At 42.1% G+C, this 143,492-nt stretch overlaps 6 protein-coding genes across 11 annotated transcripts; 1 reads left to right on the top strand and 5 right to left on the bottom strand.

Annotated features, from left to right (window-relative positions):
• Positions 1-10,256: 10,256 nt before the first annotated feature.
• On the bottom strand, positions 10,257-11,422 carry ppp1r3g (protein phosphatase 1 regulatory subunit 3G). Its single transcript, XM_075452465.1, has one exon. It carries the CDS (start codon positions 11,337-11,339, stop codon positions 10,524-10,526), a length of 816 nt encoding a protein of 271 aa, XP_075308580.1. The 5' UTR covers positions 11,340-11,422; the 3' UTR covers positions 10,257-10,523.
• Positions 11,423-26,011: 14,589 nt separating this feature from the next.
• LOC142369745 (tripartite motif-containing protein 16-like) lies at positions 26,012-27,965 on the bottom strand. Its single transcript, XM_075452095.1, has one exon. It carries the CDS (start codon positions 27,943-27,945, stop codon positions 26,182-26,184), a length of 1,764 nt encoding a protein of 587 aa, XP_075308210.1. The 5' UTR covers positions 27,946-27,965; the 3' UTR covers positions 26,012-26,181.
• A 10,083-nt stretch (positions 27,966-38,048) lies between these two features.
• LOC142370438 (tripartite motif-containing protein 16-like) lies at positions 38,049-39,735 on the bottom strand. Its single transcript, XM_075453016.1, has one exon. The coding sequence runs from the start codon at positions 39,711-39,713 to the stop codon at positions 38,049-38,051; it is 1,665 nt and encodes a 554-aa protein (XP_075309131.1). The 5' UTR covers positions 39,714-39,735.
• Positions 39,736-52,565: 12,830 nt separating this feature from the next.
• On the bottom strand, positions 52,566-54,392 carry LOC142370448 (tripartite motif-containing protein 16-like). Its single transcript, XM_075453029.1, has one exon. It carries the CDS (start codon positions 54,222-54,224, stop codon positions 52,566-52,568), a length of 1,659 nt encoding a protein of 552 aa, XP_075309144.1. The 5' UTR covers positions 54,225-54,392.
• Positions 54,393-60,235: 5,843 nt separating this feature from the next.
• On the top strand, positions 60,236-74,938 carry LOC142370279 (clavesin-1-like). Its single transcript, XM_075452774.1, has 8 exons — positions 60,236-60,537; positions 63,399-64,093; positions 65,386-65,556; positions 67,035-67,153; positions 68,561-68,735; positions 68,827-68,937; positions 69,462-69,685; positions 71,986-74,938. Exons 2-8 carry the CDS (start codon positions 63,995-63,997, stop codon positions 72,062-72,064), a joined length of 978 nt encoding a protein of 325 aa, XP_075308889.1. The 5' UTR covers positions 60,236-60,537; positions 63,399-63,994; the 3' UTR covers positions 72,065-74,938.
• Positions 74,939-78,191: 3,253 nt separating this feature from the next.
• unm_hu7910 (un-named hu7910) lies at positions 78,192-135,196 on the bottom strand. 6 transcript variants are annotated; one of them, XM_075452522.1, is made up of 31 exons: positions 134,689-135,193; positions 134,550-134,609; positions 129,401-129,583; positions 125,857-125,901; positions 123,208-123,276; positions 115,798-115,848; positions 115,673-115,711; positions 114,077-114,121; positions 113,922-113,954; positions 107,066-107,119; positions 99,711-99,791; positions 99,528-99,563; positions 98,010-98,045; positions 96,608-96,652; positions 94,889-94,918; positions 94,772-94,804; positions 94,578-94,613; positions 92,050-92,097; positions 91,761-91,835; positions 91,438-91,479; positions 90,749-90,834; positions 90,348-90,434; positions 90,120-90,270; positions 88,095-88,231; positions 87,883-87,981; positions 86,105-86,194; positions 84,992-85,129; positions 82,537-82,672; positions 82,360-82,451; positions 80,479-80,612; positions 78,192-78,889 (listed from the first exon to the last, which is right to left on the bottom strand). In XM_075452522.1, the coding sequence occupies exons 1-31, from the start codon at positions 134,840-134,842 to the stop codon at positions 78,739-78,741; spliced, it is 2,496 nt and encodes an 831-aa protein (XP_075308637.1). In that variant the 5' UTR covers positions 134,843-135,193; the 3' UTR covers positions 78,192-78,738. The 6 variants fall into 6 exon arrangements, with proteins under 6 accessions (XP_075308637.1, XP_075308638.1, XP_075308639.1 ...); XM_075452523.1 differs by lacking the exon at positions 98,010-98,045 and having other exon boundaries at positions 134,689-135,191; XM_075452524.1 differs by lacking the exons at positions 113,922-113,954; positions 114,077-114,121 and having other exon boundaries at positions 134,689-135,192.
• Positions 135,197-143,492: the final 8,296 nt, after the last annotated feature.

Here is a 143,492-nt window from a genome sequence, read left to right as displayed (position 1 = left end):
ATGATATTATATCTGGGATATGATATTATAAATGGAATATGATATTATATCTAGAATATGATGTCATATCTGGGAAATGATATTATATCTAGAATATTATATAATATCTGGGATATAATATGATAAATGGAATACGATATTACATCTAGAATATGATATTATATCTAAAATATGATATAATATCTGGGATATGATATGAAGTCTGGGATATGATATTATATCTAAAATATGATATTATATCTGGGATATGATATTATATCTGGAATATGAAATAATATCTGGAATATGATATTATATCAGGAATATGATATAATATCTGGGATATGATATCTGGAAGACTCCGGTCAGCCTGAGTTTGTTATTTGTTGGCTCAGAGCAGAAACAGCTGGTGAATCAGGTAATTTTAATCTTTGCAGGTCAGATTTAAAAAGTTGCACCAAAGCCTCATGGGTAACGTAGTATTTGGAGCCAGCTGATGTGGAATTAGCCTCAGTTCTTACAGCTGAATGTGGCTGCAGAGAGAGTTATTATTGTTTCTGAGATGATATATCCCCCCTGCAGAGCCGGCCCAAGGCATATGCCAACTATGCGATCGCTTAGGGCCCCCACGCCACCAGGGGGCCCCGAGAGCAATTTGAATTTAATTTTGATTACAACTTTATTTTTCTGTAAGATAATGTGAATGTCATCTGATTCTATTTTGTATTTGTATTTTGAACATTTTGCACACCATTGCACATCTGAAAGAAATTAAACTATTTAACGTGTTTACTATAAATGCAGTCTCCAGCCTGCTGATGTCACTTTCAAATAGTTAAATTAATGAGACATACTTATACATCACTCTTTATGTAGAAGTTAATTAAACCATATTTATGAGTTTGCTATCCCTTTAAGGTTAAAAACAAGAATGACACCTGTATAATGTAAGATGATTAAAAATAATGCTAATGATTGTGGGTCCGTTACACACGTAACAGTGAAGCCCAGGGGTGGGCAATTAATTTCTTCAGGGGGCCGCATGAAAAATCTGAAATGTGTTGGAGGGCCGAACCAGCAATGACTCAAATTTAATATTGACTTATGTTTTCTCATTATATTTCTTTTTATAATAAAATATTTAAATCAGAATATTTTGGTAATAAATGAGAATATTTAAATATTTATAAACATGAATTGTGGTTTAGGTTGAAGTGAGAATTAATACTAACACCCATCTGTTGTCACGCCCACCACTTTGTCCCATTTCAGCCCCAAGCTTTGGAGACATGCATTTACCTCAGCTAACAGTGGCGGCTGCTGACTTTTAAAACAGGGGAAGCCCATATTACGCGTTCAGGGTTGTAGTGGCTCGTGCCATCCCAAAGCAGAAGATAGCAAAGTTAAAAAGAATTAGTTATAACAGAGCTGTGTCTAGTATGACAAGTATGCCCAGCAAATACACAGAAAGAATGTATAGACTTTGAAAATTCACAAAGCAAGGCCAAAATCAAGTATGATGGAACCTAAGGCCTGTAAATGGCTGGATCTGTGGCTGGATCACAATCTGTGGAGCATTTTTCCCTGTCATAATGAATACTTAGAGTTTGACGCGTGGCTAAAAGCACGTCAACTACATGTTGTGTTGCTAACTGCTTAGCTGCGAGCATAGCCGCCTTTGTGACAAAACTACTAGCTAACACGACAAACAAATGCACAACAGGAATATGATTGACAAAACTTCTAAACAACAAGGATGTGTTTCTTATTTACAGTGTAATATTTACAAAAGTGTATGTGTGTGAGGATGGAAATGGAAACGATGGGAAATGAGTGAAACTCCGACAGCACTTTCCCAGACAAACAGTCTCTTTGGTATCCGCTTTGGGACTGAAGTTCCAGCGTGCTTCTCCCCGCTTAAAAGTTCGGCTGCCACAGAATCTCTCATGATGGACAAACACTAACTCCAATCATCAGGACACAGCCCCTCATAGTGACACGCCCACGTCTAATCTACCCCCAGAGACGCCGGGCAGCCTCGGAAGTGATGAGTTTTTATCGATTTAGCCAATGATGACCCAGAATTGTAGAAAAAACTTGACTCTGCCGCCCCCTCCTGAAGCCGGCAGCCCTCAGCTCGGAAGCCCGGCTGTTAGTGGCGGCTTCATAACATGATTTCCTCAGTGAACAAATCACTTCATTAAGCTACAGGACAACATGTTGTAGTTATGAGAGTAAATGCAGTATTGGGCATATCTTGTGTTTTGTGAATAACTGTTTTATCGTCAATTTAACATTGAAGATGTAGCAGTTTGGCCAGAGAATGGGAGAGGCTGCCCGGCTTCCCCTGTTGTCTCTGAATAGCCGTGGCTGTCAGCTAAGAGATCACTCCCCGTTGTTGTCCCTTTCATTGACCGCATGTCTGCCAGCTCTGTGATTCTGAAGTCTGCATTGATCCCGCACATGAAGATGAGCAGCTGGGCAGTGCCCCGTATAGCGCAGCTCTCATCCAAAGCCAGGGGAAAGTACTCAGTCATTCACGCTGACTTTCAGTTGTAGCAGCAGGTTTTTCGCGATGTCCTCAATCCTCCTCGTTACGGTGCGGCGGGAGAGGGAGACGTTCTCAAAAGCGTCTTTTTTCTCGGGACATATTAGCGCGGACGAGTCCACCAAACACTCCTTAATGAACTCTCCATCAGAGAAGGGTTTGCTCTTTCTAGCAATCTTGTGCGAAATAACTAAACTTGTCTTGACTGCAGCACCTCTGGATGGCAAACGTTTTGTAAAAGTGTTTGTTGAGATTGCAGCTTGGCGAGCAACACAGACGCCTCAGCTGCGCGCTGTTTCTCTGAAAAGTTATTGTGTTTCTCCCCGTGTTTAGTCACGTAGTGACGGTGGATATTATACTCCTTTAACACAGCCACTGACACACCACAAACTAAGCACACAGCTTTACCTTTTACCTCTGTAAACAAATATTTCACTGTCCATGCCTTGTTGAAACCGCGGCATTCTGAATCAACTTTTCTTTTTTTACCGTGAGGCGACATTTTGTGTGGATCAGGGATTCGGATGCTAGCATCACCTGTCACTGTGCGTGCATTCATAAACAATGCGTCAGGCCCTTTCAAAATAAAAGACAGCAGCATCGCATGCACACCAAAATCCGTTTTTATTTTTGACTGGAGGGGGCAGGGGGGCGCGGGCCGGACAGGGACGGGCAAAGGGCCGTAAAATGCCCAGGTCTGGTGTAGCCCATGGAATAATGAGGCATCTGGAGCTGAGGTGATGGTAGGGGGGCCCCAAATGAAATTCTGCTTAAGGCCCCATAAAGGCTTGGGCCGGCCCTGCCCCCCTGATCAATCAGGGGTTATGTTGAGCCCAAAAGGTGCTCCTGGATCTGTTCCCTGGTTGGCTGGAGCCTTCTTAACCCTTTGATGCGCAACATGGGTCAAAAATGACCTGCATTCATTTCCAAGGTAATTTCATGCTGGCTGAGTTTCTCTTTGTTCTATCTTTTGAAATCAATTTAATTTATGATTGAATATTCCAAGTATTCTTTAAATATCTTGTTTTTGATCACCACTGATCATTATTTTCATTTTTACTTTCATACTTTATAAGTAAAAGTAGTTTTTATATAACTACATCGAATTTACACACATGGGTCAAAAATGACCCATTCATCCAAATGTGACATAAAATAAAGTAACTTAATACTGTTTAACTCTTTTTAAGTAGTTACTTTAGCAGTGAGTGGGGCCAAACAATTATTTAGTATTTTCAACATGTTTGTCATTTTTTCACACACACATACTGTCAGGTTTTTGGGGCAAAGCAGGTGGACCCGAATGCAGACACTGCAGGCTGAGGGACTTTGAACAAAGCATCTTTAATATAACCAAAAAGGATTATAGGCAAGGTCCAAAAACAGAAAATGGAAGAACAAGGCAAATAGGGAAAACATGACTATGACTTTGACTATGACGACTACAATACAAATACAACTACCAGACAAAGACCAGAACGGCAAGACTTACTTTGGAAGACTAATGACGCAACAACAAAATAAATAACTTAAATACAAATGGGAAGAAGAACAGGTGAAGAGGGGGAGGAGAAGCTCAGGTGAGGGGAGTGAGCAGAACATGGATTGGTGGGGAAAACACTAGCAGGCAGGCCTGAACAAACAATACAACAAAACGAGCAGGAAAAAGACAAAGACAGAAAGTAAATTTGGAACAGAAAACAAGAGGACAACCACTACAAAAATTAAACGGGAACTAAATAACAGAACCTAGACAGAAAATAACATAGCCATGATAACAGATAACACACATAACCCTACCCTAACCCTAACTAAAATAGAATATGTCAACAGCTAGCTAATAATAATTATTTGTAACTTTCTGACAATGTACTCACTCTCAAGGTAACCTAAACCTAATCATCATATAATGTAATGTAATGTTATCTTTCACTACTGTCATCAAGAAATCTCTAAAGTAATATTAGTACAATTGAAAAACAAAACTCAGTGTACTTAGCTGTGTGATGGGAGCTGTGCTGAGCTGTGAAATGGTAAATGCATGTGGGATGACCCATGTGTGTAAACTGGATGTAGCAATACAAAAGCTGTGCTTCTTCAGAAAGTAAGAGAGGAAAATAAAAATAAAGATTTGTGCTGAACAAAAACAAGATATTTACTGCATACTTGGAATAGAAAATGATTAATGATTGATTTATTTCAGAGATATATCATAGAAACCCTCAGCCATACATGAAGTAACATAGAAAATGAATGCGGGTCATTTTTGACCCATGTTGCGCATTAGAGGGGTAGTGATACAAAAAGGGTTTTTATTCAAAAAGTAAGAAAGGAAAAAATAAAAAAAAAGGATGCATGATGATTACAAACAAGTTAATTGAGGAATACCTTGAATATTGAATGATAAAGATAATTTATTGCAAAGATATGGAAAATTAAATCTCAGCCGGGTCACTTTTGACCCATGTTGCGCATCAAAGGGTTAATCAGTGTGCCTCTCTCTGTGTTGACAGAGCAAACATGTGAGGTCAGGTTTGTCCACAGCACGACTTTCAGAGGACTTCTGGACTTTGGTCTCAGCGTAAAGACGGCAGATGGGAGGGGGAGCTGAACTGTATTATATCCCACATCTTCTCTTTCTTTGAGCCGCTGGTGAACCAGGTGGGGATCGAGTCTGTCGGAGCGAAGTTTCACCGTGAGCTTCGGCGGGTTTTCTTTCACGTCTGATAATCATGGAAACCAGACTCCAAATCAGATGTTTCTGTTGATCTAAACTTTGTGCTGGAGCAGAAATAAACTGCTGCAGCAAAGAGGAAGTTAGAAAAACGATCTGTTCGATCACTCTTTATAAACCCTGAATCCCTAAAAATCACATTCAAGCTTTAAACTAGGGCTGGGCGAGTTAACTCGTTGTTATCGCGTTAACTTGTTAATTATTTAACGCCGTGCATTACTGCATGTTTTATTTTTTTATTTTATTTTTTGGGGGGCTTTTGTGCCTTTAATGGAAAGTTCAGAAAGACAGGAAGCAGAGAGAGGGGGAACAACACGCAGCACAGGGCCAGCTGCAGCGAGGGCTATAGCCTCTGTACATGGTGCGCCTGCTCAGCACACTACGCCACGGACCACAGGCTTTTATTATTTATTTTATTATTGTAAAACTCACAGGCTTTTATTCTGTAAAAGTCTGTTGCTCACAGGCTTTTATTTTGTAAAAGTCTGCTGCTCACAGGCTTTTATTTTGTAAAAGTCTGTTGCTCACAGGCTTTTATTTTGTAAAAGTCTGTTGCTCACAGGCTTTTATTTTGTAAAAGTCTGCTGCTCACAGGCTTTTATTCTGTAAAAGTCTGTTGCTCACAGGCTTTTATTTTGTAAAAGTCTCCTGCTGTCTGCTGTGGAACCGGAAAAGAAAGTAATCGGCGGATCCACCAAACATGGAGAAGGGTACGGAACTTTTACTCGGCCATTTTCATGTTAAAGTTCTTCCAGACGGCGGAGTCGACAGAACCAAAGTCATCTGTAAACTCTGCCAAGTTGAATTGTCTTCTCAGCGTAGTAGTTCCAGTCTAAAATATCACTTAAAGGCAAAACACACAACTGATAGCAGCAAGTCATTCAAGGAAACAGACAGTGGAGCGAGGCTTCTACATAAAAACTACAGAAAGATGCTGATGTTAAAAGTGTGTTTGCACAACAAATGTTATGGCACTTTCATTCATATGGCAGCACATTTAAAATAAAGCTAAATGCTAAAAGCTATACACTACTTTTGGATTCATTTTTGGATTCTGCGTACAAATGCGATTAATCGTGATTAATCAGGGAAATCATGTGATTAATCAGATTAAACATTTTAATCGTTGCCCGGCCCTCGTTTAAACGCCACGACGTTCTGTCCTGGTGCAAAAATCACAAGAAAAGAGATGTGCGGGTCACTCTTTATTTATTTAAAACCACGAAATACAAGCAGATTTGTTTAAGAAAGGACTCAAACAGACTGTCTGCGGCCAAATCATCAAATCATAAGCAACAAAACCGACTGACCCAAGACAGTCGAATGGAAAAAATGTGAAAAATGTGAAAAAAGCAAAGAGGTCAGCGGAGAAAAGCTCCAGAAAAATGTAAAATTATGCAGAATTAAGCACAAAAAAAAGGTTACAAAGTTTAACGAGCTTAGTTTTCTTAGTTCCTTATTTAAACGAGCTGCTATTGTAAAAGTCATGTGATGCCACAATGTTCCTGTTTCAAAAATTTCAAAATCTTCGCTCGGAATTCTGTGCAGGATCGAAAGTTTGACTCAATAAAAAGCCAGAGGTTCATCTGTGGCTGGTTCTGCTTCATGTTTATGGGCTGCTGGCTGCTGAATAACAGCAAACCATCACATCCATCTGCTGCATAGGAACATTTAAAATATATATATATTTCAGTGTTATTATTGTTTTAAATTATATAGCTGTTGTATGTCTTTTCGTTTATTCTTGTATTTTATTCTTTTAATATTTTTTAGTATTATTATTGTTTTAAATTATATAGCTGTTGTATGTCTTTTCATTTATTCTTGCATTTTATTCTTTTAAATTTGTTTAGTATTATTATTGTTTTAAATTATATAGCTGTTGTATGTCTTTTCGTTTATTCTTGTATTTTATTCTTTTATTTTTTTAGTATTATTATTGTTTTAAATTAAATAGCTGTTGTATGTCTTTTCGTTTATTCTTGTATTTTATTCTTTTCAATTTTTTTAGTATTATTATTGTTTTAAATTATATAGCTGTTGTATGTCTTTTCATTTATTCTTGTATTTTATTCTTTTAATTTTTAGTATTATTATTGTTTAAATTATATAGCTGTTGAAGTCGTTTAATTTATTCTTGTATTTTATTCTTTTAATTTTTTTAGTATTATTGTTTTAAATTATATAGCTGTTGTATGTCTTTTCATTTATTCTTGTATTTTATTCTTTTAATATTTTTTAGTATTATTATTGTTTTAAATTATATAGCTGTTGTATGTCTTTTCGTTTATTCTTGTATTTTATTCTTTTAATTTTTAGTATTATTATTGTTTAAATTATATAGCTGTTGAAGTCGTTTCATTTATTCTTGTATTTTATTCTTTTAATTTTTTAGTATTATTATTGTTTTAAATTATATAGCTGTTGTATGTCTTTTAATTTATTCTTGTATTTTATTCTTTTAATTTTTTTAGTATTATGATTGTTTTAAATTATATAGCTGTTGTATGTCTTTTCATTTATTCTTGTATTTTATTCTTTTAATATTTTTTAGTATTATTATTGTTTTAAATGATATAGCTGTTGTTTGTCTTTTCATTTATTCTTGTATTTTATTCTTTTATATTTTAGTATTATTATTGTTTTAAATTACATAGCTGTTGTATGTCTTTTCATTTATTCTTGTATTTTATTCTTTTAATTTTTTAGTATTATTGTTTTAAATTATATAGCTGTTGTATGTCTTTTCATGTTTTAATTTTTTTACAGCACTCTGGTCAACTGAGGTTGTTGTAAAATGCTTTATAAATTTCTAATTTATAGATAAAATTGGATTGGAACAAAGACCTGTGCTGGAAACCACTTACGGACGGGTTTGATGCACCGTTAATTACCCTCAAAGGTCCAGTGGGGGACATACTGACATCTATAGACACAAACCACAAACTGCAACCAACTGAGCAGAAAACGCTGACGTTTGGAACTGCTTGGGAACAAGAACTGGGTCTGAATTTGGAGGATTTCTGGTGGCACGCTGCTCTACAAAATATCTTCCAATTCAAGGTACTGTTCAGATTTAATCTTTCCAAAACTCTGTCACAGTTTTATCCTAATATCGCCGACACCCTGCAGTCTAACACACATGTTCTACTCTTGTTCATTACTTTCTCGCTTCTGGCAGAACTGTTTTCACACCAAGTCAAAAACACTTTTGACGATCACAAAGGTTTCTCCCCATGTCGCTATATTTGGGCTCCCAGAAGACAAAAACCGGTTTACTTCCAAGCTGCAAGATATCACAGCCTTCACTTCATTAATAGCTCAATCTTCTTCTTCACTGGAAGTCAACTAAAGCTCCTTCCAGCTCTCAGTGGCTCGACGATACCAAGGCTGTGTTCGAAACCGCATACTTCTCCTACTTCTCCTCCTTCTCATACTAACTTTTTGAGTTAGTATGCGAGTTTGAGTATGCGAGAAGTTCCCGGATGCATACTAGATTCTCCTAAATGTTGGGTATGCATCATGAGGTTACTACTCATACTCAAACTACCCAAGATGCAACGTAACGTGACGTCGCCGATCGTCATTTCCTGTCAAAATGGCAGTTTCAAGCTAGCTAAACGACTACTTTCTCGCCTGAAAATGTTTCAAATGTTGCTAAAGTTTACAGAGTTTAGAGCTTAAGAGAAATCAGCTTCAGGCCGGCTGATTTCGGCTCGGGCAGGAGCGAAATGCATTGTGGGTAAACGCTCTGCATACTGTCTGATCGATGAGTATGTAGTATGTAGTATGTAGTATGCAGTATGTAGTATGTAGTATGTAGTATGCAGTATGTAGTATGCAGTATGTAGTATGCAGTATGCAGTATGTAGTATGTAGTATGCAGTATGCAGTATGCAGTATGCAGTATGTAGTATGTAGTATGCAGTATGTAGTATGCAGTATGCAGTATGCAGTATGTAGTATGGAGTATGCAGTATGTAGTATGTAGTATGCAGTATGTAGTATTCGGTTTCGAACGCAAGCCCAAGGCTCAGCCGGCCTGAAGCTGATTTCGCCGAGGGAAAGTCATTACGATACAATTGGTGCTTTTATTTTGAAAACAGGAAGTGAACCTACCCTTGTTGTAGCTAGCTTGAAACTGCCGTTTTGACAGGAAATGACGATCGGCGACGTCACGTTTCATTGCATCTTGGGTAGTTTGAGTATGAGTAGTAACCTCATGATGCATACCCAACATTTCGGAGAATCTAGCATGCATCCGGGAACTTCTGCTTACTCAAACTCGCTTACTAACTCAAAAAGTTAGTATGAGTAGTAGGAGAAGTATGCGGTTTGGAACACAGCCCGAGACTTTTCTAAAGCTAGAGAAGATCAGAGATTCAGTGAAAGGTAACTCTGACAAATTCTACAACAAGTGGCTTCCTTTTTTTTTTTAAACTTTTTTCCATTCTCTTCAATCTCTGCCCCCTGATTGATGCCCCTCCCTCACTCACTCTCTCCTTCTCTTTTATCCTCCTTTTTATTTAAACTCAGCAGCTTACACACATGTACATATTACACTTATTATACTTACTCAATTGTTATGTCCTTAACTGTCAGTTAAGTACCCCCCCCCCCCCCCCCCCCCCACACACACACACACACACAATTGTGTATTGTTCTGGAATTATTGTAAAAAAAAACAAAAAAAAAAAACACTAGAGGAGGTAGACTGTATGCTTTCTTTTTAACATTATTTTGACTGTATCAATATGTTTGCTCAAACTGACCCTGAGGTGATGCTCAATGTAAATGTGACATTGATTTATATTCCAATGTGCCTTAATTCAATTCATTTTTATTTATATAGCGCCAAATACAACAAATGTCATCTCAAGGCACTTAGATAGTAAAGTCCAATTCAAGCCAATTGGAATTCAATTCATTGTAATCATAATTATTTATAAAATAATCCAATTCATTCATATAGAGCCAATTAAAAAACAATTTACCTCACAATAAAAATATTTATTGTATAAAATAAAATATAGGAAAACACGTTATTTTGCGTTCAGATCGTCCTGGTTGTCACGCGCTGGAACTTGAAATGACATCAGTTCATTTAGAGGTTTGATCCTCGTGTTTTTCTGACACAGACATGTGGTAAATCAGCATCCAGGAGCGTCTTAAGTGGGGACCTTTAGAGGATCTGCGTTTGTGTCGGAAACAGGTGGAACAGAGCAGCTGCGCGGGGGGATGGCGCGCGTCTTTACGCGCGGCTCAGCTGGCGTGGAAAGCCGCGCTGCTGAGCGCGTTCCCGGCCGCGCGGCAGTACCGGAGCGTGTAGTTCTGCCCCGCGTTGTTGTCCCAGAACTCGCCCTCTTGGCTCTTCAGGTAAACGGCGAAGTGCACGGCCGAGCTGGCGTCCACGAAGGGCGGCGTGTACACGGTGAAGGCGAAGCGCTGCCCCACGGAGTCCGGCGGATCCACGGCCACGGGCACCGCCTCCGCGTCTACGTGCGACAGCCACCCGTTGAAGGTGTACCTCACCCCGACCTCTTTCACGGAGCAGTCCGTCAGAACCCGAATCTGCCCGCGGGCGCCAAACTGCGTGACGGCGACCTTCTCCAGGCAGACGCGCAGCTGCCGGACTCTGCGCTCCGGGTCCCGGAGCTCCGGGAAGCAGGCCACCAGCCGCTCCGCGTCCGGGCTGGGCCTGAAGCTGCGGCACAGCTCGTTCAGGACGTCCTGCTGCGGCGGCGGGAAGCTCCGGTGCCGGGACAGAACCTTGCTGGGGATCTGCGGCTCCTCCTGCGAGCTGAAGTGCTTCACACTGGCCAGCGTCAGCCCCATGGAGTCGGCGAACTTCACCCGCTTCCTCCCGGAGTCTCCGTCCAGCAGCGCCGCCGGGTACGCCGGCAGGGACTTGGCTCTCCTCCTGTCCCTCATAAACCTCTCCAGGTGGGACGCGTCCACGTCGTCCTCCAGATCTTCCTCCCCTTCATCACCCTCCTCTCCCTCCAGGCCGTTCTCCGCGCACCGGCCCGGGGAGGGCGGCTCTCCGCCGGCGGGGATCTGGGGCGGTGAGCGGGACATGTGTGCCCGGCAGCCAGGCGGCCTGTGAGCTGAGTCCTGCGGGGGTCCCGCTGCGGGGCGACTTGTATAGGACCCCCCGCCCTCTCCTGGTGACAACAGAGCGCGTGCGGCAGCTGTTGCCTCAGACAAACACTCCACGTCACGTAACAACGTCACCCGTCACCTGTTTGCGTGGAAACGGGATTCTGTTAAACCTTTTCATGACGTTTCTGCACCTGAACACAAAAACACGCGCACGTCTCAGCTTTTTTTATATTATTATTATTATTATTATTATTATTATTATTATTATTATTATTATTATTATTATTATTATTATTATTGTTATTATTATTATTTTATATTATTGTATTAAATAAAATGGAGTTTCTCAGAATTTAAACCCAAAGATGCAACTTTTAATGGGCTTACATAACGCAGGCGTATCGCGTGCGGCAGGTGCGTCAAGGAGCATCGAGTAAACAAACGCATGCCGTCACCACCATCACTGACGTCACGCCACCTTTTGCCTACCAAGCAGCAGAGGGGGCAGTACATGGGGCAGCTTGGTCTGTAAAGTGGAAGTATGCTTAAAGGCCACAGTTTAGTTAGTTAAATCTGAATGTTTTTCTAGCTTTTCTGGTTAGTAGTTTAGTTTGTGAACTGAAAGACTTTTATACGGCTCCAGTTGGTCAGTTAGTTAGTTACTTAATTAGTTAGTCAGTAAGTTAGTTAGGTAGTTAATTTGTCAATCAGTTAGTTAGTTAGTTAGTTAGTTAGTTAGTTAGTTAGTTAGTTAGTCTGTCTGTCTGTCTGTTAGTTAGTCAGTTAGTTAGTTAGTCGGTTAGTTAATTAATCAGTCACTCAGTCAGTCAGTTAGTTAGTTGGTTGGTCAGTTAGTTAGTTAATTCGTCTGTGTGTCTGTTAGTTAGTCAGTTAATTAGCCAGTCAGTCAGTTAGTTAGTTAGTTAGTTAGTTAGTTAGTCAATTAATTAATTAATTCGTCTGTCTGTCTGTTAGTTAGTCAGTTAATTAGCCAGTCAGTTAGTTAGTTAGTTAGTTAGTCAGTTAATTAGCCAGTCAGTTAGTTAGTTAGTTAGTTAGTTAGTTAGTTAGTTGGTTGGTCAGTTAGTTAGTTAATTCGTCTGTCTGTCTGTTAGTTAGTCAGTTAATTAGCCAGTCAGTCAGTTAGTTAGTTAGTTAGTTAGTTAGTTAGTTAGTTAGTTAGTTAGTTAGTTAGTCAATTAATTAATTAATTCGTCTGTCTGTCTGTTAGTTAGTCAGTTAATTAGCCAGTCAGTTAGTTAGTTAGTTAGTTAGTTAGTTAGTTAGTTAGAGCTGCGTTTCTAGACCAGACGAGCAGCTGCAGCGGACCAACGATTGCGCAATAGATCTCCTCCCGTGCGCACCATTACCATCCAGCAGATTATACAACATCTCACGTCCGGAGCGTCAGGCCATGGAGAAACACATTAACGAGTCCCTCGCTGCAGGCATAATTCCACACTCGTCGTCTCTACTAGGGGCGTGATTTTTTTTTTGTCATTAAAATGGATGGAACCTTGAGGCCATGTATTGACTACAGAGGGTTAAACCAGATAACCATTAAGAATAAATATCCCTTGCCCCTCCTGTCATCAGCTTTTGAAGCCACAGTCTTCACGAAGCTCGACCACCGCAATGCCTACCATCTTGTTCGTATTCGCCAGGGGGATGAACGGAAAACGGCATTCAAAACTCCTCTGGGTCATTTTGAATATCTGGTCATGCCCTTCGGCCTCTCCAACTATTCCAAGCTCTTGTAAACGATGTCCTCCGTGATTTCTTAAACATCTTTGTCTTTGTCTACCTCGATGATGTACTCATATACTCCAAAACCATCACCGAACATCAGAAACATGTCCGCCTCGTTCTTCAGCGCCTTTTGGAGAACCGGCTGTATGTCAAAGCCGAGAAGTGGGAATTTCACAAGTCCTCTGTTACCTTCTTTAGTTATATTATATTAGAGCGGACAGGTTCGATCTGAACCCGAGAAGATCAAGGCGGTTTTGGATTGGCCCGTCCCAGACTCTCAGAAAAAACTTCAAAGATTTCTGGGCTTTTCTAATTTTTACCACCGTTTCATTAAAAATGACAGCCAAACCGTCACTCTCCTTACTGCGCTAACTTCCACCAAGGTTCCCTTCTCTTGGACCTCCAAAGCAAATTCAGCTTTCTCTAGCTTGGCAGAAAAGTTTGCCAATACACCCATTCTGGTCCAACCAGACCCATTAAAACGGTTTATTCTGGAGGGTGATGCCTCCAACACCGGAGTTGGAGCAGTCTTGTCCCACCGATCAGGTTCAGACGAGAAATTACATCCTTGCGCCTTCTTTTCTCGCAGACTATCCACGCGCGAAACTACCAGGGTGGCACAGGGTGGCACCCTGTCAAAGGCTACTGGCTAGCCTTTGACATCTTGAACTGAAACCAATTGAAGTTGTGGCATTTCATATCATTGTAGTTCTATGAACCGTTCTTAAAAAGTCTGCTAGTTGGCGTTGGCTAGTATGCTAGTGGTGGCTAAGGCTAGCAGAATTTCTATGTTTTTTGGAACCATACAGAGGAGTTTTTCAGCTCTTAAACTCATCAAAAATCCCCTGCGTTCAACTATGTCAGAGAACAGACTCACAGGTTTAGCAATTCTCAGTATTGAGTCTAAACGTGCAAAAAATTTAGATTTGGATGAGTTTTTTTAAGAGATTTGCTGCACAGCAATCGTCGCATACAGCTTCTGTAAATTTGATACTGTATAGCAATCAGTTGATATACATGTTTTGTTATTGTTAATGGGGGGAAAACATTTCTGCTGCTACAATAATCCCAAGGGAAGCACTGTTTTAATGTACTAAAAAGTGGAATGCTCATGTACGTAGACCAAATATTGAATTTATCACACTTGGTTGTTGAAAAAACTGTTGTATATGGGCTCATATAAAGTACAAAGTAAGATGGGCTTCCTCAAAAAATTGCCACCCCACAATATATGCCTGCCACCCCATGTATAAATCTCTAGAATTGCCACTGAGACTATCCCCCGCTGGAAGGAATTATGATGTTGGAGACTGCAAACTTTTGGCAATAAAACTTGCTCTGGAGGAATGGCGTCACTGGCTGGAGGGCGCTGAACATCCAGTGCTGGTCTGGACTGATCATAAAAACCTTTCCTTTCTACAATCAGCAAAACATCACCAACCCCGTCAGTCCCGTTGGTCCCTATTCTTTTCCCATTTTAATCTTTCCATCTCTTATCTCCCTGGTTCCAAAAATACCAAACCGGATGCCAGTGGCTCCTGACATTTTTTTAGGTAGTGCAATTTCCCCCCGTTATGTCCATAAGTACCATAAAAGTCCATAGGACTGAGGTATATTTGTCTAGGTAGCAAGACCATTTCCCTAACTTGTTTGTGCCTATAAATTCAGATATCAGATATTAATTTTAGGCAATATCTCTTTTGTCCACCAGATGGCAACACTGAACTAGTTAAAAGTGTCAAACTGGGGAAGTTACATTGTGAAACCTTCAAAGCAAAACATTTGCCAGTCAATAATTTGCCAATCAGTTAATATTACACCTTAACCATTTTTTATTTATTTCCCTCATATTGTTCCAGGATTCTATGAAATAAGTAAACACACAAGCTCTTAAAGGCATGGTTGGTAATCCTGTTCAGAAACACATTTTGTAATACTGGGTGAAATGGTCCGTCTGTCCTGAGAGAAATCTATACAAGATGTATTTAGAAAAAGGGACGAAAATAATCAGACCTCTGTGGCAGCTGCAGGACTGAGAAAAAGCTGACCAATCCGAGATCAGCGTCCCGCTGATCTCGGATTGGAGCGCCTACAAAAACCAATCAGATGCCTCTGCTTTCTGCCTACGCCCCCCTCTGTCGGCTCCCTGCTCCGTGTGCGCATGCGGTTCTACCGGCTTTGGATGAAGCACTGACGGAATGGGGAGGGGGGGGTGGAGCTTAGAGGAGGGGACACTTTCGAATCTTGCTAGCTCTCTTGCTAGCTCTCTAGGATTACCTACCATAGCTTTAATGATAAGATTCATTCAATTTTCATTCGAAAGAATGTAATTAAAATGACGGCATATAAATCCAAGTCAAGTCTTTTTTTAAATATAATACTGCACCATTAACAATGAATGTGTCATTATATAAAAGGTTTAAATCATTACAAGTCAACGACTGAGCACAAAAGGTTAAGTTATTTAGCTACATCAAATACTACATAAGGCTTCATGGCCAGTGGGAATGAGCTATATGCATTGGAGCCAGCAGCACCTTATCATTATCACCATTGTTATTTAATTTATTCTGTACTAAAAAACTGGACTTGTGCTTAATTCACAAGAATTAAGCCATATACATATGGCATATACAACCAGTTTGCCTACAGTAGATCAGTCCCGCCTTAGCAACTAGATTAAAAAAACAAAAACAAAAAAAACCTCTGTGTTTGGTCGTGCGTCGCACAAATCGCCCCAATGAAGGAACCGCCTCTGCCAGATGCCGTTTCCCGCCAATACTCGTGTGACGATTTGGATAAGGTTCCAGCGCCCGTTCTTCCTTCCTCTTGTATTGTAAGGGCCCTCTGCTGGGAGGTTGAAGACCTCAACAAACTGAACCCGGTCCCGGCCCACCAAACAAAACGTATGGACCACCTTCTGTTGGATCCCGTCTAATCCATTGGTTTCACTCCTCTAAGTTCTCAACTCATCCAGGTTCCAGTCGCACCATCATCGCACTCATCTCTCGCAGGTTTTGGTGGCCAGCCCTACATCAGAATCAGAATCAGAATCAGCTTTATTGGCCAGGTTTGACTAAACAAACAAGGAATGTGGGGAGACCATTTTAGGTCCTGTGAGATGGTTGATCCCAGGAACCTAAAGGAATCCACATTGGACACTGTGTCGTTCTGAATGGTGAGTGGGTGGAGTTGGGGGGGCTTCTCCTAAAGTCCATTTTTATCTCCACAGTCTTCTTGGGGTTAAGCTCCAGGTGGTACATACAGAGATATTAAAGAGTATGTAACCACTTGTCTAGTGTAAGCCTGAAATAAACCATCTCACCGATCCCCTAGCTGGCCTACTACAACCCCTATCCATTCCTAAGCGACCCTGGTCCCATGTCGCCGTGGATTTCGTTACAGAACTTCCCGCCTCCCAAGGTATGAGCACCATTCTCATCATCATTGATCGTTATTCTAAGGGGCACTTTTTGTTGACGCTGTGACGCTTTGCGGTAAGACGTGTTGCATCACTTCCTGTTACCTTGCTTGTGCACTGTGGAATTTCTTGCTCCGCTTGGAGTACTGATAATCACTTTATTTCGATCTATAACTTACACAATTTTGCATAGTTAAACTCTATAGCTTACCGTTCTGTTCTAACACACTCCTACAGATCTTTATTCTCACTTTTTAACGGTGTGTCTGGTTCTCTAGCGTAGCATGGCTACCGGTTCTCTTCCTCCTTCTCCTGCTTTCACCTGCTCCGTGTGTCAGATGTTTAGTTACTCCTCTGCCTCCTTTAGCGATAATGGTACATGTAACAAATGTAGTCTTTTTGTAGTTTTGGAGGCGAGGTTATCTGAATTGGAAGCTCGGCTCTGCACTGTTGAAAATCAACCGATAGCGAGCCAAATCCCTTTAGCCAGTGTGGAGCCACCTAGCGTAGCTAGCGCAATTAGCCTCCCCCTAGCAGAACCTGAGCAGCCAGGATTACATCGTGGCTGGGTGACTGTCAGGAAGAGGCATAGCTCTAAAGTCAAGCCCGTTGTTCACCATCGACCTGTCCACGCTTCAAACAGATTTTCCCCACTCAGCGACACACCCGCTGAGGACAAAACCCTGGTAATTGGCAGCTCTATAGTCAGAAACGTGGCATTAGAGACACCAGCGGCCATAGTCAAATGCATTCCAGGGGCCAGAGCGGGCGACGTAGAATCCTATTTAAAACTGCTGGCTAAGGATAAACGTAAATACGGTAAAATAGTTATTCACGTCGGCGTTAATGACACCCGGTTACGCCAATCGGAGGTCACTAAAATTAATGTTGCATCGGTGTGTAATTTTGCCAAAACAATGTCGGACTCCGTAGTTTTCTCTGGACCCCTGCCAAATCTGACCAGTGATGACATGTTTAGCCGCATGTCGTCCTACAATCGCTGGTTGTCTAGATGGTGTCCAGCAAACAACGTGGGCTACATAGATAATTGGCAATCTTTCTGGAGAAAACCTGGTCTGATGAGGAGAGACGGCATCCATCCAACTTTGGAAGGAGCGGCTCTCATTTCTAGAAATATGGATGAATTTATTTGTCACCCTAAAACATGACAACCCAGGGCTCAGAGCAGGATGCAGAGTTGTAGTCTTACACGCTTCTCTGCAGCTTCCCACCTGCTGCTACCCACCCAATCGATTAACACAAAAGGAGCAAATCCTCTTGTGCAAAAAGAAATTATTAAAACAAAAACATCAAACTATTAAATGTGGTTTGCTGAATATCAGATCTCTCCTTTCGAAGTCTCTGTTAATGAATGAGTTGATTTGTGATCATCATATTGATATATTTTGTCTTACAGAAACCTGGCTGCAGCAGGAGGATCATGTTAGCATCATGTTAGCATCATGTTAGCATCATGTTAGCATTAATGAAGCAACTCCCTCTGACTGTTTAAATGTTCACGTTCCTCGAACCACAGGCAGAGGAGGAGGAGTGGCAGCTATTTTCAGATCAGGGTTACTCATCAGTCCCAGACCCAAGATTAGTTTGAGCTCTTTTGAATATCTGATTCTCAGTTTTTCCCAAAGTGGAAATCCCAGAAACCTCTTGTGTTTGTTGTTGTGTATCGTCCACCTGGCCCTTATTCCGAGTTTCTGTCTGAATTCTCAGAGTTTTTATCCCAGTTAGTGCTGAGTACAGATAAAGTCATTGTAGTGGGTGACTTTAATATTCATGTAGATGTTGAAAATGACAGCCTGAATATGAACTTTAATTCTATATTGGACTCTATTGGATTTTCTCAGAGTGTTCACAGACCGACTCACTGCCTTAATCACACCCTTGATCTTGTGCTGACTTATGGCATTGAGAGTGAACAGTTAACAGTGTTCCCTCATAACTCTGTCTTATCTGACCATTTTCTGATAACCTTTGAGTTAACATTACTTGACTATACAGTTTCTGAGAAGAAATTTACGTATAGAAGGTGTCTATCAGAGGATGCTGTAACCAGATTTAAAGAATTAATTCCATCATCCTTTTCTTCACTGCCATGTGCAGATATGACAGAGGACGACTACCTAAACTTTACTCCAGCAGCACTTGACTCTCTTGTTGACAGCACTATAGTTTCAATGCGTACAGCACTGGACAATGTTGCCCCTCTGAAAAGGAAGGTAATCAGTCAGAAGAGGCTGGCTCCTTGGTATAATTCACAGCTGCGTGCTTTAAAGCAGACTGCAAGACAGCTGGAGAGACAGTGGCGTTCCTCTAATTTAGAAGAGTCTCAGTTAGTCTGGAAAGATAGTTTAATAACGTATAAGAAAGCCCTTCGTAAAGCTAGAACTGCTTATTATTCATCATTGATAGAAGAGAATAAGAATAATCCCAGGTTTCTTTTCAGCACTGTAGCCAGTCTGACTAAGAGTCCGAGCTCTGCTGAGCCAGGTATTCCTTTAACTCTCAGCAGTGATGATTTCATGAGCTTCTTTATTAATAAAATTGTTTCTATCAGAGAGAAGATTGATGGAGTCCTTCCCACTATTATCAGTGATGTATCATCAAGTACAGCAGCTTTAGAAGTATCTTTAGAACCTGATTTGTATTCAGACAGCTTCTGCCCAGTTGATCTCTCTGATCTAACAACAGCAATAGTCTCTTCTAAACCATCGACTTGTGTTTTAGACCCAATCCCAACCAGACTGTTCAAGGAGGTTTTCCCATTAATTGACACTTCCATATTGGATTTGATCAATCTGTCTTTGTTGACAGGATATGTACCTCAGACTTTTAAGGTTGCTGTAATTAAACCTTTACTTAAAAAACCTACTCTTGATTCAGAAGTGTTGGCTCATTATAGACCTATATCCAATCTCCCTTTTATGTCTAAAGTTCTTGAAAAAATAGTTGCAGCTCAGCTTTGTGATCATTTACACAGAAATAATCTGTTTGAAGAGTTTCAGTCAGGATTCAGAGTGCATCATAGCACAGAAACTGCACTGCTGAAAGTTACCAATGATCTCCTCTTAGCCTCTGATAGCGGACTTGTGTCTGTGCTTGTCCTGTTGGATCTCAGTGCTGCATTTGATACGGTCGATCACAGTATCTTATTACACAGACTTGAACATGTTATTGGGATTAAAGGAACTGCATTAGGCTGGTTTAAGTCATATTTATCTGATAGATTTCAGTTTGTTCTTGTAAATGAAGAATCTTCCTCACACACCAGAATAAGTCATGGAGTTCCCCAGGGTTCTGTGCTTAGACCGATTCTTTTCACTTTATACATGCTTCCATTAGGTAACATTATTAGACAGCATGGCATAAATTTCCATTGCTATGCTGATGATACTTAGCTGTACTTATCTATAAAACCAGATGAAACCAATAGGTTGGTCAGACTACAAGCATGTCTTAAAGACATAAAGACCTGGATGACTCAGAACTGTCTGCTGCTAAATTCAGACAAAACTGAAGTCGTTATCTTTGGACCTGAGCGTTTCAGGGAGAAATTGTCTAGCTATATAGTTACTCTAGATGGTATTTCCTTGGCTTCTAGTTCTACAGTGAGGAACCTTGGAGTTATTTTTGACCAGAACTTATCATTTGACTCGCATATAAAACAGGTTTCTAGGACTGCCTTCTTTCACCTCCGTAATATTGTTAAAATCAGGAACATCCTGTCTCAGAGTGATGCAGAAAAACTAATTCATGCATTTGTTACTTCAGGATTTGACTACTGTAATTCTTTATTATTGGGCTGTCCTACATATTCTCTGAAAAGCCTTCAGCTGATCCAAAATGCTGCAGCCAGAGTTTTGACGAGAACTAACAGGAGAGATCATATTTCTCCAGTTTTAGCTTCTCTTCATTGGCTCCCTGTTAAATTCAGAATAGAATTTAAGATTCTTCTCCTTACATATAAAGCTCTTAATGACCGAGCTCCATCATATCTTAAAGATCTCATTGTAAGATATTTTCCTAACTGAGCACTTCGTTCCCAAACTGCAGGTTTACTTGAGGTTCCCAGAGTTTCTAAAAGTAGAATGGGAGGCAGAGCCTTCAGTTATCAGGCCCCTCTATTGTGGAATAAGCTGCCAGTAAATGTCCGGGAAGCAGACACCCTTTCCACTTTTAAGACCAGGCTTAAAACTTTCCTTTTTTATAAAGCTTATAGTTAGGTCTGTTGAATCTGATAGTGTGTCTGCTAGTGTGTCTTGTTCTGCCTCCACCTCTGGCACCCTCTATACTTTCATTACCCCCTACCCAAACCAGGGTTTGAATCCCATTCCCGCTTATCTTACCTCTTTTATTTCTCCCCCTACCCGAACCAGGGTTTGCATCCCCACCCCGCTGTGACTGGTGTGCAGTTGGTGAGAGGCTGAGGTAGCTTGTGGCTGTAAAAAGATGGTTGTTGTGGTGTGAGGAGCAGATCTATATAGGGAGTATAGGGAATTACTCATTGAGTCTGGTCCTTTATTTATTTATTTATTTATTTTTTCGTTTGCACAAGTTTCTTGTGTTTACCTTGAATAGGGATGGCTCATGTAATCCTGAAACATCCCATAGTTAAGCTGCTATAGGCCTAGACTGCTGGGGGGCCTCATCTGTCACACCTTTCCTCACTTTACTCTCTTTATGTATATGTGATATTATTGTGGTCATTAACTCGTGTTTCCCTGTTCCAACAGATATCCTTTGAATGGTGTTACAGTGCCGCCGCCGCCGCCGCCGCGCCCCCCTCCCCCCCTTTCTGTCTTCTCAAACCCCAGCTGGTCGAGGCGGATGGCCACCCTTCCTGAGTCTGGTTCTGCCAGAGGTTTCTTCCTGTTAAAATGGAGTCGTTTCTCTCCACAGTCGCCTCAGGCACGCTCAGGACGGGAAATTGGACCGAAAAACAAAAAGTTTTCAGTGCAATCTGTTGGTTTTCTTAGCTAGGAAATTGTTTTTGAATTGGCTCTATATGAACGAATTGGATTATTTTATGAATTATGATTATTATTAATTAATTGAATTCCAATTGGCTTGAATTGGACTTACTATCTAAGTGCCTTGAGATGACATTTATTGTATTTGGCGCTATATAAATAAAAATGAATTGAATTGAATTGAAACAACTAACTCTCTAACCAACTAACTGACTAACCCGACTAACTCTCTAACCAACTAACTCTCTAACAAACTAACTATCTAACCAACAAACTCTCTAACCAACTAACTGACTAACCCGACTAACTCTCTAACCAACTAACTCTCTAACAAACTAACTATCTAACCAACAAACTCTCTAACCAACTAACTGACTAACCCGATTAACTCTCTAACCAACTAACTCTCTAACAAACTAACTATCTAACCAACAAACTCTCTAACCAACTAACTGACTAACCCGACTAACTCTCTAACCAACTAACTCTCTAACAAACTAACTATCTAACCAACAAACTCTCTAACCAACTAACTGACTAACCCAACAAGCTCTCTAACAAACTAACTATCTAACCAACAAACTCTCTAACCAACTAACTGACTAACCCGACTAACTCTCTAACCAACTAACTCTCTAACAAACTAACTATCTAACCAACAAACTCTCTAACCAACTAACTGACTAACCCAACAAACTCTCTAACAAACTAACTATCTAACCAACTAACTCTCTAACAAACTAACTATCTAACCAACTAACTGACTAACCCAACAAACTCTCTAATCGACATTGTGTGTGTATGTGTGCGTGCATGTAAGTGTGTGTGTGTGTGTTTGTGTGCACCTGCTCTCACGTCATCCTACATTTCCCACAATGCACCTGACCGTTTTCCATCATTCTGAGTCACCTGCTTCACTCACCTCAGGTTTGGCGATCTTGTCCTGGTCGTCCTGCAGACAGACACACACTGTTCATCATTACGCTCACACCGAGTGTGTCGGCACTGATATTTACTTTAAAACACACATGATAAACACACACTTTAAAACACACACAAACACACTTTAAAACACACACGATAAACACACACTTTAAAACACACACAAACACACGTTAAACACACACTTTGAACACACACACTTCAAAACACACACACACAGGGGTCTTCCCACACCCCTGTTGCCTGGTTGCTGCTCCGGGCGGGGGGGCCAGGAGGAGGAGTTTTCCTGCTGGTCTGTGGTTGCTGGGGGGCTGCTGGCCCCTGGATGTGCCCACTGCGCCACACTCCAGCGGAGGTGGGGGATGGATGCATGTGCTGTGCGAGTGTTTGTGGATGTGTTTTTTTTTCTTTTTTTTTTTTCTTTATGTATGTATGTATTTATTGATCTATTTTTTTTATTATTATTATTATTATTATTATTATTATTATTATTATTATTATTCTTGATTATTATTTTTTTTCTCTTATATGATTTATGGGGTGACTGGGCCTGGGTCTGGGGGCCCTCTCGGCCTGCTTCTGATTGCTGGGGGGGGGGTTGTGACACTCTGCACTGATATTTAAGCATGGTTATTATGTGGGACCATCTATGTGTATTGCATGTTCATGCACAGACACACACTCACACTCACACTCACACACACTCACACATACACTCACGCACACACATTCATTAGCCAAGTAGCATGCTCACTATGCTCACTAAGCAGTTGTTTTGCTGTCCTGTGGTTTAAGGTCACCTGTGTATCATATGAGATTGCTGCTGCTTGTGTTTTTTTCTTTGTTTGTTTGTGTGTTTGTTCTCTGCTTGTTTGTTTGTCTGTTTGTGTGTTTGTTCTCTGCTTGTTTGTTTGTTTGTTTGTGTGTTTGTTCTCTGCTTGTCTGCTTACAGGTGCTCCTGGTGCTTCTAAGGCTGGATTCCCCACAAAAGCCGTGAATCGTCTTCAGTTTTGTTTTTACAGGTATAGCAGCTGGTTGTCGGATTTTTCATTGTTTTTTTATGTTTGTCTCTTCATGTTTCTGTTCCTTTTTTTTCTTTCCTTTTTTGTCTTCTTCGCTCTCCCTCTCTCTCTGTCCCCCGATCCGGTTCGGCACTATTATCATATCATGTTAAATATTGTATAAAAAATAATAAATAAAAATGAGGAGTTGATGGGCATCAAGGGGAGCTTTACATTCATAAAGCTTCCCTTGGCATAGCAAATGTGTTTAGCATAAACGGTATTCAGATTACAATTCTGCTGCCATAATGCAGGACAGGACAAGGGGTTAAAAAAAACACACACAAAAAAAAACACACACACACACGATAAACACACACGTTAAACACACACACACTTTGAACACACACACTTTAAAACATAGACACACACACTTCAAAACACACACAAACACACGTTAAACATACACACACTTCAAAACACATACACACACATTCTCGTACTTAATGCAGAGTAAGGACCAAGTAAAACTACTCACAAAGCGAGGACCAGTATTTCTAGTTCACTTAGAAACAAACAAAGTCTCATTCCAGACACTCGGTGGCATAGTGATACGAAACACTGCTTCAGATTTTGAGAAGCACAAAAGATTCAGAAAAAGATTTTAATCTGTGTTAAACTTTAGGGGTGAAAAATTGACACTTAGGACATTCTGAGGTCCAACTGAGAAAATTAGAGGATAGCATCTATATAACCTGAGGAGGTCATCTAGAGGGAAACAAAGTGAGGACCGGCCAAAATGTCCTCACTATGTAAAAATGTCCTCACTATGTTGGTTAAAAACTTGAGTTAGTCCTCACTCAACAGTAAGTGCAACAACACACACACACACACACACACATTCATTAGCCCAGTAGCATGCTCGCTAATCAGTTGTTGTGTTGTCCTGTGGTTTAAGGTCATCTGTATCCACAGCTGTATTATATGAGATTGCTGCTGCTTGTGCTTTTTTGTTTGTTTGTTTGTGTGTTTGTTCTCTGCTTGTTTGTTTGTTTGTTTGCTTGTTTGTTTGTTTGTGTGCCCACGGAGCTCACAGAATAATAACTGATCACCTGAAGCTAAATCTTCCTGAGAGACGGAGGAAAGAAAACTGGACTCATTTCTCTGTGATGAAGCTGTTTTATTGAAGGAAGTCAAAAGGACAAATATTTCCTGCTCTGAACATGAACTCTGGACTTTGTGCTGTTACAGGAAAACTGCCTCAGTTAGACCCTCATATCAGTTTGACATTTTCTCCATCAGATTCCACAGAAACAAATCAAATCAAATTTATTTGTAGCACATTTCATGTACAAAACAATTCAAAGTGCTTCACATAAAACAAAAGCATTGCAGCAGGGAGTGGAAGAAGCATTAAAAATACATAGAAGAATATGAAGAGAATCAAATAAAATTATTTAAAGGAATTTAAAAACAAGCAACAGTCCAGATAAATTCAGAAAATAATCCAGATTATTTTCCCATTTCCAAAGTGATGAGATCTGAAAAGAGTCTGTGATAAAGGAAGGTCTGCTGATTCCTCTGTTGGGCTCCATGAAGTGGAAGAGAAACAACAACATACAGACACATCAGCACCAGGATCCGACTGATGTTTAGAGCTCAGAGAAGTTTAGATTTTCATGTGGAGAAATATTTCTGTGAATCAAACTCCTCATCAGCAGTGATATCCTCCATGGCTGCACAGACACAGGAAACAGCAGCAACTAAACAGCAGAACAGCAGAGACATCACAGCAACCAGCTGTCAGCAACCAGCTGTCAGCAACCAGCTGTCAGCAACCAGCTGTCAGCAACCAGCTGTCAGCAACAAGCTGTCAGCAACCAGCTGTCAGCAACCAGCTGTCAGCAACCAGCTGTCAGCAACAAGCTGTCAGCAACAAGCTGTCAGCAACAAGCTGTCAGCAACAAGCTGTCAGCAACCAGCTGTCAGCAACCAGCTGTCAGCAACAAGCTGTAAGCAACCAGCTGTCAGCAACCAGCTGTCAGCAACCAGCTGTCAGCAACCAGCTGTCAGCAACCAGCTGTCAGCAACAAGCTGTCAGCAACCAGCTGTCAGCAACCAGCTGTCAGCAACAGGCTGTCAGCAACCAGCTGTCAGCAACCAGCTGTCAGCAACCAGCTGTCAGCAACAAGCTGTCAGCAACAAGCTGTCAGCAACCAGCTGTCAGCAACAAGCTGTCAGCAACAAGCTGTCAGCAACCAGCTGTCAGCAACAAGCTGTCAGCAACAAGCTGTCAGCAACCAGCTGTCAGCAACCAGCTGTCAGCAACCAGCTGTCAGAAACCAGCTGTCAGCAACAAGCTGTCAGCAACAAGCTGTCAGCAACCAACTATCAGCAACAAGCTGTCAGCAACAAGCTGTCAGCAACCAACTGTCAGCAACAAGCTGTCAGCAACAAGCTGTCAGCAACCAGCTGTCAGCAACAAGCTGTCAGCAACCAACTGTCAGCAACAAGCTGTCAGCAACAAGCTGTCAGCAACCAACTGTCAGCAACAAGCTGTCAGCAACCAGCTGTCAGCAACCAGATGTCAGCAACCAGCTGTCAGCAACAAGCTGTCAGCAACCAGCTGTCAGCAACCAGCTGTCAGCAACCAGCTGTCAGCAACCAGCTGTCAGCAACAAGCTGTCAGCAACAAGCTGACTAAATACATTTATTTCACTTTACAAAAACTCTGCTGAGTCTCCATAATCAGAATAAATCCAGATCCCAGCACAGAGCGGCTGAGTGAATGTGGTCTGGACTCTGTGGAGGAGAGTCATGGTTCCAGAGACGCTGTAGAAGGACAGAATACCTGCTCTGTGATCCAGGTACACTCCCACTCTGGAGGACCAAGGAACAGAGATGGAGGTTTTCATCTTGTTGTACCAAAATGAATAACTGTTTGGGTAACAATATAATGCCCAAGATTTGTCATTAGATCCAAATACACATTTATCTCCACATCCTGCTCTGCTGATGTTCTTGTATGCGACTGCTACAGCAACATTTCCTCCCATCTCCACCTCCCAGTAACAACGTCCAGTCAGACTCTCTCTGCTCAGGACCTGAAACCAACAGCCAGTGAATCTGTCTGGATGATCAGAATAAGACTGAGGATGTGTCATTACTGTCACTTTTCTGTTCCCCTCTGACAGTAACAGATTTCTGTGTGCTGTGTTTGGATCCAGTGTGATTTCACATGAATATCTTAAGAATCCAGCTCTGCTCGTGGGTTCTGGTTCTGGTCCTGGTCCTGGTTCTGGTCCTGGTCCTGGTTCTGGTTCTGGTTCTGGTTCTGGTTCTGGTCCTGGTCCTGGTTCTGGTTCTGGTTCTGGTTGTGACAGTAAAACATCCACTTCAGCGACTCTCAGTGAGATGTTGGTCCATTCCTCTCTCAGGATGTCCTGTAGTTTCTCTCTGAGCTCTGACACAGCTGCTGTCACATCCTCAAAGTGCCTCAGAGGACGGATCTGGATGCTGGATGAGTGTGTAGCCCCCCTGAGTGCTGCCACTGAGGGGCAGCTGTGCAGAAACTGGCTGTGATCCTCTGTGTGTGAGAGCTGCTTCAGCTCAGCATCTTTCCTCTTCAGCTCAGTGATCTCCTGCTCCAGCTTCTCCTGAAGCTCTTTGACTCGCCTCCCTTTGGCTTCCTGCTGGGATCTGATCTGCTGCTTCACATCAGAGCTTCTTTTCTGGAGGAGACGGATCAGCTCAGTGAAGATCTTCTGGCTGTGCTCCTCTGTTTTATCAGCAGAGCGATGGATGGCCTCCAGCTGCTGCTGAAGCAGCTTCACATCTTTCTCTGCGTCCTGGATTCTCTGCTGGATCTGCTGCCGACTCCCCTCCAGCTCTCTCTGCCTCTCAGTCCTTTCTGCTGCAGCTGACACTGTGTCGTGGCCTTTATGTTCCTCCACAGGGCAGAGAAAACAGATGCACTTCTGATCAGTACGGCAGAAAATCTTCATCATCTCATCGTGATCAGAGCAGATGTTCTCCTGGAGCTTGTTGGAGGGCTCCACCAGCTTGTGTTTCCTGAGTGGAGCTGAATCATAATGAGGCTGAAGGTGTTCCTCACAGTAAGAGGCCAGGCAGGATAAACAGGACTTGGTGGCTTTCAGCTTCCTCCCAGAGCAGACATCACAGGCCACATCTTCAGCTCCAGCATAGCAGTGATCAGCAGGAGCAGCACGGAGTCCAGTCTTCTTCAGCTGCTCCATCAAAGCTGCTAACATGGTGCTTTTCTCCAGGACAGGCCTCGGTGTGAAGGTTTTCCTGCACTGAGGGCAGCTGTGGATCCCCTTCTGATCCTCTCCATCCCAGTGGCCTTTAACACAGCTCCTGCAGTAGCTGTGTCCACAGGGAATAGTCACCGGATCCTTCAGCAGATCCAGGCAGATCGAACAGGAGAAGCTTTCTCGGTCCAGCTGAATTCCTTTCTGAGCCATTACTCCTCTCAGATCAGCGACTCAGTGAGTTTCACTTCCTGAAAGCTGAAACTTATCTGAGCTCTGAGCTATAAATCACGTGTCTGTGCAGAGAACAGAGCCGGTCGGTTCACTTCCTGTTGGTTACACCCATCGTGAGCTGCAGATCTGAAGGGGAGGGAACCAGGAAACATGTGGGCCGAGCGGAGCTGCTGTGGGCAGAGCAGGAAGTGTGTCGAAGCTGTTTCTTCTCTTAATCCCTTTGCAAAGAAACTGAGCTTCACTTTCACAATGACTCATGATGTTAAAGCTCCAGTTCCCCGTCAGCTTCTTTCTTCACAGAACTTTAAGTAAAGCAGACGAGCTTCTCCTGAAATGATGGAATCAGCTGCTCCACATGAATCCAACATGTTGCTGCTTTGGATCCTAAACTGAACTCAACATAAATGCAGCAGAGTTTTTAACCTGAAAGATCAGGAAGAACCTTTAGAAACACTTTGTCCCTCTGATTAATATCATCCTTTTACTTTGGTGTTGATGCTCTGAGTGGCAGCACATTCTTAACATGAACTTGTAGGTTTTCCTGCTGAGAACGAAGATTAAAATCATATCCTGAGGAAACACACGTCAAGCTAAATGTATATTTATATGAAGGCTGATTTCATATCACATCAGCTTCAAACTGAGCTGATGAGACGGTTTCAGGATGTTTTCTTCTGAAACTTCTCTAAAGGAGCTCAGAAACTGCATTTAACTGAAATATCAGAAAGACGATAGAAGCTCTCACTGACCTGAGCACTAAATTTATTATTATGGGTGCCAATACTGAAGGCCTTAGACACACATATTACTCTTGTGTATACTTAAAGGTGCCATGGCATGAAAATAAATGGAGGCTTTTATATATTTTTATAGGCTTTAGTGGTCCCCTAATACTGTATCTGAGTTTTATTCCCCAAAATTCTGCCTTGGCGCAAAAATGAGTTTTCCTTAGGATCCTCAGAATGAGCTGTTTAGGGTCTGCAGCTTTAAATGCAAATTAGGAGGAGAAAGGCGGGGCAAAGATTGCTCTGGTTTGCAAAGATGCACGTAGCGTGAGTCATTTCAATCAGGGGAATGGCAAGTATAGTGCGCGCCATAACACCAACAGCAGGACGGCTATCAAAACAACAAATAAGTACACAACACTCCCGTTACAGTAAATGAGGTGTCCACTCGCATACCTCATGCTATTTACCGTTACATTAGCGACAGTAACTGAGCTATTAGCTGCAGAGCTAACGACACAGACAGACTGACCGTTTTGACTCTGGAACCATGAATGAATCATTATCGTGATGAAATGCACTGAATTTGCGGATTCATTGTTCTTCAGGATGCTTGAAGTAGGGGGTTTTGGTCTAAAATGAGCGAGCTGGTCTTCTCTCCCACTCTCTCTGATCGGGCGGGTCAACCTGATAAAAATGTCGCTACTTTCAAGGTTTCTCTACCTTTTCCAACATATACCTGTCTTCATAAGGAAAACTTTCTTTTCCTACCTTGATCAGCTGATTGGTTCCTTTCTCTGGGGCAGTAAACGGGCTCGAATTGCTCGAACGGCTCTCCGGCTTCCTAAATCCCTAGGAGGACTGGCACTCCCAAATTTCTGTTACTATTACTGGGCTTGTAATATCAGCAAACTTCTCTTCTGGAACACTAGTAAGGCAATACCCGAATGTCCGCAGTGGGCTTTGTTGGAAACCTCCTCCTCACGCTTTTGCCTTTGGTCTGTGGTGTGCTCCCAACTACCACTGTTAGTCAAACGAATTAGCCCTAATCCAATTGTAACGAATACGCTGATGATTTGGAATCAGTTCAGGAAATCTTTTGGCCTCCACATTCAGTCAGGTCAATCTCCAATTTTTCGAAATCACCTTTTTGTCCCCTCATGCTCTGACCCAGCCTTTCGTACCTGGTCTGAGAGGGGCCTTGCGACGCTTAATGACCTTTTTATTGATGGTGTCTTCTCGTCGTTCACTGACTTGGCAGCAAAGTTTAATCTTCCTAACACTCACCTTTTTCGATTTTTTCAAATAAGACATTTTGTGAAATCTTGCTTCCCCCAGTTTCCTAGCAGTCCCCCCGACTCTCTTATAGACCAATTTTTAACCCTCAACGCCAGGAAGAAAGGACTTATAGGGATCACATATAAACAAATTTTCACGCTATCCCCAAATCATCTAATCTCTCTAAGAGCTGCTTGGGGTCAGGACCTTGGAGCTCCCTTAAGCGACGAGCAATGGGAGGAGATATTGAATAATGTTCACTCGTCCTCTATTTGTGCGAGGCATAGCCTTCTCCAATGTAAAATTCTGCATAGAGCTTATCTCACTAATGCCAAGCTAGCCAAGATCTACCCTGATAGAGCAGACACATGCAACAGATGTAGACAGGCTCCTGCTGATCTTTTTTACGTGTTTCTATCTTGCCCTAAGTTATCTGAATTTTGGGCAGCAATATTTGAAACACTTAGTAAAGTAACAGGCCAAGTCATACTGTTCGAACACCTCACTGCCCTCTTTGGATTGTACTCCCCACCTAATGTGCCTAAGTCCACACGAAAAATCATTGTATTCACCACTTTACTTGCTCGAAGACTCATTCTCTTAAAATGGTCTCACTCTTCCCCCCCAACTCACAATAAATGGATTCAGGATATATTGCAGTACATTACACTAGAGAAGATTAGGCTTTCTTTAAAAGGGTCCTCAAGCAGTTTCTTTAAGATATGGCAGCCCTTCATCACATACATTGACTCTCTGACGATTGTTGCAGAAATCAACTGAACCCCCCCGTGTTTTTTGTTTTGTTATTTATTTATTTGTTTATTCATTCATTTTTTCTTACCTGCTTGTTTGTAATCATGCTCCATTATGTAACTATTGTGTATCTATATTTGTCCTTAGTATCATGGTTAATTATTATTTTTTGATTCCTTTATAATCCGTGTTTGTACATGTATGCTGTGAGTGTGTATGGATGGAATGTGTGTAGTATAGGGTGGGTGGGTGGTGAATAGGATCTTAGCCTGCTCTGAACCACTGTCTTTTGTAAAAATATGATCCTGAATGTTGTGTGAAGAAAGAAAAAAACAATAAAGAAAGTTTGGATAAAATGAGCGAGCTAACCATCTCATGGGCATGCAAACACCTCCAACAGCCCAGTTGGCAGAGATGAGTGCTTGCAGATGCTATTAGCTGCATAGCTAACGATACTAACCCAACTAATTATCTAACCCAGCGAACTATCTAACAAACTAACTCTCTAACCAACCAACTATCTATCTATCTATCTATCTATCTATCTATCTATCTATCTATCTATCTATCTATCTATCTATCTATCTATCTATCTATCTATCTATCTATCTATCTATCTTTCTATCTATCTATCTATGTAACTAACTAACCCAGCGAACTATCTAACCAACTAACTCTCTATCTATCTATCTATCTATCTATCTATCTATCTATCTATCTATCTATCTATCTATCTATCTATCTATCTATCTATCTATCTATCTATCTATCTATCTATCTATCTATCTATCTATCTATCTATGTGTGTGTGTGTGTGTGTGTGTGTTTTTGTGTGTCTGCGCGTGTGTGTTTGTGCGTGTGTGTGCCTGTGTGTGTGTTTGTGTGTCTGCGCATGTGTGTGCGTGTGTGCTTGCGTGTGCAGGGGGGGGCAAAAAAAATATATATATTTTTTTTTAATTAAAAAAAAAAAAAAGGCATTACATCACATTCCGGTCATTCTGCAGACGCTTTTATCCAAAGCGACTTACAATAAGTGCGTTCCACATTGGTAGGCAAAAGAACTTCAGGTCACAAGAAATCATAAGTGCATTTCCTTCCAATACCAAACAGCTAAGAGCAAAACTAGTGCAGAGTAAGTGCGATAACCAACCAGCCTCTCACCAACTGCACACCAGTCACAGCGGGGTGGGGATGCAAACCCTGGTTCGTGTAGGGGAAGAAATAAAAGAGGTAGAAAAAGCAGGAATGGGATTCAAACCCTGGTTCGGGTAGGGGGTAATGAAAATATATAGAGGGTGCCAGAGGTGGAGGAAACGATGAGTGCGTAAGGAACTAGGACGGAGCAGGGTAGTGTTTACTGAAGAGGTGGGTTTGCAGCCTGCAACAAAAGATGGGCAGCGACTCAGCTGTCCTGATATCAGTTGGGAGATCGTTCCACCATCGGGGCGCCAGAACAGAGAAAAGCCGTGACCGTGTCGATCGTGCGCAGGGACCCCTGAGTGAGGGGGCAGCCAGGCGCCTGGTGGCCGCAGAGCGAAGTGGTCGGGCGGGGGTGTAGGGCTTGACCACAGCCTGGAGGTATGAAGGAGCTGTTCCTTCCACTGCCCTGTAGGCCAGCACCAGAGTCTTAAACTGGATGCGAGCAGCTACAGGGAGCCAGTGTAGAGAGCGGAGAAGGGGAGTGGTGCGGGAGAACTTTGGGAGGTTGAACACCAGACGAGCAGCAGCTTTCTGAACCAGCTCCAGAGGTCTGATGGCAGAAGCCGGGGCGCCAGCAAGGAGGGAGTTGCAGTAGTCCAGGCGGGAGATGACCAGAGCCTGGATGAGAACCTGCGCTGCCTTGTCGGTGAGGAAGGGGCGAATCTTCCGGATGTTGTAGAGGAGGAATCAGCAGGAACGGGTCACTGATGCGATGTTTGGCAAGAACGACAGTTGGTCGTCCAGGGTCACACCCAGATTCCTCGCGGTCCGGGTTGATGTCACCACAGAGTCATCCATGGTGATGGCCAGGTCTCTGAATGGGCAGCCCTTCCCCGGGAGAAACACCAGCTCAGTCTTGTCCAGGTTGAGCTTAAGGTGGTGCATCGACATCCACCCCGAGATGTCTGCCAGGCACGCAGCAATGCCTCCACTTGGGTGTCAGCAGGGGGAAAAGACAGAATCAGCTGGGTGTCGTCTGCATAGCAGTGGTAGGAAAAGTTATGGGAGTGGATTACAGAACCAAGAGATGATGTGTAGAGGGAGAAAAGAAGAGGACCCAGGACCGAACCTTGGGGAACCCCAGTGGTGAGCCTACGTGGCTTCGACACAGACCCTCTCAGTGTGACCTGGTAGGAGCGATCTGTCAGGTAGGATGAGAACACGGAGAGTGCAGAGCCAGAGACTCCCATTCCCTCCAGGGTAGAGAGAAGGATGTCGTGGTTCACTGTGTCAAATGCTGCAGACAGGTCCAGGAGAATCAGGACAGAGGAGAGAGAGTTAGCTCGAGCAGTTTGGAGTGACTCAGTTACTGCTAGGAGGGCCGTCTCAGTTGAGTGGCCCACCTTGAACCCGGACTGGTAGGGATCCAAGAGGTTGTTCTGGTGGAGGTAAGAGGGCAGTTGTTTAAAGACAGCACGTTCAAGAGTTTTGGACAGAAAGGGTAGAAGGGATAGTGGTCTGTAATTCTTGATCTCTGAAGGGTCAAGAGCTGGTTTCTTTGGAAGAGGAGTGACTCTGGCAGTCCTGAAAGCAGAAGGAAAAGAGCCTGATGTCAAAGATGTGTTGATGAGGTGGGTCAGGTAAGGAAGAAGATCAGGTGCAGCAGAATGAAGGAGAGGGGAAGGGACTGGGTCAAGGGAACATGTGGTGGGGCGGCTGGATGTTACAAGGTGGAGGACCTCATTTGCAGAGAGGGGAGAGAAGTGGGACAGAGAGGGAGGTGAGGGAGAAGGTGGTAGGGAGGGAGGAGTGGGAGGGCGGCAGGTGTGGGTGGTGTGGACAGCTGGGGGGTGAGGGAAGGAAGATCGGATATCGTTAACCTTCTTGTCAAAGAAGTCGGCGAAATCGTCAGGGAGGAGGGAGGAGGAGGGGAGAGGGGGTGGGGGTTGGAGGAGGGATGAGAAAGTTTGGAAGAGTTTTTTGGGGTTGGAAGCAGAAGTTTGAATTTTGTTACAGAAGAAGGCAGTTTTTGCAGCAGAGAGAGAGGAGGAAAAAGTGGAAAGCAAGAACTGGAAGGCAAGAAGGTCTTCAGGAAGTTTACTTTTCCTCCATTTGCGCTCGGCCGCCCTCACGCTCCGCCTCTCAGTACGCACTGAGTCCGACAGCCAAGGGGCAGGTGGAGCTGAGCGTGCAGGCCTGGAGGTGAGGGGACAGAGTTTGTCCAGAGAGGAGGACAGGGTGGAGAGAAGAAGATCAGTGTCAGGGGAAAGAAGAGAAAAAGATTCAGGGGCAGGCAGAGCAGAGAGAACAGAAGAGGAGAAGTCAGTGGGGGAGAGAGAGCGGAGATTGGGACGAGAAGATACCAAGTGGGTGGGGGGAGGTCGGGAGGGAGGAGAAGAGAGGTAGAGGGTGTAGGACATGAAGTAGTGGTCAGAGAGATGAAGAGGAGTGACAGAGAGGTTGGCGCTAGAACAGTGCCTGGTGAAGATAAGGTCCAGACCAGTGTGTTGCCAGCCTTGTGGGTAGGAGGAGATGGGGAGAGAGCTAGGTCGAAGGAGGAGAGAAGAGAAACAAGAGGGTGAAGCTTCTCTGTCTGGATGTTGAAATCACCGAGAAGGGTGAGGCCGGAGCCATCATCAGGGAAGTGAGAGACAAGAGTGTCCAGCTCCTCCAGGAAGTCCCCAGTAGGGCCTGGTGGGCGATAAACTACAGCGATGGTGAGCTTGACTGGGTGAGAGACAGTGACAGCATGAAATTCAAAGGAGGAGGGAGAGAATTGCAAGAGGGAACAAAGAGAGTATTTCCAATCCTTGGAAATGAGCAGGCCAGTACCACCGCCCCGCCTCGCAGCTCTGGGAGTGTGAGAGAAAGAGTACACATCAGAGAGAGCTGCGGGCGTGGCAGTGTTTTCTGGGGTAATCCAGGTCTCTGTAAGAGCAAGAAAGTTAAGGAAGAGCATGGATGCATAACCTGAGATAAACTCAGCCTTCTGCACAGCAGACTGGCAGTTCCACAGCCCCCCTGCCACCACTTGCTCAACATGAGTAGAGAGAGAAGGGTGGATGAGGTTAGTGGAGCCCTGGCCTCTGGGTTTGACCCTGTATCTGCCAAGACCACACAGGAATATGCGCACTAGTCCGCAAATATGTCCAAATTTTTCAGGCACGCACGCCAATCAGGCTGAATTGATTTGATAATCATCCCCGGTCAGCTGAATGACAGCCAGTGTAACGCGGATCTGGTTTAACCTTATTTTGTTTACAATAAGACAGTATAGACATGGCAACGTGTGAAATTGCCATTTAGATAGAGTTGAATGTAACGAATGGGTTATAAACTTGACGTTTTGGGGTAGCCTGTAACTTTCGTTACAGCGGGGGGCCCATTCAGAGAATTTTGTCCAGCCAAACCTGTCAGCGGCCCTGTGTGTGTGTATGTGCGTGTGTGTATGTGTGTACGTGTGTGTGTATATGTGTGTGTTTGTATGTGCGTGTCTGTGTATGTGTATGCGTGTGTGTGTATATGTGTGTGTTTGTATGTGCGTGTGTGTGTGTGTGTGTGTGTGTGTGTGTGACGTGTCATCACTTCACGACGTCCTACAATTCCCACAATGCACCTGACCGTTTTCCATCATTCTGAGTCACCTGCTTCACTCACCTCAGGTTTGGCGATCTTGTCCTGGTCGTCCTGCAGACAGACACACACTGTTCATCATTACGCTCACACCGAGTGTGTCGGCACTGATATTTACTCTGAACACACACACTTTAAAACACACACACTTTAAAACACACACACTTTAAAACACACACACACTTTAAAACACACACACATTTTAAAACATACACAAACACTTTAAAACACACACACACGTTAAACACACACACACACTTTGAACACACACACTTTAAAACACACACACGTTAAACACACACACAATATAAAACACACACATAAACACACACACACACACATTCTCGTACTTAATGCAGAGTAAGGACCGTGTAAAACTACTCACAAAGTGAGGACCAGTATTTCTAGTTCACTTAGAAACAAACAAAGTGTCATTCCAGACACTCGGTGGCATAGTGATCCAATACACTGCTTCAGATTTTAAGAGGCACAAAAGATTTTAATCTGTGTTAAACTTTAGGGGTGAAAAATTGACACTTAGGACATTCTGAGGTCCTACTGAGAAAATTAGAAAATTAGAGGAAACAAAGTGAGGACCGGCCAAAATGTCCTCACTATGTAAAAATGTCCTCACTATGTAAAAATGTCCTCACTATGTTGGTTAAAAACTAGAGTTGGTCCTCACTCAACATTAAGTGCAAGAAAACACACAGACACACATACACACACACACACACATGCACACACACACACACAGGCAATTGCACACATTCATTAGCCCAGTAGCATGATCACTAATCAGTTGTTGTGTTGTCCTGTGGTTTAAGGTCATCTGTATCCACAGCCATATTATATGAGATTGCTGCTGCTTGTGCTTGTTTGTTTGTTTGTGTGTTTGTTCTCTGCTTGTCTGTTTGTGTGTTTGTTCTCTGCTTGTTTGGTTGTTTGTTTGTTTGTTTGTGTGTTTGTTCTCTGCTTGTCTGTTTGTGTGTTTGTTCTCTACTTATTTGTTTGTTTGTTTGTTTGTGTGTTTGTTCTCTGCTTATTTGTTTGTTTGTTTGTTTGTTTGTGTGTTTGTTCTCTGCTTGTCTGTTTGTGTGTTTGTTCTCTGCTTATTTGTTTGTTTGTTTGTTTGTGTGTTTGTTCTCTGCTTGTCTGTTTGTGTGTTTGTTCTCTGCTTATTTGTTTGTTTGTTTGTTTGTGTGTTTGTTCTCTGCTTGTTTGTTTGTCTGTTTGTGTGTTTGTTCTCTGCTTATTTGTTTATTTGTTTGTTTGTGTGTTTGTTCTCTGCTTGTCTGCCTACAGGTGCTCCTGGTGCCTCTCAGGCTGGATTCCCCACAAAGGTCGTGGATTGTCTTCAGTTTTGTTTTTACAGGTGTAGCAGCTGGTTGTCTCATTTTTCATTGTTTTTTATGTTTGTCTCTTCATGTTTCTATTCCTGTTTTCCCTTCTTCGCTCTCCCTCTCTCTCTGTCCCCCGGTCCGGTTCAGCACTATCACATCATGTTAAGTATTGTAACAAAAATAAATAAATAAAAATGAGGAGTTGATGGGCATCAAGGGGAGCTTTACATTCATAAAGCTTCCCTTGGCATAGCAAATGTGTTTGTTATTAACGGTATTCAGATTACAATTCTGCTGCAATAATGCTGGACAGGACAAGGGGTTAAAAAAGAAGAAATCTTGGTTAAACCATGACAGAAATGTCAGAACAACAGAGCTCACAGAATAATAACTGATCATCTGTAGCTAAATCTTTCTGAGAGACGCAGGAAAGAAAACTGGACTCATTTCTCTGTGATGAAGCTGTTTTATTGAAGGAATTCAAAAGGACAAATATTTCCTGCTCTGAACATGAACTCTGGACTTTGTGCTGTTACAGGAAAACTGCCTCAGTTAGACCCTCATATCAGTTTGACATTTTCTCCATCAGATTCCACAGAAACAAATCAAATTAAATCAAATTTATTTGTAGCACATTTCATGTTCAAAACAATTCAAAGTGCTTTACATAAAATAAAAGCATTGCAGCAGTGAGTGGAAGAAGCATTAAAAATACATAGAAGAATATAAAGAGAAACAAATAAAATTATTTAAATCAATTTGAAAACAAGCAACAGTCCAGATAAATTCAGAAAATAATCCAGATTACACACCAACACCAGGATCCGACTGATGTTTAGAGCTCAGAGAAGTTTAGATTTTCATGTGGATAAATATTTCTGTGAATCAAACTCCTCATCAGCAGTGATATCCTCCATGGCTGCACAGACACAGGAAACAGCAGCAAATAAACAGCAGAGCAGCAGAGACATCACAGCAACCAGCTGTCAGCAACCAGCAACCAGCTGTCAGCAACCAGCTGTCAGCAACCAGCTGTCAGCAACCAGCTGTCATTAACCAGCTGTCAGCAACAAACTGTCAGCAACCAGCTGTCAGCAACAAGCTGTCAGCAACCAGCTGTCAGCAACAAACTGTCAGCAACCAGCTGTCAGCAACAAGCTGTCAGCAACAAGCTGTCAGCAACCAGCTGACTAAATACATTTATTTCACTTTACACAAACTCTGCTGAGGCTCCAGGAGAATAAATCCTGATCCCAGCACAGAGCGGCTGAGTGAATGTGGTCTGGACTCTGTGGAGGAGAGTCATGGTTCCAGAGACGCTGTAGAAGGACAGAATACCTGCTCTGTGATCCAGGTACACTCCCACTCTGGAGGACCAAGGAACAGAGATGGAGGTAAAGATCTTGTTGTACCAAAATGAATAACTGTCTGAGTCACAATGTAATTCCCAAGATTTGTCATTAAATCCAAATACACATTCAGTCCCACCTCCTGCTCTGCTGATGTTCTTGTATGCGACTGCTACACCAACATCTCTTCCTCTCATCTTCACCTCCCAGTAACAACGTCCAGTCAGACTCTCTCTGCTCAGGACCTGAAACCTGTCAGTGAATCTGTCTGGATGAGCAGAATAAGACTGAAGTTGTTTCATTAATGTCACTTTTCTGTTCCCCTCTGACAGTAACAGCTCTCTGTGTGCTGTGTTTGGATCCAGTGTGATTTCACATGAATATCTTAAGAATCCAGCTCTGCTCGTTGGTCCTGGCTGTGGCAGTAAAACATCCACTTCAGCGACTCTCAGTGAGATGTTGGCCCATTCCTCTCTCAGGATGTCCTGTAGTTTCTCTCTGAGCTCTGACACAGCTGCTGTCACATCCTCAAAGTGCCTCAGAGGACGGATCTGGATGCTGGATGAGTGTGTAGCCCCCCTGAGTGCTGCCACTGAGGGGCAGCTGTGCAGAAACTGGCTGTGATCCTCTGTGTGTGAGAGCTGCTTCAGCTCAGCATCTTTCCTCTTCAGCTCAGTGATCTCCTGCTCCAGCTTCTCCTGAAGCTCTTTGACTCGCCTCCCTTCGGCTTCCTGCTGGGATCTGATCTGCTGCTTCACATCAGAGCTTCTTTTCTGGAGGAGACGGATCAGCTGGCTGAAGATCTTCTGGCTGTGCTCCTCTGTTTTATCAGCAGAGCGATGGATGGCCTCCAGCTGCTGCTGAAGCAGCTTCACATCTTTCTCTGCGTCCTGGATTCTCTGCTGGATCTGCTGCCGACTCCCCTCCAGCTCTCTCTGCCTCTCAGTCCTTTCTGCTGCAGCTGACACTGTGTCGTGGCCTTTATGTTCATCCATTAAGCAGAGATAACAGATGCACTTCTGATCAGTACGGCAGAAAATCTTCATCACCTCATCATGATCAGAGCAGATGTTCTCCTGGAGCTTCTTGGAGGGCTCCACCAGCTTGTGTTTCCTGAGTGGAGCTGAATCATAATGAGGCTGAAGGTGTTCCTCACAGTAAGAGGCCGGACAGGATAAACAGGACTTGGTGGCTTTCAGCTTCCTCCCAGAGCAGACATCACAGGCCACATCTTCAGCTCCAGCATAGCAGTGATCAGCAGGAGCAGCTTGGAGTCCAGTCTTCTTCAGCTGCTCCACTAAATCAGCTAACATGGTGCTTTTCTCCAGGACAGGCCTCGGTTTGAAGGTTTTCCTGCACTGAGGGCAGCTGTAGATCCCCTTCTGATCCTCTCCATCCCAGTGGGCTTTAACACAGCTCCTGCAGTAGCTGTGTCCACAGGGAATAGTCACCGGATCCTTCAGCAGATCCAGGCAGATCGAACAGGAGAAGCTTTCTCGGTCCAGCTGAACTCCTTTCTGAGCCATTTCTCCTCTCAGATCAGCGACTCAGTGAGTTTCACTTCCTGAAAGCTGAAACTTATCTGAGCTCTGAGCTATAAATCACGTGTGTGGGCAGAGAACAGAGCCGGTCGGTTCACCTGTGTTGGTTACACCCATCATAAGCTGCAGATCTGAAGGCAAGGCAAGGCAAGGCATCTTTATTTATATAGCGCATTTCATACCACAGGCAACTCAATGTGCTTTACATAAAGACAAGGCATTTAAAAGAACAGCATAAAGCAGCATAAAAACAAGCAATTTAAAGAAAAAAATTAAAAATAGAATAAAAATTAAAACACAGTTAAAAGCAATCAAAGAAGAGGGGAAAAAGAAAAATATAAACTCAACCATAAGCACACGGAAAGAAAAATGTTTTTAACCTGGATTTAAAGTGCTTACAGTTGGGGCTGATTTCAGTTCTGCTGGTAGTTTGTTCCAGTTGTGAGCAGCATAACAGCTAAAAGCTGCTTCACCGGGTCCAGTTTGAACTCTGGGCTCCACTATCTGACCTGAGTCAGCAGATCTCAGAGCTCTGCTGGGTTTATACTCTACCAGCATGTCATTCATGTATTCTGGACCTAAACCATTCCGTGATTTGTAGACAAGCAGCAGAACTTTAAAATCTATTCTGTATCTGACCGGGAGCCGATGTAAAGACTTGAGAACTGGGGTGATGTGATCTGATCTCTTTATTCTGGTTAAAACTCGGGCTGCAGCGTTCTGAATGAGCTGCAGCTGTTTGAGACTCTTTTGGGGGAGTCCAGTCAGAAGACCGTTACAGTAGTCGAGTCTGTTGGAGATGAAAGCATGAATCAGCTTCTCCTGATCTGTTTGGGACATGAAACCCTTAATTCTGGATATGTTCTTAAGTTGATAAAAGGCTGATTTGGTGACTGATTTGATATGATTGTTGAAGGTCAGGTCTGAGTCTATCAGCACGCCGAGGTTCCGGACTTGGTCTTTAGTTTCTAGAGACAGTGACTCAAGATGTTTACTGACAGCAAACCTCTTCTCTTTGTTGCCAAACACATTGACCTCAGTTTTTTCTTGATTTAACTGAAGGAAATTTTGGTTCATCCACTTTTTGACTTGCTCTAAGCAGTCGCACAATGACTCTATAGGACTGCAGTCATCTGGAGACAGTGCCAGATATATCTGTGTGTCATCTGCATAGCTGTGGTAGTTGACTTTAGAGTTCTTCAGAATTTGACCCAGAGGCAGCATGTATAGGGTGAATAGAAGGGGTCCAAGAACTGACCCCTGAGGAACTCCACATGTCATAGCCACTCGATCAGATTGATTACTTTCAATAGTCACAAAATAACTCCGCTCCTCCAAGTAGGACCTGAACCATTCTAGGACTGTCCTGCTGAGTCCTGCCCAGGTTTCCAACCTGTTCAGCAGTATACTGTGATCCACAGTGTCAAATGCAGCACTGAGATCCAACAATACCAGAACCGACACCTTGCCTGAGTCAGTGTTCAACCTTATGTCATTTAACACTTTAATAAGAGCCGTTTCTGTACTGTGGTGAGGTCGGAAGCCTGACTGAAATTTGTCAAGGAGTCCACTGGAGTTCAAGAAGTTACTGAGTTGATTAAAAACCACTTTCTCAACAATCTTGGCTATAAAAGGAAGATTTGAGATGGGTCTGTAGTTGGTTAAAATGGAAGCATCCAATGTTGTCTTTTTTAGGAGTGGCTTGATGGCAGCTACTTTTAAGGGTTTAGGAAACGTGCCTCATTGAAGTGAGCAGTTTATTATTTGCTGCAAATCTGTTTGGACAGAGCTTACAATAGTTTTAAAGAAGTCAGATGGCATTGTGTCAAGACAGGATGTCGATGGTTTAAGATGCTGGACTGTTTCTTCTATGGTTTTTTGGTCAACTGTATTGAATTCTGACATCATAGTTGATTGATTCCTAGGTGGTTTTAAGGTTTGCGTCATTTTATTATTTTGCTGATTTATGTTGATATTTAGCCTTATAGATTTGATTTTTTCATTGAAAAAAAAAGCAAATTCATTGCATTTTTCTGTGGAACAGAGTTCTGAAACTATCAGTTTTGGGGGGGTTGTCAGCTTATTAACCATAGCAAACAGAGCACGAGTGTTGTTGATGTTCTTATTAATCATTTCAGATAAGTGTTGCTGTCTAGCGCGGAGTAACCCGTGGTTAAAATTACAAAGACTTTGTTTGTAGAGGTCATGGTGAATTTGAAGTTTAGTTTTTCGCCATTTACGCTCTGCTTTCCTGCATTCTGTTTTCAAGGCCTTTACCATAATAGTGTTCCTCCATGGTGTTTGCTTTCTGCTCAAGATCATCTTATTTTTAACAGGTGCAACAGTATCCATGACATTTGAGATTTTCAAGTTAAAGTTATCTAAGAGTTCATCAACTGTCTCTGCACTCGCAGTTGATGACATAGCTATAACTTCCATAAACTTAGCACTGGTATTCTCATTTATGTACCTTTTTCTAACAGACACACGGGTTAACTGAATGTTTGGAGTTAACTGTAAGTCAGAGAACACACAGAAATGATCAGAGAGCGCCAAGTCCTTGATATCAACAGAAGAAATGTCAACACCTTTAGAGATAAGCAGATCCAGTGTGTGGTCTCGAGTATGTGTGGGCCCATTCACATGTTGAAGGAGGCCAAAAGTGTCAAGTAGAGAGCAGAGTTCTTTGGCATTAGTGTCCATGTTATTGTCCATGTGAATGTTAAAAGCCCCAGTTATGATAAAAAAGTTATAGTCAGTGCAGATAACTGACAGCAGTTCAGCAAACTCATCAAAGAAAGTTCCTGGGTATCTTGGTGGTCTATAAATGATTAGGAAGATAACTTTTGGATCCCCCTTTACTAAAAAACAGAGATATTCAAACGAGCTAAAATCACCAAGTAAAATTTCTTTGCACTGAAAGACTGATTTAAAAATGGCGGCAACTCCCCCGCCCTTCTTACCACTTCCACACTTATTGATAAAACTGAAATTTGTTGGTGCGGCCTCATTGAGAATCACAGCTACATTCAGTCAGCCATGTTTCACTAAGAAATAAAAAGTCTAGATTATAGGTCATGATCATGTCATTTACTAAGAGGGATTTGTTGGCTAGTGATCTGATATTTGTTAGGGCTAATCTCGTGGAGACAACAGGTGATACTGGTGTGTTTCGGGGTTGACACACTATATTCAATAGATTGGTAGATTTAAATGAACCTTTTTTATTTCTCACCAGTTTGACCACTTTTCTGTTCCCTGTCATCACAGGGATTGAAAAGGCTGTCTGAACTCCATAGGGCCCTGACTTTATCTGGGGAAGAGCATTCTTGATATCAGTATTACAGCCTGGACCCGGCACATATCAGTCAGACTCACAGATATGATGATTCAGAGGAGGTGGGGGGGCTTGGTCACTTCTGTGTGAGGGTTGTTTCCAACGTGATGGACGTGGTGGAATGGGAGGGGCTGGATGAGGTGGGATGTTAGGGGGGAAGAATATGGGATTTTGGCGTGGTGTCAATTGTATTCCAATATTGAGAAAGCTCTTCATCCTGTCCGGGAAATCCAGAAGTGAGGAGTCCAGACTGAGTGGAGACTGCTGGGGGCTGGGTGGGGTCCGGGGGGGCCACTGGGGCTGGGGGAGACTCCGCCTGTTGGACTGCCGGGGCTGGTGAAGACTCCTTATGTTGGGGTGAGGCTGATGACGTTGCAGACTCCTTATCTTGGGGTGAGGATGATGACGTTGCAGGTTCTTTCTGGATCTGCTGTCCTCCATGGTCAGTCCTTGTCTCAGCGCCCTCACCAGAGCATTGTCCTATCTGTCGTTTTGGATCGTTTTGTCCTGTCTCGTCCTTGATAGGGGCTGCTGGTGTGTGACGCAGAGAGTAAAAAATGTTGGAGCTTAGCAACTGTACTCCTGACTTGTTAAGGTGAAATCCATCTGCCTTAAAGAGGTGCCTGCGTCCCCAAAAGATGTTGAAATTGTCAATAAAGTTCATTGAATGAGCAGCACACATGTCTTTGAGCCATCTGTTTAGCATCATCAGTCTGCTGAATCTCTCAGCTCCTTTCCAATCTGAAGGGGAGGGAACAAGGGCCGTTTCTCAATACCCAAGTACGCAAGTCCGTACTCGTGTGCTTACAAGTACGCTCATTTTGCATTTGGAACGGAAGCGTCATCATCGCTCGTGCCGCACTGCTTTCTGGGATAGCAAGCTGTCTGAAGTCTACACAAGTCACCACAGAAGCAAACTCGATAAAATGGGCGGAGCCAGCACACATCCGGGAATGTGGAGCGTACTTGTCTGGATGCGTACTGTGGGCAGAGCAGGAAGTGTGTCGAAGCTGTGTCACAGCAGTCTTCATGGTTAAAACACGGGTCCATTCTTCTTTTAATCCCTTTGGAGAGAAACTTCACTTTCACAGTGACTCATGATGTTAAAGCTCCAGTTCCCCGTCAGCTTCTTTCCTCACAGAACTTTAAGTAAAGCAGACGAGCTTCTCCTGAAATGATGGAATCAGCTGCTGCACATGAATCCAACATGTTGCTGCTTTGGATGCTAAACTGCACTCGACGTAAATGCAGCAGAGTTTTTAACCTGAAAGATCAGGAAGAACCTTTAGAGACACTTTGTCCCTCTGATTAATATCATCCTTTTACTATGGTGTTGATGCACCAAGTGGCAGCACATTCTTAACATGAACTTGTAGGTTTTCCTGCTGAGAACGAAGATTAAAATCATATCCTGAGCAAACACACGTCAAGCTAAATGTATATTTATATGAAGGCTGATTTCATATCACATCAGCTTCAAACTGAGCTGATGAGACGGTTTCAGGATGTTTTCTTCTGAAACTTCTTTAAAGGAGCTCAGAAACTGCATTTAACTGAAATATCAGACAGATGATTAAAGCTCTCACTGACCTGAGCACTAAATTTATTTTTAGGGGTCCCAATGCCTTAGGCCTTGGACACACATATTACTCTTGTGTATACTTAAAGGTGCCATGGCATGAAAATAAATGAAGGCTTTTATATATTTTTATAGACTTTAGTGGTCCCCTAATACTGTATCTGAGGTTTTTCCCCCCCAAAATTTGGTGCAGAATTACAGCCAGTCCCAAAAATGAGCTTTCCTTAGGATCCTCAGAATGAGCTGTTTAGGGTCTGCAGCTTTAAATGCAAATTAGGAGGAGAAAGGCGGGGCAAAGATTGCTCTGTTTAGCAAAGATGCATGTAGCGTGAGTCATTTCAATCAGGGGACAGGCAGATATCGTGCGCGCCATAACACCAACAGCAGGACGGCTATCAAAACAACAAATAAGTACACAACACTCGTGTTACAGTAAATGAGGTGTCCACTCGAATACCTCATGCTATTTACCGTTACATTAGCGACAGTAACTGAGCTATTAGCTGCAGAGCTAACGACACAGACAGACTGACCGTTTTGACTCTGGAACCATGAATTATTATTATTATCCTGATGAAATGCACTGAAATTGCGGATTCATTGTTCTTCAGGAAGCTTGAAGTAGGGGGTTTTGGTCTAAAATGAGCGAGCTAACCATCTCATGGGCATGCAAACACCTCCCACAACCTAGTTGGCAGAGATGAGTGCTTGCAGATGCTATTAGCTGCATAGCTAACGATACAAACCCTTTCTTGTGGTAACAAGAAACTAACTCAACTAACTCAACAAACTATCTAACCAACTAACTCTCTAACAAACTAACTCTCTTACCAACTAACTCTCAAACCAACTAACCCAACTAACTATCTTACCCAACGAACTCTCTACCCAACTAAGTCTCTAACCAACTAAATATCTAGCCCAACTAACTCTCTAACCAACTAACTCTCTAACCCAACTAACTCTCTAACCCAACTAACTCTCTAACCAACTAACTCTCTAACCAACTAACTCTCTAATCAACTAACTATCTAACCAACTAACTATCTAACCCAACTAATTATCTAACCCAACTAACTCTCTAACTCAACTAACTCTCTAACCCAGCGAACTATCTAACCAACTAACTCTCTAACTCAACTAACTCTCTAACCCAGCGAACTATCTAACCAACTAACTCTCTAACCCAACTAACTCTCTAACCAACTAACTATCTAACCAAGCTAATTATCAAACCAACTAACTCTCTAACAAACTAACCCAACTAACTCTATACCCAACTCACTATCTAACCCAGCAAACTCTCTAACTCAACTAACTCTATAACCAACTAACTCTCTAACCCAACTAACTCTATAACCAACTAACTCTCTAACCAACTAACCCAACTAACTATCTAACCCAACTGACTCTCTAACCCAGCGAAATATCTAACCCAACTAACTCTATAACCATCTAACTCTCTAACAACTAACCCAACTAACTATCTAACCCAACTAACTCTATACCCAACTAACTCTCTAACTCAACTAACTATCTGATCAACTATCTAACCCAGCGAACTATCTAACCCATCTAACTCTATACGCAACTAACTCTCTAACCCAACTAACTCTATAACCAACTAACTCTCTAACCAACTAACCCAACTAACTATCTAACCCAACTAACTATCTAACCGACTAATTACCTAACCCAGCGAACTCTCTAACTCAACTGACTCTATAACCAACTAACTCTCTAACCCAACTAACTATCAAACTAACTAACTATCTAACCAACTAACTATCTAACCCAGCTAACTCTCTAACCCAACTAACTCTATACCCAACTAACTATCTAACCCAACTAACTCTCTAACCTTACTAACTGTATAACCAACAATCTGTCTGTCTGTCTGTCTGTCTGTCTAACTAACTAACCCAACTAACTCTCTAACCAGCAAACTTTCTAACCAACTAACTCTCTAACCAACTAACTCTAAGCCAAATAACTTTCTAACCCAAATAACTCTCTAACCAACTAACTCAACTAACTCTCTACCCAAATAACTCTCTAACTCAACTATCTAACCAACTAACTGACTAACCAACTACCTATGTAACCAACTAACCCAACTATATATCTAACTCAACTAACTCTCTAACCCAACTAACTCTATAACCAACTAACTCTCTAACCCAACTAACTCTCTAACCAACTAACTCTCTAAGCCAAATAACTTTCTAACCAACTAACTTTTCAACCCAAATAACTCTCTAACCAACTAACCCAACTAACTCTCTAACCAACTAACCCAACTAACTCTCTACCCAACTAACTCTCTAACTCAACTATCAAACCAACTAACTGACTAACCAACTACCTATCTAACCAACTAAACCAAGTATATCTCTAACTCAACTAACTCTCTAACCCAACTAACTCTATATCCAACTAACTCTAACCAAACTAACTCTCTAACCAACTAACTATCTAGCCCAACTAACTCTCTAACCAATTATCTATATAGCCCAACTAACTCTCTAACCAACTAACTATCTAACCCAACTATCTAACCCAATTAACTATCCAACCAACTAACCCAACTAACTATCGAACCCAACTAACTCAATACCCAGCTAAATCTCTAACCCAGCGAACTATCTAACCAACTAACTCTCTAAACAACTAACTATCTAACCAACTAACCCAACTATATATCCAACTCAACTAACTCTCTAACCCAGCGAATTATCTAACAACTAACTCTCTAAACAACAAACAAACTAACTAACTAACCAACTAACTGTTAGTTAGTGTGTGTGCGTGTGCGTTCAAAGTGTGTGTGTGTATGTGAATGTGTGTGCGTGCGTGTGCCTGTGTGTGTGCGTGTGTGTGTGTGTGTGTGTGTGTGTGTGTGTGTGTGTGTGTTTGTGTATGTGTGTGTGTGTGTGTGTGTGTGCGTGCGTGTGTGCGTGCGTGTATGTGTGTATATGTGTCTGCGTGTGTGTGTGTTTGTGAGAGACATCACTTCACGACATCCTACATTTCCCACAATGCACTTGACCGTTTTCCATCATTCTGAGTCACCTGCTTCACTCACCTCAGGTTTGGCGATCTTGTCCTGGTCGTCCTGCAGACAGACACACACTGTTCATCATTACGCTCACACCGAGTGTGTCGGCGCTGATATTTACTTTGAACACACACACTTTAAAACACACACACACTTTAAAACTGTGAACATTGGCTTTGTTCTTAGACATTATGACTGAAATAAGTCTCAGTACTTTTCCATTATGACCTAAAGTGATCCAGGAGTAGAAAGACAAAACAATTAGGAAAGCCTGGGAAAGCAAGGGCAGATTCACACACACACATTGTTTTGGGCTGATCCAGAGAATATGACGAAGCATGTTGAACCTACTCATGTCCAATCATACTCGGTTGAGTGTGAGTCCAACCTATGAGGCTATAAATACAAATGATACCCGGAAATCGAGGCGCAGTCTGACAGACTTCCTGCGGGAACTCTTTCCCACTGAGCCCAGCGCTGATATGCTTTGACGTGTGACTACAAATAAAGACTTCATTTTCACTTGAATTGCTCTGGTCCGTTCTTGAGCTGCCAACTAAAAGAACCAAATCTAACAAATGGTGCCGTGACCCCGTGATTGGCAAGCTCAGAGACCACCATGCCGTGCGACCCCCGTGCGAGGGAGGACGGCTCGAGGTGATAGGAGGGACAGCTTTTTTCAGACAATCTGAGGCGCCAGAAAAAAGGTGAGCGGAACACCACTTAATGACTAAATGTGAAATTTCTGCATGTTGAATACCCTAAATGAAGTTGTCTGAATTAAGTTGTCCTCTGGTCATGGTAAATCCAAGTGTTAATGTACTGTCTGATGTTAGCATTGAATGCTAACAGGTCCAGTATAAACACATAGCCTCACACAGGGAAAGTGAATAAGTGTCCTGACAAGTGAATTCGAACAAATAAAAGACAAGATAAATTCATTTTATAAATGAATATCCCATTCGGGGAACTTGTCTTCAAATCTTTTTTTTCCGTGCACTAATAGCTAAGTGTGGCGACGTAGTTTATAAAAGCCCAAACTGAGTGGGTCAACTAAATAAATAAAATTAGAAGAATTCCGACACGGAAGATTTCTCCTCTGACGAGAGTTGGGATGAAGGATTGAGACTTCCGGGGTACGAAGCAGTCTATAATCCCGAAACTTAGTCGGGTTGACAGAATCAATTTATACTGTAGGACACAGGGTCCGAATTTTTAATTTTCATGCAACTGTGTGTGGGGGGGTTCACCGCTTGAAGATATTTGACTGCTCCAGCAGATCTCGAGTGGTTTCTGTTCAATATTGGGGTTGGTATAGATAAAAAGGGGGGTAACAGTATATTTTTATGGTGTGAATATGTCACAAAAATTTAATGAGAGATGGAAGAAATGGTCCCGAGGTGAGAAGAAAAACGAGGGACAGATAAATTGGACTGGAAAAATGCAGAAAAAATAGTGTGCGAGTTTGCTCCACTGAGGCTGAGTGTGTGTGTTCAGAATGTTTTCAAAACAAACGAGAGAGTAAGAATCAAGCACATGCACGATACAGAAGGAAAAAGTTGATATATGATATATTTGATCCCAAAGTTTATTGACAAAAGTTAATCATTTTTTTTCAGCATCAACGCACTAATAAGAGACCTATAAGAAAAAATCAACAGATGTGAAGGCGAGGCCTGAGGTTTCTAACTAAAGATCAGCTGTGCAGCAGCATTACAGGAAATAATGAATAAGGAAAAGCCTCAAACGCTTTTTCACACTTTAAAACACACACACACACACACACACACACACATTAAAACACACACAGGTTAAACACACACACACACACACTTTAAAACACACATGTTAAACACACACACTTTAAAAAACAAACACACACGTTAAACAAACACACACACATTAAAACACACACAGGTTAAACACACACACACACACACTTTAAAACACACACGTTAAACACACACACTTTAAAAAACAAACACACACGTTAAACACACACACACACTTTGAAACACACTCAAGTTAAACACACACACACTTTGAACACACACTTTAAAACACACACACACACACTTTAAAACACACACACGTTAAACACACACACATTTTGAAACACACACACACTTTAAAACACACACTCATTCTCGTACTTAATGCAGTGAGCACCGAGTAAAACCACTAAAAAAGCGTGGACCAGTATTTCTAGTTCACTTAGAAACAAACAAAGTCTCATTCCAGACACTCGGTGGCATAGTGATCCAACACACTGCTTCAGATTTTGAGAAGCACAAAAGAATTAAATCTGTGTTAAACTTTAGGGGGGAAAATTTACACTTTGGACATTCTGAGGTCCTACTGAGAAAATTAGAGGATAGCATCTATATAACCTGAGGAGGTCATCTAGAGGGAAGCAAAGTGAGGACCGGCCAAAATGTCCTCACTATGTAAAAATGTCCTCACTATGTTGGTTAAAAACTAGAGTTAGTCCTCACTCAACAGTAAGTGCAAGAACACACACACACACACACACACACACACACACACACACACATTCTCGTACTTAATGCAGAGTAAGGACCAAGTAAAACCACTCACAAAGTGAGGACCAGTATTTCTAGTTCACTTAGAAACAAACAAAGTCTCATTCCAGACACTCGGTGGCGTAGTGATCCAACACACTGCTTCAGATTTTGAGAAGCACAAAAGAATTAAATCTGTGTTAAACTTTAGGGGGGAAAATTTACACTTTGGACATTCTGAGGTCCTACTGAGAAAATTAGAGGATAGCATCTATATAACCTGAGGAGGTCATCTAGAGGGAAGCAAAGTGAGGACCGGCCAAAATGTCCTCACTATGTAAAAATGTCCTCACTATGTTGGTTAAAAACTTGATTTAGTCCTCACTCAACAGTAAGTGCAAGAACACACACACACACACACACACACACACACACACACAGGCAAACGCACACATTCATTAGCCCAGTAGCATGATCACTAATCAGTTGTTGTGTTGTCCTGTGGTTTGAGGTCATCTGTATCCACAGCCATATTATATGAGATTGCTGCTGCTTGTGCTTGTTTGTTTGTTTGTGTGTTTGTTCTCTACTTATTTGTTTGTTTGTTTGTTTGTGTGTTTGTTCTCTGCTTGTTTGTTTGTTTGTGTGTTTGTTCTCTGCTTATTTATTTGTTTGTTTGTTTGTGTGTTTGTTCTCTGCTTGTTTGTTTGTTTGTTTGTGTGTTTGTTCTCTGCTTATTTATTTGTTTGTTTGTTTGTGTGTTTGTTCTCTGCTTGTTTGTTTGTCTGTTTGTGTGTTTGTTCTCTGCTTATTTGTTTGTTTGTTTGTTTGTGTGTTTGTTCTCTGCTTGTTTGTTTGTTTGTTTGTGTGTTTGTTCTCTGCTTATTTATTTGTTTGTTTGTTTGTGTGTTTGTTCTCTGCTTGTTTGTTTGTCTGTTTGTGTGTTTGTTCTCTGCTTATTTGTTTGTTTGTTTGTTTGTGTGTTTGTTCTCTGTTTGTTTGTTTGTTTGTTTGTGTGTTTGTTCTCTGCTTTTTTGTTTGTGTGTTTGTTCTCTGCTTGTCTGCCTACAGGTGCTCCTGGTGCCTCTCAGGCTGGATTCCCCACAAAGGTTGTGGATTGTCTTCAGTTTTGTTTTTACAGGTGTAGCAGCTGGTTGTCTCATTTTTCATTGTTTTTTATGTTTGTCTCATCATGTTTCTGTTCCTTTTTTTTCCTTCTTCGCTCTCCCTCTCTCTCTGTCCCCCGGTCCGGTTCAGCACTATCACATCATGTTAAGTATTGTAACAAAAATAAATAAATAAAAATGAGGAGTTGATGGGCATCAAGGGGAGCTTTACATTCATAAAGCTTCCCTTGGCATAGCAAATGTGTTTGTTATTAACGGTATTCAGATTACAATTCTGCTGCAATAATGCTGGACAGGACAAGGGGTTAAAAAAGAAGAAATCTTGGTTAAACCATGACAGAAATGTCAGAACAACAGAGCTCACAGAATAATAACTGATCATCTGTAGCTAAATCTTTCTGAGAGACACAGGAAAGAAAACTGGACTCATTTCTCTGTGATGAAGCTGTTTTATTGAAGGAAGTCAAAAGGACAAATATTTCCTGCTCCGAACATGAACTCTGGACTTTGTGCTGTTACAGGAAAACTGCCTCAGTTAGACCCTCATATCAGTTTGACATTTTCTCCATCAGATTCCACAGAAACAAATCAAATTAAATCAAATTTATTTGTAGCACATTTCATGTTCAAAACAATTCAAAGTGCTTTACATAAAATAAAAGCATTGCAGCAGTGAGTGGAAGAAGCATTAAAAATACATAGAAGAATATAAAGAGAAACAAATAAAATTATTTAAATCAATTTAAAAACAAGCAACACTCCAGATAAATTCAGAAAATAATCCAGATTACACACCAACACCAGGATCCGACTGATGTTTAGAGCTCAGAGAAGTTTAGATTTTCATGTGGAGAAATATTTCTGTGAATCAAACTCCTCATCAGCAGTGATATCCTCCATGGCTGCACAGACACAGGAAACAGCAGCAAATAAACAGCAGAGCAGCAGAGACATCACAGCAACCAGCTGTCAGCAACCAGCTGTCAGCAACCAGCTGTCAGCAACCAGCTGTCAGCAACCAGCTGTCAGCAACCAGCTGTCAGCAACCAGCTGTCAGCAACCAGCTGTCAGCAACAAGCTGTCAGCAACCAGCTGTCAGCAACAAGCTGTCAGCAACAAGCTGTCAGCAACCAGCTGTCAGCAACCAGCTGTCAGCAACAAGCTGTCAGCAACAAGCTGTCAGCAACCAGCTGACTAAATACAATTATTTCACTTTACACAAACTCTGCTGAGGCTCCATTATAAAGCCAGATCCCAGCACAGAGCGGCTGAGTGAATGTGGTCTGGACTCTGTGGAGGAGAGTCATGGTTCCAGAGACGCTGTAGAAGGACAGAATACCTGCTCTGTGATCCAGGTACACTCCCACTCTGGAGGACCAAGGAACAGAGATGGAGGTTTCCTTCTTGTTGTACCAAAATGAATAACTGTTTGAGTACCAAGATAATGCCCAAGATTTGTCATTAGATCCAAATCGACATTCATTCTCACCTCCTGCTCTGCTGATGTTCTTGTATGCGACTGCTACACCAACATATCCTCTCATCTCCATCTCCCAGTAACAACGTTCAGTCAGACTCTCTCTGCACAGGACCTGCCAACAGCCAGTGAATCTGTCTCGATGATCAGAATAAGACTGAGGTTGAAGCATTCTTGTCACTTTTCTGTTCCCCTCTGACAGTAACAGATCTCTGTGTGCTGTGTTTGGATCCAGTGTGATTTCACATGAATATCTTAAGAATCCAGCTCTGCTCGTTGGTTCTGGTTGTGGCAGTAAAACATCCACTACAGCGACTCTCAGTGAGATGTCAGCCCATTCCTCTCTCAGGATGTCCTGTAGTTTATCTCTGAGCTCTGACACAGCTGCTGTCACATCCTCAAAGTGCCTCAGAGGACGGATCTCGATGCTGGATGAGTGTGTAGCCCCCCTGAGTGCTGCCACTGAGGGGCAGCTGTGCAGAAACTGGCTGTGATCCTCTGTGTGTGAGAGCTGCTTCAGCTCAGCATCTTTCCTCTTCAGCTCAGTGATCTCCTGCTCCAGCTTCTCCTGAAGCTCTTTGACTCGCCTCCCTTTGGCTTCCTGCTGGGATCTGATCTGCTGCTTCACATCAGAGCTTCTTTTCTGGAGGAGACGGATCAGCTCAGTGAAGATCTTCTGGCTGTGCTCCTCTGTTTTATCAGCAGACTGATGGATGGCCTCCAGCTGCTGCTGAAGCAGCTTCACATCTTTCTCTGCGTCCTGGATTCTCTGCTGGATCTGCTGCCGACTCCCCTCCAGCTCTCTCTGCCTCTCAGTCCTTTCTGCTGCAGCTGACACTGTGTCGTGGCCTTTATGTTCCTCCACAGAGCAGAGATAACAGATGCACTTCTGATCGGTATGGCAGAAAATCTTCATCACCTCATCGTGAACAGAGCAGATGTTCTCCTGGAGCTTCTTGGAGGGCTCCACCAGCTTGTGTTTCCTGAGTGGAGCTGAATCATAATGAGGCTGAAGGTGTTCCTCACAGTAAGAGGCCGGACAGGATAAACAGGACTTGGTGGCTTTCAGCTTCCTCCCAGAGCAGACATCACAGGCCACATCTTCAGCTCCAGCATAGCAGTGATCAGCAGGAGCAGCTTGGAGTCCAGTCTTCTTCAGCTGCTCCACTAAAGCTGCTAACAGGGTGTTTTTCTCCAGGACAGGCCTCGGTGTGAAGGTTTTCCTGCACTGAGGGCAGCTGTGGATCCCCTTCTGATCCTCTGCATCCCAGTGGCCTTTAACACAGCTCATGCAGTAGCTGTGTCCACAGGGAATAGTCACCGGATCCTTCAGCAGATCCAGGCAGATCGAACAGGAGAAGCTTTCTCGGTCCAGCTGAACTCCTTTCTGAGCCATTTCTCCTCTCAGATCAGCGACTGAGCCGTCTGTGTTCCTGCTGTAAAGGACTCCTTACAGCTGGTGCTCTGAACACTTTGGACTTTAACGTGTGTCATCAGGCTCTAATCTTTCCAGGAGGAGGAGAAACTTGAGATAATATCCAGTAAGTAATAAAAACTGGGTGGTTTTATTCATCATAAACACATAAAAACAGCTCAAAGTCCAGCTTATTGTGTCGTTTGGATCTGATATCAGAGAATGAACTGATGAACTTTTCTTTTTTTTTTTTTAACCCCTTGTCCTGTCCAGCATTATGGCAAAAGAATTGTAATCTGAATACCGTTTACGCCAAACACATTTGCTATGCCAAGGGAAGCTTTATGAATGTAAAGCTCCCCTTGATGCCCATCAACTCCTCATTTTTATTTATTTATTTTTGTTACAATTAGGGCTGTGACTTGATTAAAATTTTTAATCTTGTTAACTACAGGCTTTGAAATTAATTAAGCGAATGTACTTTATCCTTTAGAAAATTAACATTTTCAACAATATTTCAACAAACACAGAACACATCCCTATTTGAAATCTGAATGTAGCATGCATGAAAACACAGTATATAGAATCTTGGATGTTAAGCTGCGTTGGGCCCCCGTTAGCTTCCACGCTAGCTGCTACATGTTTAGCGTTGAGGTGATATTTGAGGCTTGATACGCTGCGGTGATACGCAAATTCCTTGTGGCATAATCTGCACACAACCACGCTCTTGTCGACGGTTCCATCCGTCTGTATTTAAAAAAATAAATAAAAAAATACATAAATTTAAAAAAAAAAAAATTTAAATTAAAAATTATATTGTGCGATTAAAATGCGTTATCTTTTTTTAATGCGCTAATATGTGTGTAGTTAATTAATCGAAATTAACGCGCTAAAGTCCCAGCCCTAGTGACAATACTTAACATGATGTGATAGTGCTGAACCGGACCGGGGGACAGAGAGAGAGGGAGAGCGAAGAAGGGAAAATAGTAGAGCAGATTAAAGGCCTTTTTCAGGAGAATCGTTCACTTTGGTATAAAAGCATGAAATTTGGCTGAAATACTGTCTGAGGGCCACTGTTTAGGGAAAAAGGCCCTGGCCACCCAAAAATTCAATATGGCGTGATTTTTCAAGATGGCCGCCATTGCTACTAAATGGTTAGAGTAAAAGCCATTAAGTTTGTATAGGAAAATGAAATGTGGCTGAAATACTGTCTGAGGCCCACTGTTTTGGAAAAAGGCCCTGGCCACCCAAAAATCCAATATGGCAGCCGTTTTTCAAGATGGCTGCCATTGCTAATGCCATTTTTAAACTATATACAGTATATATATACACAATAAATCATGGTTCAGAATCACATATTCTCTATTCACATTTGCAGCTGCAAAGTTCTGTGCAACTAAAACCCAATTTAAAACATGTGCATCTTCCCCGGCACTCTGTTTTGCAGCCACACTTGGCTAGTTGTTCACAACTTTGTGCAATTGGTGCATTTGCAGTCCAGAAGACTTCCCATTGTTCACCAAGTTTTTTCCATCCCCAGTCAGCAGGACTCTCTGCTTCTGGCTGACAGTTGGTTGCTTGACCCCATATGCAACCTGCTTGATATGCAGCACGTTTACTGTGTTGAAGCAGAGATGCTCTTGTAGGAGGAATGGCTTCATATGGCCTCTGCTTTCGGGCAAACATATCAAGTCTGGCCTCATCGACACTTACAGCTGTGCTTGATCTATCATACATCAAGACGACAAACCTTTCAAGGATCTCCAAGTCGCCATCTGTGAAAACAGTAGGGTATTGACTTAATTCAATATGGCGGCCATCTTGAAAAATGGCCGCCATATTGAATTTTTGGGTGGCCAGGGCCTTTTTCCAAAAAAGTGGCCCTCAGACAGTATTTCAGCCAAATTTCATGTTTTTATACCAAAGTAAATGTTTTTTACAGTAACCATTTAGTAGCAATGGCAGCCATCTTGAAAAATGTCCGCCATGTTGAATTTTTGCGTGGCCAGCGCTTTTTTTCCAAAAAGTGACCCTTAGAGAGTATCTGTGCCAAATTTCACACTTTTATACCAAAGTGAACGATTATGTCACTAATCTGCTCTACTAAAAAAAAGGAACAGAAATATGAAGAGACAAACATAGTAAACAATGAAAAATCAGACAACCAGCTGCTACACCTGTAAAAACAAAACTGAAGATGATCCACGGCTTTTGTGGGGAATCCAACCTTAGAAGCACCAGGAGCACCTGTAAGCAGACAAGCAGAGAACAAACAAACAAACAAACAAACAAACAAGCAGAGAACAAGCACACAAACAAACAAGCAGAGAACAAACAAAAAAACAAAAACACAAGCAGCAGCAATCTCATATGATACACAGGTGACCTTAAACCACAGGACAGCACAACAACTGCTTAGTGAGCATGCTACTGGGCTAATGAATGTGTGTGTGTGTGTGTGTGAGTGTGAGTGTGAGTGTGAGTGTGAGTGCATGAACATGCAATACACATAGATGGTCCCACATAATAACCATGCTTAAATATCAGTGTCACACTCCCCCCCCTCCAGCAATCAGAAGCAGGCCGAGAGGGCCCCCAGACCCAGGCCACCAACAGCCCCCAAGGAGCAAAGAACCCGGGAAGCCCACCATCGGGACAACCACGCATCCCCCCAGAAGACAGCAGAGGAAGCCCCCGGACAGAGCCCCCACAAGCATCGGGCAGAGCCCCCCCGGCGACCAGAAGCGGCAGCCTACCAGCCCCTGCCAGGCCCCCGCCACCCAGACATGGGCTGCGCGCAGGAACCGGCCCCCGCGAGCCCGAACGCCACCAAAACCCTCCGGCAGGGGCCCCGCCCAACACCCGAGAGGGCCAGGCGCCCCAGACAGCCAACCGCAGTGGGCCAGCGGCTGCCCCAGTGCCCCTGGGCAAGCGCCCCGGGAGTCAAGACGTGCCCACAGGTGGGTGAGGCCGCGAGCAGCGGGGAGAAGCAATGTCCCCCCCCCCCATCAGGAACAGCACAAGCAGGCCAGAGGACAGCAGGACCCAGACCCAGTCACCCCATAAATCATCAAAAAAAAGAAAAAGATAATAATAAAGAAAAATACAAAAATACAAAAATAAATAAATCCACACACTCGCACAGCACATGCATCCATCCCCCAACTCCTCTGGGGTGGGGCGCAGTGGGCACATCCGGGGGCCAGCAGCCCCCCAGCCACCACAGACCCCGAACCAGCAGGACAACTCCTCCTCCTCTTTAAGAGTTGAACATAATTTAGCTTTGTTAGCTCTGATGACTGCGTGGTTAGTTTGTTTATTTGTTTTTGTTTGTTTTGTTCTTTTCTTTAATTGTAGGGGCCGTCTGGGGTGGGGCGGGTGGGTGCCTTCGGGTTGCCAAGTGGCTCCCCGAATACGCTGCGGGCCCCGGACCTGGTGAACATCGAGCCCTCCTGCATAACATGTGACATCAGGCTCTAATCTTTCCAGGAGGAGGAGAAACTTGAGATAATATCCAGTAAGTAATAAAAACTGGGTGGTTTTATTCATCATAAACACATAAAAACAGCTCAAAGTCCAGCTTATTGTCTCGTGTGGATCTGATATCAGAGAATGAACTGATGAAATTTTCTTTTCTTTTTTTTAACCCCTTGTCCTGTCCAGCATTATTGCAGCAGAATTGTAATCTGAACACCGTTAATAACAAACACATTTGCTTTGCCAAGGGAAGCTTTATGAATGTAAAGCTCCCCTTAATGCCCATCAACTGCTCATTTTTATTTATTTATTTTTGTTACAATACTTAACATGATGTGATAGTGCTGAACCGGACCGGGGGACAGAGAGAGAGGGAGAGCGAAGAAGGGAAAAAAGGAACAGAAACATGAAGAGACAAACATAAAAAACAATGAAAAATCAGACAACCAGCTGCTACACCTGTAAAAACAAAACTGAAGACAATCCACGGCTTTTGTGGGGAATCCAACCTGAGAGGCACCAGGAGCACCTGTAGGCAGACAAGCAGAGAACAAACACACAAACAAACAAATAAACAAGCAGAGAGCAAACACACAAACAAACAAACAAACAAATAAGCAGAGAACAAACACACAAACAGACAAGTAGAGAACAAACACACAAACAAAGAACAAACACACAAAACAAAACAAAAAAGCACAAGCAGCAGCAATCTCATATAATACAGCTGTGGATACAAATTACCTTAAACCACAGGACAGCACAACAACTGATTAGCGAGCATGCTACTGGGCTAATATGTGTGTGTGAGTGTGTGTGTGTGTGTGTGTGTGTGTGCATGAACATGCAATACACATAGATGGTCCCACATAATAACCATGCTTAAATATCAGTGTATAGGGCCACAATCCCCCCCAATCCCCCCCAATACGCCCACAGCGTATTCAGCACACAACCGACCGCCCAGAGCAGCGGGACAGCAACACGCCACCCCCACTATGTGCTAAAGCTAATCAGCGGGGACCAGAGAGAAGGAAATTCAGCCAGTTGATGTTTTGAGGAGGCAGACATTGTTTCCATGCTAATATAATCTAAAAGAACATTTCTAAACTGGTTAATACACAGATTGTCCACAGGTCAAAAGAGAGAGAGGGTCCCAAAACAGTACCCTAAATAAAACTCCAAAACAAATAATTACATCTTAAAAAGAGGTAATTCAAAACTCCAAACAAAACCAAAACTGAGCCCAAACAAAAAAACAAACCAAGAGGCTTCAAAGGTAGTTTTTGTCAAAATTACCCAAAACCAAAACACAGGACTCTTCAAAATCAACCAGGTTCTGGTAGCCTTCAAAACATACAAAAAAAAAAAAACAGTCACAACAGCACAAGCTAATAAAGCTAATAAAGCTAATAAAGCTACTAAAGCTACTAAAGCTAATAAAGCTAATAAAGCTAATAAAGCTATCCAAATGTCAAACACCAAGCAGTATCATTAATTATTATTGTATATATTTTGTCTATACACATTACACAAAAGACAAAAACTTTGAAATTGATCAGAATGTATTCTTTTTATTTTCAAATTTCCATTTCATTTCACTTTAAGCAATGAAAAACTGTCCATTGCAGGTAACACCATCCTCCACCAACATTAAAGGGACAGTTTGCCTCTTTTGACATGAAGCTGTATGACATCCCATACTAACAACATCATTTATGAACATTTTCTTACCACCTGCTGTGTCCTGTGAGCAGAGTTCCAGCCTCTATGATTTTTACAGAATCAAACTGTTTGATGGTCGTTCATGATGAGGAAATAATTCAATTCAATTCAATTCAAAATTTATTTCTATAGCACATTTAAAACAACCTCAGCTGACCAAAGTGCTTCACAACAGCAACTGCATCACGAGAGAGTCATCAATAAAATCAATAAGAATGACTTTCATCACAGATAAAAATAAAATTTGAGATAAAATGAGCAATAAAATAACAATAACAGTAACAATAACAATAAAAGTAGCAAGCCAAGGTGAACTCCATTTCAGCTATGGAAGGCCAGGGAAAAGAGATGCGTTTTCAGTCCAGATAAATAAAATAAATAATCCAATAATTTAACTGGTTTCTGAATTAAATCAATAATTTCAGCAAACCTTTTTCCTGCCTGAATGGTTCATAGCTCAGAGCTAAGTGGCTTAACAAAGAAAAACTGGACTGAAGATGAGGGAAGAAGCAGAAAATGTCCAAAGAGAAACTCTGAAAGAGCTTCAGGAAGCTGCAGAACTGCTGATCAGGATACTTTAAAGGTTACAGGGATGATCGGGAGTTTAATTCTCTGCTTTATTGTTGGATTCTTTATCTGTTGCACCTGGTAAAGATGAATCTAAGTTTAACAGCATAATTATTATTTATGTCACACACATCTGAGCCATTTCTCTTCAACTGCAACGCAGTCGGTGTGGATTTTATTTTGAAACAGAACCGGAAGTGTGTCTGCTCTTGCAGGCTTGATGGTGTGGAAGCATCTTGACGTCTTCTCTCGGAGCACAAAGTGAAATCACACCTCCTCCTCTTCGTGCCCACACGGACTCACAAGGACGCGCCTCCCGCTCTGAAAGCCTTCAGGAACATCTATTTTAAATCTATTTATCCCCCTTTTTCTGCTCCTTCTTTTCACTCTCATCCGGCAGAGGTCTGCTTTTGTCCGCGGGATGCCGGCGGCCGCCTCCTCCTCCTCCAGCATCAGCACCGCCGCCGGAGGGCCGTCGGGCCGCGCAGGACGGCCGGGATTCAGCCACCGAGCAGGTCGCTGCACTGTGAGTCCTTCTGTCACAAATGACTATTAATTATTCATTAATTATGCGGGAAGACTCCCCCCAAAAGATGCTGCCTGTAACAGCATCCTGTTACATGTCCCCCTCCTTGTGGAGGACACGCCGTCACGAGGTGACTTTGATCCCCAAACAGCTGATCTGAACGTGCAATTCAGTCATTTTCCATCACTCACAGATGGGGTCACAGTGATTTTAAATGTGGGGGTGTTCCAAGGGGGGGGGGGGGGGGGGGGGGGGGGCACATGAGCGCCACATCAAGCCCATAGACCCGATGCTGAAGTTGGCATCCGATTCGCGAATTAAATGGGTGGGCATAAAGGGCCATTTCACTGCATATTTTGCATTTTGAGCGCCCTAAACTAGATCCTGTATGGAAACTACAATAGTTATACTGCTCAAATCTGGATAGAATTATTCTAAAGAGGCTGTAGATTAATTAAAACCTTGTTTGGGATTTGTGAAACCTTTTTCTGATCTGTAAAAATGCAGAACAGGACCATTTCAATGCAATTTTTTTGCATTTTGATCGCCCTAAACTAGATCCTGTATGGAAACTACAATGATAACACTGCTCAAATCTGGATAGAATTATTCTAAAGAGGCTGTAGATTAATTAAAACCTTGTTTGGGATTTGTGAAACCTTTTTCTGATCTGTAAAAATGCAGAACAGGGCCATTTCAATGCAATTTTTTTGCATTTTGATCGCCCTAAACTAGGTCCTGTGTGGAAACTACAATAGTTACACTGCTCAAATCTGGATATAATTATTCTAAAGAGGCTATAGATTCAATAAAACCTTGTTTGGGATTTGTGAAACCTTTTTCTGATTTGTGAAAATGCAGAACAGGGCCATTTCAATGCAATTGTTTTGCATTTTGATCACCCTAAACTAGGTCCTGTATGGAAACTACAATGATAACACTGCTCAAATCTGGATGGAATTATTCTAAAGAGGCTTTAGATTCTTTAAAACCTTGTTTGGGATTTGTGAAAATGCAGAATATGGCCATTTTACTGCTTTTTTTTGTATTCTCATCACCCTAAACTGGGTCCTGTATGGAAACTACAATAGTTACACTGCTCAAATCTGGATGGAATTATTCTAAAGAGGGTACAGGGTCTTTAAAACACATTTTATGATTTGTTAAAACTTTATTTGGTCATTGAAAATTCAAAAAGGTGAAATCATCCTACTGTAAAAGTGGGGGTGTCGAAACACCCCCATCCCCCACGGGTGCGACGCCCATGGGGTCACGTTCAATGTGAGGGGCAGATGGGAACGAGCTTAGGGTGGGGTGTGTGTGTGTGTGGGGGGGGGGGGGGTCACCGGGTGGAGCCGAAACATGAAAGCAGAAGGGGGGAAAGGGCAGGAAATAGGTCAGTTGGAGGCGTTAAAACCAGTTTTATAACATTAGTTCCCCAAACGTTCTCCCTCCGCCTGCAGTGGGAACCTTTGGAGAACGTAAACTTCACATTTTACCGTGTCAAAGTTGGGTTTTATCACAGGCTGTGAAATCAGAGCACACCGAGCTTCCATACAAAAAGTCGCTGCATTTGTTTAAAGACGAGTGTCGTGGCCATTTGTCCATAAAAAACAAATTAAACTTAAACCAAACAAAATCAAAAGGCCACTGATGCATCATGGGGGATGTGGTTTAACGCAGGCAAAAGAAGATGAATGTCCAAGATGAATTCTTGCGTTTTCTGATGATTTATTTCAAAACAAACAAAAGAACAAAGAAAACCTGCTGCTCTCTCCTTTTCCCTGGTAAAAAAAAACCATTGGCCCACCCAGGTGCATGCTGGGACTCCAGGTGCCCAGTGTGACCCAATTACCAAAAATATTCTAAACAAATAACTAACAAGGAATATTAGCAAAAAAAATCTAATCCAATAAAGCACTGAAATTAATCAAATAAAGTTACTCAAATTTAGCTACTTAAATTTACAACTAGAACCAAAAAACAAAAACTAACTTTACAAATAGCTCCTACAACAAGTAAAAGTAAAACAAAACAAGGATGCTCCTCCTGTTAACCAAGGTACAAACAAGTGCTATTAATAAATGCAAAATAAGACACAAATATAGAGAAAACATACAAATCTTACAAGGTCAGGATCTGCATTGCCCACAAAGAGTAGTCATCCACTTCTTCAGGGGGGGGCGGGGCTCCACCATCCGGGGGGTGGGGCTCCACCATCCGGGGGGCGGGGCTTAGCCTTAGAGATAGGGGGAGGAGCTCCACCATCCGGGGGGCGGGGCTCCATCATCCGGGGGGAGGAGCTCCACCATCCGGAGGGGCGGGGCTTAGCCTTAGCGATAGGGGGAGGAGCTCCACCATAATACAGGCGGCGGGGCTCAGCCTTAGAGATAGGGGGAGGAGCTCCACCATCCGGGGGGCGAGGCTTAGCCTATAGCTCCAAATGCAGCTGCTGTTAACTACACCTGAGCGTGTTCATCCTGGCTACCTCCAGTGTCCTGAGATCGTTTGGTGTGTCGGTTGTACGCTTCCCCAGAAATTAATGCAACACATACACAAGCTGCGATATACAGGTGACCAGTAGGGGGGGGTGTAATGTTTCTTACATAACATCTACGCTGCCGCTGCTGTCGCTTATATCTGATCTGAGGTGGACATCCCTAATGTCCTGAATTCAGAAAGAAAGCGTTTAAGCTCGCAGCTCCGTCTGCTTTGGTGTCTTTAAACTAATTTAAACACATTTTAATCCTATTAGAAGCAGACTTTCATAGTTGTCCTTTATATGACATCTGCAGGCCTGTATTACTTTGTGTTCAGTGTCTGAACTCTTCCCATTAAAGACAGTCTCCGTCCTCTTTCAGGCTGAGGAGCCCCAGATCCGAACGAGGTGCCTTCACTGAAGCCGAACCCCTGACCCATCGTCGCATCTTCGTCTCCAGCCGTCGCGATGAAGCAGAGGTTCGACGCCTGATAAAACCTGAGAGCCATGCCAGGCAGCAGGAGGAGGAGGGCGGCTCAGCAGGCGAAATCGGGACTAAAAGGACGTGAATTTGGCTCCAACGTTCACAGAACTGTTTGTTTACCTGCTCGTGTTTGAGACTCGAAGCTTTTTCCAATCAGTATGACTGAGATTTTGTGGCTATGAAACGTTTCAACCAGGCGTCCAACACCAAAAACTGAAGTTTTTTTTCTATCCAAAGTCAGAAAGTCGGGACTTTCAGCCTCCCGAAGGCCGACGGAGCTTCGGCAGCGGATTGTACTGCAGATCCTGATTGTCAGCTGCTCACAGAACTGGCACTTTGGGGCTCATTAACTTTTATAAAATCAGAAATCAAAAGGCATCACGCAGACAGACAGCGACTACGATTGTGCTACAGAAGAAAAGACGCAGCCGCTCAAACCCCACGTCAGTCTGCGACTTCAGGAGTGGGAAGGAAAGTTATTTAGAGACCCGAGGATGAATCAGCTTCACTCCGGCCTGAGCTCGGAGACGACGGAGAAGGCTCGCTTAGAGCTCAATGAAAACCCGGATACTCTGCATCACGACATCCAGCAGGTACGCGGCTGCGCCACACGCCTGGCAGACAGAGTTTTCTCATGTTTACAGCTGAAGAAATCACCACAGATATGTTAGAAAGAAGCCAGGGTTCAGCTTTTTACTCCCCTCAGATCCTAACTCTGCATCTTTATCTTGCTGCAAACCGCACGAACAGTCCTGCCGCCATCATTTCTCGAGCTTTTCCTCGCCGTTAAGGCACGATGGCGCTGAAACGCCCCCTTTTAAAGGGATAGTTCGCCTCTTTTGACATGAAGCTGTGTAACATCCCATATCATCAACATCATTTCTGAACATCTTCTTACCCCCTGCTGCGTCCTGTGAGCAGAGTTCCAGCCTCGTTTTGGTGCTGATGAAGGTAGTCCGGCTAGTTGGCTGGGGTTTAAAAAATAAAGCGTTTTGCTTCTCAGAACAATATGCGTTCAAAAGAGTAATACATTTGCATCACAAAATGGTTCTCCAGGAAAAAGTCAGACCTCACAATCTCTTGGCCCGTGACTTCCTGAGGCAGAACCAAATAAAAAAGATGTTAATGAACTGAATCTCTAAAGAAGGACACGCAGCCTTACCACCCGAACATCTGGACTTATCACCACTTCTTATCGATATTCTCTGAAACGCAGAAGACAGAATCCCACATTTCACTGTTTATTCTGCAGAATTTCTGGTAATTTGCTTAAAAGTTGCACAAAGTTTTAGTTTCTCTGATTGAAAACTTCTCGTTTAAATATCAAATATTGGTGGTGAAACAATATTTGAACCTATGAAATTATCCAAATCGTGTTCAGACACAGAAACTTGATGTCTGATGTAGTTCTTAACATTTCTTTACCAAAGACATTCACTTTCTGTTGTAAAAGAGAACAATCCAGCTCTGTAGCATTGGTTAGCTAACGTCCAACAGACATGTTTAATGGTTAAAACACTCATTTTGGTGCTAGAATAGTTCGTTTTACTTTGTTATGTATCCTGTCACCTGTTAGATGTAAATGTAAATGTATTTTATTTACACATACCCTTTACAAACAATCATTACGGTGCACCAAAGTGCTTTACAGCAGGTAATAAATAAAGAGAAGAAGAAGTAAAAACAAATAAAGAACAGTGAAAGCAATAAAATACAACAAAATCGAATAAGATCATCAAAAATCATCAAAAGGAATAAAATTATCTGAAGTTATGTGATAACTCAACAGGACATGCAGTTATAAAGTTAAAAAACTGATTAAATGATTCATAATGTGACCTAAACTTCAACGATGCCTTTGAGCTTTTATTCTCTGGTTTCATAGGTGCGGGACATGATCGTGACGCGGCCGGACATCGGTTTCCTGCGAACGGACGACGACTTCATCCTCCGCTTCCTCAGAGCCAGAAAGTTCGACCAGCTGGAGACCTTCCGGCTGCTGGCCCAGTACTTCCAGTTCAGGCAGCAGAACCTCGACATGTTCCAGAGCTTCAAGGTTCGTGCTTTTTTTTTACCCCAAAACATGAAAGTAGGCTCGCTGTCCGGAGGTCCAGGTTCATCAGACCCTTAGCCACTTCCTCCAGTTCCCCAGTGGCTCGACCCTGTTTCTCCACTCACGTTTCTTTTAATTGAAGGACCGGATAACTGCTCCTTAATCTACAAAGAAAGGGGCTTCTTAGCTCTTCAGACATACAGGATAAAGCAAAGCGCTAACACCACGGATCCAGGCCACCAGTCAAAAAAAGCTCTTTTCTTTGAGCTTGTGCAAAAGGTCACGTGTTGAGGAAAGGTGGTGGGAAACGTCCTTAAAGGGACAGTTCGCCTCTTTTAACATGAAGCTGTATAACATCCCATATCAGCAACATCATTTATGAACATCTTCTTACCCCCTGCTGCGTCCTGTGAGCAGAGTTCCAGCCTCGTTTTGGTGTTGATGAAGGTAGTCCGGCTAGTTGGCTGGGGTTTAAAAAATAATGCGTTTTGCTTCTCAGAACAATATGCGTTCAACAGAGTAATACATTTGCATCACAAAATGGTTCTCCAGGAAAAAGTCAGACCTCACAATCTCTTGGCCCTATTTTCTCTCCCTTCGTATCACTGCCTGCTGCCGACAGCCGCGCCTGTTACAGTGTTTGCTGCTCGGTCTGCACTTCGGTCTGCACAGCAGGCAGTGATACGCAGGGAGAGAAAATAGGGCCAAGAGATTGTGAGGTCTGACTTTTTCCTGGAGAACGATTTTGTGATGCAAATGTATTACTCTGTTGAACGCATATTGTTTTGAGAAGCAAAACGCTTTATTTTTTAAACCCCAGCCAACTAACTACCTTCATCAATGCGTCAATATGGGATGTCATACAGCTTCATGTCAAAAGAGGCGAACTATCCCTTTAAGGACGGCTGTGATGTGCGTCTGCAGCTCTGAAACGACAGATTTTCAATAAATATCCAGCAAAAACTGCCTCAGATACTTCGTCTGATGCAAAATGATCACATGGTTTCTTTTTTCAAAATAATTTTTTGGGGCTTTTGTGCCTTTAATGGATAGGAAAGTTCAGAGAGACAGGAAGCAGGGGGCAGAGAGAGGGGGAACGACATGCAGCAAAGGGCCGTTCGATGCTGGACTCGAACCCGGGGCCAGCTGCAGCGAGGACTATAGCCTCTTGTACACGGGGCGCCTGCTGTACCTACTGTGTCAGACCGCTCCTTTATCACATAGTAAACTGTAAATTAAATCAGAGAAAACACAGAATATTACTTTATCATCAAAGTTTGTAACTAAAAAACATTTTAAAAAGGTAAAGGAGGTCAGCAGCGTGTCATCTGACCTCTGGAAGTTTGAGCTGCTGCGTGTCAGTCCTGTTCGGGATTAAATGAGGCTCAGATCTTTAGAACATCTCGGATCATTTCCTATTGTTTCCACGGGGCTAAGTCAAAGTCAACTTTCTGTTTGTCTGCTTCGTGCCACCACACCAGGTGGACGACCCCGGCATTAAGCGAGCGCTGATGGACGGTTTCCCGGGCGTGCTGGAGACTCCGGACCAACATGGCCGAAAAATCCTCATTCTGTTCGCCTCCAACTGGGACCAGAGCAGGTAAAACACGCACGTTTTTACCGTCTTTATGTGAAGTTAACAGTAAGTTTCAGGGCCAAAGTTAACATCTATAAAGGTCTTATTCTGTTCTGCTACCTATTCAGCTTAATTCTATAAAAAGTCTCAGGCTGTGTTCAAAACCGCATACTTCTCCTACTACTCCTACTAACTTTTTGAGTTAGTATGCGAGTTTGAGTAAGCAAGAAGTTCCCGGATGCATACTAGATTCTCAGAAATGTTGGGTATGCATCATGAGGTCACTACTCATACTCAAACTACCCAAGATGCAACGTAACGTGACGTCGCAGATCGTCATTTCCTGTCAAAACGGCAGTTTCAAGCTAGCTACAACGAGGGTAGGTTCACTTCCTGTTTTCAAAACAAAAGCACCAATTGTATGGTAATGGCTTTCCCTATGATAAAAGGCAACGGGTATTTTATTTTGTGAAAATAACCGGAAGTGCGTTAGCTCACTGCGGCTAGCTTTAGTAGCGCCGAATTCGTGGGAACAAAATTGTAAACAGCCGGTATTTTGTCAGGTTTTCAACACGTTGGGGATCTAAACGACTACTTTCTCACCTGAAAATGTTTCAAATGTTGCTAAAGTTTACAGAGTTTAGAGCTTAAGGGAAATCAGCTTCAGGCCGGCCAGTATGTAGTATGCAGTATGCAAGTATGTAGTATGCAGTATGTAGTATGTAGTATGTAGTATGCAGTATGCAGTATGTAGTATGCAGTATGTAGTATGCAGTATGCAGTATGTAGTATGCAGTATGTAGTATGTAGTATGTAGTATGCAGTATGCAGTATGTAGTATGCAGTATGTAGTATGTAGTATGCAGTATGCAGTATGCAGTATGTAGTATGTAGTATGCAGTATGCAGTATGTAGTATGTAGTATGCAGTATGCAGTATGTAGTATGCAGTATGTAGTATGTAGTATGCAGTATGTAGTATGTAGTATGCAGTATGTAGTATGCAGTATGTAGTATGTAGTATGCAGTATGCAGTATATAGTATGTAGTATGCAGTATGCAGTATGTAGTATGTAGTATGTAGTATGCAGTATGCAGTATGCAGTATGTAGTATGTAGTATGCAGAATGTAGTATGGAAGTATGTAGTATGCGGTTTGGAACACAGCCTCAGTTTCTGTTCAGTAGATAATGACAGTGTGTTCGGGTGTTGGTGGATTCACTGAGTTTTAATCACATTTGAATGTCCTGATGTGTGAAAGCTGGTCCTGGACGCGTCTGTTTCCTGATTGATCGAAGGTACAAAGAGCCTAACGACTGGTTTGTGTTCCTCGACTGGAACGGACAGTAGCAGAGGTGTAGTTAACACTTAGAGGCCGAGGGGGCCGGCGCAGATCGATCAGCTGCTGATCAATACCTGCCCCTCCCCACAGGAACTCATTCACAGATATCCTGAGGGCCATTCTTCTTTCTCTGGAGGTTCTGATCGAAAACCCGGAGCTCCAGATCAACGGCTTCATTCTCATCATCGACTGGAGCAACTTCTCCTTCAAACAGGCCTCCAAGCTCACGCCCAACATCCTGAAACTGGCCATCGAAGGTCTTCAGGTGAGCGTCTCGCCTCCCGGCTGAACGCCGTCCTTTTCCCGGAAAGTTTCTGAATGAACGCCACCGTCTCGCCTCCTCTTTTCTTTCTCAGGACAGTTTCCCGGCTCGGTTCGGAGGGATCCACTTTGTGAATCAGCCGTGGTACATTCACGCCATGTACACCATCATCAAGCCGTTCCTCAAAGACAAGACCAGGAAAAGGGTGAAGGCTTGTTTACGCCCCCATCATCCTCCTGTTCTTCCTCATTATGGTTCATTTCATAACCTGCATCCTGCTTCCTTCTGTCTCTCTCTTCTTCTTTCTTAACATTTCATACTTTCTTTTTCAGATGTCGTTCAGTCTCTTTACTCTTGTTTTGATTCCTCATCTCCTCTCTCCTTATTTCCTTTCTTCTTGTCTCGACATCCTATCTTTACTTCCTTTCCTTGTTCACTTTCCCGATATTCTTATTTCCTTCTCTAATATTTTTCCTCTCCATTCATCCTCTTCTCCTAACCTCTCACCTCGTCTCCTTGTTTCCTCCCTACATATTTGATCCTTTTCCTCTTTTTCTTGTTCCATTTTCCCATCCCACTTTCTCCCCTTGACTCCTTTCCTCTTCTGTTTACACTCCTGTTGTCTTCTTGTTTCCTTATTTTCTCTTTCGATCTTGTTTCCTGCTCTTCTATCCTTTTTATATTCCCTCTGTTCTTCTCCCGTCCTCTTTGTCGCCTCTCCCTCCTCAGATCTTCCTCCACGGGAACAACCTAAACTCGCTCCACCAGCTCATTCACCCCGAGTGTTTGCCGTCAGAGTTTGGCGGGACGCTGCCGCCGTACGATATGGGCATCTGGGCGCGAACGTTGCTGGGACCCGACTACAACGATGAGACCGAGTACACACTGACATACGATGCCCTGCACGTCAGGGAGAACTGTGGAGGACGAGGAGACAAGGACATGATGAAGAGGTAGACGTTTAAAACTGAACATTTCAATTTATTAATTTCTTAACAGCAAACAAAGCAGATTGACTGGCAAATTTAAATCAACTATTGTGTAGCCTATTAGCTTTGTTGTGTAGCCTTTTAGCTTTGTTGTGAAGCCTTTTAGCTTTGTTGTTTAGCCTTTTTGCTTTGCTGTGAAGCCTTTTAGCTTTGTTGTGTAGCCTTTTAGCTTTGTTGTGAAGCGTTTTAGCTTTGTTGTGAATCCTTTTAGCTTTGTTGTTTAGCCTTTTTGCTTTGCTGTGAAGCCTTTTAGCTTTGTTGTGTAGCCTGAGCTTTGTTGTGTAGCCTTTTAGCTTTGTTGTGAAGCCTGTTAGCTTTGTTATGTAGCCTTTTTGCTTTGCTGTGAAGCCTGTTAGCTTTGTTGTGAAGCCTTTTAGCTTTGTTGTTTAGCCTTTTTGCTTTGCTGTGTAGCCTTTTAGCTTTGTTGTGTAGCCTGTTAGCTTTGTTGTGTAGCCTTTTTGCTTTGTTGTGAAATCTGTTAGCTTAGTTTGTGTAGCCTTTTGGCTTTGTTGTGAAGCCTGTTAGTTTTGTTGTGTAGCCTTTTTGTTTTGTTGTGAAGCCTGTTAGCTTTGTTGTTTAGCCTTTTAGCTTTGTTGTTTAGCCTTTTTGTTTTGTTGTGAACCCTGTTAGCTTCGTTGTGAAGCCTGTTAGCTTTGTTGTGTAGTCGTTTTTGTTGTTGTGAAGCCTGTTAGCTTTGCTGTGAAGCCTTTAAGCTTTGTTGTGAAGCCTTTTAGCTTTGTTGTTTAGCCTTTTTGTTATGTTGTGAACCCTGTTAGCTTCGTTGTGTAGCCTTTTTGCTTTGCTGTGAAGCCTGTTAACTTCGTTGTGTAGCCTTTTGGCTTTGTTGTGAAACCTGTTAGCTTTGTTGTGAAGCCTTTTAGCTTTGTTGTGAAGCCTTTTTGCTTTGCTGTGAAGCCTTTTAGCTTTGTTGTGTAGCCTGTTAGCTTTGTTGTGTAGCCTTTTAGCTTTGTTGTGAAGCCTGTTAGCTTTGTTATGTAGCCTTTTTGCTTTGCTGTGAAGCCTGTTAGCTTTGTTGTGAAACCTTTTAGCTTTGTTGTTTAGCCTTTTTGCTTTGCTGTGTAGCCTTTTAGCTTTGTTGTGTAGCCTTTTAGCTTTGTTGTGTAGCCCGTTAGCTTTGTTGTGTAGCCTTTTTGCTTTGTTGTGAAATCTGTTAGCTTAGTTTGTGTAGCCTTTTGGCTTTGTTGTGAAGCCTGTTAGCTTTGTTGTGTAGCATTTTTGTTTTGTTGTGAAGCCTGTTAGCTTTGTTGTTTAGCCTTTTTGTTTTGTTGTGATACCTGTTAGCTTTGCTGTGAAGCCTTTAAGCTTTGTTGTGAAGCCTTTTAGCTTTGTTGTTTAGCCTTTTTGTTATGTTGTGAACCCTGTTAGCTTTGTTGTGTAGCCTTTTTGCTTTGCTGTGAAGCCTGTTAACTTCGTTGTGTAGCCTTTTGGCTTTGTTGTGAAACCTGTTAGCTTCGTTTTATAGCCTTTTGGCTTTGTTGTGAAGCCTGTTAGCTTTGTTGTGAAGCCTTTTAGCTGTGTTGTTTAGGCAGTTAGCATTGTTGTGTAGCCTTTTTGCTTCATTGTGCAGCCTTTTTGCTTTGCTGTCAAGCTTGGTAGCTTTGTAGTGTAGCCTTTTTAATTTGTTGTGAAGCCTGTTAGCTTTGTTGTGTAGCCTTTTTTGTTGTTGTGAAGCCTGTTAGCTTTGCTGTGAAGCCTTTAAGCTTTGTTGTGAAGCCTTTTAGCTTTGTAGTTTAGCCTTTTTGTTATGTTGTGAACCCTGTTAGCTTTGTTGTGTAGCCTTTTTGCTTTGCTGTGAAGCCTGTTAACTTCGTTGTGTAGCCTTTTGGCTTTGTTGTGAAACCTGTTAGCTTCGTTTTATAGCCTTTTGGCTTTGTTGTGAAGCCTGTTAGCTTTGTTGTGAAGCCTGTTAGCTTTGTTGTGAAGCCTTTTAGCTTTGTTGTTTAGGCAGTTAGCTTTGTTGTGTAGCCTTTTTGCTTAATTGTGCAGCCTTTTTGCTTTGCTGTTAAGCTTGGTAGCTTTGTAGTGTAGCCTTTTTAATTTGTTGTGAAGCCTGTTAGCTTTGTTGTGTGCCTTTTTAATTAGTTTGTTTGTTTATATTTGTAGCCTGTTAGTTTTGTCATGAGGCTTTTAAGTTGTGTTGTGTAGCCTTTTCCTTTTTTGGTTGTGCAAACTGTGTCTTTTGTTTTGTAGCCACAGTGTGTTCACCTATGAGACTCATCAACATCAGAGATTTTGTTTTTCAGGTCTCAGTCAACAGTGGAAGCAGGAACTCTTCGACAGACGGGCAGAGACACAAGCACGCCATTGCTGGCTCTGGACTAAACACACACACCCATGCAGTGCATCCACAAACATGCTCAGATTTATTTAAACACGCTCACAGGCAGCAGCAGCTGTGCACCAACTGGTGGATTTGAACTCCGTTTATCCCGTTGACCTGATCTCTTAGTGACTAAACTTCCTCATACACACACATTTACTCACACAATTGTCCTTCTGTCTTTGTGGGGACTCTTAAATGAAACCAATGCTTTAAATTTTATTACATTATCAGGAGCTGTGACAGTATAGCTGCAGCTGTTTTAAACTTGTGAGTCTTTCTGTGTGGGTCATCAAGACAAAAGTACTTTGGCAAGTGTTTATATCTCTATATATTGAGAAAATCAGTCAATAATAGAGCTTCTCTAGCCTTTTATATTTTATTATAAATCAAATAACGTAGAATTATTCTCAGACACTCAGGATAAAACCCATTGTGACTTCAGATTTCAATTACAGATAAACATTTTACTTTAAGATAAACAACAGATGCTCTCAAATATACTCATATTTCAAATGTAATATGTGTTCCCAATTTTGATCCCTTGTTCTAACCTAAACTTAAAACCAAGCCCCAAAGTGTCCCAAGAAAAGGACCCGTCCAAACCAAATGTCCTCGCAGTGCAGCAGTGTCTTCACTAACAAGGTCTCCGTCTCAACCAAGTCCCCACAAAGACATATAAACACTCTCACACACACACACTCTGTCCTGTGTCTGAGCCATGTAAAGCCTACCAGCCGGTCCATTCTCCAGCCAGCAACATCTGTTCAGATGTCCACAACAGCACCATCACAGCTGTATTTGTGTCACCTGCAGCACGACTGTGTGCTCGTATCTCTCACTAAACCGGGTTTTAACGCCGCAATCGCATCTCAAATGTGACACAAAGTTGTTTCTGTGAACTGTGAGAAAAGTCAGAAACAAAAAAAATGAAAAGGCCGGAGGATCGACGGCGTTGAAGCATGACAGGACATCATGAAACCTAAAATTTCACTGGCACTAAGACACCATTTTTCAATGATGCCATGAAGATGACAGTAAGACGGTTACAGTTAAAACTAAAATTAAAAGGCATTTCAGAGCGAGTTCCAATGAGGATTCACTTAAAACAAAAGCTACATTATTAATAATTAATTAGCTTTGTCACTCCTACATTCATTTGTCTATTTGAAGGTAATTCTGCTCTTTGTTTAGGAGCTTAAATTTCCACCATGCATCCAGTGATGTAAATGGAAAGTATAATGTTACCATGGGCTAACTGAGTTTAATGTTAGCGGTTATTGTTTGCAGAGCAATCACAGATAAAAAAAATCAGTAATCTCTGGTTAAATGTGATACTGAGTTCCCAAGATAATTATCAGGTGTGACTAAGGTCCCAGCTCGCCTGGTCGGTAGCTTAGCTAGCTAATAAGTTCCTGGAAATGTGCTAAGCTCAACCAGGAAGGCCCTAGCTCATCTGACTGTTAGCTAAGGTAGCTCAAAAGTTCCCAGCAGAGTGCTAGTTCGGCTAGCTTCAGGCAAAATGTTCAGTCAAGAGGTCACTCAGCCTGGAACTCAGGAGCTAGGGGAGCTAGTTTTCAGTTATTCAAAACTTGATCTCCAGAGCCGTGGGTATCCTACTCATTCAACCGAGGGCTAGTTTAGCTTTTTTGGCTAGCTTGCGGCCCTGGAGGTCACTGTCTTTGCCCAAGCTCCAGACACATCACCTAACAGCTAGTTGGAGATCCCAACTAATTTGCCTGAGAGCTAGTTTGGCTAGCTCCAAAGCTCACTGCTAAACAACCTCCCGGCTAGCTCTTTGTAGCGCTCGCGGCTAAATTGTCGACCCGCTCTGAGCTTCTGTGTCTCCTTCGGCTTTGACTGTATCCTCCACCAAACTTTTAGTAACTTCTCTTCTTATCTTGCAAGCTTCTTGTTTCATCAACACGCATGTAGTCTAGTTTGGTTTCTGAAAATGTGAGAAACTGTAGAAGATTCAGACTGTTTGACCTCACCTTTTTGAGGATGTAGGTGGTGCTCTGGAGGTTCATGAGCTTTTAACACATAAAAACACCTTAAAAACACACGTTAATGAACTGAAAAGTCGGATTTTTAGCAGAAGGGGACTTTAACAAAAATTAGACACTGACAGAAAGATAGTTTACAACAACAAAATCCAAAATATTCATCAAAATCTTTTGTTTTTGCTTCATATTGCAACTCTAAAGAGGAGCACAATAAGTTTGAAGATAATCCTCTTTGGTGAAGCTTTTATGTCCTTTTATTTAAATTTGAAGGCATCATCTTTTTGTGGCTTCTGGAGAACTTTCACATCCTGAAATGTGTGAACTGACGGAAACCTGCCAGAAACAGAGAGACTTACACGGATCGGCCAGCAAAGGAAAGGAGGAAACGTCACTGTAGTAGAAATAATTTCACCGTCGTTTAATTTCTATTCAAAAGCACCGCGTGTTAACACAAGAGTACACCGACACTGTAACAGGAGGACATGCATGAAACTCTGCCTCCACCACAGGATGCCAAACTCACCTTTAACTTCTCCTGTAGTGAAGGAAAGATTGTTTTTATTTGAAGATTGTATATTCATGTTACCAGTATTACTGCGGTGCAAAAAAAAAAGTCACACTGGAAGATATTTGAATTCAGTTATCTTCACTTCCTGCAACAGAAATGACTCCGTTTAATGTGCAGGTTGATAAAACACTGAATACAAAAGGTGGATTATTTGTAAAAAGAAGCGTGACTTGGCAGGTTTGTCATATCTTTTGCAGTGTTTGACTCGTCAGGGCTACTCTGAGCAGTGATCTGATCTCCACCCGACTCTAATGTAATGTATTTCCTTTCAATGAATGTATAGAAGTAAACATTTACACCAACCTGCTCGTGTTGTGCTTCATTTTACCCTGAAATGCTCATCCTGAAGGGCTTATCTTTAATATAAGGCAGCGTAAATGTATTTATGTGGCACAATTCAACAACAAGGTGGATTAAAAGCTAAATTTACAGTAAAAAGTTATTAATCAAAGTCGTTTAATTCAGTTAAATCAGTTAATTAAATATAATGGTGAACAGGAACGTTTTCTTCTCAGTGTTTAGTTATATATAAATATATCTGAGATGAAACCTAAAGCTTTATAAACCAACAGGAACTGGATACTGGACTCATAACTGCCTGGACTCCATAAAAACATCCAGATTTTTGGCCCGGTTTGTGGTTTTTAACATGAGAAAGACTGAAGCTGAGCTCAGATTTTTAACTGTTCAACCGATTTGTTCGAGGCTCTTAATGAGTGTTTCTAACAGATTTTAATCCCCAGGTGATGTGGTCGCTTTGCATAATCTGAGCCAGTGGGAGCGCATAAATGTTGAGTAAAAGAAGCCCCAGAGTTGAACCCTGAGGGACTCCACATTTCTGTCCAATCAGCTGTGTGGTTACCTAAAGACACCAAGTAGTTTCTGTCTTTTAGTTAAGATTCAAACCAGCAGAAAGTCTGTGGAGCAGCACTGAGATCCAGTCACACAAAGACATGTTTAACTGGACGTTTTTTATTGCTTTAACGAAAGTTATCTTCACCCAGTGCCGTGGCGTGGACGGAAATCTGACAGGAAGATGTTAAAACGGTTGTTTTGTATCAGTAACTAGTTGAAAAACAGCTTTTTCTATGACTTCACCTGCAGTGGATGCTTGGTAACAGCCTGTAATTAAGCTTTTTAACGGTGGTTTGAGCCTAAAATAAGCAGAGGTGAGTAGAGCAGCCAAAAATTGTACTCAAGTAAAAGTACCGTTACTTCAGAATAATATAACTCAAGTAAAAGGAAAAAGTAGTCATCCAAATACTTGAGTAAGAGTAAAAAAGTGCTTGGTGAAAAAACTACTCAAGTACTGAGTAACTGTTGAGTAACGTCTGATTTATTTGTTAACACAAGCATTCAATCAGACAGACAAAAATACTAAATAATCATCTTTAGGCAGATTAGAGTTCATCCAACTGATAAAATAAATTAAAATAAAATTAATTAATTACAAAATAGCTTAAATTAAAATAATCCAGGATAATTCAAGAAGTTTAATAAAAAATAAAAGAGACTTAGGAAATGTTTAAAACATCTGTAACCCATATGTAACCTAAAAAACAAACATTCACCTATCCATGGGGAAAAACGAGTTTAGGAAACTTAGCGCTACATGTTTCCTCAAGTTAGATGTTGAGTTTCTGCTGAAATGTGCGTTTGTTTTGGTTGACACAGAAGACACATAATGTAGCTGCTGTTTCTCACTCTTTGTAAGGTAAACATGCTTTCAGTATGCGGCCTCGTCTGCGTCTTCATTTCCCACCGTTGGTTCTGACATTTTTCATCTGTTTCTTTCTTTGTTTGCTACGACTGCTAATGCTAAAGCTAACCCGTCCCACCGCTGAGATCGAGTACGGTCACGTGACCAGACTGCACGGCTGCGTCTGATTGGTGGAACACAGTCAGGTGGTAGAGCCTTTGGCGGAAGTCTCTCTCTCTGTCAGAATAAAACATTAAAATGAGGCGTACGCAGGGGGATAAAAATAACTAGAAAGAGCTGTTCCTGCGAAACAGCTGTGAGAATGCATGAGCTGAATTACCTTGCTAAAAAAATCTTAAGAAGCTAAAAGATTTGAACATTTTAAAATTTGAATGGTGTCTCTAGCTGAAAGTATGCTAAAGTAGTTAAGATTTGAAAGGATTTGAAGGATTTGAAAGGATTTGAAGGATTTGAAGGATTTGAAAGATTTGAAGGATTTGAAAGGATTTGAAAGGATTTGAAGATAAAATTAAGCTAAAACAGTTGAAATGGCTGAAAGTATGCTTAAATAGTTATATAAAAAAAAAATTAAAAACTTTGATCTTACATGCTGAGGATTGAACCCAGGATGCCCGCACATAAGGGCCTTAGTGTTACCATTAGGCCATCTCGTTCTGTTAAACTGGAAGTGCATATGACCTATTTAAAGAATACACAGACAGACACAGAGCGAAGCTGCTGTAGCCGCGGTACAAATCTGAGGCGCAGACTGTCTTCTAACACGTCCTGTGACAAAAGTTGACCAGCTAGAAAAATAATTTTAACACCGTTAGAAGCAGAAGGCTTAGAGGAACTTAGCAAAGTAGTTTTACATCTGTGGAGTCAACTATATTTAAATCGAAGTACTTTGAAACACTTGAAGCTGATTCAAAAATGGCAGATTTCCTCAGAATTTGAGAATTTGTTCAAGCTTAAAGGCTCATAGTTCAAAATCTGTCCATGTGAGCTCTTTAGGAGTTACATTGGCTGAAAGAGGACAAGTTTACCTGCATTTTAAGGTATAATTTGTTTCTCTCAGTTAAACTGTATGAAAGTTATAGTAATTTGTTTGAAAAGTTGAAACTTATCAGCACTGCTGAATGTCTCACTCTAAAATCCAAGAAGGAACTTAATTTTCATATTTTTTAAACTGTCATATTTCAAAATTGGCTGAATATTTTTAAAAGATGAAACATTTTGTAATAGCTGAATGTCTTATGAACATTTTAAAATTTGAATGGTGTCTCTAGCTGAAAGTATGCTGAACTAGTTAAGATTTGAAGGATTTGAAAGGATTTGAAGATTTACCATTACTTTTAATGGGGAAAAAAGTTGAACAAAAAGCTTAATATCTTAAAAAGTTGAAAATTTAGAAACACCAAAAAATACTTCCCATCGAGAGCTGAAAGAGCTGAACATTTTGATACCAAATTTGTTGAAATAGCTGAAAGTATGCTGAAGTATTTGAATGCCGAAAAACGGCGGAAGAATATGGAATACGGAATAATAATAAAGGGAAACAGGAACTTAATAGTGAGAATGCTTCATGCATTCTCACAATGAGGCGTAGAATACCAAAGAGGTAAGAAGAAAAGTAACCAGCTCATTGTAGCCTAATGTAGCGGAGTAAGAGGACAGTTTCTGCTGCACACATCTACTCAAGGAAAAGTAAAAAGTATAGAGATTTAAAACTACTCCTAGAAGTATAATGTTTTCAAAAACTTACTCAAGTAAATGTGACTCGTTACTACCCACCTCTGGTAATAATACATTATTTAAACACATTAAAAACACAAAGAAAGAAAACAAACACACACTTTGTAAGGTTTGAAATGTTTTTGCATCTTTTATTTTTTTCTATAAATATAAATCATCATCTTGCGTTTACCTAGTGAATGTGCAAAAGTAAAGAGGGTGAAAGTAAAAACCCGCCTGGATAACCTGACAAAATGCATAGTGGTCCATCTCCAGTCCAGGCCTCCTGCTTACAGGCCGATTTCCTCAACATGATCAAAGTGTTTCTTTGTGGAAAAGAAGGAACTTCCTCCGCCCGCCGGGCGTTTTAGTGTTTCCGTTTCAGGATTTAACTCCAGAACTTAGAGCTGGTTTTGGTTTGAGACGAGAACATTCTTTCTCAGAGCAGGAAAATTTAAACCCACAACGTTGCAGGATCCCAGAAGCCGATCCGAACAAAAGTACCGTCAGTAGTATTAGAAAGAGTCCACACATTCTTCAGTCCGATGTTTGATCCACACGGGAGGCGACGGTCACAGTCAGCCGGGGGTCAGACCGCCTCAGAAGCCACAGAAGAAGAAGAATCTGCCCTCACCCGTCCCGTGACCAGCCCGCCTTCTCCTCGCCACCCTAAATGGGGCTCAGGGTCTGGCGCTGGTGCTGGCTCAGCTCCGGGTGCCACACGTCCACGATGAAGATGAGGCGGTAGCTGTCGGCGTCCTGCCAGACCTCGTGCTCGAAGGAGTCGTCGAAGACGAGGACTTTGCCTTCCTCCCACTCCCTGCGACACGGGGGAGGAGGTTTTAATCAACATGCTGCTGTTTACACTTCTCTCATCAGCTGATCGAGTCTCTGAGGTCATCGTTACCGCTCAGAGCCGGTATGGAGTACGGAAGCCCGAAACGGCCATAGGTACATACATTTTATTCCATCCGTTTTCCCGTGATAACGAGATCATTTTCCTCCGTTTTATCGAGATAATTTTCCTGTTTTCTCGAGATAACGAGATAATTAATTCGAGTTTTCAATGAAAGGGGGGTAAAAATGGGTAAAAACCTTTGCCAGAAATACACATAAACACACATAAACACATATAAACACATATAAACACATATAAATACATATAAACAGATATAAACAGATATAAACACATATAAACACATATAATCACATATAAACACATATAAACACATATAAACAGGGGCGGACTGGGGAGAAAAAGTGGCCTCGAAAACCACTTTTCTCGAAAACCAATTAACTCGTTATCTCGAGAAAACCATCAGAAAAAAGTTTATACGTCCCACGTCCGCTCTGTCCTTCCGTAATGGAGCACTGAAAACTCCCAAATGAATACAAAAATACAGATAATTACGTTTATATGACGAGAAATTCAACTAAAAATGAATTAATGCGACAGAAAATGTACAGAATGTGAAATAAAAACATGTTTTTCTGCTTTTATGTAAAGCTGCATTTATTTAAACTCCAGTTAATGTTATTTATTTACTTTAATTGGGGAATATATTTAATTAGGGACCGAGCAGTGAAACTGCAAGGACCCTATTCTATCTGTAAGAGTTATTGTTCTTTGCAAAAGTTGCTCGAAAACTCTTGAAATTTTGCGAGCGCCACCTGCCAGTCGACGACATGAAAGAATCTAAACTTTGTATTTTTGGGAGTCGCTCACTGACTCTGTAGCGCCCCCTTCGATGCTTAAAAATGGTCCCCGCATTGCGGTTAGTTTGGCGTGGGACGACAAAATTCGGTACACTCATTCATCATGCCCAGACGCACAAAAAAGTCTCATGCCGCCATGGTCCCACGTCCACAGGAAGGCGGCCATTTTGGATGGAAGGTGAGTTTTCGTGCCATTTTTGACCGATTCCACGCCTTGCATCAAGTCCGATCAAACTTGTCCTACAGATTTAATGCTACAGACTTCAAACTTGGCCAGGTTACTCTTAAGACATCTGGGCATGGGGGGGGGGGGATTATGGGGAGTTATGGGGAAACTTTTTAAAAACTTAGAGGGCGTGGCGACGCCTCAAAGTTGTTACTATGAATAAAAAAGACATTTAAAATAAAATAAAAGCAGAAAAATGGATTTATTTCACATTCTATACAGTTACTGTTGTATTAATTAATTTCTAACTTAATAACTTAATTTTAGTGGCATTTATCATCATATAAGCTTATTTATTTAGCTAGTTCTATATTTTTGCATCTATTTGTGATTATAGCGGTTTCAGTGCTCCATAATAAAAGGTACTGACAGTGAAAGAGCAGCAGGTTTGAACCAGAGGATTCATCATAAATAAACGGTTAACATGTCCAAACACAGTCAGGAGGTGCAGAAAGCTCGGAGGGTACCTGGTCTGGTTGGTGCAGCGGATCCTGCAGCCCTGTTTGGGGATGACGAGGCCGAGGTGCATCCTCAGTCTGCAGTTGGTGGGTCCGGTGTGAGGCCACACGTGGGTCCCGGGCTGCATCACCGAGAACTTTATCTGCACAGAGACGCTCACAGTTATCGCGTCTGAAACGAAGCCCCAGTTCCAAACCGTTGCTAACGAGCCTAGTTAGCTTCAATGCGCTCCTCCAGCTGTTTCTCTTTACTTTACTTTATGAATATATCAAGGTTAAAAGATCTGATGTGTCAGCAGCACCTGGAAAAACTAGCCTATGGCTGTGTTCGAAATCACATACTTCTCCTACTACTCCTACTAACTTTTTGAGTTAGTATGCGAGTTTGAGTAAGCAGAAGTTCCCGGATGCATACTATATTCTCCGAAATGTTGGGTATGCATCATGAGGTTACTACTCATACTCAAACTACCCAAGATGCAACGGAACGTGACGTCGCCGATCGTCATTTCCTGTCAAAACGTTTCAGTTTCAAGCTAGCTACAACGAGGGTAGGTTTTATTTTGTGAAAATAACCAGAAGTGCGTTGCTCACTGCGGCTAGCTTTAGTAGCGCCGAATTCGTGGGAACAAAATTGTAAACAGCCGGTATTTTGTCAGGTTTTCAGCACGTTGGGGATCTAAACGACTACTTTCTCACCTGAAAATGTTTCAAATGTTGCTAAAGTTTACAGAGTTTAGAGCTTAAGGGAAATCAGCTTCAGGCCGGCTGATTTCGGCTCGGGCAGGAGCGAAGTGCATTGTGGGTAAACGCTCTGCATACTGTCTGATCCATCAGTATGCAGTATGTAGTATGCAGTATGTAGTATGCAGTATGCAGTATGCAGTATGCAGTATGCAGTATGTAGTATGCAGTATGTAGTATGCAGTATGTAGTATGCAGTATGTGGTATGTAGTATTCGGTTTCGAACACAGCCTTTGCATTCATCTTCAACAGCATCTTTACAGGTCGCCCTAAAAACTGCAGCTCAGTCAGAACTCTGCTGCTCGGGTCCTCACTGAGACCAAAGAAGTGGACCCCATCAGTCCAGCTCTGAGGTCTTTACACCGGCTGCCTGTCCATCAGAGGAAAGACTTTAAAGTTCTGATGCTGCTCTATAAAGCTCTGAATGGTCCAGGACCAGAACACATCAGTGACCTCCTGACCCAGTATGAACCTTCCAGAGCCCTCAGCTCATCTGGATCCGGTCTTCCATCAGTTCCCAGAGTCAGAACCAGACATGGAGGAGCTGCATTCAGCTTCTATGCTCCACATGTCTGGAACAAACTCCCAGAAAGCCTCAGATCAGCTGAAACACTCAGTGTGTTTAAGTCCAGGCTGAAGACACACCTGTTTTCAGCTGAATAAAGCTCCAAACTTAATCACATTTTAACTCCTGATTTTATCTATTGTTCTTATTTCTTTCTTTTTTGTTTAAAATTTAAATCATGCTTTTTATTTCTACTGTTTTCTGTAAAGCACTTTGAATCGCCTTGTAGTTGAATTGTTCTGTACAGATAAACTGGCCTTGCTTTTCCAGCCTTTTGTGGCTCCCGTCCCAACTCTTCCGAGACGTGTTGCTGCCGTCTGATTCAAGATGAGCTCAAATCTTTCATTTAATTCCCACATTTGGCATGTTTTTCTGGGAATGAAACCTTTTGGAAGTTGGGCTGCATCTAATAAAACATAATTTCAGAGCACAAGGCGAGCGCAGATTGGATTTTAAATTCAAACTGGGGTCAGTTTGGGTATTTTTTAGCGGTGAAATCTGACAGCCCCTCTGTGTTCAGCATCAGTTACCACGGCAACAGAAGACAGGAAGTCTCAGGGTGCGCACAGATGAAACGTACCTGTCCTCTCTTGCAGCCTGTGGCTTCGGGGAACCTCTCCATCAGCGAGCAGGTCTTCGGGACGCCCTGACAGGAAGTCCCAACTTTCCTCCCTGAACACACACAGAAGTTATCCGCCTGTCGAAACAATAAAAATCTTTTTAGTCCGCGAGCCGCCTGATTAAAATGAGTCGGTACCCTGCTGCCAGAGCGTGTACTGCCCCCACACGCCCTTCTCTCGGAGGTTTTCCTCCTCGGGGATGAAGCGCCCGCTGCTTTGGTCCATGACGGCCAGAGCCTCGTCCCTGATGGTCTTCCAGTTCCTCTCCAGCATCTGCACACAGAGATTCAACACCTGAGGGAAGCTGTCCACCGCCGGGCAGGGGCGTGGCTACGGGGGGGCTGGGGGGGGGCACTGCCCCCCCAGGAACAAGTCCTGCCCCCCTGAGAAATGCCCTGTCCATCCAAAGAAAACTCCCCAGAAAAAAGGCCACGATTTATTATCTCTGTTTGTGTCTTGTATTGATAGAATAAATGCAGCTGGTGATTTTAAAAAAGCGTGTACAGTGCAAACCGCTTATAGTGATCACGTTGGTCCAGAGCCAATTTGAACACTATAAGCGGTTGATTACTAAAACCGAATTTGTATTACAGTACAGGTATTTCACTTATTTTTTTTATGCAGAATATCATCTAAATGTCATTTGTATCGTTTTTCAATGAGAGAAATGAAATGAAACGGATAGCTTCAGCATTTACTGAATTGTATTATCATGCAAGTTTAATTACAGGACTGCGCAGTCGTTTTCTTTCTCCGTCGTCAGCATTGACCGTCTCTCGTTGCTTAATTAGACTACAAAAGGTAGCCTGAGGAATGCCAAGCTTCGCCGCAGCATCTCGTTGGCTCGTTTTTGGTAATTTGTCATACGCCTCGAGGAGACTACGTTTTTCATTCAGAGAAAATGACTTCCTTTTTCCAGCCATGATGCGCGCGCTTGCTGCCCGGTGTCAGCTCGTTACGTTAGCTAGCGAGGCAGAAGCAGACGTCCAGAAAGGAATCAAGGGAGTAAAAAATAAAATAGCTACACGTAGTTTTAAAATTATTTTTGCACATGTTTACATTCATAAAATGGCCAAAAATGAACATTATAAGCGGATTTCTTGATCACTATAAACGAATTATTTAAACAGCATTTGTATAGAAATGATTCTGTCCCAAGCCTTTTGATCTATATAAGCGGTTACTATATCCGTGACCACTATAAGTGGTTTCCACTGTATCTGCAAAGTTTATAGCTTTATTTATCTTTTTGTTATCGTGCCCCCCCCCCCTCCGTAACCTTAAACCCTTGCTTCTGAAAAAAAAAAAGGCAATTTTCACATTTTCGGATGTTTTTGTTGTATATAATGATCTGAAATGTAGACTTAGGGGCCGTTTACACGGAAACGAAAACAGGTTAATCACGCAAAACCTTTCTGCGGATGCACTATATCGTTTAGATGGTAACGGCGTTTTGGGGGCATGAAAACGCAAAAAAGTGAAACCGCCCTCCAGAGTGGAATTCTTGAAAACGCTCCACTGTCGCGCCGCCGCGTAAAGGATGAAAAGCGCAAAACTGCGTTTCTCGTCACATAGAAATGACGTGACGAGCATAATAAAGCGCCAGGAAACCGTGGGAAACGCATCAGTAGGCCATCAACATGTCCGTCCCTGCGGACTTTCAACTCGCCTTAGGCGCGGTAACTGACGTTCAAGAGTCATTTCATCAGATAACAGCAATGATGAGCGAGAGCAGTAAAGAACAGACCAAAAATATGAACTGCGTTCTCCAAATTCTTGAAGTTCATAGAGAGAGCAGACAGCTGTGGGTGAGACCTGGGAGGACTTCTCAGTGGTGGGATAACTTCATGAATGGAGTGGTAGATGACAAGCGTGGCATGAAAATTTTCGCATGTCGAAGGAGTCTCTGTTTGCCCTGAGTGAGGAACTCCGTCCTCACATTGAGGGACAAGTAACAAACATGCGGGCGCCTGTCCCTGTCGTTAAGAAGGTAGCTTGCACACTTTTGCGTTTCCGTATGCACGCAGAGTTTCACCCTAAAACGCTCGTCTAAACGCAGATTTAAAAGTGAAAACGAAACGCCACTTTTGCGTTTTGCTTTCAGATCGTTTCCGTGTAAAGGTAGACTTAATGAAGGGAATAAAAAGCTGAGAGTTGGCTGGATGTCTTGTCCCAAAGTATCTACTTGAATTTAAACCCTCAATGGAGAATGTGGAGCATGTTAAACAAAAGCTAATGTAAGCGTTGTAATGGTGCGCTTGCATGCATCGTACAAGTTCTACATTTCTTTACAAAACAAAAAACAAAACAAAAAAACAAAAAGAAACAAAATTGACGGTCATGATTTATGCTAGTTTGACCATATTTTCATTACCGAATTTAATTATTATTATTATTATTATTATTATTATGCTTGAAGTTGTAGTAGTGGTTTTCCACTGATTTTTTTCAGGTATTGTTTTCTGCCCCCCCAGATGAGCTAACTGCCCCCCCACACATGCCATTCTGCTCACACCTCTGCCACCGGGGCGTCCCGTTAGCGTCCCGTGTAACCCTAACCCCTAACCCGTGTGCGTCGCTGTGGCCGCGTACCTTCACCAGGTCGGCGTAGCCGGTCTCTCTGGGCGTCCACCAGGGCTGAGCCTTCAGCCCGTTGACGTTGTACAGAGACCTCTGCCACACCGAGGCGAAGTGGCCGTGCTTGTGACCCAGCTCGTACCAGTGATACGCCTGCACACAGATTACATTCTGATCAGAGAACAGCCGCCTTAAAAGGTCCCAAGTCATGTTTTCCCCTGTTTTCCATCTTATCTGCAGGATTAAAATCATCAAACATTTTCAGTTTTAAGCGAATTTCAAAGAAAAACTAGAAAGAGCTGTTCCTGTGAAACAGCAGTGAGAATGCTTATGAGCTGAATGGGGATGGCTGACCATGCTAAAAAAGCTGAAAATAGTTCAATTTTAGCAGTAAAAACTGTTGCTGAGGTGTTGGTTGAAGGAATTTTGTGATTTTTGTGTTCTACCAAACTTAACATTGGAGTTAGTCAGAGAATTTGAGAGGTTGATCTCGGTTCAAGGCTCATAGCTGAAATTCTGTAAATGTGAGCTCTTTAATAGTTACATTGGCTGAAAGAGGACACATTTTCCTACATTTTAAGGTATAATTGGTTTCTCTAAGTTAAACTGTATGAAAGTTAGAGGAATTTGTTTGAAAAATGTGAAACTTATCAGCACGCACTCAACTGTGTGCTCATTCATAAAAATCAAGAAGGAGCAAAATGTTCATGTTTTTGAAACTGTCATATTTCAAAATTGGCTGAAGATTTGAAAAAGCTGAAACAATTGGTAATAGCTGAATGTCTTGTGACCCATTTAAAGTTTGAATGGTGTCTCTAGCTGAAAGCATGCGGAAAGAGGAAGATGATTTGGAAGAGCTGAAAGCAGTTTCCATTCATTTGAATGACGGGAAAATTTGAATAAAAGTTGAATATCTTAAAAAGTGTAAAAGTTAAAAACACCAAAAATGATGACAGGAATCTGCTGAAAGAGCCGAACGTTTTGAGACCAAAATTGTAGAAATAGCTGAAAGTATGCAGGAGTAGTTAGATGCCGAAAACTGGCGGAATTGAATGTGAGAATGCCTTAAAGACACTCTGCCCCCCTGGCCCGCAGGTGGTACTGCAGGACGTGGGCGTGAACACTCACGCTGTCGTCGCCGACTCTCTGCAGAGCGTCTCCCAGGTGGAAATAAAAGCGCCCGTCGTCCGTCCCCGGCTCACCTGACTCCAGACCCTCCTGCAGACAGGAAGTGAGGAGCAGCACAGCTGATGTTTAAGGTTTCATTTAAAGAGGGCAGATCCAGGTTAGAGGAGGAGCCATGCATCGCTGTGACGGCTGATCAGCACAATGAAAGAAAATATCAAAGCAAACAGATGTGACAGAAAGGGCTGGGCAACTTAACTCGTTATCATCTCGTTAACTCATTAATTATTTAACCCCGATAAATATTTTATCGCACATTAACGCAGGTTTTATTTATTTATTTAAAAAAAACAAATTTGGGGGGCTTTTGTGCCTTTAATGGATAGGAAAGTTCAGTTCCTGTTTTATTATTTATTTTATTATTGTAAAAGTCCGTTGCCCACAGGCTTTTATTTTGTAAAAGTCCGTTGCTCACAGGCTTTTATTTTGTAAAAGTCTGTTGCTCACAGGCTTTTATTTTGTAAAAGTCTGTTGCCCACAGGCTTTTATTTTGTAAAAGTCCGTTGCTCACAGGCTTTTATTTTGTAAAAGTCTGTTGCTCACAGGCTTTTATTGTGTAAAAGTCTGTTGCTTCTTAGCACAGCTTACAACACTACTATTTCTCCGGATCCCCTCTTGGCCCTATTTGGTCCCCCCCTGCAGCCTCTTGCATCTTAAGTTATGCAAATTGTTCTTGCATTTGCCACTTTGCTGGCCAGGCGACTCATACTTCTCAATTGGAAACACCCTCAACCTCAACCAAAAGAGGTGCTACTGTCCATTAAACTTGAAAAGCTCAGATTTTCCCTCAATGGTTCCTTAGGTCCTTTTGAAAAGACTTGGAGACCTCTCTTAAACTGTATTGAATCTGTGATATCTCTGCCTGACTGCGACCACTGAGCCCCCCATATATATATATATATATATATATATATATACACATATATATATATATATTTATTTATTTATTTATTTATTTATTTATATATATATTTATTTATTTATATTATTTCTTTTTTTTAAAACATTTTTATTTAAATTTACTAGTTTACTTTGTCATTTTCCATATTCCTGGTTTGTTGTATGCGTCTTGTACTGTTTATATTTTGATATTAAATTCTTAAAACTGTTCTCCGGTGCGTGGGATCGTGGGAGGGATAAAAAAAACTGGGGAAAAATTATAGACTGGAAGGCTTCTCTGTTGCGCTGTACTGCTACATTGCTACCTGTGAAATTGCTTCCAATAAAGAAAGTCTATATAAAAGCATATAAAAGTCTGCTGCTGTCTGCTGTGGAACAGGAAAAGAAAGTAATCGGCGGATCCACCAAACATGGAGAAGGGTACGGAACTTTTACTCGGCCATTTTCATGTTAAAGTTCTTCCAGACGGCGGAGTCGACAGAACCAAAGTCATCTGTAAACACTGCCAAGTTGAATTGTCTTCTCAGCGTAGTAGTTCCAGTCTAAAATATCACTTAAAGGCAAAACACACAACTGATAGCAGCAAGTCATTCAAGGAAACAGACAGTGGAGCGAGGCTTCTACATAAAAACTACAGAAAGATGCTGATGTTAAAAGTGTGTTTGCACAACAAATGTTATAAGTGCCCAACATGCAGAAACTAAACGCTCACCGACTTTATTGTGTCAAAGCTCCTCGTTTAACGGTAAAAAAAAACGATGATGGAAAACCGACCTTAACGGCGTCCTGAGGTTTTCAGAGGTCACCCCAACCGTACTTACCTTCAGGTACGGTATACTCTCTGCGATCTTGTTTTCTGACTTCAGGATGAAGCCATAGTGAACTTTAGCGAAGCCGCTGCTCGGGGCAACTGCCAGAACCTGGGGGGGGGGGCATAGAGGACAGAGAGCCAATCAGAGGAGCCGCAAACTGCTGTAACTGCTCACACGGAACAGGATGTTTCTGCTCATTAAAGCCACCAGCGCACACACACCTCTTCGTAGACCTTCTTGGCGCCCTTGTTGTCGCCTAGCAACAGATAAGCGACGCCCAGGTCGTTCTTCAGACCGACGTCTTCTGGAAAGCTCTGAACCAGCTTCTCCAGCGTCGCCAGAGATCCTCGCATCCGACCTGAGAGAAAAAGGGAAACGAAACAAAGATTTCCATGTTAGTCTGAGGCTTCAGATCGGGTTATAAACAACGATTCAGTCTGATACACAACAACGATTCAGTCCGATAAACAACAACGTTTCAGTCTGATAAACAACAACGTTTCAGTCTGATAAACAACAGCGTTTCAGTCTGATGAACAACAACGTTTCAGTCTGATAAACAACAACGTTTCAGTCCGATAAACAACAACGTTTCAGTCCGATAAACAACAACGTTTCAGTCCGATAAACAACAACGTTTCAGTCTGATAAACAACAACGTTTCAGTCTGATAAACAACAACGATTCAGTCTGATAAACAACAACGTTTCAGTCTGAGAAATAACGTTTCAGTCTGATAAACAACAACGATTCAGTCCGATAAACAACAATGTTTCAGTCTGATAAACAACAACGTTTCAGTCCGATAAACAACAACGATTCAGTCTGATAAACAACAACGATTCAGTCCGATAAACAACAATGTTTCAGTCTGATAAACAACAGCGTTTCAGTCTGATAAACAACAACGATTCAGTCTGATAAACAACAACGATTCAGTCTGATAAAAAACGATTCAGTCTGATAAACAACAACTAAACAGCAACGTTTCAGTCTGATAAACAGCAACGTTTCAGTCTGATAAACAACAACTAAACAGCAACGTTTCAGTCTGATAAACAACAACGATTCAGTCTGATAAACAACAACGATTCAGTCTGATAAACAACAACGTTTCAGTCTGATAAACAACAACAATTCAGTCTGATAAAAAACGATTCAGTCTGATAAACAACAACTAAACAGCAACGTTTCAGTCTGATAAACAACAACGATTCAGTCTGATAAACAACAACGTTTCAGTCTGATAAACAACAACGATTCAGTCTGATAAACAACAACGTTTCAGTCTGATAAACAACAACGATTCAGTCTGATAAACAACAGCGTTTCAGTCTGATAAACAACAACGTTTCAGTCTGATAAACAACAACGATTCAGTCCGATAAACAACAACGATTCAGTCTGATAAACAACAGCGTTTCAGTCTGATAAACAACAACGTTTCAGTCTGATAAACAACAACGATTCAGTCCGATAAACAACAACGATTCAGTCCGATAAACAACAACGCTTCAGTCCGATAAACAACAACGTTTCAGTCCGATAAACAACAACGATTCAGTCCGATAAACAACAACGATTCAGTCCGATAAACAACAACGATTCAGTCCGATAAACAACAACGTTTCAGTCCGATAAACAACAACGATTCAGTCTGATAAACAAAAACGTTTCAGTCTGATAAACAACAACGTTTCAGTCCGATAAACAACAACGATTCAGTCCGATAAACAACAGCGTTTCAGTCTAACAACAGCGTTTCAGTCTGATAAACAACGTTTCAGTCCGATAAACAACAACGTTTCAGTCTGATAAACAACAACGTTTCACTCCGATAAACAACAACGATTCAGTCTGATAAACAAAAACGTTTCAGTCTGATAAACAACAACGTTTCAGTCTGATAAACAACAACGTTTCAGTCCGATAAACAACAACGTTTCAGTCTGATAAACAACAACGTTTCAGTCTGATAAACAACAACGTTTCAGTCCGATAAACAACAACGATTCAGTCCGATAAACAACAGCGTTTCAGTCTAATAAACAACAGCGTTTCAGTCTGATAAACAACAATGTTTCAGTCTGATAAACAACAACGTTTCAGTCTGATAAACAACAACGATTCAGTCTGATAAACAACAGCCTCTCAGTCTGATAAACAACAACGTTTCAGTCTGATAAACAACAGTTTCTGCTCTGGGTTTGTGTGTTGATGGCGGCGTGGCGCCGGCGATGCGTTACCCAGGAACTGCTGCCTCTCAGCGCGCCTCTTCAGCGCGGCTCTCAGGAGGTCAGGGGTCGCGTCGGGCAGCTCGGCCGCCTCTCTGTAGGTGTTGATGGCTTTCTGCAGCAGGTCGTTGCTGCGCTGCTTCTCAGCCACGTCGTCCTCCGCCTGCACACAGAGCAACGTTACTTCTTCTTCATGCAGAGGCGTCTCGCCGCCTGCTCGGTCTGCGCTGCGTGCTGTACCTGGGCTTTGCCGTACAGAGCGCGGGGGCTCTGTGGATGCCGCTGCACCAGAGCCTCGAACGCTTTCAGGGCCTCCTCCACCTTCCCCTGAAAACAGAAAAGAAGTTCACGGAGTGCCGAACACCTGTGAGCTGAGTCAAGTCTTTTATTGTCAGATACACAGAACAACAGAGTCGGACTGGGCACTGAAATTCTTAGGACAGGACACCGTACAGCAGCTACCATAACAAGCCGTAACATAAGTACTCTAACAAAAACAGTAACAATAAATAGGCAATATGGATACTACAATATACATTTTACGCTAATTACAAGAGCTATACTGAACATATAATATACATAATAGCCTATGCTATGAGCCCCGGAGGATCAGCCTGAGCTGCTTCACAAATCAAACGCACCTTTTTGCGAAGCTTCTCTGCTGCGTCAATTTCTGCTTTAATGGTTTTGTCGAACTTGTTGAATAATTTTGGCTTCTTCTTCTTGGCTGGAGGACAGAAAGCAGGAGGAGGAACGATGAGAGAAACGGAGCTCAGAGTGGCTTCCTGTTTGAGTCCTTTTAGATTAGATTGTACTTTATTTATCCCACAATGGGGAAATTCACTTGTCACAGCAGCAACAACAGACACGAAACAAAAAATAAAAAAAAGAGAAAACATTTTTTTTATTTTTTATTTTAATTTATTGATTTTAATTTTTTTTAACTTTTTTTTTAAGAAAAGAGAAAAAGTAAGTACTAAAAAGTAAAAAAAGTAAGTATTAAAAAGTAAAGTGACTAAAAAGATCTAGTATAAATAATATTGCGCATTGTGAAGTTGAAATTAATAAAATATAAATAATAATTCAATTCAATTCATTTTTATTTATATAGCGCCAAATACAACAAATGTCATCTCAAGGCACTTAAATAATAAAGTCCAATTCAAGCCAATTGGAATTCAATTAATTGTAATCATAATTATTCATAAAATAATCCAATTCGTTCATATCGAGCCAATTCAAAAACAATTTCCCAGCTAAGGAAACCAACAGATTGCACTGAAAACTACGGATAAAGAAAAATCTCTATATGATTATCATGGGTTTTTACCTTTTTCTCTGAGCTTCTCCTGCAGCTGCTGCTCAGACGTTCCTGTGACAGAGTTTATGGTCAGAAAGGGTTTAGTTTCTGAGAGGAGAACCAGATCTGAACCTCTGACTGAAACACTGCTCAATGCTATTTATGGGATGCGTCGTAAAGAAAGAATCAAATATTACAAAAGCAAATTAAATCGAGCTCAGCTGAATCAATCTGGATTTAATTTGCACATTTCTGTAAGATGTGGATAAATAAAAACAAAAAAAGTAATTAATTAAAATATGAGGCGTCGCTCATCAGAGCAGCTGTGAGAACATCATGAACGGGTTGCTCACCGGCAGCCTCCTGAACGCCACCGGGGGCGCTCTCACCCCGCGGTTCTGGTTCTGGTTCAGGACGGTCCTCTGCTTCTGAATTTAAAAACATGTCTGAAAAGTTCAGGTTTCACAACCGTTTCTGGGGGTAAAAGTGATGGATTATTGGCTTTTATGGACAGTTTTCTGCCTTCTTTCTATGGAACCAACTAAAAAACATTCAGGTCTGCGAACACATGAAGAAACGATCAGAGGAGCTGGATGTTAGAGGTGAGTCGAGCCAAAGAAACACTGTTTTACAGCAACAAACCTGCTTCCTGCGTCACTTTGGAGCTCGTCGGGTATCGCCCAGACTCCACTGCAGAAACACACACATCAGGCCGAGTGATTCCAGGTAAAACAAGTAACAAACTAATGTTTGGTGATAAAGAAGAGAAGCTGCAGCTCCAACAGTATCAATAATCAGCCACCTTTAAGCCTCTTTAACTCTGCAAATCTATTTCTCCTTAGCTGACAGAGACGCCGCTTAGTATGAAAACACGTCTCCAAACTCAGAAGAAAGATTTCAACGAGGGCTGGGCAACGATTAAAATGTTTAATCTAATTAATCACATGATTTCCCTGATTAATCACGATTAATCTCATTTGTACGCAGAATCCAAAAATGAATCCAAAAGTAGTGTATAGCTTTTAGCATTTAGCTTTATGTTAAATGTGCTGCCATATGAATGAAAGTGCCATAACATTTGTTGTGCAAACACACTTTTAACATCAGCATCTTTCTGTAGTTTTTATGTAGAAGCCTCGCTCCACTGTCTGTTTCCTTGAATGACTTGCTGCTATCGGTTGTGTGTTTTGCCTTTAAGTGATATTTTAGACTGGAACTACTACGCTGAGAAGACAATTCAACTTGGCAGTGTTTACAGATGACTTTGGTTCTGTCGACTCCGCCGTCTGGAAGAACTTTAAAATGAAAATGGCCGAGTAAAAGTTCCGTACCCTTCTCCATGTTTGGTGGATCCGCCGATTACTTTCTTTTCCTGTTCCACAGCAGACAGCAGCAGACTTTTACAAAATAAAAGCCTGTGAGCAACAGACTTTTACAAAATAAAAGCCTGTGAGCTTCAAACTTTTACAAAATAAAAGCCTGTGAGCAACAGACTTTTACAATCATAAAATAAATAATAAAACCTGCGTTAATGCGCGATAAAATATTTATCGCGTTAAATAGTTAACACGTTAACGCGATAATAACAAGTTAACTCGCCCAGCCCTAGTTTATACTCATTAAATCTGCTGCATGGACTATAAAAAAAAGTTAAAGAACGTCTTAGACCTGGATGCTGTTAGAAACATAAACATCCTGATTCTGGGGGTTATTCCATCTGCGTAATTTAACTGTAAGTTGTAATAACTTTGAACATTTTTAACATTTATGTGATCGACTGCCTGATTTCTGAGGTCCTGGAAGCACAAAGCATTTTATCTGAAGCATTTAATGAGTTGAAATGGGAAAAACATCCATTTGAACCAATATAATCCGTCTTTAAACTCACTTTAAACCGAACAAAGTGACGATGTGCCACTGAAAAGTGGTTCAAAGTTTCTTATCAACCCCGACACTGAAGCCTGGTTGTTGTTTGAGCTAATCTAATTTTTAAGATTTTCTTAGGAAAGCTTATTCCATTCTTCACTGTTGTTCTAACTGGTTTGATTTCCATCTCTGTAATATGTTAAGAATAATGTATTATTACCAGAGGTGAGTAGTAACGAGTTACATTTACTTGAGTAAGATTTTTGAAAACATTATACTTCTAGGAGTAGTTTTAAATCTCTATACTTTTTACTTTTCCTTGAGTAGATGTGTGCAGCAGAAGCTGTCCTCTTACTCCGCTACATTAGGCTACAATGAGCTGGTTACTTTTCTTCTTACCTCTTTGGTATTCTACGCCTCATTATTTTTATCCCCCCGCGTACGCCTCATTTTAATGTTTTATTCTGACAGAGAGAGAGACTTCCACCAAAGGCTCTACCACCTGACTGTGTTCCACCAATCAGACGCAGCCGTGCAGTCTGGTCACGTGACCGTACTCGATCTCAGCGGCGGGACGGGTTAGCTTTAGCATTAGCAGTCGTAGCAAACAAAGAAAGAAACAGATGAAAAATGTCAGAACCAACGGTGGGAAATGAAGACGCAGACGAGGCCTCATACTGAAAGCATGTTTACCTTACAAAGAGTGAGAAACAGCAGCTACATTATGTGTCTTCTGTGTCAACCAAAACAAACGCACATTTCAGCAGAAACTCAACATCTAACTTGAGGAAACATGTAGCGCTAAGTTTCCTAAACTCGTTTTTCCCCCCATGGATAGGTGAATGTTTGTTTTTTAGGTTACATATGGGTTACACATGTTTTAAACATTTCCTAAGTCTCTTTTATTTTTTATTGAAGTTCTTGAATTTACCTGGATTATTTTAATTTAAGCTATTTTGTAATTAATTAAGTAATTTTAATTTATTTTATCAATTGGATGAACTCTAATTTGCCTAAAGATGATTATTTAGTATTTTTATCTGTCTGATTGAATGCTTGTGTTAACAAATAAATCAGACGTTACTCAACAGTTACTCAGTACTCGAGTAGTTTTTTCACCGAGCACTTTTTTACTCTTACTCAAATAATTATTTGGATGACTACTTTTTACTTTTACTTGAGTCATATTATTCTGAAGTACCTGTACTTTTACTCGAGTACATTTTTTGGCTGCTCTGCCCAGTTCATGGAAGGAAAACAGAAGTAAACAGACCAAACGGAGGTAAATAATCATTAAGACTCACCTAAACTCTCCTCCGACCGCGGCTCCTCCACCAGAACTGCACCAACAGACATTTTACGTTAGTTTTTATCGTGGACGTTACAACCAAACTCAGAACAAGTCCGACTGTGCACGGCTGCGCGAGTGCAGGGTTCAGTCTGAGATTAGAACTCGTTTCATTAACTTTATCGTCGCTCACGTGGATGAGTGTCTCACCTCCAGTGGTGTCGATCGTGTTGGTTTCTTCCTCTGAAGGAGGTGAGAGATAAGAAAGCAGATTATTAGAAACGCTCAGCGGCGGCGAGAGAACAGAAGAGCGTCCGTCTGACTGACCGTGAGAATGTGCGAAGTCTCGAGGATCATCTACGGCAAAGAAGAAGACACAAACATGTTACCGTTTCTGCCTCATGAGAACTAATGAGACAAAAAGTCAACTCTGGATCGCGTGTTTCACAAAAAATATGAACAAAACAATAACAAAAAATTCTTACGATTTAGATGAAAACGAAAGTTAACTTATTTGAAATGAATAAGATCTGAAAGTGGTCAAAAAATCATTCCACCACCACCTCCCATCCTCACACCAGACATTTGACAAACAAAAAAGAGCCCCTAGTGTGTTCTTAATCTGTATGATTAATGGGCGGGTCCAAAAGTCACCAAAATAATTTAAACAATCTCAAATACAAAATGAACCCCAGATCTTGACTCCAAATCAACCGAAGTATATTCCAATATCCCAAAGAAAACCAAACCGATGGAATCCATGACTAAGAAAACATAAATGGCCACAACAAATACGTTAAAGAAAAGCCTGTGAGTCCAGGAGACGATTGGTTTAATAACTCACTCCCACATGAGCCCCGAAGAGCTCATCATCATCATAAAACAACAGAAGAAGAAAATAAATAAAAACAAGTTTGTGGCTGTGTTCAAAACCGCATACTTCATACTGCATACTGCATACTACTTACAGCATACTGCATACTACATACTGCATACTGCATACTGCATACTACATACTGCATACTGCATACTACATACTACATACTGCATACTACTTACAGCATACTGCATACTACATACTTCATACTGCATACTGCATACTACTTACAGCATACTGCATACTACATACTGCATACTGCATACTACATACTGCATACTGCATACTGCATACTACTTACAGCATACTGCATACTGCATACTACATACTACATACTGCATACTGCATACTACTTACAGCATACTGCATACTGCATACTACATACTGCATACTACATACTACATACTGCATACTGCATACTACTTACAGCATACTGCATACTGCATAACTGCATACTACTTACAGCATACTGCATACTACATACTGCATACTACATACTGCATACTGCATACTACATACTGCATACTACATACTACATACTGCATACTGCATACTACATACTGCATACTGATCGATCAGACAGTATGCAGAGTGTTTACCCACAATGCATTTCGCTCCTGCCCGAGCCGAAATCTGCCGGCCTGAAGCTGATTTCCCTTAAGCTCTAAACTGTAAACTTTAGCAACATTTGAAACATTTTCAGGAGAGAAAGTAGTCGTTTAGATCCCCAACGTGTTGAAAACCTGACAAAATACCGGCTATTTACAATTTTGTTCCCACGAATTCGGCGCTACTAAAGCTAGCCGCAGTGAGCTAACGCACTTCCTGTTATTTTCACAAAATAAAATACCCGTTGCCTTTTATCATAGGGAAAGCCATTACCATACAACTGGTGCTTTTGTTTTGAAAACAGGAAGTGAACCTACCCTCGTTGTAGCTAGCTTGAAACTGCCGTTTTGACAGGAAATGACGATCGGCGACGTCACGTTACGTTGCATCTTGGGTAGTTTGAGTATGAGTAGTAACCTCATGATGCATACCCAACATTTCAGAGAATATAGTATGCATCCGGGAACTTCTGCTTACTCAAACTCGCATACTAACTCAAAAAGTTAGTATGAGTAGTAGGAGAAGTATGCGGTTTGGAACACAGCCGGTGTTTAACTGACCTGGAACAAAGTCGTCTTCTACAAACGGAGGAAGAGGAACAGCAGCTGGAGAAGAAGACAGTGCATGTTAGCAGCTGACACACATGCACGCACACATGCATGCGCACGCACACATGCACGCACTCGGGTGGCCGCCTGTATTGGAGCCCCTGTCCTAAACATTTTGGACCCTGAAATGAGGGCGATAAAGAGTGGGACCCAAACACCCAGGGGGTCTCTCTGTGAGTCAGAGAAACTGTTCTCGGGTTGTTGCTGTTTTTCCTCGGCTTGCTGGGTTTGATTCGTCCAGCTCGACAGAAACGGTGAAACACACAGAGCGAAGCGTCTCAGCCTTAAAGGGACAGTTCGCCTCTTTTGACATGAAGCTGTGTAACATCCCATATCAGCAACATCATTTCTGAACATCTTCTTACCCCCTGCTGCGTCCTGTGAGCAGAGTTCCAGCCTCGTTTTGGTGTTGATGAAGGTAGTCCGGCTAGTTGGCTGGGGTTTAAAAAATAAAGCGTTTTGCTTCTCAGTACAATATGTGTTCAACAGAGTAATACATTTGCATCACAACATGGTTCTCCAGGAAAAAGTCAGACCTCACAATCTCTTGGCCCTATTTTCTCTCCCTTCGTATCACTGCCTGCTGCCGCCTGCCGACAGCCGCGCCTGTTACGCTGTTTGCTGCTCGGTCTGCACAGCACATAAAGGAAAGGAAAGGAAACAAAAGGAAAGGAAAGGAAACAAAAGGAAACGAAAGGAAACAAAAGGAAAGGAAAGGAAAGGAAAGGAAATAAAAGGAAAGGAAACAAAACAAAAGGAAAGGAAAGGAAACAAAAGGAAAGGAAACAAAAGGAAAGGAAAGGAAAGGAAATAAAAGGAAAGGAAACAAAACAAAAGGAAAGGAAAGGAAACAAAAGGAAAGGAAACAAAACAAAAGGAAAGGAAACAAAACAAAAGGAAAGGAAACAAAAGGAAAGGAAAGGAAACAAAAGGAAAGGAAAGAAAACAAAAGGAAAGAAAAGGAAACAAAAGGAAAGGTCTGACTTTTTCCTGGAGAACCATGTTGTGATGCAAATGTATTACTCTGTTGAACGCATATTGTTTTGAGAAGCAAAACGCTTTATTTTTTAAACCCCAGCCAACTAGCCGGACTACCTTCATCAACACCAAAACGAGGCTGGAACTCTGCTCACAGGACGCAGCAGGGGGTAAGAAGATGTTCAGAAATGATGCTGCTGATATGGGATGTTACACAGCTTCATGTCAGAAGAGGGGAACTGTCCCTTTAAAGAGGCGAACTGTCCCTTTAAAGAGGCGAACTGTCCCTTTAACAAACATCAAACAGAGGTGCGGGCGGTTGGAGGCCGACAGGAAGGAGGAGGCGAGCGCATGCAGCAGCCGCAGAGAAACCAACCTTGGATTTCAGACTCCACGTCCTGAGATCCAGCCGCTGAATCAGACACACACAGGACAGCGTTACAGTCGTCATGGCAACACGGGCAGCGGGTGAAGTGTGCGTTCAGAAAGCAGCCGTTTTACACGCCGTGTGGTGGATACTTTAAGTCAAACTGTGTTAATTATCAGCCAAATGATCTGAAGTTCAGAGAGTTCCAAAAGTGATGGGACGCTGTGTGAAAAATAAAAACCCTCCAAAAAGACTCAGAAACCAAGATTTTACTCTCAGAAGAAAATAAAAAACTAATTAAATGAATATTTCATGGAAACTATGAGCTCATCTTGAATTCAATTAAGTTGGGAAAGCTCCATGTTTCCCACTGTGCAGCATCCCCTCTTCCTTTAGCAACATCTGGAAACATCTGGAGCTGAGGAGCCCAGCAGCTGAACCTCTGACAGAGGAAGGCTGTCCCATTCCTGCCTGATGGAGGATTGCTGGCTCTTCTCTGCTGTATCCAGATGTTTCCAGGTGGTGAAACATCTGGACTGCAGACAGCAGGTCAGTTCCAGATGTTTCCAGGTGGTGAAACATCTGGACTGCAGACAGCAGGTCAGTTCCAGATGTTTTCAGGTGGTGAAACATCTGGACTGCAGACAGCAGGTCAGTTCCAGATGTTTCCAGGTGGTGAAACATCTGGACTGCAGACAGCAGGTCAGTTCCAAATGTTTTCAGGTGGTGAAACTTCTGGACTGCAGACAGCAGGTCAGTTCCAGATGTTTTCAGGTGGTGAAACATCTGGACTGCAGGCAGCTCAGTTCCAGATGTTTCCAGGATGCGCTTTAACTCTGTCCTGCTGAAGTAAGCGAGACCTTCCCTGAAGAAGACGCAGATGTTGCGCCAACAGCTGTTTACACCTCTCAGCATTGATGGAGCCCTTCCAGATGTGCAGGGTTTACAGTTCCAGAGGCACTACGGCACTCTTTTGATGACTTTACGCTCTGTAGATGATGGAAGATTCTGAAAATGCTCCAAAATTTGTAGAAATCTGCCCGTCTTTTCTTGTGAGAGACTCTGCCTCTCTAAGGTGCTCTTTTAACTCCCGATCATGTTCCTCACCAGTTGCCAAGGAACCTATTTAGCTCCATCATGCTCCTCCAGCTGTTTTCTTTCTACTTTTCCAGCCTTTTGTTGCTCCCGTCCCAACTTTTCTGAGCCTAAAGATGAGCTCATATTCACCGTTAAATAACAAAATGTCTCACTTTCAACATTTAATATGTTTCCTATTCTCAATAGTGAATTAAATATTGATTTATGAGATCTGTAGATAATTGGATTTGGCTCTTATTCACATTTTAAACGGCGTCCCATCTTTTTTGAAACTCAGGTTTCACATCAAAGGACGAAAAAAAAAAGCTTTTTAGACTTTTTTTCCATCAGAGAAAGTTTTGATGTTTGTCTGAAGCTCCAGAAACCTTAAAAACAGAGAAAGGAGGAGTTCCACATTTCATTTCCTGTGTTAGTGATCATGTGACGTACCTTCCTCGTCATCGGGGGCGGAAGCGGTGGCGCTCTCTAAAAGCAACGGCGACAGTTTTAATTTGACAAATCAACATAAACTCCATTTTCCAGCCAATCAAAACGAGTTTTGTCTCTTAAAAAGTGTCAGAAAACAATCTGGAGCGCAGCTGAGAGCGACTTTTATTCAGTAAAAACACACACCTGGCCCCGCCTCCTCGCTGTCCCGTTGCTCTGCAGCTCTCTGATTGGCTGTTTCAGACACCGGCTCGCTTTTCTCTTGGACTGTGAAGAACAAAAAGGATCAAAAAGCAGTTTTTTTTTTAAGAGTTTCACTAAATCAAACATGACTGCAGCTCAGAATAAGGAGCACGCTGCGTATCCATCTATAACTGTTTGTTCCTGCGCTGTAATTGAGCTCTTGAACGCATCATTAAACCACAAAATGCTTAAAAACAAACACCGACTGATGATCAATTAATCAGAGCATTGATCAGCAGCTCCTGGCTGCTACTCTGAGGAAGCAGGAAGGGTTCACTTAGTTTATCACAAGGAAGGAAGGACGGAAGGAAGGAGACTGAGGGAAGGAGGGGGAGGGAGGGAAGGAAGGATGGAGACTGAGGGAAGGAAGGGAAATAGGAAAGGAAGGAAGGAAGGAAGGAAGGAAGGAGACTGAGGGAAGGAAGGGAAAGAGGAAAGGAAGGAAGGAAGGAAGGAAGGAGACTGAGGGAAGGAGGGGGAGGGAGGGAAGGAAGGATGGAGACTGAGGGAAGGAAGGGAAAGAGGAAAGGAAGGAAGGAAGGAAGGAAGGAAGGAAGGAAGGAGACTGAGGGAAGGAAGGGAAAGAGGAAAGGAAGGAAGGAAGGAAGGAAGTAGAAAGGAAGGAAGGAAGGAGACTGAGGGAAGGAAGGGAAAGAGGGAAGGAAGGGAGGAAGGAAGGGAAAGAGGGAAGGAAGGAAGGAGGGAAGGAAGGAAGGAAGGGAAAGAGGGAAGGAAGGAAGGAAGGAAGGAAGGAAGGAAGGAGAAAGGAAGGAAGGAAGGAGACTGAGGGAAGGAAGGGAAAGAGGAAAGGAAGGAAGGAAGGAAGGAAGGAAGGAGAAAGGAAGGAAGGAAGGAGACTGAGGGAAGGAAGGGAAAGAGGAAAGGAAGGGAGGAAGGAAAGACAGAGACTGAGGGAAGGAGGGAAAGAGGGAAGGAAGGGAGGAAGGAAGGGAAAGAGGGAAGGAAGGAAGGAAAGAGACTGAAGGAAGGAGGGAAGGAAGGAGACTGAGGTAAGGAAGGAAGGAAGGAAGGAAGGAGACTGAGGTAAGGAAGGAAGGAAGGAAGGAAGGAAGGAGACTGAGGTAAGGAAGGAAGGAAGGAAGGAAAGACAGAGACTTAGGGAAGGAGGGAAAGAGGAAAGGAAGGAAGGAAGGAAGGAGACTGAGGTAAGGAAGGGAAAGAGGGAAGGAAGGAAGGAAGGAAGGAAGGAAGGAAGGAAGGAAGGAAAGACAGAGACTGTGGGAAGGAGGGAAAGAGGAAAGGAAGGAAGGAAGGAAGGAAGGACAGAGACTGAGGGAAGGAGGGAAAGAGGAAAGGAAGGAAGGAAGGAAGGAGACTGAGGGAAGGAAGGGAAAGAGGGAAGGAAGGAAGGAAGGAAGGAAGGGAGGAAAGACAGAGACTGAGAGAAGGAGGGAAAGAGGGAAGGAAGGAAAGAGACTGAGGGAAGGAGGGAAAGAGGGAAGGAAGGAAGGAGACTGAGTTAAGGAAGGAAGGAAGGAAAGACAGAGACTGAGGGAAGGAGGGAAAGAGGAAAGGAAGGAAGGAAGGAGACTGAGGTAAGGAAGGAAGGAAGGAAGGAAGGAAGGAAAGACAGAGACTGAGGGAAGGAGGGAAAGAGGAAAGGAAGGAAGGAAGGAAGGAAAGACAGAGACTGAGGGAAGGAGGGAAAGAGGAAAGGAAGGAAGGAAGGAAGGAAGGAAGGAAGGAAGGAAGGAAGGAGACTGAGTTAAGGAAGGAAGGAAGGAAGGAAGGAAGGAAGGAAAGACAGAGACTGAGGGAAGGAGGGAAAGAGGAAAGGAAGGAAGGAAGGAAGGAAGGAAGGAGACTGAGGGAAGGAAGGAAGGAAAGACAGAGACTGAGGGAAGGAGGGAAAGAGGAAAGGAAGGAAGGAAGGAAGGAAAGACAGAGACTGAGGGAAGGAGGGAAAGAGGAAAGGAAGGAAGGAAGGAAGGAAGGAAGGAAGGAAACTGAGGGAAGGAAGGAAGGAAGGAAGGAAGGAAGGAAGGAAGGAGACTGAGGGAAGGAAGGAAGGACAGAGATTGAGGGAAGGAGGGAAAGAAGGACAGAGACTGAGGGAAGGAGGGGAGGAGGGAAAGAGGAAAGGAAGGAGACTGAAGGAAGGAGACTGAGGGAAGGAGGGAAGGAAGGAGGGAAGGAAGGAAGGAAGGAAGGAGACTGAGGGAAGGAAGGAAGGAAGGACAGAGACTGAGGGAAGGAGGGAAAGAGGAAAGGAAGGAAGGAAGGAAGGAAGGAAAGACAGAGACTGAGGGAAGGAGGGAAAGAGGAAAGCAAGGAAGGAAGGAAGGAAGGAAAGTCAGAGACTGAGGGAAGGAGGGAAAGAGGAAAGGAAGGAAGGAAGGAAGGAAGGAAAGTCAGAGACTGAGGGAAGGAGGGAAAGAGGAAAGGAAGGAAGGAAGGAAGGAAGGAAAGTCAGAGACTGAGGGAAGGAGGGAAAGAGGAAAGGAAGGAAGGAAGGAAGGAAGGAAGGACAGAGATTGAGGGAAGGAGGGAAGGAAGGACAGAGACTGAGGGAAGGAATGTTTGTTCCTGCGCCGTAATTGAGCTCTTGAACGCATCATTAAACCACAAAATGCTTAAAAACAAACACCGACTGATGATCAATTAATCAGAGCATTGATCAGCAGCTCCTGGCTGCTACTCTGAGGAAGCAGGAAGGGTTCACTTAGTTTATCACAAGGAAGGAAGGACGGAAGGAAGGAGACTGAGGGAAGGAGGGGGAGGGAGGGAAGGAAGGATGGAGACTGAGGGAAGGAAGGGAAATAGGAAAGGAAGGAAGGAAGGAAGGAAGGAGACTGAGGGAAGGAAGGGAAAGAGGAAAGGAAGGAAGGAAGGAAGGAAGGAAGGAAGGAAGGAAGGAAGGAAGGAAGGAAGGAAGTAGAAAGGAAGGAAGGAAGGAGACTGAGGGAAGGAAGGTAAAGAGGAAAGGAAGGAAGGATGGAGACTGAGGGAAGGAAGGGAAAGAGGAAAGGAAGGAAGGAAGGAAGGAAAGACAGACTGAGGGAAGGAGGGAAAGAGGGAAGGAAGGGAGGAAGGAAGGGAAAGAGGGAAGGAAGGAAGGAAGGAAGGAAGGAAGGAAGGAAGGAAGGAAGGGAAAGAGGGAAGGAAGGAAGGAAGGAAGGAAGGAAGGAAGGAAGGAAGGAAGGAAGGAAGGAAGGAAGGAAGGAAGGAAGGAAGGAAGGACCAATTTACTTTACTTGAAACTTGAACTTACCTGGATTATTTTAATTTAAGCTATTTTGTAATAATTCATTTTAATTTATTTTATCAGTTGGATGAACTCTAATCTGCCTAAAGATGATTATTTAGTATTTCTGTCTGTCTGAGTTAAAATAAATAAATAAATCAGACGTTAGTCAGTGGTTTTTTACTCAGAGATTCGGTCTCTCTCTGCTTTCTCTCTGCTCTCTCTGTGCTTTCTCTCTGCTTTCTCTCTGCTCTCTCTCTGCTCTCTCTCTGCTTTCTCTCCGCTTTCTCTCTGCTCTCTCTCTGCTTTCTCTCTGCTCTCTCTCTGCTCTCTCTCTGCTCTCTCTCTGCTTTCTCTCTGCTCTCTCTCTGCTCTCTCTCTGCTCTCTCTCTGCTCTCTCTCTGCTCTCTCTCCGCTCTCTCTCTGCTCTCTCTCTGCTTTCTCTCTGCTCTCTCTGCTGTCTCTCTGCTCTCTCTCCGCTTTCTCTCTGCTCTCTCTCTGCTCTCTCTCTGCTCTCTCTCTGCTCTCTCTCTTCTTTTTCTGCTCTCTCTCTGCTTTCTCTCTGCTCTCTCTCTGCTCTCTCTCTGCTCTCTCTCCGCTTTCTCTCTGTGCTTTCTCTCCGCTTTCTCTCTGCTCTCTCTCTGCTCTCTCTCTGCTCTCTCTCTGCTCTCTCTCTGCTTTCTCTCCGCTTTCTCTCTGCTCTCTCTCTGCTTTCTCTCTGCTCTCTCTCTGCTCTCTCTCTGCTTTCTCTCTGCTCTCTCTCTGCTCTCTCTCTGCTCTCTCTCCGCTTTCTCTCTGCTCTCTCTCTGCTCTCTCTCTGCTCTCTCTCTTCTTTTTCTGCTCTCTCTCTGCTCTCTCTGCTCTCTCTCTGCTCTCTCTCTGCTTTCTCTCCGCTTTCTCTCTGCTCTCTCTGCTTTCTCTCTGCTTTCTCTCCGCTCTCTCTCTGCTCACTCTCTGCTCTCTCTCTGCTCTCTCTGGCTTTCTCTCTGGCTTTCTCTCGGCTTTCTCTCTGGCTTTCTCTCTGGCCTCTCTCTGCTCTCCCTCTGCTCTCTCTCTGCTTTCTTTCTGCTTTCTCTCTGCTCTCTCTCTGCTCTCTCTCTGCTCTCTCTCCGCTCTCTCTCCGCTCTCTCTCCGCTCTCTCTCCACTCTCTCTCCGCTCTCTCTCCGCTCTCTCTCTGCTCTCTCTCCGCTCTCTCTGCTTTCTCTCTGCTTTCTCTCTGGCTTTTTCTCTGCTCTCTCTCTGCTTTCTCTCTGCTTTCTCTCTGGCTTTTTCTCTGGCTTTTTCTCTGCTTTCTCTCTGCTTTCTCTCTGCTTCCTCTGCTTTCTCTCTGGCTTTCTCTCTGCTCTCTCTCTGCTCTCTCTCCGCTCTCTCTCCGCTCTCTCTCCGCTCTCTCTCTGCTTTCTCTCTGGCTTTCTCTCTGCTCTCTCTCTGCTCTCTCTCTGCTCTCTCTCTGCTCTCTCTCTGGCTTTCTCTCTGCTTTCTCTCTGGCTTTCTCTCTGCTTTCTCTCTGCTCTCTCTCTGCTTTCTCTCTGCTCTCTCTCTGGCTTTCTCTCTGCTTTCTCTCTACTTTCTCTCTGCTTTCTCTCTGCTCTCTCTCTGCTTTCTCTCTGCTCTCTCTCTGCTTTCTCTCTGCTCTCTCTCTGGCTTTCTCTCTGGCTTTCTCTCTGCTTTCTCTCTGCTTTCTCTCTGCTTTCTCTCCGCTTTTTCTCCGCTTTTCTCTGCTTTTCTCTGCTTTCTCTCTGCTCTCTCTCTGCTCTCTCTCTGCTCTCTCTGCTCTCTCTCCGCTCTCTCTCCGCTCTCTCTCCGCTTTCTCTCTGCTTTCTCTCTGCTCTCTCTCTGCTCTCTCTCTGGCTTTCTCTCTGCTTTCTCTCTGGCTTTCTCTCTGCTTTCTCTCTGCTCTCTCTCTGCTTTCTCTCTGCTCTCTCTCTGGCTTTCTCTCTGCTTTCTCTCAGCTTTCTCTCTGCTTTCTCTCTGCTCTCTCTCTGCTTTCTCTCTGCTCTCTCTCTGCTTTCTCTCTGCTCTCTCTCTGGCTTTCTCTCTGGCTTTCTCTCTGCTTTCTCTCCGCTTTTTCTCCGCTTTTCTCTGCTTTTCTCTGCTTTCTCTCTGCTCTCTCTCTGCTCTCTCTCTGCTCTCTCTGCTCTCTCTCCGCTCTCTCTCCGCTCTCTCTCCGCTTTCTCTCCGCTTTCTCTCCGCTCTCTCTCCGCTCTCTCTCTGCTCTCTCTCCGCTCTCTCTGCTTTCTCTCTGCTCTCTCTCTGCTTTCTCTCTGCTCTCTCTCTGGCTTTCTCTCTGGCTTTCTCTCTGCTTTCTCTCCGCTTTTTCTCTGCTTTTCTCTGCTTTTCTCTGCTTTCTCTCTGCTCTCTCTCTGCTCTCTCTCTGCTCTCTCTGCTCTCTCTCCGCTCTCTCTCCGCTCTCTCTCCGCTTTCTCTCCGCTTTCTCTCCGCTTTCTCTCCGCTCTCTCTCCGCTCTCTCTCCGCTCTCTCTGCTTTCTCTCTGCTTTCTCTCTGCTTTCTCTCTGGCTTTTTCTCTGGCTTTTTCTCTGGCTTTTTCTCTGCTTTCTCTCTGCTTTCTCTCTGCTTCCTCTGCTTTCTCTCTGGCTTTCTCTCTGCTCTCTCTCTGCTCTCTCTCTGCTCTCTCTCCGCTCTCTCTCCGCTCTCTCTCTGCTTTCTCTCTGGCTTTCTCTCTGCTTTCTCTCTGCTCTCTCTCTGCTCTCTCTCTGCTCTCTCTCTGCTCTCTCTCTGCTCTCTCTCTGGCTTTCTCTCTGCTTTCTCTCTGCTCTCTCTCTGGCTTTCTCTCTGCTTTCTCTCTGGCTTTCTCTCTGCTTTCTCTCTGCTCTCTCTCTGGCTTTCTCTCTGCTTTCTCTCTGGCTTTCTCTCTGCTTTCTCTCTGCTCTCTCTCTGGCTTTCTCTCTGCTTTCTCTCTGCTTTCTCTCTGCTTTCTCTCTGCTCTCTCTCTGCTTTCTCTCTGCTCTCTCTCTGCTCTCTCTCTGGCTTTCTCTCTGGCTTTCTCTCTGCTTTCTCTCTGCTTTCTCTCTGCTTTCTCTCTGCTTTCTCTCTGCTTTCTCTCCGCTTTCTCTCCGCTTTTTCTCTGCTTTTCTCTGCTTTTCTCTGCTTTCTCTCTGGCTTTCTCTCTGCTTTCTCTCTGGCTTTCTCTCTGCTCTCTCTCTGCTCTCTCTCTGCTCTCTCTCTGCTCTCTCTCTGCTCTCTCTCTGCTCTCTCTCTGCTCTCTCTCTGGCTTTCTCTCTGCTTTCTCTCTGGCTTTCTCTCTGCTTTCTCTCTGCTCTCTCTCTGCTTTCTCTCTGCTCTCTCTCTGGCTTTCTCTCTGCTTTCTCTCTGCTTTCTCTCTGCTTTCTCTCTGCTCTCTCTCTGCTTTCTCTCTGCTCTCTCTCTGCTTTCTCTCTGCTCTCTCTCTGGCTTTCTCTCTGGCTTTCTCTCTGCTTTCTCTCTGCTTTCTCTCTGCTTTCTCTCTGCTTTCTCTCTGCTTTCTCTCTGCTTTCTCTCCGCTTTCTCTCCGCTTTTTCTCCGCTTTTCTCTGCTTTTCTCTGCTTTCTCTCTGGCTTTCTCTCTGCTTTCTCTCTGGCTTTCTCTCTGCTCTCTCTCTGCTCTCTCTCTGCTCTCTCTCTGCTTTCTCTCTGCTCTCTCTCTGGCTTTCTCTCTGGCTTTCTCTCTGCTTTCTCTCTGCTTTCTCTCTGCTCTCTCTCTGCTCTCTCTCTGCTCTCTCTCTGCTCTCTCTCTGCTCTCTCTCCGCTCTCTCTCTGCTCTCTCTCCGCTCTCTCTCCGCTCTCTCTCCGCTCTCTCTCTGCTCTCTCTCCGCTCTCTCTCTGCTCTCTCTCTGCTCTCTCTCTGCTCTCTCTCTGGCTTTCTCTCTGCTTTCTCTGCTTTCTCTCTGCTTTCTCTCTGCTCTCTCTCTGCTTTCTCTCTGGCTTTCTCTCTGGCTTTCTCTCTGGCTTTCTCTCTGCTCTCTCTCTGGCTTTCTCTCTGGCTCTCTCACTGCTCTCTCTCTGCTCTCTCTCTGGCTTTCTCTCTGCTTTCTCTCTGCTTTCTCTCAGGTTTCAGGTCAGTGTGAGCAGCAGCAGACGGTTAGTGCGTCCTCACCTGTTCTCTCCTCAGGTGAACCTCCCACCGTCCGTCTCTTTGCCTCCTTCAGTCCTGTTCAGAGTCCAGAAAGTTCAACTTTTAAAATCACCGTAAATCTGACACAAACATCTGATTCTCCATTAACCCGATGCTCTTACCGGGCCTGAACCATCACAGCTGCACTACAGAAAAGGGGGTTTGGGCCCAAACTGGAAGCTTTTACACATTTTAATTGCATTACAAATTTGGATTTAATTAATAAAGCTGCAAAATGACCAATGAAGCTCAGTATTAAGTATCTTAATCTGATCCGTTTCATCCCAAACGTAGATATTTAAGCTTATTTAATACGTTTTAACTCATTAAAAGTCATTTCTTTTGATAACCGATAGATTTATCCTAATTATAAACCATCTAAAAATTATAAATACGATAGAAATAAAGTGTAAAACAGACTTTAAAGGTGGAAAATATATATATTAGCCAAATTGTGTTCTGAAATAAGCCCAAACATGGAAATATTTTCTGTAAATCGATTCCACAACTGTTCTATAAATACGTTTAAGCTGAAAAAAAAACGAGGTTTTTATTCCATCAACGACTCTTTATTCACGACAGATGTCAGAACTTTTGAAACGGAAAGAAAAAGAAGTCAAATACAAACATAATGAGCCAAAAACAAGTAAATATTGCTGCTTCGTGGGCTGAATAAATAAATTAGCCTCCATAAAACATGGTTATTGATGCTGATGTAACTTAGTTCAAGCAAAAACGTCTCGTTTTTGTTGTTTTTCTTACTTATTTTTGGAGATGGAAGGAAAACTACTGAAAAATAGCCAACTGACCACAAAATGACCAGTTCCAACACGTGTCCTGTTAAATAAAACCTCAAAACTAAAGTTTATTCACATAAACATGCAGATATAAGAAGGAATAAATCAGAAAATTTCTACATACTCGTCTTTACTCTGTTCAAAAGACTCAATTAGTTCCTCTTTAAAAAAACACAGACTCAGCAAAATGATTGTAGAACATTTTAAAGCCAGAGAAAAACAGAGAGAGGTTCGCCAAGAGCTCATGCAGAGGTCAGTTCTTTCAATCAAGCTGACATGGAATACATAAAAACCACAGAAGAAGAAAACAGAGTTAAAGGAACTGGAGCTCAGGATAATAATTACAAGGGAAGAAACCAAACCGACAGGAGAAAAGTAGGAAGCTGTGGTGGAGGCAGAGGAGGAAGTCTTCATCAAGGAGAAAAACCAGAGATAGAAGAAAAAAACAACATTTATTTAAAGAGGATTTTGTCCCATTTAAATGCCGTAAAGGCTTCCTGACACATGTGGTGGGAACAGCCAAAGATGGGCCCGTTACAGGGTTCACTGCATCAACTACAACTAACCAAAGCTCACAACTTTTCATCTAATTTAACCTTCGACCGGCTCTGCTCAAGCAAAGACAAACAAATCAATCACAGTGATCGATTCAAAATGACCTTTTAACCCCTCAGAAGCTAAAATCAATACGAAAAGCCCAGAGAGAGTCGAACGATGAGATTAAACGGTGTTTTACTTCATCGTTTTACTGGATTTCTTCATCAGAATTTAACTTTTAAAACCTTCTATCAAACTTTATCTTTTTTTTTTACAACTATTCTCAAGTCAGGCGACAGATATTCAAGTTTATTTTTTACATTTAACGCAAACAAAAACTTTAAACTGTGCTGAGACGTGATGATTTTCTTCAGTTGACTTTAGAGCTGCAGCACAGCAGAGAGGGACAATGGCTGTGTTCCAAACCGCATACTTCTCCTACTACTCATTCTAACTTTTGAGTTAGTAAGCGAGTTTGAGTAAGCGAGAAGTTCCCGGATGCATACTAGATTCTCCGAAATGTTGGGTATGCATCATGAGGTTACTACTCATACTCAAACTACCCAAGATGCAACGTAACGTGAAGTCGCCGATCGTCATTTCCTGTCAAAATGGCAGTTTCAAGCTAGCTACAAGGAGGGTAGGTTCACTTCCTGTTTTCAAAACAAAAGCACCAATTGTATCGTAATGGCTTTCCCTATGATAAAAGGCAACGGGTATTTTATTTTGTGAAAATAACAGGAAGTGCGTTGCTCACTGCGGCTAGCTTTAGTAGCGCCGAATTCGTGGGAACAAAATTGTAAACAGCCGGTATTTTGCCAGGTTTTCAACACGTTGGGGATCTAAACGACTACTTTCTCGCCTGAAAATGTTTCAAATGTTGCTAAAGTTTACAGAGTTTAGAGCTTAAGGGAAATCAGCTTCAGGCCGGCTGATTTCGGCTCGGGCAGGAGCGAGATGCATTGTGGGAAAACGCTCTGCATACTGTTTGATCGATGAGTATGCAGTATGTAGTATGGAAGTATGTAGTATGTAGTATGGAAGTGTGTAGTATGTAGTATGTAGTATGCAGTTTCTAACACAGCCAATGTAACAGAATCACTCAGTGGGGTCACATGGCCCTGAAAGGATCGGATTATTGGCTAAATCACAATCAGACTGAGTTATTAAGTGCATGTAGACACCTTAATCTGACTAAGAATTGGATGGGATTCAGACCCCGAGATAACTGGGCTGAAAGTCACTCTAAACCTGCTTGTAGACGCTGAAGCACGTGGTGAATCAGACTTTGCGTTCTGCGCATGCTCCAGATGTTTTCCCGGGGTCGTGACCCGGAAGTCAAAGGAGACGATATTCCTGTTGTTGTCGCCGTCAGAAAGAAACAAACAACGCGATGGAGAATGCTCCGTTGGGCATCGAGTTTGTGCAACAAGCAGCTCATCACAGACCAAATGTAGAGGGACGTAGCTTCATCTGGCTCTGCGTTCTCCATCTTTCTCCAATGCCTGAGTTTGTTGTTGTTGTTGTTGGTGAAGAGGTCAACAGGAAGTGGCTCTATTAGCAACAGTTGGAATGGGTACAGCGCCACCTATCATACCGGGGTATGACACGCTTTGTGCCTCTGATCCCATTCATTCACCGCCAGATATCCAAGGAGAATTACCCTTGCTCAGCTCATTCTTACTGTAATTTAGCCAATAATCCGATCCTTTCAGTGCCATGTGACCCCACTGAGTGTGTGATGTTTTAATTGTTTTACATGTGAAACAAGTTGTTTATTGATCAAAACCGTAAACAAATGATTAAAGTTAGACGATACCTTAAATTTGTAATTTGGACGTGTTTGGCATCATTTTCTATTCCGATTCGGCCCGTTAAAATGATCGAACAATCATATAATCTAAATATTTTATAGCTACTTTAAATAGCTACTCTAGCTATTTTAAATATTTTTATTGTAACAATTTCTTTATAATTCTTGGATGAAACCAGTAAAAACGTCACATTTTCTAGCTTGTAATACTCGTAAATAGCATCATCTTGTTGCACCACTGTCTCTGTTATGGTGCCATGTGCAGTTTTTTACATAAAAAGTAAAAAAATGTACGTCTTTATATTAATTTCTAACTGATTATCTATAGGAGCGAATCAGATTCTTTGTCTTGTAAAGAGAGAAAAGGAGATTTCCTGATCCCGAAAACATTTTGCAATCGTTTCTTGACTTGACGACTTCAGGTTTTTTCGTGTATTGGGGCTGAAAACCTGCGTCTCTTTGCTTGGTTGCGTACAAGTGAACAGCAGCTGTGGCGTAACTTGTTCCTGGCGTGTTGAGGCGTGTCGTTGGTGGTTCTGACCAAACAAATCCGGCACAAATGCTTGAGAAACAAGCTTTTGAACCGAGTCCAGCTTTTCAGCCTGCTGTGAAATGACTATTGAGGGTTCGTGGTACGGCATCACGAGTCATAGCACCATGTTTGTGAGGTCATCCCTTTGCACCATGATGTCATTTTTTGGTGTCGTCTACGACGCCCTTTTCTCTCCGGACCGCTCCGGCGCCGCCGCTCTCAGCCACGGGAGGTTTCAGCTGAGAAGCATCGTGCTTCCTCTCTGGAAGCACTCGCCTCTTGGTGTCGTTCCTCGTGGCGTTTCGATCTCTCTCCGCCTCCATCTTCTCCCGCAGAGCTTTCTCTCTGGCCAGCCGTTGGCTCTCCATTAGCTTCTCCTTTGCTGCTCTCTCTTTCCTTGCAGCCATTTCTTTCTCCGACCTTTCCTTCTCTTTCTCTGCTTTCTCTCTCTCTAGTCTCTCCTTCTCCTGCATGATTCTAGCTCTCTCTTTAGCCATGCGTTCCCGCTCTGCCTTCTCTTTTTCTGCCTTTTCCTTTGCAATTCTTTCTCTTTCCTTAGCGATGTGCTCCCTCTCCAGCTTTTCCCTTTCTGCTCTTTCTTTGGCAAGTCGTTCTTTTTCTTGCCTCTCCTTCTCCCTTGCAATTCTCTCCCTTTCTTTAGCAATACGCTCCTTTTCCAGTCTTTCATTTTCAGCTTTCTGTTTGGCGATTCTTTCTTTCTCAAGTCTTTCTCTTTCTCTTGCAATACGCTCCCTTTCTAGCCTTTCTTTCTCTTTGGCAATCCTTTCTTTTTCTTGTCGTTCCTTCTCCTTTGCGATACGCTCCCTTTCTAGCCTCTCTTTCTCTTTGGCAATCCTTTCTTTTTCCTGTCGTTCCTTCTCCTTAGCGATACGCTCCCTTTCTAGCCTCTCTTTCTCTTTGGCGATCCTTTCTTTTTCCTGTCGTTCCTTCTCCTTAGCGATACGCTCCCTTTCTAGCCTCTCTTTCTCTTTGGCAATCCTTTCTTTTTCTTGCCGTTCCTTCTCCTTGGTGATACGCTCCCTTTCTAGCCTCTCTTTCTCTTTGGCGATCCTTTCTTTTTCTTGGCGTTCCTTTTCCTTGGCGATACGCTCGCTTTCTAGCCTTTCTTTCTCTTTGGCAATCCTTTCTTTTTCTTGTTGTTCCTTCTCCTTGGCGATACGCTCCCTTTCTAGCCTCTCTTTCTCTTTGGCAATCCTTTCTTTTTCTTGTTGTTCCTTCTCCTTGGCGATACGCTCCCTTTCTAGCCTTTCTTTCTCTTTGGCGATCCTTTCTTTTTCTTGTTGTTCCTTCTCCTTGGCGATACGCTCCCTTTCTAGCCTCTCTTTCTCTGCTTTTTCTTTGGCGATCCTTTCTTTCTCAAGTCTCTCCTTCTCTAATCTTTCCATCTCTGCTTTCTCTCGCTCAAGTCGTTGTCTTTCTTTTGCAATACTTTCCCTCTCTAACCTTTCCTTTTCAGCCTGCTCCCTTTCCATCCTTTCCTTCTCCTGTTGCTCCTTTTCTGCCCTCTGTCGTTCTCTTGCAAGGCGCTCTAGCTCGATTCTTTCCTTCTCCTTCTCCAATCTTTCTTCTTCTTTAGCTAGTCTCTCCCTTTCTTGAGCAACCCTCTCCACCTCCCTCCTCTTTTCTTCCCTCTGCTGCTCTTGGGCCAGCTCCAGCGCCTTCATCTTTAATGCCCAGGCTGCCTCCCTTTCCTCCTCTTCCTCAGCCACCAGGGCCCTGATCTCCGCCAGTGCGATGCGAGCGATCCTCTTGGCCTCCATCTTCTCGTGGATCCGCCTCAATTCGTCTCTCAGAATCGAGCGCAGCTTGGGACCTCGATCGGGACGGTCTGATGTTTGAGGCGAAATGTTTTTAGAGGATTAAAGGATTTTCTTCCACCAACACACAGCAACCAAGGAACTGTTAAGAGTTGCAGGAAATCGGAGGATATAATCTGCTTTTACCACTTCACCAAAGCTCAGAAGACGTATGCAAATCATGTGAAAAAGAAAGTCCACCTTCTTATAATTCTTATGTTTTAGGAGTCATGACTAAAAGAGATCTTCTGGTCCAAACCAGGTCTTAAAAATACTTTGCTCGGTCTGACCGTGGTGTGAACTTGTCCACTTCTGGGAAGATTGACCTTGTTTTAAGACCTTGTTTTATTATATTCTGATGCATAAACCCTAAGAACTGGTAAAAGATGTGCTTTCTTTTTCATGACAGATTTTATACCGTCTCAGTTATTGAAAACATATCAAATTAGTTAATTTCTATCAAAAAGAAGCCTAGAACCCTTTTTGTTATGCCTGATTTAAAAAAAAACAAAAAACTTTTTTGTCCACTTTTAAAACGATCCCCAAAATACCATATGTTAATATTTTTTTCCACTTTTTTTTCTCCGTAAATGTTTTCTTCCACTTCAGTTCTGATCATAACTACCAAGTTTTCAATTATTTAAAAAAATGTAGCCCTTTTAATACTAGAAAAAGCCAATTTCTGTAAAAAAAACCAAAAAAAACACAAAAACTGCTACATTTTCAATATATAGGATGCATTAAAATAAAAAATAAAATGATTGAGTAGGGATAATTATGGTCTGGGATATGTCAATGATTAGCAACAACATTGATTTTTAGTGATTTTTTATTTTTTTGTTATGGGATATTGACATATCCCAGACCATAATTATCCCTACTCAATAATTCCACTTTGCATTCCATATTTTGAAAATACTGGCACCTAAAGGCTTAAAATTTGGGCTAAAAAGTTCAAATTGACATTTAAAGGGTTCACTTTTTTAAATAATTGAAAATATTTATATATGATGTTTTTAGGTCATTTTAAAAGGGGACAAAAATGTCCCTTTTTTAGAAATTAAGGATTTTTTTTTCTACAACAATGAAAAATTGCATTGTATATGATGTGTGTTTGAAATTTAAAAAAAATAGTAAAAAATGCCCAACTGGACCAAATATGATGAGTATCAGTATTTCCAGTGTGAAATTAAAGGAGTAAGTTCACCCCAAGTGGAGAAAAATGTCCCCTATCAGGGATCAGGGTTAAAGCACTTCAGAGCAGTTAGTTCTGTCCCATCACCGTCTCCATAAAGACGTCTAAATGAGTCGCACTGCACCCCCGACATGCAGGGTTTAGTACCTCTGGTTGTGTTCGTTCTCTCTGCAGCTTGTCCTGATGCAGAGAGCAGAAACAACATTTAGTCAGCTATGATCTCATGCTGCCTATTTTCTCCTGTGGAAGTCAACGGATCCGTAACCGTAACACAACCCACACAGACGGAAGGAAGGCGCTACCTGCTGGGAGTTTAACGTCTTCGGCAGCCTCGAATGTCGCGTCCTCTGGGATGACACAGATAAAAGCGTTGGACACTAAGGTCTGCATGCCGATAACCGACACACCAGGCAGAGCACACCCAAGCAAAAGGTCATCCAGCTTAAAACGGAGGCGTCATGTTGACGGATCAGCATCCAACCGGAGTATTACTTCTATACCCGGAACTTATCATTTCAATGCAAAGAAGCTTTTTGCTATGGGCAATGTGGGCGACCAGGACAAACTCTGGCGCAAAAAAAAAAAAAAAAAAAGTAAAATTAAAAAAAATAAATAAATAAATAAAAAATAAAATAAAAAAAAAATAATAATAAATAAATAAATAAAATAATAAAAATCGCCAGTTTTCTAGACCAGGGGTTCCCAAACTTTTCCATGCCAAGGCCCCCCAAACAGTATCAGCTTCTGGCCCCCTTTGCAAACCACAGACAATGCTACAAAATATGTAAAGAAACATCAACTTTTACAACGTATTTTCTTTCTTTTATTCACGGACAGCAGTTCGCCGTGTGAATGCAGCCTGACTAAATGCTCTTCTTTACGTCTGAAGAAGTCTGCCGGATGTTTTTGTATCAAGTGACGCTGAAGTTTCGAAGGTTTTAAACACTCATGTGAGAGGGTCTCCAGACAGAGGACGCATTTCGTGCAATCGTGGCCATTTTTCTGTACGGCTGTGAAGCCAAACTTAATGTATGCTGCCTCATACTTTCTGATTTTAGTCGGCCAGTTCTTTCGGTCTCTTCCGAGTAAAAAATCTGTCCATTTTGGCTAAGCTAGCTACATGCTAGCTTGAGGAGCAGAGCAGCTTCCGAACAGGCGCAAACCGCCAGGTCTACGATGTTTTGACTGGCAGCCAATCAGAAAGACAAGCATGGCAAACAACATTTCGATATGATATATTATTATAAATTGTATTTTACAATACTCTGCAAAATGTGACAATTTTTTATAATGATGTTTAAAAAAATTAAATTATTTTTTTATTTTTGCAATTTTTTTTCTTATCTTCGCCCACTTTGAAAACCACTGTTCTAGACTACCGCTCATTTCCATGTCAGTTTAGTGGAGTGGGCTCTGGGGCGCCTCATTGTCATGTCAACGTGCTACTTAGAGTCCTACGGGGGGGGGGGGTTAGACTGATCTCAGGCGACACAACACAAACTGCTGCCAGTCCAAATAAACTGTATTTCATTCCTAAAATGAACATAGACCCATATACCTTCATGTAATTAACTGGGTTATGTTGAAAAATTTACGCCCTGGTTCGCCCAGGGCGTAAATCTAGCCAGGTCGGCCTCAGCAAAGAAGAGTCAGTTAGGGTTTCCTTTGCTTTTACTGCAGATCTGAGCTCATTTAAACTGTTCAGCTCTGTTTACAACACGTCTAATGCACGTTTTTTAATGTTAGACTAATGCTGTAGCTTAAACGTTTTAGTAAAGGTGCAGAGCAAAGAAAAACACGCATGCTTTCAGGTTTAAACCCACGTCCCCGACCGAGTTAACGCCTCTCTCTGCTCACTCAAACACAGTCGTGCAGGAACACAAACACACGGACTGTACCTTTACTTCTACCCCTCTTCTTCACCTCCTTCTGCTCCTCTACAAAGTGAAGAAGCACACAAAGCTGCCAGGTGAGCCCCCGGCTCAGTGCAAACAGGATTTTGAGGCGCACAGGTGCACGGTACCTTTGCTCAGCCCGTCTCTCCTGAGCGCTCGGCCCTTTAACTTCTTCTCATCTGAGCCGGCACACAGAAAACAGAGTTAATGAAAAACTATCGGACGGTTTTTCCCACGAGCGCTGGTTAATCAGCCGCCGCTTCCTGAGAAAATAAAACTCTGATAAAAGGCTTCAAAAAGATCTTTAATTTGCTTAAATGGGGAACTTAAACGCTCATTATTGGGGGAATTAAAGATACGATCAATGCAACTGAAGCCGTTTGTGTCCAGATGAAATAAAGCAACGAAGTGAACGAATTCTATCACACTAAACAGGTAAAGTGCAGAGCTGTGAACATGTATGAATCATATTAAAGCTGCAGAACTCAGACTCATCAATAAGCAGGATCAGCCATTAATGAGGTTTCTTTAATGATCTGGGAAAAGACACCTGATAAATTCTTTTAATTGAGATATGAGAACAGACGATTATTAATTAGTGATAACATCAATAACAAAATGAATTGTTCAAACAGCTTGAAAACTCACAGAAAACTCACATGAACGTTTATAGACTTTATTTACCTGATAAATAAGAGTTTAAATCAGATAAAGCTGCATCTTAAGTTCATGTCGGGGGTTAAATCTACCAGAGAGACTTTAAACAGGCCGACAGTGGATTATAAAACACAGTGAACATTGTAGGATCGTTAAATAAACCGATAAAAAGGAAAATGATCGTAAAGATTGGTTCTTTTTTGCCTCGACAGATCAAAACTAAAAAGACTAAATCATTATTATTTTCATTAAAAGAAGAAATACCTTAAACCGGCGTATAAAAACCAAACAAATGCTGATTAAACCTTCTGAAATGTTTAGATCATAGTTAGCGTTGACATGAGAAAACGAGTGAAGCTGCTGATATGTTGGTAAAAGTTGTTTTTCTATTCTTATAAAAACATTTTTTTCTCTTTAACTGACATTTGTTCTTACGGAACAAGTTAAATGTTAATTAAACAAACGTCCTGATCCGGCCGTCATTTCTTTAAAGTGAATATCTGCTCTGAGCTCCTTTCTCCTCCAGCACAGCCTGAACCCTCTCAGACGAGCTTTCTGTCCTTTCTTTAAGGAGTCTTCAGGAATAGTTCTCTCAGCTCCTGTGTCAGGTCTTTGCTGGATGTTTTCCTCTTTCTTAAGGACATCACTTTCAGATCCTGTTCATCTGCTGGAGATAGTTCTTTAGGCCTGACACTTCTTCTTCTGTCCTCCACTTGTCCAGTTTCCTCAAATGTTTTAAGGACACACTGCACACCATGCTGAGATATGCCAAGTTTTCAGCTAACAGCTCTTTGGGAATCACCTTGTTGCTGCAGAAATCCTGTTTTCTGTCTGTCACACTGTGTTATCTTTGCTGTTTTTCACACATGCAGCTAAAGAAATGGGAACTAATCTTAATTCCAGTCTAAAACCCACAAAGAGCTTCTAGATTATTCATTTCTGGTGGCATACAACAGTTTAATCATTTCATTTATATTAATTGTTCCATAATTAGTCATTAGATTATATCTTATATTCCTTTTTTAAGCTTTAAATTGAATCTTATTTACTTTTTATTGATGTTGAATAACATATAATTCTTATTATTGTCTGTTTTTTTCCTACTTTAGACGTGATAACGTTCATTTTTTTGGGATTAGGATTTTTTTTAAACTGAATTTCTAATATTAATTTGACTCTTTTGGTAACTGAAAGCAGTTTTAACGTAAATGTTCAAAAAATTGAAACTATGAAGCTGTTTTTCAAAGATGCAGCTAAAGAAATGGGAACAAATGATGTGTCTCTGTGACAGGCTGCTGGGAACAAAGTGCCTAAAGATCCAGTTTAAAATGTGGACACAACACTGGTTCATCCCTTGAGTTAGGAGCCTTTTTCCTGCCTGAAGGGTTCATAGCTCAGAGTTAAGTGGCTTAATGAAGAAAAAACTGGACTGAAGATGAGTGAAAAGGCAGAAAATGTCCAAAGAGAAACTCTGAAAGAGCTTCAGGAAGCTGCAGAACTGCTGATCAGGACACTTTAAAGGTTACAGGGATGATCAGGAGCTTTAATCAGACCTGAATTAATATTAAAATACTTTAACACAACTCTATGTTAACCATCCTAAACCATAGTATCTAAATATCCCGCTGCAGTTATTTAATAATATTAAATTAGATGGGTTAGCATCTCTACCAGATGATTTTTACAGAATTAAACTGTTTGATGGTCCTTCATAAGATAAGAAAAAAGATAAATAATCCAATAATTGGACTGGTTTCTGGTTTCAAACTTAAAGTTTTTCTCGTCTGTGATCAGAACCTGGATCCTGCTCCAGGTGGACCGGGCTACACTGCAGCCCTGACCGGCCCCCATCGGTCGGACCAGGCAGCCTCCTTACAGGCTCTGCTTCCTGTCCTCCTACTGGTCCTGCAGGTCCAGTATGACCCCTTTAACCTCATCATCCGGTGGGGGCGTCCCGCCCTCAGCCGCCTCCTCCTCCTCCTCGCGCCGCTCTACGGGCGAGGACACTACGTCATACAGGAAGGTGAAGAAGCCATAGATCCAATCAGAGCCCTCCTCAGCTAAAATATTCAGAACCTCCTCAAGCGACTCTGCGTTCGCACTACCGCCGCCATCTTTGGTCAAGCCTGACGAGAGAGAGAGAGGGGGGGGGGAGAAGGAGGGAGGGGAGGAGGAAACGATAAAGAGGAGGAGGGAAGATGGGCGGAGGTGTGGAAGAGCAAAGGATGGAGGATGGAGGCGGAGCCAACCGCAACAAAAGGAGGGTCAAAAAAATAAATGAAGGATGAAGATACGACAAGAGAAAGAAAGTGAGTTAAAGAGGAAGCAGATATCAGGTAAACATTTTCTCTCCGTCTCGTCAGGCGATCGAAACCCGACCGCACGATGTGACCGCACGATGTGACCGCACGATGTGACCGCGATCGAGCTAACGAGGAGTCGCGTGAACCCATAGATATGTATAGAATGGCCAGATGTCTCGTCCGCGTTGCTGGGCAACGGAGTCGAACGTCCGCAGATGGCGGCCATCTTACCACAGGCAGCTCTCTCGCCAACCACATTGTGTTGATGGTGAAACATTCAAACATTCAAGACATAACTTGCTTAATTCTCAAACGTTTAGGTTATTATAAACATCAAAGTAGTAAGCTAATCATCACACTACAGACGAAGTCCATATTTATCTTTTTAAAATAAAAACGTAAATATTTCACGTTTATTTGCCCCATGACTCAACTTTATTTATCCCTTGGGATGACTCCCTCAGGGAAATTCGAGTCCCCAGTAGCTCCAAACACACACATAGGATCTCTATAAATCTAAAATACTCCCACCAGACATCCGCAACATTGACTCTTTACCCCTCTTCAAATCAAAACCCATCCGTTTCAAGCTGCATTCTCCCTCTAGCCTCTTTTTTAACTAGTGTTATTTTATTTATTGTGTTTTTAATGTGTTGTAAAGTGTCCTTGAGCGTTGAGAAAGGCACTTTTTTTTTTAATTAAATGTATTATTATAAAATACAGTATAATATAGAATAATTAATATAATATATAATTAAATTATAATTAATATAGAATAATCTAAAACAAAGTGTAAAAAAGAATATAGGCTATACAAGATATACAAAGTAAAGAGAGTTAAATAAAATAAGTTATAGCACTATGGTTGAGTTATTGCCCATATTGCACTACACTTGTGTTAATTATACATTGCACAGATGACCAAATAAATAAAATATCGCACAGGGTCTTTTAGTATGTAAAATAGTGTAAAATCGTGGAGATTTCTGCGAGATAAGAGTAATAGCGTCAGAGCAGATCACTTACCGTAACTATGGTTACCTCAGGTTTGACTGTCTCACCCTGTGGTAAGATGGCCGACTTGTGCGGACGTTCTAAACTCAGACGTAACACATCTAGCCATTCTATACATATCTATGGGTGAACCCACGCAAAAATCATCCCGTTAAAGGTGGAGGAAACCAGAACAAGAAGACTTTCTGTGCTGAAAATAAAAGGTTTAAAGGTTTGGTGAGCAGGTTCAGCTTTTAGAACGATATCTTTGAACTTATCTGGACTGTTGCTTGTTTTTAAATTCATTTAAATGATTTTATTTGTTTCTCTTTATATTCTTTTATGTATTTTTAATGCTTCTTCCACTCCCTGCTGCAATGCTTTTATTTTATGTGAAGCACTTTGAATTGTTCTGTACATGAAATGTGCTATATAAATAAATTTGATTTAATGAATTAATTTCTAAATCAAATCAAATTAAATCAATCTGTTCAAACTACGTGTTTCTGACTCGTTTTTCCCTAAAATGTGGAACGACCTCCCATTTAACACAAGCCCCGTCACTGTCCATTTTTAAAACCCATTTTTATTCCCTGGCTTTTAACCCAGCATGAGACTCTGTTTCTGTTATTGTTTTTATTGTTTTTACATTGTTCTTATGTTTCATGCCTTATATTTCGTGTTGTTACTCGTGTACAGCACTTTGTATCAGCCACGGCTGTTTTAAAGGGCTTTATAAATAAAGTTGAGCTCTCTGGCTACAGGGGGAATAATAAATAAAAATTTATTTATATAGCACATTTCATGTACAAAACAATTCAAAGTGCTTCACATAAAATAAAAGCATCGCAGCAGGGAGTGGAAGAAGCATTAAAATACATAAAAGAATATAAAGAGAAACAAATAAAATCATTTAAATGAATTTAAAAACAAGCAACAGTCCCTGTAGGGGGAGCCAGAGAGCTAATAATAAAAAGCAGTTATTCACAGTGCAATATCTGCAAAAGACTGGAGATCAGCACTGGAAAAAATCAAAGTCTTACCAAGTATATTCGTCTCATTTCTAGTCAAAATATCTCATTACACTTAATATAAGACACAACTGCCTAACAAGTACTATTTCAGCCAGATATAGGGACTTGTTTGAAGACAATACATCTGGAATATCTTGTTAAATGAAAAAGTCTTGAAAACAAATTGTTTTGAGTCACATATCATATGAAACAAGCTTTTTTTTTACATTTGAAGAGGTTTTTAAGCTAATTTCAAGATCACTTTTATCTCAAAAGTCCTAAATATCACATCTTATTTCAAGAAATCTTGACAAGCCGATTTTCACTAGTTCCATTGGCAGATTTTTTTGCTTATTTCAAACAAAAACGTCTTTTATTTGTTGTTTTTTTAATTATATTTGGAGGGGCATTTTTTCCAGTGAGGGGAGAAACCCGGCCAAAGTGGTTCCGGTTCAGGTTCAGAACACTCTGGGTCAGGAAGCCGGCGCTACAGTTTGTGAAACCACACTAAAGGAAGCTCTCAGGAGGCGGAGCTATGAAGACCAACCACAACAACGAAGCCTGTGTGAACGCCGTGTTCAGAGATCATCGAGCATGATTACACGAATCCAGAAAAAATACTAATTACAGAGTTAGTCCGAACAAAATCGGACTTTTAAAAAGCACGTAAACACGTAGAAAGTCGTACAAAAAAGGAGATTATTCAAAACAAGCCAAGATAAAACAGACTTATTAGACACAGATGGTCCCGGCTGCTCTGTTCAGGCTCCAAACTTCCATCTTTCTGCATCTTTCAGGTGTTTATTAACCCAGCTGAACTCCCCATAAAGCTGCTCTCATTCACAGATTTTTCTCTTTCTTTTCGCTCACTGAAAGCGTTTCCAGACTGGTCGCTCTGCTCTAATAAAATCCTGATTTTAGAACCACAGAATCAGCATTAAAGCAGCTTAAAGACGGCGTCTGAGCAGAGAATTCAGCTGGACTCACAATGAAATGAACCCTCACAGATGTATAATAGCTGTGCATTAGAGATGAAAACAGGAACATTAAAACTGTTTGCTTGCCTTTTAGGCTTTATAAATAAAACATCCTCATTTATAGACCCTGCTATAAATAACGAGCACCGGCTGCTGTTTAAAACAACATTTTAAAAGGAAGATGGTGTTATTAAACCGTCAGTTTGCAGGAAAACCAGACAAACACTGAGATCTGCTGAGATAAACTGTCTCAGAATGCACCAGAGGGAGGTTTAGAGGTGGATTTAAGACGTTTAAAGTGACTAACAGTGGAAAATTGTCACTGAGCTGTTAGTGCAAGGATGCTGTGGGTCAAACTCTGAGATCTGCTGAGATAAACTGTCTCAGAATGCACCAGAGGGAGGTTTAGAGGTGGATTTAAGGCGTTTAAAGTGACTCTAACAGTGGAAAACTGTTAACAGTTCTCTCTGCATATGGTTAAATAGGGTTTTACTGCACTTCAGTAACAAGTTTGGACCGTTCAGTCAGAGCCGGCCCAAGGCATATGCCAACTATGCGGTCGCTTAGGGCCCCCACGCCACCAGGGGGCCCCAGAGAGCACCGAGACGTTGTGATAAAAAAGTAAATATATACATGAAATTAAAATAACATTGAATAATTTAAACAAAATTGTATTACACCAGAAAAAAATAATAATAATTTTGACAAAATACTAATAATAGGTTAATTTATGCCTCCTGTTGGCTGCTGCCACCGTTGGGCAAAATTATTTAAGTATTGTATTTATTATTTAAGTATTTAATTTTGATTACAACTTTATTTTTCTGTAAGATAATGTGAATGTCATTTGATTCTATTTTGGATTTGGATTTTGAACATTTTGCACACCATTGCACATCTGAAAGAAATTAAACTATTTAACATGTTTACTATAAATGCAGTCTCCAGCCTGCTGATGTTACTTTCAAATAGTTAAATTAATGAGCCATACTTATACATCACTCTTTATGTAGAAGTTAATTAAACCATATTTATGAGTTTGCTATCCCTTTAAGGTTAAAAACAAGAATGACACCTGTATAATGTAAGATGATTACAAATAATGCTAATGATTGTGGGTCCGTTACACACATAACAGTGTAGCCTGTGGAATAATGAGGCATCTGGAGCTGAGGTGATGGTAGGGGGGCCCCAAATGAAATTCTGCTTAAGGCCCCATAAAGGCTTGGGCCGGCCCTGCATTTACTGAAAAACAGAATCTGTGGGGTTTCCTTGAGAAGCAGCGGTTCAGACTCGTGTTGAACGGGAAATATTTACGTTTTATCAGATTTCTGACGCAAAATGTTACGGAAAACAACCAGAGGGTGGGAACTCAGACACGGGAGGCCGTTAGTCGTCCAGAGAAAGGGAGAGTAAGATGTTTCTAAGGCTGTACCCTTTTTTTACTGAGCTCGTTATTTTGTTAGGTGCATTCATGCCTGACACCATCGAGTCAGACCGAACCCCGACGGGTTAAAGGTGCGTTTCACCGCGTTAAACCACATCGTTCGGGCATTTCAGACGGAAAACAGGCGGAAAAATCTGAATGGACTTGCCGAGCAGAACTTTGGCGTCTTCCACGTCGAAGTCTCCGTCTCCGTCTGTGTCGTAGGCCGTCAGTTTACCTGAGGAAGACGAGGAGGAGGGCTGAGTTTTTACAGTCATCACAGCAGAATAAAGTCCATCAGTTCCTTTTTCCCCATCAGAATTCTTTAAATTTACCCGTTTTTAAAACCGTTCATGCAAAATTAAACCAAACTAAAAGGGGAAAAACAGACAAAAAGACTCAGAATCAACACCAGTTTCCATTCATGACAGTTTTGTTATTAATACTGATGGAGTAAGATGGTTGAGCAGGTGGGGGGGTGCCATTAAAATGAAACCTGATGTTGATATGAAGGGAGGCAAAACTAGCACCAAGTGATTGTGAGGTCTGACTTTTTCCTGGAGAACCATTTTGTGATGCAAATGTATTACTCTGTTGAACGCATATTGTTCTGAGAAGCAAAACGCTTTATTTTTTAAACCCCAGCCAACTAGCCGGACTACCTTCATCAACACCAAAACGAGGCTGGAACTCTGCTCACAGGACGCAGCAGGGGGTAAGAAGATGTTCAGAAATGATGCTTCTGATATGGGATGTTACACAGCTTCATGTCAAAAGAGGCGAACTGTCCCTTTAAGGTGTCTACATGCACTTAATAACTCAGTCTGATTGTAATTTAGCCAATAATCCGATCCTTTCAGGGCCATGTGACCCCACTGACAGACACCAGAACAGTGGATCATATCCCTCCATCTGAGCTCTCCACACTGGCTTCCTGTTGGGTTATAAAGCTTTGGATTGAATCATTTATTGTTCTGCATAAAACACCTGTTAAAATTGTGCTTTCAGCTATAGGGTGTCGCCCCCTGCTGGTCATTAGACACAGTGCAGGTTTAATGAATGAGCTAAAACTCAAGAAAAGGGGAAGATACGTCTTTTCTTCACACACGTTTGTCCGCTTCACATTTAATTCCATCAACACACAAACATTTCCACCTCAGAAAACACTAAAACCTGTTCCACGTTCCCTTAAACCTTTAAAAAAAACTCTTTTTACTCGCCTATCTCACATGTTTAGTACTGTTACACGTTGTTTTACTCCAGTAAAACTCGCCCATCCAGTGAGGTTAGATCTGGACTGAAGGTTACAATCAACGCCACTCTGATGCATCACAGAGCGCACGTGGAAGTGCATGAAGCCAGACACGCGTCTTTAAGCACAGTAAGACAGGAGGAAGGATGTGGTGACACCAGCCTGGTCTGTCAGACGGCTGCAGCCTGAGAACTTTTACTCAAAGTGTTCCACCTTAAAGAGTTTAACCTCCTTTCACACCACAGAGTTGAAGTAAAGTTTTCTTTTTTTGAGGTTTAGAACCGGCTTTGAAATCATTTGCATGATGCAGAACAAAAGGAAACAGAGGACTGGTGATGAAGAGCGAACATGAAGCGAGACGAATACGACACCCCAACCTCAATTTTGGACATTTTTGGATGTCTATGGGAGCCGTTTCTGTGATCTCCCACTGCAGAAAAACTAAAAAGCTGTAAATACTGATGCTGTAGCTCATCAATGACATATCCCAGACCTAATGATCCCCCAAAGAATATTTCACTTTGCACTGCATACATTGAAAATATAACAGTTTTTGTGTGTTTTTTAACAGAAATTGGTGTTTACCTAATATACACTGGCATTTAAAGGGTTAATTTTTTTTAAATAATTTAAAACTTGGTGGTTATGATCAGAACTGAAGTGGAATAAAAGATTTATGAAAAGAAAAGTGGAAAAAATATTAACATATGGTATTTTGGGGATCATTTTAGAAGGGGACATAAATTATTATTTTTTTATTTTATTTTTTTAAATCAAACATAGCAAAAAAATTAAAAATCCCTAAAAATCAATGTTGTTGCTGATCATTGACATATCCCCAACCATAATTATGCCCACTAAACAATTCCACTTTGCATTCTATATATAGAAAATATAGCATTTTTTGTGTTTTTTTTTTTTTTTTTTTTTTTTTACAGAAATTGGCATTTACATCATATAAACCAGTATTTAAAGGGTTAAATTTTTTTAAATAATTGAAAACTTGGCGGTTATGATCAGAACTGAAGTGGAATAAAAGATAAGTGGAAAAAAAAGCGGAAAAAAATATTAACATGATGTTTTTAGGTCGTTTTAAAAGGGGACAAAAATGTCCCTTTTCCAAAATTAAGTTTTAAATGAGGTATGAGGGTTAAAGAGAAGAAAACCACCATAAATAAACTGCTTTCAGTCTTAATGTAGGTTCCCCTTTCTGATCCATCAGGCTGCTCAGTTTCTTATGAGGTCAGGACCACGTGCACGCTGCAGAAGCCCGTCTGTGTGAACAGAAACCCGTTCGACTCGGTGCAGCTTTGCTTCAGAAGCCACAGCAGAGCTTAACCTTTGTCTCCAGATAACTCGGTCATATCTGTCATGCTGCGTTTACTCTACAGGAAGCTCTATTATTAGACCCTCACAGCTTCTCCGTCAACTCTGTTCCCCACAATGTTTTCTATAAATGACCATCTGAGCTCATCTTTGCTTTTCAGTCACAACTCTCACAACGAGCAGATGAGTGATGGAGACACAGCGATGGATGCAGAACGATCGACTGAACTCTGACCGTACCTTGTAGAACTTCTGAAAAGTTCATACGGAACTCCTGAGCTCTGGCTGCGTGCAGAAGAAGAGGAGAAAGAAGGTTAAAGAATCAGAGAGTCATTTCAGAGGAGACCTGACATCTGACAGATGATCCCAGAGCTGACAGAGTACAACCCGGGTGTCATTTAGGAGGCAAATATGAGCAGAATATGGTGCACTGAACATGGTTTATGATGAGATAAAAGGCAGAAACATGGAAAAAGATTCGGTTTCTCAACTTTACGGGCTCATTTTCTCCCCTTTTAAGTCAGCGTTAAACTGCTTTTCACTTTATTTGCATGTGTGAAACAGCAAAGATCCGACATATCTGGCCTTAAATGGATGTTTTCCCTCATTATTCAGCATCAGTTAAATATAACATCTGTGTTACTTCCTAAAATGATAAAACCCAACACATTTTCACACAGTGGCCACATCTCATCGTAGTCTGTGTTTTTCTCTTTAATGAAAATTCAACTGGACATCATCCTCGGCCCCCGTTAAATGTGATGAACTGTGATCTTAACAGGAAGTCGCAGCTAATCAACTGATGCATGAGACGCAAACATGAAGCGACTCATCGCTCAAGCAAAACAGGAGTGTTTGGGGCCATAAATTTGTATTATTTGATCGTTCTTATTCAGTTTTTGAATAAAAGAAGGATATGTAAAGACTACACAAAGTCAAGTAAGTTTTGATGATATTATGAAGCAGATTTATTTGATTTATGGTGTTAAAAGTTCAACTAAACTATTAAACCAAAACGCGTTCATACAGTGGCGCTAACTGCTAATCCAGCTATGCTAAATGTAAGATAGCTATCTTTATCATGGCGCTAGCTGCTGATCCAGCTATGCTAAATATAAGATAGCTATCTTTATCATGGCGCTAGCTGCTAATCCAGCTATGCTAAATGTAAGCTAGCTAGCTTTATCATAGCGCTAGCTGCTAATCCAGCTATGCTAAATGTAAGATAGCTATCTTTATAATGGCGCTAGCTGCTAATCCAGCTATGCTAAATGTAAGATAGCTATCTTAATCATGGCACTAGCTGCTAATCCAGCTATGCTGGATTAAAAAAACTGGATTAGTTTTATTATGTAAACTAAATGTTTACATAAAGCTTTATCGTGGCGCTAGCTGCTAATCCAGCTATGCTAAATGTAAATTAGCTAGCATTATCATGGCGCTAGCTGCTAATCCAGCTATGCTAAATGTAAGCTAGCTAGCTTTATCATAGCGCTAGCTGCTAATCCAGCTATGCTAAATGTAAGATAGCTATCTTTATAATGGCGCTAGCTGCTAATCCAGCTATGCTAAATGTAAGATAGCTATCTTAATCATGGCACTAGCTGCTAATCCAGCTATGCTGGATTAAAAAAACTGGATTAGTTTTATTATGTAAACTAAATGTTTACATAAAGCTTTATCGTGGCGCTAGCTGCTAATCCAGCTATGCTAAATGTAAGCTAGCTATCTTTATTGTGGTACTAGCTGCTAATCCAGCTATGCTAAATGTAAACTAGCTATCTTTATCGTGGCGCTAGCTGCTAATCCAGCTATGCTGGATTAAAAAACTGGATTAGTTTTATTATTATTTTATTATAATAAAACTGGATTAGATTTATTATGTAAACTAAATGTTTACATAAAGCTTTATCGTGGTGCTAGCTGCTAATCCAGCTATGCTAAATGTAAGCTAGCTAGCTTTATCATGGCGCTAGCTGCTAATCCAGCTATGCTAAATGTAAGATAGCTAGCTTTATCGTGGCGCTAGCTGCTAATCCAGCTATGCTAAATGTAAAATAGCTAGCTTTATCATGGCGCTAGCTGCTAATCCAGCTATGCTAAATGTAAGCTAGCTATCTTTAGCATGGTGCTAGCTGCCTCAAATGTAAAGCCGTTTTTTTTCTGCCTCCTGCCAGATGGTTTTCAGTTAGCTAAGGAAATCATCTTATTCATCAGAAAGATGCCGCGTACACCGTCCGATATGTGGAGGAATATTTACAACATTTACTAACTAAAGTTTAAATTTGCAACCCTAATCTGGAGAGTGTAGAACTGTAAGTATTAGGTATGTTTAAGGTTAAAACTCTCCTGGGAAATAATGCATGTTGATGAGGTTACGAACACATGACTGAAATGTTGTGAAAGCCCATGTGGTCAGGCTCTCAGTTTCAGAGCGTGGTGTTTGTGAGGGCGAACCGCATTAAGCTGCAGGTCGGAGCAGGAAAACCAGGTCAGCAACAGTGAGAATATGATGTGAACCGTTTAACGGCTGCAGCCAACATCCTGAGAACGTGGCGCTCGCTGACTTCTGCAGCAGACTTCTTCTTTTCTTTGTGCATTTAGCATTTGTTAAAGGTTTCAGTCGTCCTGATCCAGCCATGACACCATAGAGTCTGATGAGCTTTATTAATGCAGCTACTGCACATCTTCCCAATGCAAACGGAGCCAGTAAACTGTAAATAATGGGCTTATAAAGTTAAAATGCTCTCCTCTGTTTTGTCACTCGTCAGAACTCGGGTTCTGGTCCTGTTTTAGGTTTTGGTTCCATTAGTTTGAATGTGATGAGCCACTGTGAGGCAGCTTTGAGGCCTTTTCCCTCTTCAGTTAATGTGGGTCAGGTCTCCAATCTCCCCTCTATGTTCTAAACCATCTGCAGATGTTATGGGTTTATGATTCAGGGATCAAGACTAACTGGATCAGGACTCTCTGATGGAGGAAAGCCTTTAAATCTGTGTGTAAAAAGGCTGAAATAATGCGGCTTTGCATTTGTTTTTCAGTGTTTTTCATTTGTTTTTCATTTGTTTTTCAGTGTTTTTCATTTGTTTTTCAGTGTTTTTCAGTGCTTTTCATTTGTTTTTCAGTGCTTTTCATTTGTTTTTCAGTGCTTTTCATTTGTTTTTCATTTGTTTTTCAGTGCTTTTCAGTGCTTTTCATTTGTTTTTCAGTGCTTTTCAGTGCTTTTCAGTGCTTTTCATTTGTTTTTCAGTGCTTTTCATTTGTTTTTCAGTGCTTTTCATTTGTTTTTCAGTGCTTTTCAGTGCTTTTCATTTGTTTTTCAGTGCTTTTCATTTGTTTTTCAGTGCTTTTCATTTGTTTTTCATTTGTTTTTCAGTGCTTTTCAGTGCTTTTCATTTGTTTTTCAGTGTTTTTCAGTGCTTTTCATTTGTTTTTCAGTGCTTTTCAGTGCTTTTCATTTGTTTTTCAGTGCTTTTCATTTGTTTTTTAGTGTTTTTCAGTGCTTTTCAGTGTGCAGCATCACATGATAAATCCCAGTACATATCAGGCTCAAAGTGTAAATGCAGAAGCTGGAAATCCCACAGCCACTGACATCAGAACCTGTGGTTGGACACCATGACTTCTGTGGACAGCTCAGTCCCATTTACTGGCATTAAATTACTTATAATAAACGTATTTTACTTCCTACACTTTACAGAGTGAAGCGGTTTGTCAGCTTTGGACAAACAGAGTTAAAATCAGCCTGTTCATCATCTGTCCACAGCATCGAACTCTTCCTCACGCTTACCTATGACGCTGTCGTAGTCCACGATGTCGAAGTAGACCACGGCCACCGAGCTCCAGACTCCCAGCAGGGCCAGGACCACAAACCAGGTGAACATGGAGTACTTAGCGCCGCCTCCTCCTGCTGCTGCTCCTGCTGCCTCCGTCTTCTTTCCATTCTTGCTCTCCACCGGTGAAGCCTTCCCCTCTGCAGACACGAAAGCATTCACATTAACTGGAGCTTTAAGGTGTTGGTGAGCAGAACCAAAGCTTTTTAGAGAGAAGAGGCTTTCTCCTGCAGCCGCTTCTGACTGGATTTCTGCAACAAACAGTTGGGCTGCAGCGATACACGAATCCCACGATACGATATTCAGCCAACGATACGATACGATTACATCATTCTCTGAAAAAAAGGGACAGTGTGATTTGACATGAATCGTTGCTGATTGGACCGGTGGTCCGACCTTTGACAGAAACAAACGTGAGAGCTGTGCACAACATTGTTATGAACTAATTTATCACTGTTTTGTATAATGTGACCCCCCCTGGCATTTTATTGTATTATATTAATGTTCTGTGTTTTCACTAATTGGAACGTCTGACTTTTCAATAAAGTTTGCTTTAAAATAAATAAATAAATGTAAAAAATGTTTTGAAAAAAATAAATAAAACAATTAATTAAATAAAAAATATTTTTAATTAAATAAATAAATAAATAAATAAATAAATAATAAAAATTAAAATTAAAAAAAATAAATAAAAATAAAAAATACTCGTGGCCGAAAAATCGATACTTTATCCGGAAACAAAATATCGATATATATCGCAGTATGGATAAAATTGCTCAGCCCTAACAAACAGGCAGACGTGCTAATAAACAGGTAATTTCTGCAGCCATGTTGGATTTTGAGGCCAGGCGAGGATCCTCTGACGCTTTGAGTCAGAAATCCAACTTCGGTGGAAGGTTCTGGTTCATTTTTCCTTCTGGGAACTCGAATGGAAGCTTTTGGGGGTGAAATCGTTGCCTAATTCAATCTTGAGTCAGTTTTTTTTTCAGTTTGCTGTGAAAAGTTTATCATGTTTTAACTTTTAAAGCTGCCAACCAATCAGATCACCTCATTGATCTTAGCGTGATGATAAAGTCTTAAAGGTCGAGGGAAGCATCGTCGCGGCAGCTTGGAAAATGCCGGCGAAGCTTACTGCAATAAAAAGTAAATGTATTTTATTTATACAGCCCTTTACAGACAATCATTACGATGTACCAAAAGTGCTTTACAGCAGGTAATAAATAAAGAGAAGAATAAGTAAAAACAAATAAAAACAATAAAAGAACAGTGAAAGCAATAACATACAACAAAATCGAATAAGATAAAATAAGATAAAAGTGTCATCATATTAAAAGCAATCCTAAATAAGCAGCTTTTTAACTAAAATGTGTTTCTTTGTGTATTTAACCCAAAATGATGATGTTTTTCTGACATAAACTGAGAAGTTTTAATGAGTAACGAAGACGTAAAGTCACAGAGCAAAGGAGGCGAAAATAAAGAGGATAATGAAAAGAAAATTGTGCTTATTATAACCAGATTATCTGTTATTACGTCAGTTAAACAAAGATGGGCTTTCTTCCTCCCATTCGGCTGGTTTTCTCAGGGCAGATTACTTATTCTGATCTTCCAACCACTCTTTAACTATAACTAAAAAAATGTCAAGTGAGAGCAGAGAAAGGCAGGAAACATGAGGAAAAGGAGCTGCGATGTGATCTTTAACTGCAGGCAGCTGAAGGGAGAAACACAGGAAAACTTTATGCAGTTTTAAAAGCATTCAGAGGACAGAGATTAGGCTGGTGGGGCAGGCTGACCCAGAATAGAGTGAGAGACATACAATCAATATGACCCTGACAGGGAAAGATGCCAGCAGCTGTTCCAGGACTGAAATGGCTGCAGCTAAAGACAACAGCTGTCTGCTTTTCTATCACACTTTGGGCTCATTAACGGCCTTAAAGCTGGAAATAGAAACGCACACAATATATCCAGGTCCTGCAGACTTGGATCTGAGCGTTTATCAGAGCAACAAAGCTCGTAAAGTGGCTCCTGTGCTGCGATTAGAGCCGTTAATGGCTGTTATACAGCTGATAACAGCACATAGGGACCTGTGGAGCTCAGCCGGAGGTTTCAGGGGGAAAACGGCTCCTTCGGATGGGTTCAAACCCGTTTCAGGCAGGGGTCGGCCACTCAGAGTAATGTGATCATATCCTTTAGCATCTACAGTTTCAGGGGAACAACTATCACAACGATTCTGGGCTGATACGCACAAGTTTTGGATAGTTTCATGCTTCAGAAACACAAAGGCAGCACTGATATCAGCCGTCCATCCGTGATATTCTGCTTATCCGAGGACACAAAGGCAACAGGAAGGAAACCCAGACGTTCCCTCTCCTCAGGGAGGCGTTCCCAGGCCAGATGGGATACATGATCCTCATAATATGTTCTGGTTCTGACCCGGGGCCTCCTCCCAGAAGGCATCCTAACCAGAGGAACCAGCTCAGCCGACTCCTTTCTATGTGTTCCATCTGTTAATTTGCATTTAAGCATGAATATTTCACAGTATTTTACAATTATTCTAAAATACAGTAAGATACTGTAGTAAAAAAACACCGTAAATTTACAGCAATTCATTACAAATATCGTTTTATGCTGTTAAATTAGTTATCTACTGGTATCGTTAAATTTATTTAACTGTTAATTTATATGTGAGGGATGAATATTCAACAGTATTTTACAATTATTGTAAAATACAGTAAGATACTGTAGAAAAAAAACACCGTAAATTTACAGCAATTCATTACAAATACTGTTTTATGCTGTTAAATTACAGTTATCTACTGGTAAATTGTTAAATGACTGATATAACTGTTAATTTACATGTGAGGGATGAATATTTAACAATATTTTACAATTAGCTCCTCCCCCCAGATGGTGGAGCTCCTCCCCCCGGACATTGGAGCTCCTCCCCCTATCTCTAAGGCTGAGCCCCGCCCCCCTCTGAAGGAAACTGAGCCCCATTTTCCAACACCAGACGGATGAAAATGGTCCAAGACGTTTAACTCGACCCCCAGATGCTTCTTGGATTCTCTGAATTGAATCAGAGACACTAAACACTGTAAAACAGGCCTACTTAAAGGCTTAGCGGCTGTTTTACACTTCATGGCGGCTGTTTTGAGTCTTTTGTTGCTCGTTATGAAATCATTTATTCATCTTTTTTGGTTGTTTAGAGTGTCTCTGTTATCATTTTGCTTCTCTTTGGGGTCCATCAGTCTCTTGGTGGCTGTTTGGGAAATGCTTTCCATGTTATGTCCTTTAGAAAAGTAATTAAATAACTCATATAGCACGTCTTCATTGCATTCACTGAGCCTCCCCTGAAACTTTCTGGATGTAAGTTTCAGATTTTGGGTTAATTTGGCACTTTTGCCACAGACGGCTCCGTCTGATGAGCCTAATAGATGTTTTACTGGTGATAATTTCACTCGTTAATGTGGTTTAAGTCAGTTTATTGACAGTTAATATCAGGAAGAGAGAAGGCCGAGTGTTCGAGTGTACATCATAGAACTCTTTCTTCACAAGATTATCTGATGTGTTAATGTCAGTTTTCAGTGTATTAAGCTAAATTATATTAAAAATATTGAATTTACAGTTTTTATCCTCTTTTTGGTCTCAGATTTGAAGTTTTTTTTTAACTAAAACAGTGCAAACAAAACAAGCTTCTGCATCGAAAATCGACTTCTGTGTTTCAGTGAAGAAGAAACCGAGGAAACAACTCAAAAGTGTGCGATTTAAGGTGGGCAGTGATTGGTTAATCCTGTTGGATCAGTTCATAAGCAAAACACGGCAGACCAACTCATGCTGAGCCACAGTAGCATCTCTTTCCTCTCAGCCTGTAGCCGGGTCACACTTTCCGTGCGCTTCCTGAGAAATGAAGTCCTGCGCAGCGTGTTCGCTGTGAGATCCGAGGCAGGACGAAGTATTTTTCTGTTAAACGCACGATGCACACCAGACACGGTCAAACGAAATGGGTTAAAAATAGGGCTGGGCGAGCTAACTCGTTATTGTCGCGTTAACGCATTAATTATTTAACGCCGATAAATGTTTTATCGCGCATTAGCGCACGTTTTATTTTTTAATAAAACTTTTATTTTGTAAAAGTCTGTCGCTCACAGGCTTTTATTTTGTAAAAGTCTGCTGCTCACAGGCTTTTATTTTGTAAAAGTCTGTTGCTCACAGGCTTTTATTCTGTAAAAGTCTGTTGCTCACAGGCTTTTATTTTGTAAAAGTCTGTTGCTCACAGGCTTTTATTCTGTAAAAGTCTGTTGCTCACAGGCTTTTATTTTGTAAAAGTCTGTTGCTCACAGGCTTTTATTCTGTAAAAGTCTGTTGCTCACAGGCTTTTATTCTGTAAAAGTCTGTTGCTCACAGGCTTTTATTTTGTAAAAGTCTGCTGCTCACAGGCTTTTATTTTGTAAAAGTCTGCTGCTGTCTGCTGTGGAACAGGAAAAGAAAGTAATCGGCGGATCCACCAAACATGGAGAAGGGTACGGAACTTTTACTCGGCCATTTTCATTTTAAAGTTCTTCCAGACGGCGGAGTCAACAGAACCAAAGTCATCTGTAAACTCTGCCAAGTTGAATTGTCTTCTCAGCGTAGTAGTTCCAGTCTAAAATATCACTTAAAGGCAAAACACACAACTGATAGCAGCAAGTCATTCAAGGAAACAGACAGTGGAGCGAGGCTTCTACATAAAAACTACAGAAAGATGCTGATGTTAAAAGTGTGTTTGCACAACAAATGTTATGGCACTTTCATTCATATGGCAGCACATTTAAAATAAAGCTAAATGCTAAAGGCTATACACTACTTTTGGATTCATTTTTGGATTCTGCGTACAAATGCGATTAATCGCGATTAATCAGGGAAATCATGTGATTAATTAGATTAAATAGCTTAATCGTTGCCCAGCCCTAGTTAAACCCAGATGTAAAACCAGATGTAAAACCAGATGTAAAACCAGATGTAAAACCAGATGTAAAACCAGATGTAAAACCAAATGTAAAACCAGACCACACGATGCCGAGCTGTTAAACCTTCACATCATGCCAAAGAAAGCTGATGTGCATCTCCTACCGGCCTCCTGGACCACCGGCTCCTGCCTCTCTGGGGCCTCCTCCTCCTCTTTAGCGCCTCCTAAACGAGCCACAGGGAGCCAGATAAGAGCCCCACCTGAGCCGAGACCCCCCGAGCCTCCTCCACCTGCCCGTCCTACCTGTCTGCTGCACCTCAGGCAGCGGTTCCTCCTCCATCAGGGGCTCCTCCTCCTCCTCGGTGTACACCTCCTCCGGCTCTGCATGGATCTCCTCTACGGGAGCTGCAGGCGGCGGGGGGGCGTAGGAGGCGCCGTAGTGGCTGTAGCGCTGCATGGACCGTCTAAACTGGCGACGCCCTAACCCACCATCAATAACTGAGACCGAGATGGGTTTCCCAGTCTGAAGGGATCCTCCAGAGTCCTCCAGAGACGGAAAGATCACCAAGGAGTACAGAAACTGTTCAAAGCTTTTTCAAAAAGACGACCGAATACTTTGAGAAAACGAGTTTTCTGAAAACTACGATCCCAGAAGAGGAAAGTTATCGCTCATCCAGACGGGCGGAGAGACAAAAGAAAAAGCAGAAAGTCCAGCAGGACGAGGAAGGAGCGCCTCCTCCTCTTCAGAACCTGATCCACACTATTATTAGAGCCGACAAAACCCTGTGACGCTGCGTGGGTCGGATGCCAGAGAGGACAGAATAGCCCACCGACTGACCTTGATGCTTGTTTCCTCACACTGTGCTGCTGTCACCTGAATTAAAGGGACAGTCCGAGACCGGTTAGACCACATATGTCAAAGTCAAGGCCCGCGGGCCAGATCCGGCCCGCAAATTATTTATCTATGGCCCCCTGGATGATATTTAATTACTATTAGAACCGGCCCGCCATAGATTTTTGTATTTTATTTTATTTATTTATATTTATTTTTCAGTTGAATGGACTCAGGGAAAATTGCAGATAAGAGCCATGAGAAAGAATACGACTGATTTGATTTATTTTACTATTTGAAAGCAGTGATCGGTAGGATCATAGAGCAGCACAATAATGCATTTTCAGTTTATAATGCATGCGCTTTTATTTATGCATTTATCTTGATATTAAGAAACATATTTTGTTTTTAAAAATAATTTAATTTTTTGCTGTTTGCCTGTTGAAAATGTTTTCCTTTGGAGTTAATGACAGAGCCATAACAAAATATTGCTTTATTCATTTAATCATTAAATAATATACAGTGTGTTAGGTCTTGGTTCAATAGGCTATGTGCAATCATTTCAATATGTTTTAATAAACATTGAACCAGTCCGGCCCTCGGCTTGTAACAAATTTGTTTTTTTGGCCCTCGGTGTATTTGACTTTGACATCCCTGGGTTAGACCATAGGTGTCAAACCCAAGGCCCGCGGGCCACATCCGGCCCGCGAGATCATTTTATATTATTGTTACTGATGGCCCGGCAATATGAAGCGCTGGTAACACAATAAACTACAGATCCCATAATGCCAACTTGTTGCTAAAAAAAGATGCCAAGCATCCAGCTCTGATTAAAATGGCATAAGAGCAAAGAAAACTGAATGTTTTGATTCGTTATTTGTTATTCCTGAAAAGCACAAATTTTATTTACATTTCCAGGTTTTGTTTTGTTTTGCAGCATGTTCATATTTCTAACTTGTATAATTTTGAGTAGATATATTTCTTTGGAGAGCAAGACATTTTAAGTTATTTAAAGTTTATTTATTCCAGAATAACATTCCTGTCTGTTTTTATTCATGTTTATGTTAAAAAAAACCATTTAGTTTTAGATTTATTAGATTATTCAATTTTTTTTTACATTAATTTACTCAAATAGTGGCCTAAAATGAACAGAAACAGAAATTTAATTATCATTTCTTGAATAACAATTAATTTCCAACCACATTTGTATGATTTTGACAGCCATATTAAGTATTTCATGTGGTTTTTGAAGCATTTTGGTCATGAGACACCTCTTATTTCTTTATATTTTGCATCCAAGCAGCTGAAGTGATCTTCAGCAATAGTTTCAACACTTTCTGAAGCTCTTTCAACGTTTTTCTTTGGACATTTTCTGCCTTTTCACTCATCTTCAGTCCAGTTTTTCCTTCATTAAGCCACTTAACTCTGAGCTGTGAACCATTCAGGCAGGAAAAAGGCTCCTAACTCAAGGGATGAACCAGTGTTGTGTCCACATTTTAAACTGGATCTTTAGGCACTTTGTTCCCAGCAGCCTGTCACAGGGACACATCATTTGTTCCCATTTCTTTAGCTGCATCTGTGAAAAACAGCTTCATAGTTTCAACTTTTTTGAACATTTACATTAAAACTGCTTTCAGTTACAAAAAGAGTCAAATTAATATAAGAAATTCAGTTTTAAAAAAAATCCTAAACCCAAAAAAATGAACGTTATCACGTCTAAAAGTAGAAAAGTAGGAAAAAAACAGACAACAATAAGAATTATATGTTATTCAACAACAAGAAAAAGTAAATAAGATTCAATTTAAAGCTTAAAAAAGGAATATAAGATATAATCTAATGACTAATTATGGAACAATTAATATAAATGAAATGATTAAAGTGTTTTATGCCACCAGAAATGAATAATCTAGAAGCTCTTTGTGGGTTTTAGACTGGAATTAAGATTTGTTTCCATTTCTTTAGCTGCATGTGTGAAAAACAGCAAAGATAACACAGTGTGACAGACAGAAAACAGGATTTCTGCAGCAACAAGGTGATTCCCAAAGAGCTGTTAGCTGAAAACTTGGCATATCTCAGCATGGTGTGCAGCGTGTCCTTAAAACATTTGAGGAAACTGGACAAGTGGAGGACAGAAGAAGAAGTGTCAGGCCTAAAGAACTATCTCCAGCAGATGAACAGGATCTGAAAGTGATGTCCTTAAGAAAGAGGAAAACATCCAGCAAAGACCTGACACAGGAGCTGAGAGAACTATTCCTGAAGACTCCTTAAAGAAAGGACAGAAAGCTCGTCTGAGAGGGTTCAGGCTGTGCTGGAGGAGAAAGCAGCTCAGAGCAGATATTCACTTTAAAGCTGCTCAGAACTGAACTAACTCTGGTTCTGCCTCAGATTCTGGGTTTATGTTCATGTTGGAACATGTTTCAGTGAATCTCTGCAGCTGTTACCATGGAAACATCTGCAGATATTCACTTTAAAGCTGCTCAGAACTGAACTAACTCTGGTTCTGCCTCAGATTCTGGGTTTATGTTCATGTTGGAACATGTTTCAGTGAATCAGCTGCAGCTGTTACCATGGAAACATCTGCAGATATTCACTTTAAAGCTGCTCAGAACTGAACTAACTCTGGTTCTGCCTCAGATTCTGGGTTTATGTTCATGTTGGAACATGTTTCAGTGACTCTCTGCAGCTGTTACCATGGAAACATCTGCAGATATTCACTTTAAAGCTGCTCAGAACTGAACTAACTCTGGTTCTGCCTCAGATTCTGGGTTTATGTTCATGTTGGAACATGTTTCAGTGAATCTCTGCAGCTGTTACCATGGAAACATCTGCAGATATTCACTTTAAAGCTGCTCAGAACTGAACTAACTCTGCTTCTGCCTCAGATTCTGGGTTTATGTTCATGTTTCAACAAACCGCTCCAACTATTTCCTGCACAGTCAAAACAATCAGCGAGTTTTCAACAATGGGAGCTTGAAGTTACATAATCAATAAGTTTAAAGGGGCCAAAACATCTGACTGATCTCTAATCCGTCCACTTGGCTCTGTGACCCTGCTGCTGCTGGTATTTACATACCTGGAAACTAAAGTGGAGGGCACAGTTAGGCTGACTTAGAACAGGATCCAAAGTCTTTATCAACATAAATAAACATTTAGATCGTTAACCTCAGTTTTATCAGGGTGTAGGACACACACACAATAACACAAGTGGGAGTATCACATGAACTAATGCAGTTCCAACAAAGCTCTGCATGAATAAGGTCACCAAACTCCCACAGACATGATCACAGTAACAGATATATACCCCTCATCTCTGATTGTACTGATGCTGAAGCTGTGGCATGACTGTAAAACAACTGGAGCCTTATTCAGGGCCTGGATATGTGTAAATAATTCACATTATCTGAGTTTGTTCTCGACTCCATCCCTGATCCTGACAAACACCACCCAAACAACCATCAACTGCAGCCTGGTGAAAGGCTTGTTAGCATCTGTTTAGCAGCCTTTCATACGTGGTGGCTGCCTTAGCTTAGCTTCATTTACCGGGTTACTTCCACAGAAACAGCTGCTGAGCAGGCTAACAGCAACAGAAAGCATCCCTCCACTTAAACTCAACAGTTCAGCTCAACTGGAAGCCCACTTTGTTGTAGATACTCTGACAACTAGCAGAAAATGGCTAAACTAGCCCTCTTTCGACCACGGGCGCGTCACACCAAACTCCATTCAAAATCCATAAAATTACATATTCTGCCATTTGGTGGAAAATTAAATATAAAAAAATATATATAATTACGGATCAGCATGAGCGCTTTTAAAGTGCAACTAAATTCGGCGTAGGTAAAACACACACACACTTCTTTTTGTTTACTAAATGCTCAAGTATTTCTGCTGGTTAACGCCGCTTCCAAACGCCCAGCGGGACTCACTTTAAGCCCAACAGGACTCACTTTAAGCCCAGAAGAAACTCATGGGAATTACTGGCGACCCGACAGTGAAAGCCGAATTCAAGATGTTATCTACATGATTCATTGAACGGTTTCAGGTTTGTGTTACCCGGTGTGGGCGCTGACTCAAAGCGAAAGAAACTTTAAAAGGCAGAATTCTTAATGGAAATCCATATGGAGGATCCTGAACTACGTCCCCAGCTCAGAGAATCCATCAAGAAAAGGGTACTGACCTTTTTTGGAGTGGGGTTTGGAATTCTTTCTCTGCGCCATTTCTCTGTGAAAATCTCTAATATGTGTTCGCAAGACAAACAGCTACAATTTAAAAGCTAATTGAGATGTAACTATCTCGCTAACTTAGCCGCTGGACGTCTTCTTCTCTGTGATGACGCTACGAGTTGACCAAAACTTACGTTCTCACTTGGTTACGATGAAAGCCGAAGTCCATAGTAACCGTGATTGTCTTTTCGATCCACCAATCAGGATCGCAGAATCAAGTTGGGGGCGGGACTTAAGGCGGGTCATCGCGGTATCCCACCAATCGGATTCGCGCACCGCTTCCCAGTTGGAGTCACTTTCTCTGGAAAGGAGCAAAAACGTGGCAGAAGAGGAATAGGAGTTTTAAATATGTGGGGCGGAGAATCAGCGTTATTTCATTTTAATTTACTTTATTGTTGTTTTAATTAATGCTTTTTTTATGCAATTATCTTATACTTATACAATACTAATATAAAACCTGATTCTCTCTTTTTACTTCCTTCTTTTTGGCTTCTCACGTCCATCCTTATTGCATGGATGACATCAAAGTTATATTACACACACCAATATCACATTGTAAGCCTATTACAAAAACATTTCTTTTCTCATGTGTCTATGCATGAAATCTGCACGATATCTTTGAACTTATCTGGACTGTTGCTTGTTTTTAAATTAATTTAAATGATTTTTTTTGTTTCTCTTTATATTCTTTTATGTATTTTTAATGCTTCTTCCACTCCCTGCTGCAATGCTTTTATTTTATGTAAAGCACTTTGAATTGTTTGTACATGAAATGTGCTATATAAATAAATTTGATTTTGATTTGATTTGATTTATCATTATGAGAGACACCCTCATCATGACTTTATTCACTTTCATCTCCATCTTTGCCAGCTTCTGTTACTATTCGGATGTGATGTGTGCAGATCCCCCCACTGCATCTTAAGATTAAGAGCTGTATATTCAGAGCACTTTGGATCTAATGTTCAGGTACAAAAACAATAAGAAAAGTAACATTGAATTCTGTTTGCGTGGACACAAATAAAGCGGTGAATGACTTTTTAGACTGTGTGACGGACAGTTTGGGCTGTTAAAGCTTCTTATTTGGTTATTTAGTGGAGACATTTGATTTTCTGAACTTGTAACTCTATGCTTTCACCTCAGGAGGGTGCTATAGTTTAACTTTTGGAGTAATCTGGCAGGACACAAAGAAATCCTCAACAGATTTGAACTACTAATTGTACATGCTGATAGTACAACCCCTGAAAGGAACACTAAAGAAGTTTGTGAACCTTAAAAGTATGTGAACTTGGGTTCTGCTGTTCAACAACAGTCTTTAAAGTCGGTCATGTTGAGGTTTGAGCTCTGACTCCGGCACATTTAAACATTTCTCCACCGTGCTGATGGTTCTTGGGGTGATTTTGCCACATTTGTTTTTCTTAGTTTATGGATAAAAAAGTTCAGTTTTAGTCTCATCTGACGGAAGTCTTCCAGATGTTTGGGGAGTCTCTGATGTATTCCAGCTGAATTTGAAACCTTTTTAAGCATCTTAGACCAGGAATGTGCTGGTTTTTAATCACACGTTCTCCATCGTGGGCCTAACTGTTCACGCACTAGCAGAGGATAACACTAGTGGGCACGCCAGATGACTCAGACATGAAATAACACCTACTCTCTTTCTCCAACATCTTCCTTCATGGACTGACGTTTCCAAATAGAACTGATGCCCAACAAGTATATTTGTCACTGTGCAGAGGCAAAGCTAGGTGTAAACCCTTTCTTCGGCTGAGCCGTGGAGCCTAAATCTGGTCAAATCTGACCCAACACTGCCCTTTACAAACACTCCAGTCTGTGCGATGGATTATCTTTGTCTTCGTTTTACCGCTCTGATTAATTTGCTTTGACCTGTGTCCTCTGTCCTGTTTGTGGTTTTCATGGATCTGGAGGTGGGCGTCCGGTTTGGGAACCTCAGGGTTGCAGCTCTGCTGTTTGCAGATGATGTGGTTCTGTTGACCAGCTGAGTGTGAAGCAGCCGGGATGAAAGGCACCTCCTCCAGATCTGAGGCCTCGGTTCTGAACCTCTGGGTCGGGGAGGAGTCTCTGCCTCAGGGGGAGGAGTTTCTGCCTCAGGGGGAGGAGTTTCTGCCTCAGGGGGAGGAGTCTCTGCCTCAGGGGGAGGAGTCTCTGCCTATGGGGGAGGGGTCTCTGCCTCAGGGGGAGGAGTCTCTGCCTTAGGGGGAGGAGTCTCTGCCTCAGGGGGAGGAGTCTCTGCCTCAGGGGGAGGAGTCTCTGCCTCAGGGGGAGGAGTTTCTGCCTCAGGGGGAGGAGTCTCTGCCTCAGGGGAAGGAGTTTCTGCCTCAGGGGGAGGAGCCTCTGCCTCAGGGGGAGGAGTCTCTGCCTCAGGGGGAGGAGTTTCTGCCTCAGGGGGAGGAGTCTCTGCCTCAGGGGGAGGGGTCTCTGCCTCAGGGGGAGGAGTTTCTGCCTCAGGGGGAGGAGTCTCTGCCTCAGGGGGAGGAGTCTCTGCCTCAGGGAAGGAGTTTCTGCCTCAGGGGGAGGAGTCTCTGCCTCAGGGGGAGGAGTCTCTGCCTCAGGGGGAGGAGTTTCTGCCTCAGGGGGAGGAGTCTCTGCCTCAGGGGAAGGAGTTTCTGCCTCAGGGGGAGGAGCCTCAGTATCTCTGGATCTGGTTCTCAGTGATGGTGAGTTGGAGTCAGAGATGGACGGACGGATCGGGGCTCCGTCAGCAGGAATGAGGGCGCTGCTCCGGAGAAGCTTTCAGGTTGCTGCTCCATCTTTGCTCCGACCCTCACCTGTGGGCACAGATCTGGGTGGAGAACCAAAGAAGGAGGTCGTGGATACGAGCGGCTGGAATGAGTTTTCTTCAGAGGGGGGCGGGGCTTAGAGAAAGGGGGAGGAGCTCCAACATCCAGGGGGAGGAGCTCCAACATTCAGGGGGAGGAGCTCCAACATCCAGGGGGAGGAGCTCCAACATCCAGAGGGAGGAGTTTCACCATCCGGAGGGAGCCTGGAGTAGAGCGCTGCTCCTCCACATAGAAAGGAGTCAGCTGAGGGGGTTCCTCTGGTTAGGATGCCTCCTGGGAACACCTTGGGACCCCCCAGGAGGAGCTGGAGGGGGTCGCTGGGGAGAGGGATGTCCGGGTTTCCCTCTCGCAACTGTTGGCTCTGCGACAGAATCTCAAATAACTGGAAAACTGGAAGATAGATTCAGTATCATTTGATGAAAAGTTGACTGTTCTCTGCAGCTGCCTGTGCTCGTCCTGCTCCTGGTTCTCATGTCCTGTGACTGATCAGATTTGATTTCTTTCATTTAAAAACAAAATTGTTCAGTTATTATTTCTAGTTGTTGATATCTGGAAGCAAACATGAAGGTTTTGCAGAAGAACCTTTAGAAAGGCTGCAGTAACGGGGTGTTTTTGCTGTTTGGAGGCAGATTAAAGCTTCACAAACACACTCAAGCTTGTGCAGCTACATTAAAACATTAAAACTTCCAGTCAGTTTGGGAAACTTAGCATGAACTCTGAGCAAAACCCCAGAAATGCTGATGTTTTAGTGTCGTTTGTTTAGTTTGTGTTTGCTATTCTTAAAATGATAATATCACATACTGACGTTGTTGGGTTGACTGATAGGACTCTGAATCAGCTCAGCATGATGTTACAGCTGAGATCTACTGAGCCCTCCATGATGTTTAGGGCACAAACTAAAACATGAGAAAACTAAAAAAACTAGACAAGAACTAAAAACATGGTGAAAACCTCATGGACATGACACTCCTCTGTTAAACACGGTGGTGGCGGTGTTATGGTGTGGGGATGTCTGGCTTCCACAGGTACCGGCACACTCATCTTCACTGATGATGGAGCTGCACAATGAACTCTGAGCTGGATGGAAACATCTGATCTGCCACCAGCTGAACTTTCTCAAAAATCCATAAAAACTGAACCAAGTTTGGCATTTAGATTCTCTTAAAGTCAAAAAGAAACCTGGATGATCATCCTTAAACATACAGAAAACAGCAGGTGTTAAAATAGATAGATAGATAGATAGATAGATAGATACTT

This window comes from Odontesthes bonariensis, chromosome 20, assembly GCF_027942865.1.
Source record: "Odontesthes bonariensis isolate fOdoBon6 chromosome 20, fOdoBon6.hap1, whole genome shotgun sequence".
Lineage (NCBI taxonomy): Eukaryota > Metazoa > Chordata > Actinopteri > Atheriniformes > Atherinopsidae > Odontesthes > Odontesthes bonariensis.
Note: the sequence above shows the minus strand (reverse complement) of the source record. Positions and strands in the feature narration are given on the sequence as shown.

What these genes read in the sequence shown, in the direction of transcription:
- LOC142370438 (XM_075453016.1), bottom strand. Translation starts at nt 39,713, where the DNA reads ATGGCTCAGAAAGGAGTTCAGCTGGACCGAGAAAGCTTCTCCTGTTCG.
- ppp1r3g (XM_075452465.1), bottom strand. Translation starts at nt 11,339, where the DNA reads ATGTCCCGCTCACCGCCCCAGATCCCCGCCGGCGGAGAGCCGCCCTCC.
- LOC142370448 (XM_075453029.1), bottom strand. Translation starts at nt 54,224, where the DNA reads ATGGCTCAGAAAGGAGTTCAGCTGGACCGAGAAAGCTTCTCCTGTTCG.
- unm_hu7910 (XM_075452522.1), bottom strand. Translation starts at nt 134,842, where the DNA reads ATGCAGCGCTACAGCCACTACGGCGCCTCCTACGCCCCCCCGCCGCCT. An exon ending in GCCGGTGGTCCAGGAGGCCG is followed by an intron (nt 129,584 to 134,549) that starts GTAGGAGATGCA and finishes TCGTGTCTGCAG; the next exon opens with AGGGGAAGGCTTCACCGGTG. An exon ending in AGACGCCAAAGTTCTGCTCG is followed by an intron (nt 115,849 to 123,207) that starts GCAAGTCCATTC and finishes GTGCCGGCTCAG; the next exon opens with ATGAGAAGAAGTTAAAGGGC.
- LOC142369745 (XM_075452095.1), bottom strand. Translation starts at nt 27,945, where the DNA reads ATGGCTCAGAAAGGAATTCAGCTGGACCGAGAAAGCTTCTCCTGTTCG.
- LOC142370279 (XM_075452774.1), top strand. Translation starts at nt 63,995, where the DNA reads ATGAATCAGCTTCACTCCGGCCTGAGCTCGGAGACGACGGAGAAGGCT. An exon ending in TGCATCACGACATCCAGCAG is followed by an intron (nt 64,094 to 65,385) that starts GTACGCGGCTGC and finishes CTGGTTTCATAG; the next exon opens with GTGCGGGACATGATCGTGAC. An exon ending in GACAAGGACATGATGAAGAG is followed by an intron (nt 69,686 to 71,985) that starts GTAGACGTTTAA and finishes TTTGTTTTTCAG; the next exon opens with GTCTCAGTCAACAGTGGAAG.